Genomic DNA, 128,044 nt, shown 5'->3' with positions numbered 1-128,044 from the left:
TATTTTTTAAAGAATTATGTGACTTAAAAAATAATTCAAGCACTGTTATGAGCAGTGGGAGCATGGGTCTCTCTCCCAGGCCAGTTGTGCTTACAGCACAGGCTTTGCCAAGTTACATGCACTTGCATGAACAGGCTCCAGAGGAAGGTCTGTGAAAGACTTGCAATTGTGCACAAACTTTATTTGCATACATGTGTACATGTATGCATATGTGTACACATGACATATGTTTTCTATAGGGTTCACATCAGTGTCTCAAAGGCAAAGAGCTAAACCTTCTAAGAAACAGCACTTTTAAGGATACAACATGACTTACAGAGCATAACTGCAAAAAATAAAATATGTTTAACTTGAATATAATAATGAGACATGAGACAAATCCAAGTTGAAAGGTATTCTGAAAAAAAAACTGGCATGGAATCTTCAAAAATGTCAATTTTATGAAAAGTAGGGGAAAGAAATGGTTAATGAACTGTTCTGGTTCAAGGACAGCAGAAATCTAATAACTAAATGCAATGCAAGAGCCTCAGTTGGATCCTGGATGGAAGATAAAAAAAAGACAAATGAAGGACATTATTGAGACAACTGCGGAAATATAAGTATGAATATATTTTCGATAGTAGTATTGTACTGATGTTAAATTTCTTGACTGCGGTAAGTGTGCCATGGTTATGGAAGTTGGGTTTTATGTGCATGACTTTCAGAAGGCACATGGTGAAGTGTTTAAGGGCGAAGTTAGGTCTGTAAATAATTCTGAAATGGTCCACATAGAGATTTGATTAGTAGAGAAGAGGACAGACAGAAGAGAGAAAAAGAGAAGAGGCAAAGAAATAGCAAATGTTGTGAAATGTTTAAAGTATGTGTGTTGATTGTGAAATTCTTGCAACTTTTCTCTAGGCTTAAATTTTTTTCAAAAATAATAAGTAGGGAATAAAAAAATAGTATTTTGAGGAAGTTAAAGGAAAATGTGCTTTCCTCCATCCCCCAACAAGGGAGTAAATTGAGGAAGAGGGAGACATGGGACTGAGCTAACAAAAGATGTATACAGGAGAGAAAAAGAGAATCGCCAGATGCTATCCCTGGGCGGTAGCTGGGAGGCAGATTTAGAATGCAGCCAGTCCAGACAGGCAGAGCTGGCAAAGGTTCCAGGAGGGGTATCCCCAAGAGGAAGATAAAACTGGTGAATACTTTATGTGTCTGATTTTCCTGACAGGAAATTAACACACCAAGCAGAGGTTTCTGGATGGATTAACAATAGGCACATTCAAAATGAAGCCAAGAAAAAAATTAGATAATTATTAACTTCAAAAACAAAACAAAAACTTGCATAGGACAGGAAAATGGAATCACGAGGTACTGTGTTGCTAACATGTAAATAATAACTATAGGGTCAAAACAACATAAATAGCCTGTGATTGTCCAGCCAGCACGTTTTGATACAAGGGTGGGCTGGAGAGGGAGGATATATGAGGGGTGTCCAGGAGCACTGAGTACTCATTCTTCAGAGTAAGAGTATTGACATAAGAAATATCCAAACCTGTAGAGAATTTCTATAAGTTTATTTGAGCCAAAAATGACAATTTCCAGAAGCAAGATCTAAAATGCTCCAGAGAATAAATTGCTTGGAATGTTATTCTGTGCACCAAAAAGGTTGTGGGTTCAATGCCTAGTCAGGGCACATACCTAGATTGGGTGTTCATGATTGGTGTCTCTCTCTCTGCCCCCCCCCACCCCTTCTTCTCTCTCTAAAATCAATAACATATTCTCAGGTGAGGATTTAAATGAATGAATGAATGAATGAATGAATGAATGAAACTTTTCACTAACGAACAAGAAGAATGGACAGAGCTTGCTTAAATCCTTTCACCAGATAAGTTGTAGGCCTGGGCATGACTACCCACCATGGTCTGCCGGGTTATGAATTTATTGTCAGATCATCCTGTGAAGTTACTTTCCGTAAAACACCATTTTTGTCCACAGTTCCCCCTTCGGTTAAAAAAATAAAAAATAAAAACAACCAGCCCTGGTTGGTGTGGCTCAGTGCATTGAGTAAGACCCTCGAACCCAAAGGCCCATATTCAGTCAGGGCACAAGCCTGGGGGGCTAGCCAGGTCCCCAGTAGGGGACGTGTGAGAGACAACCAATCAATGTTTCCCTCTCTTCATTCCTCCCTTCCCCTCTCTCTAAAAATAAATAAATAAAATCTTTAAAAAATGATTACCTGAATAATGCACTGATAACCAACCTTGTGGTCAGACAGCACGGTCTCACAGCTCTAGGAGGGCGCATTCTGAGGGAGTCTCAGCGATATCGTCTTGTTGACACTGGGGAAGGGCATCTGAGTGGAGGCTGAATTTTTCCCAAAAAGGGAAGGGAAGGGAAATGGAAGGGAGTCAGGTCTTATGGCCTTTATTGTGAAAAAACACTCTGGATTTTTTTTCTATTTTATGAACTGTCATGATCTGAATAGATTTTGCCACCTTCTCATTTTTTTTTGTATTTAACATCTAGTGTAACATCTACATAGGCCATGAAAAGAGTATTAACAGATATTTTATAAATGTTCAGCAATCATAAATGGTTGGACTGTATAGAAAAACCTAAAGAACAAATGTAACTATTATTATGAGTAATATCATTAACAAATAGGTAAAAATATCAAACAAAATACATTTTGAGCTCAATATGTCAATGCAAAATATGTTCAAACCCGTAAGGATTTTTATGAGTTTACCTGAGCCAAACTGACGACAATTGCCAGGAAGCAAAACCTCAACAAATTGAGAAAATGCTCCAGAAAAATGGCAGTTTTGCATTTATTTTATACATTACAATGAAAAAGAAGATATATTATATAAGTGGGTTACATGAAATCCATCAATGACAGATTAGGGAGGTGGGAGAAAGCAAAGTGAGGAAACCTCTGGAATTGAATAAAAAGTAAAATGATAAACACACACTTCTTTTACATAGGCAGGTACAAGATAGTTAACAGTTAACAATCACCATGATAAAAATAATGAGGGGTGAGAGGGATTATTTTGTTACTCCAAAGGCATGTTATCAAGAATATTATCCTATATGCAAAAGACAGATAGGTAAAGATTGACCTTTGTTAGAGAAAAATACTGTCCTAGGACATGACTACCTGCCCTGAATTGCTTTTAGTTAAAAAGTATTCATTTCAGACCTTCCTAAGTGGTTACTTTAGGTCTCTGAGTACAGACTCAGTAAGGCCGTCAAGCAGGCCTCCCCTGAATCTGTGGCCCCTTTCATCCACAAACATCAGTCTGTGGGTGTACAAGCCTTATCAGTGCCTCAGGCTAGCTGTCCACCTCTGTTGTTGGTGGTTTCTTTTCCTCAAGGAGACTTCAATGTTCCTAGACAGGACTCGATGTCCACTCATTGATAGGCGCCAGATAAGATCCCTTTCAAGGAAATTGAAGAGAGTCTTTTATTTAATCTTTTTAAAAAATCAATTATCTAAAGTCTTTGTCTCCTAGGGGCTCACTGTGAAAAGAAGCAGCTACCCAGTTGGCATTTTTGACTTGATCAAAACTTGGCAGTGGTGTAAGAGATCTCCTTTCAATAATGTCCGCACATTAGTTTCTTCGTCTAAGTCCAGTGTAACTGCACTGTGGTGTACAAAGGGATGCAAAACTGAGAAATGGGAGCCAGGGACCGGGGGAGAACTGAGTGGTCATCTTGGTTTCCCGAAGCCCCAACTATCCATTTAATTTACAACCATTGTTTAACCATACAATGTACTCTAGAAGTTTCCTACATATATTGAGATTTTAACCCTTAAAATCTCAGTATCTAATACAAACTAAGAAGCAACCAATTGACATTCTTTAGCTTGGACATTTTATAACTCGTAGAAATATTGTTCATAGATATAAGTCAATTACTAACATGCAAACTTAAGCTAGCTTTTATTTACTAGGAGTTAATCTTAGATCACGTGACCTTGAAAAGCATTTGATTTAGTTTCTGTATTTCTGAGAATTTCAGAATACCCAATCCTTACAAGCACTTGGCTTTAACTTAATTTTAACAATACTATCCAGAGGTAGAAAATTATCTCACACTTACAGTGTACATATATAAACAAACACAGACAGACACAAACAGTTCAATCCAAATTTTGTTTTGGAGGCATTTGCAGTTTATATATGCTCTTGACAAGTCAAGTTCCAAATGACCTTCTCCCTTGTAAACCGAGGACAGACACATTACATTCCATAAAGAATTAGGTTGACACCTAAAAGATATCATAGGTTAATCCATTATCCAAGTCCTTTTTCTTTTAGCTTAGTAAAGGAAGCGTTCTAGGTTCTAACATAGTCTCTCCAAGTTATTTTTTTCTTTCATTCTGCCTAATTTTACAGACGGCTTTTTCTAATTATGCACCCAAAAATTAATTTAGAAGTATCAAAGAATCCTCATCTCAGCCATTTTAGTCATACGTGGGAGGCTAACTATAATGGGCCTTTTTGGCCCAGAGGCATGATTTCCCCTGTTAATTTTGAGATCTGTAGAGTGTGAACCAACTTCTAGGGAAAACCAGTCCTTACATGCATGTGTCCAGATGACACAAATGCAGTGGTTGTCCCTGCAGGATTGCTTTAGCCTCTCAGGAAACTCCAAGATTCAGTCCCCTAAGAAAACCCAAGTAAGGCAAAAAGTTATCTGACGTGGACCAAATCTCGACACTTTCCAAGGTAGAGGCCCTTCTCTTGGGCGTCTTCCTTGAGGTGCACCCTTTCGAGGGAAACCTGCCCTTCCTCCAGGGCTCCCTCCAGCTTCTCCATCATTGGCTGCGCTACTGCACTGGACCCTCCGCCACTCCACAGTCCGGATCTGAACAACTACTGCCACATCACTGTTATTCAGATCAGGAAGCATGAGTTCTTTATCTCCGGGAACTAAAGAGAGTTCAGTATCTCATTTAACCAGCAAAGATTTTGTTTACTAAGTAATCTAATGAAAAAGAACAAAATTAAAAGCAGCAGCCCCCTTTCTTCCCCTTTTCCTGGGCTATCACAACACTCATCCACCTTGAGGATTTTCTAAGAACAAATCAAATAAAATCACGGCCTGCTACTTAAAGCAAGAATGCCTGGAATTCCAGGAGAAACACCCCAGGTCACCTGATGCAAAGCCCTGGGGACAATGGGCCCTTGTTTGTACCTAGCACCTGGTCCCAGCCCTGAGGGTGGTCCTGGGAAGGCTTTGTCTGAAACCTGCCCACTGCATAAAGGAGTTGTGTGAGTCAAAAACCTGTAGAGAATTTTTATGAGTTGACACATGCTGGCAGACAATTCTCTTATCCACCATAGAATAACAGCTTCTTTTATGCATTTGAAATTTATAAGGGAACATAATGAAGATTACAGAGAAGTGGGAAAAAAGCAGGGTAGGGATTGGGTTACAGGACAGTTAACAAGCTTATGTGTTCTTTTGAAGTTAATACCCCCTTCCACAGGTTTGCCAGTGTTTCACATGTATCTTAACCTAGAGGCACAAAAACAACAGACAAGTCTAGCTTAAAACCTTTCACTAGTCAAGTTATAGTATAGGCCTGGGACATGACTACCCACCATGACCTCCCCAACTTGTGAGGTTACTTTCCATAGAACACTTTTTTATCATTTATGGTGTATAAAAATTCTAAATATTGGCCCACAAATTACGAAATTAAAGTTCTCATAAAAGTCCTCTCTTCCAGCTGGTGAATCAATAAGTAATCTATAGTATATTCATTTTCTAAAGATTTTATTTATTTATTTTTGGAGAGAGGGGAAGGGAGAGAGAAAAAGAGGGAGTGAAACATCAGTGAGTGGTTGCTTTTTGAGCACCCCGAACTGGGGACTTACCCTGAAAACCCAGGCGTGTGCCCTGACTGGGAATCTTGAACCAGCAACCCTTTGGTTCACAGTCTGGCACTCATTCCACAGAGCCACACCAGGCAGGGCAGTAGTATATTCATACAATAAATTGATACACATAAATGAATATCAAAATATAAATATTGTATAAAAGAAACTAGACACAAAAGAGTACATACTGTATGATTCCAGTTGTGTCTAGTATGGAGCAAACAGTGAAAAAATATTCCATCATTGAAGTAGTTTACTAGTTATGCACAAAGGTGTTACCTGAGGATAAAGAAAAGACCCCTAAATCAGCTTGAAAAAGTTGGACTAGGTTCCCAGAACCTGTCGCACTGATGCTTGAAGCGATAAAGTGGTGGAGGCACACCAGCTAGTGCACTTAGACATCTGCTCTGACCACGCCAGAGAGTTAGCCTTCCTCTTTGTCACCTTGCTCCCCCCTCCCCCCTACCAAATAGCCTATAGGTATTCAGTAACTGATAAATATAAGTATTTTTAGATTACTATAATTTTAAAATGTATTATTATTCTAATTGAAAAGCAACAATGATGCATTCATTTACTCTTTTTTTTCCAGTTTCATTGAAAACCTGCAGTGTGTTCAGCTCTTTACTGGGGTTACCATAGTTAAGAAGACATGCGGTCCCTAGGGTCCAGGAAAGTGTGGCTTCAACTCCTGTTTCCAGGCTACAGGTCAGACAGAGCTACAAGTCAGCAGCTCACAGATATCATCTGGTTGACTCAGGTTGCGACACAGTCTGCAGGCTGCCGCAAATCCCCCTCCAGCCGGGAGGTGGCGGCCTGCCCCCGACAACGCCTCGGGGTGGCTTAGGCTCTAGGCTCCGCTTGGGGGCGCTCTCGTCTGCCTCGTAGGGCGCCCTTCCCCTCCAGCGGAACCATCTGGCTGGGTCCCTGGTTTCTGGGGGTTTGGTAATGAGCGAGCGCCAGACACTTCCCGGCGCTTCCGTGCAGGCCCCGGCCGTTGGCTGGGCCGCAGAGAGAATTGTCTCAGTGGAGTGTCTGAAGTGGAGAGCGACCCCGTCTACCTGCGGATTCCTGCGGGCGTGTCCGCCCCTCCGCCGATCCGTCGCCGGAGCTCTGGCCTGACAGCCGGCCGCGAGCCGGGCGCCCAGGAGGGCGGGGGCCATGGTGCAGATGGAGACGCAACTACAAAGCATTTTTGAGGAGGTGGTGGTGAGTGGAGTGCCGGGGATCCAGGACGCTGGCGCGGCGAGGGGGACACATGGGAGCCGCGGATCTAGGGACCTTCCCAGACATCCTCTCCCGGTTCTCTTCTTTGTTGTGACACCGTGTGTGTGTGTGTGTGTGTGTGTGTGTGTGTGTGTAGCTTTAGCGATTCTCAAACTGCTGTCAAATTCCAAGTCCTCTTAAAATACACAGCTCCCACTTTGACAGGCTAGGCAGGTATTGTTACTTTCTTGCACGGAGCCGATTAAGATGATTTGCCCAATGTTACATTGTAATAGTTTGCTCGACGAGGCCCCTCTTTTTTTTTTTAATAATTTACATCATTGTCTTTTCTTTTGTTTTTTACAGAAAACAGAAATTATAGAAGAGGCTTTCCCTGGGTGAGTATTTGCATGGCAGATTTTTGTGTTTTCACGCGAATGTATCTTTGTAAGATTTTGCTTAGCTTTCTTTGCCTTGGAGGTTTATAACTATTCTGATTAGGTTGAGTTACCTTTTTCAAACTACTGGCAAGTAATGGTAGTGTGATTTTTGTTTGTAGAATGTTTATGGACACGCCTGAAGATGAAAAAACAAAGCTAATTAGCTGTTTGGGGGCCTTCAGACAGTTTTGGGGTGGTCTCCCTCAGGTGAGTACTGCAGTTTTAATACATTCAGCTGATGATTTCTGACCCCTTCTTTTTTTAATATTTACTTTGATGTTGCTGTTTAGGTTTTCTGGGAAGGAAGAGATGAAATTGTCATCATCTTTGGTTTGTCCATTCTGGTTTCCATTTTTCCAGTTAGTATTCTTCCCATGGAGAGTCTGTATTGAGGAGGAGGAGAGGGAATTTCAGGGGAATTTCGGGCTAAAAGGGGAAGGGTTTACAGGAACAAATATAAAAGACACATGGATAAAAAACTAGTGGCAGGTGGAAATGGGAGGGAGGAGGGGAGGGGTGGGTGGGTTGGGATGGGAGTAAAAGATAGAAAATTGTACTGCAACAACAATTAAAATATTTTTTTTTAAAAAAGGGAGAAGTCAAGTTGATGCCAGCGAAGTGGGAGATATTGAAAATCTCCCCCGTGTTAGATTATATAATGCCATTTTTATCCTATTTTGATTTATTTGGTGTAGTTGAAAACAATTGTGTTAGGGATTATAAAGGATAAAAATTTCATTTATTTTCTCAACAAAAGAATTGGTACAATATAGTGAAGATACTATATTAGAGATACAAAAATGTCACAATAAGAATACAATGATTTTATAATAAGGATATAAAGGTATAATAGAAATGAGGAAAAGAACAGTAAAACTTAGTAACAAAGCACAGTCACTAGGAAATGTTTCCTTGAAAAAGACAAAATGTGTGACCCTTGAAGAACTCATGTCCCAGTAACGTGTTTTCTTCTTATGATTTATTACAGGCAGGTAAATGTTTGCAGTTGAGGTGCTGGTGGTAAGACGTGCTACTCAGACATGGATCAGATAGTGACAAAACATTCATTTTTTTAAAGGTCTTTTAATTATGTTTTAATAGGTAATATGTTCATATGGTACAAAATGCAAAAAGTACAAAAAGGTGGACTGGATTAATAATTTGCCTTTCATCTCTCTTTGCTTAATTGCCTGTTCTTTTTTCTGCCTGCAGCCAGTATGAGCAGTTTATTTTCTCCTAGAAGTATTTTACGCATGTAGAATCACTTTTACAGAGCAATCTTGTAGGCCCTGGCTGGTGTGGCTCAGTGGATTGAATGCCAAAGGGTTACTGGTTCAATTCCCAGTCATGGCATGTGCCTGGGTTGGGAGGCAGGTCTCTGGTAGGGGATGTATGAGAGGTCACCACACATTGATGTTTCCCTTTCTTTCTTCCTCCTTTTCCCCTCTGTAAAAATAAATAAAATCTTACCAAAAAAAAAAAAAAATAAGAACAATCATATACTATGTACTCTGTTCATTTGCACCTTGAGGTTTTTTTTTCCACTTAATAAATTCTGAAAGTAATTCTATAGAAATCCACTAAAAGTTAAAATTTCAGCCTTTCTTCCTTTCCTGCAATATAATATTATATACTTTTGGCCTTACCTTTCTTTATTTAACTAGACTCCTTCTGACTGACAGTTAGGTTGCTTCTAACCTTTTTCTACCTTAAACAATGTAGAATGAATGGTATTATGTATGGACACAGAACAGATTCCTTCAAGTAGTCTTGCTGGGTCACAGGGTATATTTATTTGCAATTTTTATGGATAAGGGTCACCAATTTATACTCTGACTATCAATATATGAGAGTATATATTCCCAGTAGCCTAGCAATTAAGTGGTAAGAGGCTTTTTTAAATCTTCACTGGAGGATATGTTTATTGATTTTAGAGAAAGAGAAAGAGGGGGAGAGAGACAGACAGAGACATCAATGTGAGAGAGAAACATTGGTTGCCTCCCATATGATCCCTGATCGGGGATTGAAGCTGCAGCCTAGGTATGTGCCCTGACTAGGAATTGAACCCACAACCTTTTGGTGCAAAGGACAATGCTCCAACCAACTGGGCCACCTGACCAGAGAAGAACTTTTTGATCTTTGCCAAACTAAAGTGTAAGAAATTTTATCTCTGTATAATTTTATTTTGCATTTCTCTGAGTGATGGTGAACATCTTTCCAAAACATTTAAAATTTTAAATAATTCGTTAAACATGTTATGAGGTAAAGTATGGCCCTTATCTTCAAGAAGATTACATTCTAATGGGGAGCTAGGAAGAAAATGTACATTTCTAAATCAGCATGATACATTCAACAATAGAAGTGTGTGTGGGGACAGGAGTGGTGCAGAGGAACAAGATGTAGGCCGTTCTCAGGGGTATCCTAGAAGACAGACTTTGACATGGTACTACCTCTGTGTATCTGATTCCATGTTATGTAAGTCTAGAGATGCGTTATGTCATTGGATTCATATTGATTGGGCTCTTAGGTAGTCAATTCACACTAAATTCTCATGAGGCTAATGTACTAACCCATAATGAGTTTATCCCCCCAGTGACAGGAATATTTATATCTGCCATTAAATAGGTTTCTGTTTACAGTAGCTTTTACAATCTGTGTTAGAGTTTTCTATTGACCACAAATATGTTAATGATATCTTACTCATTTTGGAGGTCCTATGTAATAAAAATGGTGGGAGTTTAACCTATGTAATTGTAAGATTTTAAGCTTAATATAACTAAAGTACTAAATCTGAATTTTTTTATTTTTTAAAGATTGTCTTCATCCACAAATGTTTATAGTAGAGTATCTCATTCATAGTCTTGATATACTCCCAGGTAGTTTGTATTAGCTGTCTGTTAGTTACAAGATATAACTTTGTATTAGCTGTCTGTTAGTTACAAGATATAACTTTAGACTTAAAATATAATCACTTTCTAATTTTCCAGGAATCACATGAACAATGCATCCAGTGGATTGTTAAATTCATTCATGGCCAGCATAGCCCTAAAAGAATTTCTTTTCTTTATGACTGCTTAGCAATGGCAGTCGAGACTGGCCTTCTTCCACCCAGGTATGTTTAATGGCAGGTGTGAGCAATCTAAAGAATTTTCTTCTTTTAATTAATGCTTGTAAATTGGTGAAGATTGTTGTAAAAGGTATGGGAATGAAGAAAGAAGTTAGGTTCAGCAAACAATCCTCCAGTCCTGGCTGGAGGGACTACCCTTGGCTGGGTAGTTCAGTTGGTTAGAGCATCACCCCAATACACCAAGGTTGCAGGTTCCATCCCAGGTCAGGGCACGTACAAGAATCAACCAGTGACTGCATAAATAAGTGGAACAGCAAATCAGGGTTTCCCTCTCTCTCTCTCTCTCTCTGTGTGTGTGTCTTTCTCTCCTAAAATCAATCAATAAATTTTTATAAAACCCAAGCAATTCTCCCTGGCTGGGTAGCTCAGTGGATTGAGCGCGGGCTGCGAACCAAAGAGTCGCAGGTTCAATTCCTAGTCAGGGTACATGCCTGGGTTGCAGGCCACGGCCCCCAGCAACTGCACATTGATGTTTCTCTCTCTCTCTCTCTCTTTCTCCCTCCCTTCCCTCTCTAAAAATAAATAAATAAAATCTTAAAAAAAAAACAAGCAATTCTTCATAATACCTCAGGTTTTGGTTTCTAGGAAACAATATAATTAATTTTTTATTGATTGATTTTTTTAGAGAGAAGGAGACATTGATTTGTTGTTCCATTTATTTATGCATTCATTGATTGTCTCTTATACGTGCCCTGAACAGGGATCATACCTACTACTTTGGTGTATTGGGATGATGCCCTAACCAACTGAGCTACCTGGCCAGGGCTAGGGTACAGTATTCTTAGAAGTGTGTATTTAAAGGCTCCGAAACAGGCTGCCTTTGCCTTTCAGCCCAGGGGCTAAAATCACTTACTTTGAAGAGTTTGCTCTAGTTAACTTTCATTGCATCTGGACACTACGTGCTCTAAAATAATTAATAATCATTTTATTATTAACAGTCTTGGCTAATGCCGGTTGACTGGGCTTACTAGGCAGTTTTTTTCTCAGAGTCCCATGATTATAGTCAGAGGGTAGCTAGGACTGCAGTCATGACAAAATCTTCCCCATTTGTATGTCTGGTGGTTGATGCCAGGCTATTATCTGGGACCTCGGTTGAGGCTATTGGCTGGAATCTGCACATGTCCCCTCTGTGCGACATGGACTTTCTCAAAGCATGGTGGACTCCAAGAGCAAGCATTCAAAAGTGGGCCAGGTAGAAGCTGTATCATCTTGCTTTGGAAGTCATACAGTATCCCTTTTGCCATGGTCTTAGGCCTGTCCAGATTTAAGGGCAGAGAATGTAGACTGTCCTCCAGCCTCTTCAGGGGAGGAATATCAATGCCGCATTTTAAAGGGCATGAGTATCAAAAACCTTGTAGCCATCTTGGAAAAATACAGTCTGCCACAAGCTAATAGAGAGTAAACATTTAACCATCTCTCTTTAGATAGATTTCTTTCTAGTATAAACAATAAGTATTATTTAATTCTACTTTGTGTTTATTCTTTTATATGAGTAAAATGTGTAAAATACTATACATAATTTTTTAAAAGTGTGCTTAAATAATGTACTTCTGTGAAAAATACTTACTACGACAAATGTCATAAAGACCAGGGTATAAAGACCTTGGCTATTAGAAAACTTGCAAACTTCTGTCTTTGTAATTGGAATGGGTATTCTTTTTTCTAGGATGGTTTGTGAATCCTTGATAAACTCTGATACTCTCGAATGGGAAAGAACACAACTTTGGGCCCTAACATTTAAACTGGTTCGGAAAATAATCGGTGGAGTGGATTATAAGGTATTTTTTCCTAATTATAAAAATAATCACTTCCAGGCCAGATTAATTTCTCAGCTGTGAATATCTTAATTTCACATGGGAGCAGTGAAGTATTTACCAAATCTATTTTGTGTTGCTTATTTTCTAAAAGGATTTAAAATTACTCAACATTTTCTGCAGCTTTCTGTTCTCCCAACATAAATATGCAGGTGGCGAGTATGTTGCTATGATGAGGAGGGAATGTGCCAAGCAGAGACTTTGGGTTTCCGATGATGTTGGGGCCCCTTTCAAATGAAAGCGCGGAGAAGGCGCCTGTGGAACTGAGATAGGGACATCAGAACTGGGAACATTACCTAGTTTTAACACTGGCCTTTTTGTTTTTGTTTTTGTTGTTGTTTTTGTTTTTTTTTTTTTTGATCAGGGTGTTCGAGATCTCTTAAAAGCAATTTTGGAGAAAATCTTGACAATTCCCAACACAGTGAGCTCAGCCGTTGTACAGCAGCTTCTAACAGCACGAGAGGTAATTGAACCCGTCTGCGGTGCACTGGTCATCGCCTCCAAAAAGTATTTTACAGAGTTACGTGCTTTTAAAATTTAGGGTAATTTGTGGGATGTTCTACTTGTTTACTTCTAAAATATCACTTCTTTTATTATTTTGAGAGTACATTTATTAAAGTGGGGGACAGTGAAACATGCAAGAGCTTAGGAGAAGCGAAGCAACGGGACAGAGCCTGGGTGGGCTGCCTTGGTGCACCGGAAGTCAGGGAAGAGGGGCCTTGGAGCTGGGTTCAGGGCTTAGCCCGGGACGAGCTGCCGCTGCCCGTTGCAAGTCTCATGGGGACCCTGAGAGTTTAGGAGCTGCCAGCCTGCGAAGGAAGAAAGGCGTGGGCATGCTCCCTTAGAGGTACAGCATGCCCAAAATCACTTTGAGTTTTAAAGATGCTCTTTTACTTTTTTACATTTTAATGAATTCATGGTTTTTAATTGTAAAAACAACAATATACATATTAAAGTATTTTCAGCCATTACAAGATGTCAGCTTACGGACCACTTAAAAAATCCTTATGCTTTGTGACTAATGTTGCAAGAAATGTCACTTTGGGTCTGTTGCTCTCCTATTGGAGTCTACCAATACTCAAAGCATTTCAATGTTATTCACCAAACATCAGCAATCCATTTCATTATTTGTTTGTTGTTTAAAGATTTGATTTATTTACTTTTGGAAAAAGGGGGAGGTAGGAAGAAAGAGAGAGAAACATCAATGTGTGAGAGAGATGTCAGTTATTTGATCCTCACTCTCAACTGGGGACCTGGCCTGCAACCCAGGCATGTGCCCTGACCAAGAATCGAACTAGCGATCCTTCAGTTCCCAGGCCGGCACCCAATCCACTTAACCACACCAGCCAGGACCTTTTCATTGTTTATTAATCTTCATTTTTAGAGATCCTTCACATATAAATGACTTCCTTCATGCTATATTTTAAGCCCTCGGAATTAATGAAATAGTATTTCTACTTTTTAATATATTTGTTAATTGTTATATTTAAAGGGATCAACAACAACAAATATACTTAAATTCATTTAAAGGGATTAGTCAAAAATAACAATATTGCCCTTTTATTTTTCTTAGGTTATAGCGTATATCTTGGAAAGAAATGCCTGTTTGTTGCCAGCCTATTTTGCAGTCACAGAAATCAGAAAACTATATCCTGAGGGAAAACTTCCACACTGGGTAAATTTGATATTTTTTGAAAATGTTAATAGCAGTTTTCATAAAAAATAATTATATTGATCTTATTTTTTATGCTTATTTTTGAGACTTTATTTATTTCTAGAGAGAGGGAAAGGGGGGAGAAAGAAAAGGAGGGAGACATCAATGTCTCCCCCAATCAGGGACCTGGCCCACAACCCAGCAATGTGCCCTGACCAGGATTCAAACCAGCAACCCTTCGTTTTACTGGCTGGCATCCAATCTACTGAACCACACCAGCCAGGGCTATGCTTATTTTTTAAATGCTCACTTTTATCCATGGATACTATGTGTTTTTATCACTTCTTTCATTTCTCTGCTGTCCTACTGAAACAGTTTATATACTGTGTGATAAAATATACATAGCTTCATCAAATAGCTTAGGACATTGTGGTAAGACTTGGCTAAATTCACAGAAAGAGAAACTGGTAAGTAATTGTTTGGAAGGAATCAAGAGAATTAACCTTTGAGTAATTTTAATGTGCCAGGCTTTATACTAAATCTCTCCATATTGTCTCATTTGATGTAACTTGATCATCCTGTTCAAAGCAGTCTTGATTTTATTTTTATACTTATTTGTTTTTTTGTTTTGTTTTGCTTTTAGTTACTTGGAAACCTGGTGTCCGACTTTGTGGATACTTTCAGGCCCACGGCAAGGATAAACTCCATCTGTGGTGGGTTTATGATTTAAAACATACTAGACAGTGTGTGATTTCTAAAGGTCTGACTGTGGAACAAAGTTGACAGTATCTATACATGTCTTGGTGGTTCATCATTTTAGTAACTCTTTAGGAGCTTAATAATAGCCTTTTACTTGTTTTCAAGCGCTTTGTGTACTGAATAAAGGGTGGAAAAACAGATATCTGGACTAGGTCCCAGCTTCAGATAGAACTATTCTGGAAGACATATTTCCTGGTGACCAGAGAGAACTTTTAATAGAGCTAGTAAAGCACCATGAATCTCTAAGCAGCTGGAAATCTTTGCAGACCTGCCCCTCTGGCCACAATACACAAAACTATAAGGCTCTTTCAAGCCCATTCCAATTCTCTATTTGCTATTTCATGTATTATATTTTCCATTTTTTCAAATTTGTTGGATTCTCAGAATTTTTTTTTAAAATAAGGTGATTTGGCACTGTTTGCAATAAGCACAGTAGCCTCAGAACTGGCCAGGAATATAGTCCATTATTCAGTCGGCAGTGCTTCCTATGAGCAGGGTGCTGTTCTGGACTCTGAAATACAAAAATAAACTGAATAAACACTAGACAGATAATTCCCAGGCTTCTAGCTCTTGTGACTGAGTGGATATTGATATCATTTAATGAATTATAGAACTGGTGTGGGTTTAAGAAGTATGTTGATGAGTTCAGCTTAGCACATGTGGAGCTTGAGGTACCCACGGGCCATCCAGGGGGCAATATTCATCCTGCAGTTGGGTGTGTGTGCTGGCCGTCACATGCTGCATCAAAGGCCTTTGGGAACATCATGCTTGAAGTTAATCAGAGGTCTGTTCGCTTTTTCTATAAATGGTGATACAGTAAATATTTTAGGTTTTGTGGGCCACTTAGTCTGTTGGACTCAATTCTGCCATTGTAGTCCAAAAGCAGCAGTGATCCAATAAAACTTCACAGAAATGGGTAGCAAGCTGGGACTGACCCATGGATTACAGTTTGCTGACCTCCGTCCTAGACACTTGGGTAAATGCCACCTCTTTGAGCTTGGGAGGCCTGTGCAAATTGGTGTCAGACTTGTGGACACCTTCAGGCCCATAGTATGTTCACAACCTCACAGGTTGGTCTCTAACCTCCTGGACTAAAGATAATCGAAGAAAAAACAATCAAAGAAAAATTTCAAACTTTTATCTAATTAAAACATTTTCTGAACCAGTGCCTGGCTCAGCATAGATATTCATGAAATATTTACATAGTAAATGAAGGAGCAGGCATTGCTGTGTTCATATTTACTTGAAAACACTTTCTGTGATACACACAGGCCGCTGCAGCCTTCTGCCGGTTGTCAATAACTCGGGCGCCATTTGTAATTCATGGAAACTGGATCCTGCAACCCTTCGTTTTCCTTTGAAAGGCCTTTTGCCATACGATAAGGTATGTTGCTGATTATAATGGGACTTTGGGCTAACAATCTTTGTCCTATATTATATAATGTGTGATGCTAAATCATAGACTGAAGAAGTAAAATTAAAAAAAAATTATTGATTGATTTTTTTAAGAGAGGAAGGGAGAGAGAGAGAAAAAGAAACATCAATTCGTTGTTCTGCTTATTTATGCTTTCATTGGTTGATTCTTAAATATGCCCACACCAAGGATCGGACTGCAGCTTTGGCATATCAGGACAATGCTCCAGCCAACTGATCTACCAGGCTAGAGCTGAAGAAGTAAATATTTAAAGAAAGATAGTGTATGGTTCAATGTGTGATTCCAGAATCAAAGTAAACTCTGTGGTTTGTGGTATTTCAGGTGTTTATGTTCCAGTGGTCCCACCTCTGGCAAAGCTCTTGGCATTAGAAAGCTGACTTTTTAAATTGATTCCTTGTTTTCATTCTTCCCTTACAAAGGGAGGACCAAAAATGAATTTGCAATGTCCATAAAATTTGAAGAGTGAATCTCCTATTTGTTAGATTTTTATAAAGGGAGTATGGGATAAAAGTGCAATAGAAATTCTCAAAGAAAAAAAATCCACAGATATTAATAGAGTGAAACAGAGGTAGAGACAAGCTATAATGACATTTGATAGATCATTATATTATCTTGGAGGTTGGAGTAATAACAGAGCAGGGTATATGGAGGACTGGATATTTTTCATGTAAAAGTTTCATGTAATTTTTCATGTCAAAAGCACTATATAGAGTAATTAGGAAACTTGTCCAAAAGCGAGACAGGAAAATAGTGAAAGTGAGGTTATAATCTTGGCTCTTGGCATGTTCATCAGAAAACTTTGCAATGTGAAAAAGTGGTAAGCTGGATGGAATTTATTGTCATCTTGATAGCAATAATAATGAAAACAGATAAATTTATGGTGTGCTTACTATGTGCCAGGTAGTTTTCTGAAAACTTTACTTTGTGAGATCTTTATTTTTTTAATTATCATCTTAATATCTCTGTTTATGGATGATGATACTAAGACACAAAGTGGGTAGAGCTTGACTAAGGACCCATTGTTTGGGAAGTGGTAGAATCAGAGTTTGAGCTCAGACACATGATTTCAGAACCTGCACTCTTAAACCCTGTGCTGTCAAGTCGTTTGTCCTCTCCAAATTCGGAAAACAAGTCTTCGCGCTTGTGTAAGAGTGATTGGGAATTGCCGCCATTTCTCTTTGTTTCAATTTCTAAGAAAATCCTTTCCTTATAGTGGTGCTAATGACTTTCATGTGACTACCTGAAGTCATTGCTAAGTTCATACTCTGTATGACTTTGGGCAAGTCCTTTCACATCAGTTATCATTTATTAAATAAGGGGTGGGAATAGATTAATTGCAAGCACTAAAATCCTATGATTTTTTTTTCACTAGATACTGCCTACTGTGTGCAGGTAACAAGTGCTTTTGGAGGCTTTTTTTGATCCCAATTTCAAATTACTTGAATTGACATTTACTTTTGACCTTGAAACAATAATTTTGTTTTTTATTTTCTTTAAAGGATCTGTTTGAACCACAGACTGCTTTGTTGAGATATGTTTTGGAGCAGCCTTATTCCAGGGATATGGTCTGCAATATGCTAGGTTTAAATAAGCAGGTACTGTACTATGCTGGAAACCTAGTAAATGCTGCATAGAATCTGCACTATTCTTTTCTCTTTTCTTTGCTATAGCTAACTGAGCAAAACAGTTAAAAACTATTTGGTGATTTTTTTAAATACTTAATTTATTCAACAATGTATTATTCCTATCATATATATATTGCTTTAAGAATGTTTATATTAAAAAGAAAATATTTTAAAAGTTGGTTTATTTTGCATTGCTTTTTTTTCTATAAGGCCAGTTTCAAGTATACCTTTTGCCAGAGAAACCTACACATGACTTAACCATAATTTTTGACTTTTTTTGTTTTTGGGTATCCTTTTTTATAACCCTTCGTATCTTCAGCATGGCCTCATTGCTGATTTTTTTTCTTTTTTTCTTTTTTTCTTTTGGCGTGTGTTTGTTTTTTGGTGGTTTAACATGTGGGAGGGTTTATGCTGACTCTGGGTTCCTTGAGGCTGGCCTCATAGTCACTGTTTTGTCTTTTCTTTTTTTCTTCCTTTATTTTTGTTCTGTCCTGTCTTGTCCTGCCCATCCTCCAATGCTCTAGACCTTGAACATTGCTCAGGTATGTTCACAACCTTACTGTTGTATTGTGACTAACGATACGCTGGCCGCTTTGTAGCCACTGATTTCATTTAGAGAATACATGTATGGTCGGGGCTTGAAATTGGCAGGACCATGCTGAGACCAAGGCCACTCCAATGAATTTCTTCTTGGGATATGAGATATGAGAGTTGTTTTTGTTGGATTGTTTTTGGTTTTGGTTTTTGGTATTTTTTTTAATATATTCTTTTTTTTCTTTTTCACAAAGAGACAACACCTGGTACACAATAAAGCCTGTCACTTTTTGACGGTTTTTTTTTTCTTCCCACTCCATTTTACTGTTTTTCATGCTTTAGGGCTAAAGCTAGCCTGGCAGAATTTTTAGAGATGGAAAGATTTATGGTGGCCTTTATCTTTCCAGACTTTTAAAATATAAATAAATAACAACATCAATAAAAATACTTACATTGCTTTGCCTTAAAAAAGAAAACAAATTAAAAACAAAACAAAGGAAAAAAAAAGCACTTTAACAGAGATATGTTACTTTGAAAAGTTGGAGTGGTCAACTTTATACAGGGAAGGGTTTTTTTTGGAAACCTGGGGATTCTCTAAGAAATGTCACACTCTTAGGTGACCCCACACCTGCCTAACAGACACCCTTCTTTGTCAGTCTTTGCCAAGGTGTCCTCCTCCTCGAGTGAGCTCCTCTCAGGTGAAGTTCACCTCAGGTGGGAGGAAAACACTGTGGCCCAACTTAAAATCAAACTCTTATACAGTCCCAAGTCTGTTAACGGACTTTTCACCTTGGAGATTTTAAGCAAAATAGTGGTTCCAATTATTTTTGTTAAAAATTTTTGAGCCCAACATATTAAAATAAACCAGCTTTTTTATTTTAAAAAGACGTTCTTGTCCAGGTTATATAAAATAGCGTTGCTGTTTGCAATACTATAGTGAAGGTTGTGCCAGTGCTTCCATTGATAAAGCCCTATTTTTAAGGACATATAGCTTGGCCATAAAACTTGCTCAGTGTTGAAACTTTGCATGCCAAACCTCACCCTAGTAGCAGTATCTCTTATTATTTTAAGTTTTTTCTTCTGAAAAATTTACCAAGTCTCCTTGTTTGGACTAGCCTTTGTACATGTGAAAATGAAACTGCTTCACACTCCAGTATCTGACAGTTACCTCATGTAATCAGTCTGTCAATTTCACATCTTAAATGCCCAGTCATTAATTCTGATCAGCTTTCACTTGAGTTAGAGGTAAGTATTCAGTTAACTTTGAAAGAATGCTTCATGCTGTGTCTTAAAACTACTTTTTGCAGTGAACTTTAAATCAAACTTGACTCAATTTTTTTACAGTTTGGTGGATAAATGTTCCCATGGTCATCTGAGCTGCGAGTACTTCCCCCCAGATAGCCTTAGCTATCATTAGCTGCTTGCTTTTGGGGGGCAGCTCTCCTCAACCAAAAATTGACAAAACAACTCAGAGAAGAGTATCTCTGATCTGATCATTTTAATAACAAGTTTCAACCTAAAAAAAGTTTATGACTAAGACATAAATCCATAAAAAATAAAGTTTATAATGGAAATGCTGACAGAACATTATTATTGGTCCCACTGAAGAGTAAATATGGTAAAAAATGTACAATTCATCAGTAGTGGTTTGGTAGAAAACTGTAGTGAATGGACTTGTAGATGGAAGATATATGCTGAGTTGACTTGATATGTTATTTTTACCACCTAGAAAGTAGAGAAAAAATGAGAACACACAGTATAAGGTGCATATGGTTAAAAATTAGCGAGTTATCTTACCACATCTCTTATCATTACAAAACTATATCCTGCACTGTACTTTCTTGTCCTTTCTCTAGCAATGCAGTAATTAATGAAAGCTTGAAGCCTTTTTAAGAGCTGTCCAAATTGCATTTTCCAGTAGGAATTGGGCTATGTTTTCTTTTAAAACCATTCACATTTAGAAGGTCATAAATAGCCCAGTTCTGTGACCAGCAATGTGGAGTGTTCACAGTGAAAGAATACTGTTTTGTGTGTTTACACAAGTTTGTGTTCTTTCTACTGAATAACAGCATCACAGAACATACCCCTCAAGCTCTTATGTGGTGTTGTATGAACTCTCATTATCCTGAGACAGTGAAGCACTAGACTAATCACTGTGTATCTTTGAACCACCATTGAAAGTGGTGTTAACTAGCATAGTGTTCCAGTTCTTACTGGCGGAGAATAGAATAAATGATATGCAAAGGGGTATTTTTTCTCACCTTGTCCTGAATAGGTATTGCTTTAAAATTGTTTTCTAGCCCTGAAATAATGATTTTCAACTAATTTAAGTCCACCTAAGTGTAATAGGTTAAAATGTCACCACAGAAATGGTACCAGAACTGTTGTATAAAAGTATTAGAGGCCACTTAGCTAGAATATGGTTACTAAGCCTGAAAAAAGCTGAATCATTTGCCATGTGCCATAATGGTGGTAAAGAGTCAGGGGCATGGGGGGAAGTTAATGTTATTGTTTCTCTTAATGCTTCAGCTTTCAATGAAAGCTGAAAATTTAAAATATTTCCAATATAGTTTGAGCTATTATACAGAATTTGAATTGTTAAAATATTGAATTTAGATTCTTATTCTTAAAAGAGGTTTTCACTAAATATGCTTATAGATAAATAAACTAATTCAACTTATATGCTTATATAATGAAGACAAATTTATAAAAGTTTTCAGAAAGCAAGTTGTGGGTAATCATAAACATAGTATTCATTGGCTTACAGAATTATCATATCCTAGTGATCAATAATTAACCTTTATTTACAGACCATTTAACTGCTTTGCAAATTTTCATTTGTTCCAGTTTGTACAATAGCCTATGTGATGGAGAGTCTTACCTTTAATGTACTTATCTTAGTAATGGAAAACTAAAGCAGAACTTACCATCATTTTAAAGTAGGTAGTAGCACAGATCATTTTCTTTTTTGGTATTATTAAAATGGGCAAGTAAACAAAGAAACATGTTTAAGTTAATGTTTTAAGAAATATCCTTGGTTTAACCCAAACACCTGGTAAATACAGAGTTAATTCTGGTAGATGTTCTGCCGCCCTCAGACACTGGGCGTTTAGGCTTCAGGGAGATCCTTACTGATCTAGTTCTTTACAGAAAATGTGCATACAATCTTGAGTTGGTATGTATTGAAAAATCATTAGCTTTAATTGTAAATTTCCTTTTTACTTTGTCAAACTATCCTCCTACTTTATCAGAGTCTTAATATTTTTGTTTTTCTCCTTAAATCATTAACTGTATGACCATCACTACACCCCTAAAATCTGTAGGTAAAAATCCAGGTTTTTTTTAAAAGCTAATATTAAAAAGGGCAACTCCAAAATGACTCAGATGCTAAAACCAATTTTATTTAGTTTGCTCTCTTTTCCTGAAGCAGATTGGTGAAAGATCATCATGGATGGAGGAATAGGTGACAAATTGGTTAGTTCCCAAACTAGAAGCAAATTCCCATCACTAATGAAAAATTCCTACTGGAAATAATGGCTTTACTTCTTTTCACGAATTTTTCCGACTCTTATATAACTTTGAATGATCTCACTCTAAATTTGTGTTGTCTGAAACATTTCTTAGGTTGTTGGTGGTTGGCAGAACTAGTGAATTTCAAGCCCTGTACACAGTAGTTTTGCATGCTGATTTAAGAAATAGTTTGTAGTGTTGTCTGTTGCACTTTGCTCTGCTTCATAATGATAATTACATTTGGAGGAAAAGTACTGTAGTCTCAACTGGTGGTGTTAATATTGCTATTTGTAAACCTGTAATGTGGTTGAACTGTGAACATGGCATTGTGTTTTTGGAAAAAAATATGAAACAACCATTGATGCTTACTGTTCCGGATAGATGTTTGTTTTATGTGCATGCTTTAAGAAAGTGCAGCTATACTGGAGCTTTACAAGTTTGGAGCTGGCAAAGAGCATGCAAAAGAGGGGATGCTATTCATTATGTTTTGTTTTTTTCCAAATTCGTCCCCATTTTGCATTTTTTCCCTAAATTTAAAGAAATCATATCCCTTTTTCATGGCAAAAGACTAATAACTACATCAAAAGTTTAGAAGGAAAGCATGTATATTAGTAATTGTATTCACTAGAAAGGCATGTAACTGCCTTGCTATTAAGCCATATAACATATTTATTAAGGAAATATGAAAATGCATAAAATATGGCTTAACATATATCCTTTGGTAAAATACATTTTTTAAATCACTTTAAAAAGCATAAATCTTTTTGCCTCTAGAAAGGGAAGTTGCATTCTCATTTTTAGTGTTTAAACTCGGTTCTTTTTCTTGTTTTAGATTTTAAAATAGTCTAATTTACAATTAAAGCTGCATTATGTTTGACTTCTAAGAGAGAAGAGCAGAGATTAACTTTGAAACCTTCTTTTTTTTCTTTTTTTTTTATTCTTTTTTTTTTTTTTTTTTGTAGAGGAAGTTCCCACTTCAGTATCAGGATCAAAAAGAGATATGAGTAATCTGGCAGCTATTTAGGTATACCTCTGAGTATAAAGTTAGAGTAAACTTGTGGTTACTTTAAAATAAATTCACACACTTCTTTGCTCTCCTGTCACAATATTTGATTCCTGAAAATCTAGGGTTTTCATATTTTGAGTTAGGTTGAAAATTAATACTGTTATCTCCATATCATATACCTTTTAAATTAACTTTTTTCGAAGGATAAATAACAAAATGTTCTACTGTGCAGGTCCTTTTGTCAAATTGAAATAATGATGTTTGTTGTGAAAGTCAAAAGTTATTGGGAAGTCTGTCTTTCGTGAGGCCTGAAAAACAGGTTTTTAAATGAAACTCATCCTCTATGATAATGTAACATGATGCAGCTTTAATAGACTAAATCTAACCTTAACTTTCTAAGTTCAACTTCATTTCATGCTTCTCAGCCTCTTGTTACAAATAATGCCCATTAACTGGTAACTTAGGAAACTAACCAGGAGGCTTTTGGAATACTGTATTTAATCTCCTCCCTACAGCACAAGCAGCGCTGCCCTGTGCTGGAGGACCAGCTGGTGGACCTGGTGGTCTATGCCATGGAGCGATCCGAGACCGAGGAGAAGTTTGATGACGGGGGAACAAGTCAACTCCTATGGCAGCATCTCTCAAGTCAGCTCATTTTCTTTGTGCTCTTCCAGTTTGCAAGTTTTCCACATATGGTTCTGTCTCTTCATCAGAAGGTTAGTACTAAATCTTTGTTAGGGCTGCTTCATCTGCTGATTAGTATGTTTGAGACTGGTATGGACTGTGCCTAGTGCTTTCAGCATTGGCAGAAGTTCTGAGTCCTAATTTCTATTTTGTTCAGTGGTTTCTTAACTTTTTACTTTCTTGTCATTACAAAAACTGGATTTGGTCATTCATTCTATATATTCACAGTGCAAGGATCAGTGGATACAAGATGAAAGGGCACTATAGAACCCTCAATGAGCTCCTTACAGGTAGAAAGATAGAGATATAAATAATTTGATTATAATTTAATAGTTTGCACAATGAAAATATGTTTCCCTGAAGGGAATGAAGAAGAGTCCCAATTAAGGATATAGGAGTGGCTTTATCAAAGAGATCTTGAAGTGGCACTAAAAGGACACACACAAATTTGCCAAGAGGAAAAGCTGGGAAAGTGCTTCCATGGCAATAAGATCATCATTTGGAGAAGGATAGAAGTATAGAAGAACTGGAAATAAAATATAAAGGGGAACATGTTGGTGAGATAAGGAAGACAGGAAGGCAAGACTTTATACAGCCATGTGTTTGTTCTAAGGAGTTTAGATTTTCTTTGTGAGGCAAATGAGGAAGGGGATGACATCATCAGAGACAAGTTGAAAAGATTATTAATGGCCACATGAAGGATGGTGGTGATGTGGATGGGACAAAATCAGAGGCAAGGAAACTACTAAGAGAGCTATTGCACTGGTCTGGGTGAGAGATGCAGATGGCCTGAACCAAGAGAGGGAGGAAGAGCCAGAGATCAGGCATGCTGAGTTGAATAGAACTTGGAGACTGTAGGTAACAGGGAAAGTAAGAGCAGTCTGGGATCTCTCACTGGTATCTACCTTGGCAGTGAATGGAGATAAGAAAATGAACGTAAAACTGGAAATACATTGGAAGGTAAGTTTGTGGGATGAGTTGATTTTAGTCATAAGGTTTTAGGCACATTGAATAGGAATAAACTAAGTGTTATATTTATAACATCTCTACAGCATCGACTATTTGGGGAAAATTTTTTCAAGAGAATTGCTAAAATTCTTTCAACCCCAGTTAGCCCCAACCACCCCACCATCAATTTCTGTTATAAACTATGGAAAACCAGAAAAAATATTTTTTGATGACAAATCCTTAAGGATTATAAATTATATTTGATTTTAGCTAAAAGGCTGAAAAGCTTGAGAATTTTACATTAAATTTTTTGTATAATAAAGTATTCCTCATGTTTTGATGAGATATTTATAGTAATTATCCCATTAAACTTGATTCTCATGCACACATGATCAACTTAATTATGTTCTAAAATATTTAACTTTGTTTTTTGTTTTTTCTTTTTTTTTAAAAAAACATTTAATTTTTGATATGCATAGTTGTTATAGGGGTCAGGGAAGAAAGTTATATATTAAAATAATTTAAAAGGCTTTCCTCAGTGTGTCTTGAATTAGAGAGTAAGTAGTTAGCAAATGTCAAAGTTAGATGCTAACTTTCAGAAAGCAGGGTTTCTCCTTTTTATTTTCACATCTTTAAACTTTACTGCATCCATCTCTGTAACTGGCTGTGTAGATGTGTATTTAAACATCTTTTACAGTTAGCAGGGCGAGGACTGATTAAAGGCAGAGATCACCTAATGTGGGTTCTCCTGCAATTCATTTCCGGAAGCATTCAGAAGAACGCACTGGCTGATTTCCTCCCTGTCATGAAACTCTTTGACCTTCTGTACCCAGAAAAAGAAGTAAGTTTTTCTAAATAGTTAACAGTGTGATGATGAATTATGTCTAATTTATGTTTAAGGGCTTTAGTGTGATTCTCTGGAAAGAACACTGGATTTAGAAGCTGGAAATCTGTGTTTTGTTTTTTGTTTCCCAGTTCTGTGACTAACTGCAATTGTGGGATGACAATAATTAGGTCTCTTTTGCCATCAGTTTACTTGTATATGATGAAGAAATTGAAATAAATTATTTATGAAGTTTATCTTAAATCACAATTGAACTTTTAGCACAGCAAACTCTTTTCTACATTTTAGGTAGATTTACAGTTTTAAAAAGCATTATGCTGTTTTTAGCTTGCACGTCATTGAATGACCAAACAACACTGGTGTCTGTGACTATCTTTTGTTGTTTGTTTGCTAATTGTGTCCCCTCTTAAGTTTTATTACCTAAGGTACATGAGTAAAATATTGTATATATTATTGATTTCCATTTTTTAAAAAACAGTTTATTATGGAGATTTTTTTCCAGTTTTGAATCAGGCCATCATTTTTTAAATTATGTAAGCTTTAGGTGTACAACACTACAGTTCAGCATCTGTGTACACTACAAAGTGATCACCTCCGGAAGTTTAGTTTACATCCATCACCATGCAGTTGACTGCTCCACCCCTTTCACCCATTCCCGACCCTTTTCTCCTCTGGTAACCACCAGTCAGTCTCTGTATACATGAATTTGTGTTTGTTTTATTTTGTTTGTTTGCTTTGGGTTTTTTCTTTTTTATGATTCCCCATGGGGGAAATTGTATACCGGGGTGTCTAACCTGTGGCCCACGGCTGCCTGTGGCCCAGGATGGCTATGAATGCAGCCCAACACAAAAACGTAAATTTACTTAAAACATGATATTTTTTGTGATTACATGCTGTAATGTATTTAATGTGTAGTCCAAGATAACTCTCTTCTAGTGTGGCCCAGAGATGCCAAAAGGTTGGACACCCCAGTAGTATTTGCCTTTCTTCTTATGACTTATTTTATTTAGCATTATTCCCACAAGGTTCATTCATGTTGTCATAAATAGCAAGATTTCACTCTTTTTAGAGCTAAGTAGTATTCCACTCTGTGTGTGTGTACAAATCTTCTTTAGTCATTCATACTAAGTGATGGGCACTTAGGCTTTTTTTCCTGTCTTGGCTAGTGTGACTAATGCTGCAGTGAACATAGGGGTTCAATACCTTTTCAATTAGTGTTTTCACTTTCTTCAGAAAATCCTCAGAAGTGGAATGGCTGGGTCCTATAGTAGTTCTATTCTTGAATAAATTAGCAGCTGCTCCAATTTACAGTCTCACCAACAATATACAGCAGTGTATAGGGGTTTCCTGTTTTCTACATTCTTCCAACACTTGTTATTTGTTGTATTTTTTAAAGATTTTATTCATTTATTTTTAGAGAGAAAGAGGAAGGGAGGGAGAAAGAGGAGACAAACATCAATGTGTGGTTGTTTCTCACGCACCCCTCACTGGGGAGCTGGCCCACAACCCAGGCATGTGCCCTGACTGGGAATCAAACCAGCAACTTTTTGGTTTACAGTCTGGTACTCAATTCACTGAGCCACATCAGCCAAGGCTATTTCTTATATTTTTTTATAGTAGCCATTCTTACAGGTGTAAGGTGATATCTCATTGTGATTTTGATTTGTATTTCCTTAAGTATTTATGAAAAATTTTTTCAAACTTATATTTTGATTTTTGAAAGAGAGAGAGAGACATCAGTTGGTTGTTCCACTTATTTATGCATTCATTGGTTGATTCTTGTATGTGTCCTGACAGGGGATCAAACCTACAACCTGGGCATATCAGGATGACACTGTAACCAACTTAGTTACCTGGCCAGGGTAATTTGTGGAAATTTTTAAATGCACATAAAAGTAGATTGAATAGAAAAGAAAGCTCCTATGTAACCATCACCAAGAAATATTCTTGTTTCATCTTTCCTTTTTATCTCTTGTTAATGCTAGACATTTTAAAAACAAATTCTTAATTTTTATTTTCTCAAAAAAGTATATATGTGCCCTGACCAAGGTAGCTCAGCTGATTGGGCACCATCCTGCAAAGCAAAAGATTGCTAGTTTGATTCCCAGTCAGGGAATATGCCTAGCTTGCAGGTTCAACCCCCAGTCAGAGTAATTACAAGAGGCAACCAACTAATATTTCTCTTCACATCGATGTTTCTCTCCCTCTCTTTTGTCCTCCTTTCCCCTCTCTCTAACAATAAATAAATAAATCTCAAAAAACCCATATATGTGACTTTTAGAAATTTTGTGTTTTCAGTATATTTATCACATTCAATAAGATTTATTTATTTTATTTTTTATTGTATTTTTTCCACTACCATTTAGTCCCCTTATACCACCCTTCCCCCTCAGTAAGATTTCAGTGTTTAATTTAAAAAAAAAATAAAAATTTTTAAATGATAGTGAATGCTGTGTAGAAGGAAAAACTTGACTAAGTACCTGTGAATTTGTTATTTTTTTGGTAAGTCAAAATAATCTTGCAATAGTTTCAATATTTTATAGCTGTTATGTCTTCTGATTTATATTACTGAACAATCAAAGAACTATTGGAGCCAAAAATTAGTACAGGATATTTTTAAAAAGAGCTATATCAAAAGTAGATTACTAAAATAGCATTAATTAGATAATTTTTTGCTTTCTGGTAACATTACTTTTCAGTGTATTCCAGTTCCTGATATTAACAAACCTCAGTCAACTCACGCCTTCGCAATGACTTGCATTTGGATTCATCTCAATAGAAAAGCCCAGAATGACAACTCCAAGCTACAGATTCCGATACCTCATTCCCTCAACCTTCACCATGAGTAAGTAGTTGTAGCTTAACAGTTAATTTTTATTTTATAAATCATTGATTATAGACTAATATTTTTCTTAGCATTTTGTAAAGAATGGAAATACCCCCACACTCACTGGAAGGGTGAATATTTAATGTGTTACACCAATAGAAACTGACCAATGTCTGCATCAGAGAACAACTAGAAGATTAATCAGTTTTACATATATGTGTATGTATGTATTTAATCAGGCCTAATTTTTGTTTTTATTTGTTTTACTTTAATTAAAATTATTAATTTCCAAAAGTATGTGAAAATGTTTCAAAATTTCTTAAGTTTGGGGGATTGGAGCTTGATCTGACTGAGATGTCTTTCACTCCCTGGGCTGCCAGGATGGAGCGAGCTGATCTCTCTAACATGCTCCCTTACATCAGCCCCTAAGCTGTGATTACTCAACAAAGGGGTCTTTCTTAGATAGGATTGGGCTTCAGTCCAAGGTGTTAGGGATAGCTGAACTTCCCGCCCAGAACTTCTGAAAAGTAAGAGACTGAAGGATAGCCACACTTCACATTTCCTTTAGCTTTCATTTTATGAGACACCCCTCACCCATCTTTTCATAGTGACATCTATAATATATTGAAGGCCTGTTGTTCTTAAGCAGATAGACAATAGATATTAGAAACCTACTTCATGAATTTGTGAGTTACTTCTTCATTTCTAAATCTTACTGTTGTATATGTAGTACATACTTACAAATACTCATTAACTATTAACTTATAATTACTTAAATTCTTTCTGAAACGCTACTTACACTTTTATATGTGTTTCTATTCCATGTTTTGGGCAGAAACTATAAAACTTGTAGGAATAAAGACAGTATTAGTAAATAGTTACATGAAATGAACTTTAAAAAAATACAAGTTAACTTCTGGAAATTATTTGCATTTTTTCTTTTTAATGGGACTTGAAATTTTAGGTTCCTACAGCAGAGTCTTAGAAATAAAAGTTTACAGATGAATGACTATAAGATTGCCCTGCTGTGTAATGCATACTCTACAAATTCAGAATGTTTTACATTACCCATGGGAGCTCTGGTAGAAACTATTTATGGAAATGGAATTATGAGGATACCTCTTCCTGGAACAAGCTGTTTGGCTTCAGCATCTATTACTCCCTTACCAATGAACCTCCTGGATTCACTGACGGTTCATGCCAAAATGAGGTATGGTCGGTTTATTTGGTCCTATGTCATGGAATTGATGTCATGATTATGTATGTGTTTTATGGTCAAGTACATTTTAAAAAAATAGTTAGGTTTTGTTTGTTCTGACTGATGTGTCTCAGTTGGTTGGGCATCAACCCACAAAGCAAGGGGGTCTCTGGTGGGATTCCCAGTTGGGACACATGCCTGGGTTGTAGGCCACTCCACAGTGGGGAGTATGTGAGGGGCAGCTGATCACGGTTTCTCTCTCACATCGATGTTTCTCTCCCTCTTTCTCTTTCCCTTCCCCTCTCTCTAAAAATAAATAAATAAAATCTTTTTAAATAAGAAATAGTTTTTTATTATAAAATGGTAATTGTTTATTATGTTTATTATAGGATCTCTAGAATATACAAAGAAACCCACAGACAATAATTGCCATAATCCCTCCATGAGAAATATGGATTGTAAATATTTTTCTATATATTCTGAGTCTTTTTTCTATATATAAATATATGAATTTATGGATTTTTTAAAAGATTTTATTTATTTTCAGAGAGGGAAGGGAGGGAGACAGAGAGAGAGCGAAACATCAATGTGTGGTTGCTGGGGGCCATGGCCCGCAACCCAGGAATGTACCCTGGCTGGGAATCGAACCTGGGACACTTTGGTTCCCAGCCCGCACTCAATCCACTGAGCTATGCCGGCCAGGGCTCAATTTATGGATTTTTTTAAACAAAATGGGGTCTTAACTACAATACAATTTTTTAACCATCTTTTCCCATAATAATCTATCAAACACCCTTTTAGGTTTAGTATTCTTCAAAAACTAAAATTATTAGTTTTAAACTTCAAAATTATTTGCTTTAATTGCTACAAAGAAGTCTTTTATGTGGCTGTAAATGATTTTAAAATATTTTTTTTCATTGATTTTTTTTCTTTAGAGAGAGGGAGGAAGGGAGAGAGACAGAAAGAGGGAGGGGGGAAAAATTCCATCGATTTAGTATTCTACTTGTTTATGCATTTATTGGTTGATCCTTGTAGGTGCCCTGACCAGCCTTGGCGTCTAATGCAACAGTGCTCTAACCAACTGAGCTACTTGGCCAGTGCTGGCTATAAATGATTTATTTAGCCAGTTCCACATTGTTGGACATGGAAGTTATTTATAATATCTTAGTTTATAAAGATGGCAATGAAGACTATCATTATGGCTATCTTTGCATTTACCCATAATTACATTTTTGTTAAATAAACTTGCTGAATCGAGAATTGTTGAGTCCAGGGATGCAAAAATTGCAATGTGTTAGCTGTATTTATTACAAAATGGACACTTTTAGAATTGACTTTATAGTTTCTAAAAGACAAAGATTCTATTGAGTGTGATTCTCAAACTTCAAGTGTCCCTAAGGGCCAAATTGGTGCTGTAGATGAGCGACGCCTGGTGCTGAGTGAAGGGGAGCCAGATGTGAGTGCACACGGAAGCACGTGTGCGTGTGGCGGGCACTGGAGTGGACCAGGACGCGCAGGGCTCATCCCGGGTACCACCGCTTCCGCTAATTTCTCTAATGTGCACGTGCAGGCTGGTATGGCTGGCTCCTGAAAATTTTTTGAGAAGGGTTGGAAATTCAGATTTTTATTTCTAGTCTTTCAGCTCTGAAATATTGGCTCAAACTTCAAATACTATGCTGGTCAAAGAGTATTCATCTGTGGGCCCCATAGTGGGACTTCAGTTCTAGAAAAGCCATGTTCTTTTTCAGGTGGTAAGCAGTGTGGTAGAATTACACTTGTGCTTCCACAGCTTGTGTGACAGAGTTGAGCGAAGCCCAGTGAGATCCTGACATTTGGGTCTTAGCCTGATTTATAAGTAATTCTGTGGTTTGAGTTACATTATTTGAAAAAGAAAAAAATCCTGAAACCATTCAAGCCAGTTCTTATGAGTTGCACTCAAATTCTGCCTTTCCATGAGCAGAGGGGTCCTGATGCACATTGGAAGCACCATGGAAACCAGGACAGGTGTCAGGGCATCACTACCAAGCGTCCTGCACAGCATGCATGGTTAAAGTGGAACTGATTCTTTTCATGGTTCATTTCAAGTTCAGATTTATACTAAGTTTCCTAACAGCAGAGTGACTCCTGTGTTGATGTCAAAAATACGGATTTTTCTTTTCTTTCTTTTTGTTTCTCCTCAGCCTTATCCATAGCATTGCTACCAGAGTGATAAAACTTGCTCATGCAAAGTCCAGTGTGGCCTTGGCTCCAGCCCTAGTGGAAACGTATAGTCGTTTGTTGGTCTACATGGAAATAGAGTCTTTGGGCATCAAAGGATTCATCAGTAAGTCAGGTGTTCTGGTGTTTGTAACACTAACCCACTCATTAATTCAACAACTACTCATCTAGGTGCTGGAGATACTGTAGTATACAGAAGTCACTGCTGTTGTAGAGTTACCTGCAGATGAGGGAGACAGACAAAAAGTATATAAATGAAATTGGAGTGTGTCCGGTGATAAGTTTTACAGGAAAAAGTAAAATTCAAAAGAGGGATATGGTCAGGGGAGTGAGTTGCATTTTCACGTAGAGTTATGGTAAGAAAAGGGTGTTGGGCTTGTGATACCGTGAGCAGGACAGATATAGTCACTGCCTTAATGCAAGTATCACGGTCCTATTTGCCTCTTTTGCTGGTTTGCCCTGGGATAGCAGTGGGCACTGAATCTGACTAGAAATAACAGGAGTTTTCCTGCATTGCAGAAGTCAGCTTATAATGTTTGTTAGTTATTATGTAGTTCTGAATAATAAATACTTTCTTAAGTGGAAATGTTTTTATTGATTCATGGTAATTCTAACTTTCACCAATACAGTTTAATTTTAATTTTAACCATAGTTACTGTTCTTAACTGATAACTGAGAGCTGAATAAGACTTTCTTGGGAGGGAGAAAGGATTAAGAACATGTGTGATACAATTCGTGTGTTAAAATGTGGTCCTCTGACTTCAGAACGTTGGGAACATTAACTCTTATGTTAGTTAAAATAACATAAAATAATTTAAACGTATAAATAATTTGAAAAGAACTGAGAAGTGAGAAAGCTTAGAATAATTTTTTTCCTATCTTGTCTCTTATTTTTCCACATGAACTTGAGGATCAATTGTCAAATTCCTGGGGGGGCGGGCGGGGAAGCAAACTTGGTATTATAAGGATGATCTTGATTTTTTTCTTACAATTAAAGTAGAAATTATAGAGAAAATTTGGGAAATATGTGCACATATGTATGCCTCTGTGTGTGTGTGTTCACAATCAAATCTTTACATAGATTTTACTCACTGTGACTTTTCCTTAAATGTCTTTCAATGCACAGCTTTTACTCATTGGTGTCTTAAATTATCTTGTTACTCAAGGTCAGCTTTTGCCAACTGTTTTCAAGTCTCATGCCTGGGGGATCTTACACACACTTCTTGAGATGTTCAGCTACCGGATGCACCACATTCAGCCTCATTACAGAGTTCAGCTCTTGAGTCATCTTCATACTTTGGCTGCAGTTGCCCAAACAAACCAGAACCAGCTCCATCTCTGGTGAGCTCATCGGAGACTGTCTTTCTTTAAGATTTCTGAAAAACTTTGTTGGAGATGGGAACTAAACCCTTGCCTTATACTGTTTTTATTCACTTGTCATAAAACTCCTTTGCTTCTGGAGTATATTATTTCCAGTATAGAATGAATAGAGTCTAGCTTTTTAAAGAGAAGTTTGTTAAGATAGTTGAGTCCTTCCCTTGAAATCTTTGGACGAGAATAAGTACTTCCAAGGCCTTTGACATTATGTTCTAACTTAGCCCTTTGAAATTTTTATGTATGGATTTCTTGTATGTGCCCTGATTGGGAATCACACCCACAAGCTTGGCATATCAGGACAATGCACTGACCAACTGAGCTATCTGGCCAGGGCTAACTTAGCCCTTTAGAATACTGGATTTACTTCAGAGTATGGTTAAAGTATCAGTAATGTCATTTTGATTTTGTTCTCAATAAAAATGTATTGCAAAAAATATAATGTAAATTTTGAAATGCTCTTTATCCAGGTGAAATTTTTTAGTCCTGTTGGCAACAAGCTGTCTTTTTCAAATGTGCAAACATGTCAGGTGGTTTGCACTACAAAATTTTCTGCTTCAGGTTTTTAAAACAAATTAAGCAAAGTTCAATTCAGACAAAAGAGGTTTGTTTGTTTGTTTTTTTAATTGAAGAAGGGAAATTCATAGTTGCATGTTTTTTTGCTCTTGTAATTAACTTCGAATTAAGTTTAATTCTATAATTCTGAACTTTACATGCAAATTAGCTTTTTCACGTCTCCTTCTGCCCTCCCACCTTTCAGCGTTGAGAGCACTGCGCTTCGGCTTATAACAGCACTAGGCAGCTCGGAGGTGCAGCCACAGTTCACACGCTTCCTCAGCGACCCCAAGACAGTGCTGTCTGCGGAGTCTGAAGAGCTGAACCGTGCCTTGATACTGACGTTAGCCAGAGCAACTCACGTAACAGGTACAGTGGATCCACCACCACGAAGGAAACCAGCCGAATCAGAGTGTGCTGGGCCTCTACTGTTATCGAGGGGGTAACATACCGAAAAGATACTTTTCATTTGTTCAAGAAAAACAGTTGTTCTGATAGCTTCACCATTTCAGTCATTAATATAGGTCCTTCTGTGCAGTGTCATGTTAACTAAGTTGAACATCAGTTTTCAGCCATTTTTTGATAGTGGTTCTGAGCTTTCTGGTCTCAGGACCACTTTACACTCTCAGAAAGAATAATTGAGGGGGCTGGGGTGGGGCATTTCAGGTAGAAGGAACCCAGGTTGAGACCCAGGGGGAAGAAAGAATGCTGTGGTTCTGAAGGAAGGCTCATTTGGCTGGACTAGACGAGCAAAGTGCAGATCCAGCACTTAAATATTTATGCGGGGTGGAGCAAAAGTAGGTTTGCAGTTCATATAGAAAATAATGCCATAATTAATCAATTACAGGAATAAACTCTGTTTCAGGTACTCACAGCTGTAAACCTAATTTTGCCACATCCTGTGTTGCTCATTCCCTTGCCCTGTCAGCCCTCTAACTGTGGTTGCCTTCACTGGGAAGGCCTTTTTCCCCAAACCACTTCATTTACATAACAGGCACAGGCCCCCTGCCACCAGAGCTCTTTCATCCCTGCCCTGCCTGTTTCTCACTACTGTTTCTTCAGGGAATCTGTCACCATCTGGCACTGTACATTTTAGTTGTTCGTTTAGGGGGAGTGGCAGTGACCAAGTTATGAGGACCTGTAGGCCATTTAAAATTGGGGTTTTAGTCTTAGAGCAATGATTACGCCACAGCTTTTTTTCTCTTTCTTTTTTTGAGATACAATTTACATACCATAAAATTCACTCTTTTGAAGATTTGATTTATTTATTTTTAGAGGGAGGGGAAAGGAGGGAGAAAGGAAGAGGAACATCACTGTGAGAGAGAAACATGGACCGGCTGCCTCTTGCACACCCCAGCTGGGGACTTGGCCTGCAACCCATATGCCCTGAGCAGGAATCAAACCAACAACTTTTCAGTTCTTGGGCCAACATACAATCTACTGAGTCACACCAGCCAGGACAAAATTGGCCCTTTTCAAGTGTAAAATTCAGTTTGATTGGAGTTACAAGATTATGCAGTTATCACCATTATCTAATTCAGAACACTTTTATCACTTTCAGCAAACCCATATTCCCCTTAGCAGTCATTTCCTGTTCTTCCCCTCCTCCCAGCTCCAGGTAAACACTGATCTGCTTTGTCTCCGTGTATTTGCCTATTCTGCACATTTCATGCAAAATGTGAAAAAAAAATTGAAATTCCCTAAGATTTTCTGTTTATATGGATTATAGCTATTGATACTTACTTCACTGTATATTGAAATAGAAGTTTCTAAGTATTTATTTGATTTGTTTAAAAGAATAATAAACCAATACATGTTAACATACATGACGTATTTTTATGAAAAATAAGCTCTATATTTTCCAGAACAAAGCTTCAGTCAGAAGAGGTGCCATTGATTTACATTTTTTGCATCTTTCTTTAATATCTGATATAAAGGAAGGTTGCTGGATTCCCAAATTTGCTTCTGTATTTCATCTATTGCAGTATGTTGTTTCAGTAGAAGTAAGTGGAGAAAATATGGCCTCAGAGAGAGGTTGGAAAGGAGTATTTTAATAGCCTTTTAGCTAATTGTGCATGTTTTTCAATGTCACACAAAATTGGATAAGTTTCTTAAACTATTAGTTGCTACGTGGAATCCAAAATCTTGTCAGTGAGCATTTTGCACTCCATTACTTTATAATCCATGGATCTATTTTGTACATTTAATGGGCTTTTTAATCCATGTATTTTGTAGCTTTATGAGTTGGCTTTTTAAAAAATATTGGCTCACTGTGTCATGTAGATCTTATAAATGTTGACACATTTTCTTACACAGTATCATAAAATTACATTTGTTACTATCACTACAAATTTCACGAGAAAAGTCTTCAAGTTTTGGGAAGCTGTCAGCCTCATGGTAGTGGATAGAAGTTTTCCAAAATTCTGATTTTCACTTGAAAGGTCAAATGTTACCCTTGGTGAAAGATGCCATCATTTGTTTTTCTTGAAGTGCCAGGCTACCTTTGCTAATTTTCAAAAAAAAAAAAAAATGTCTGCTTAATGCTCAAGTTTTCTGTCAGATGTTCTTTCAAGTAAAACTGGAATTCCATAAGAAAAAAAAAAAGAACTGGGTTTCCTTCCTCAAAATTAAGGTTTTGTGTTTTTTTTAATTCTTTGGATTTAATGCAGTGTTGCTAGCGGGAGCCAGTTTGCCACGGTGTGAGAGGTCTCAGACTGATGACAGGTGTGCTGCCTGGTTTCAAACCAAGCCCTGAACCCTTTGAAACAACAATGAACATATTTTACATGCAAAAAAAGAAGCTGCATTAACTGAATACTCAATTACACAAGTAGTTTTCCTGAAAATGCCCTTCATACTTTGGTACATAGTTGGAACACTTCATGCATGCTTCTGTTTTATCACACAGAATATTTTAAAAGGTACACTTCAGGCCTGGACAGAATCCTTTTTATCCACCACTTCATTATGGAGATTCTTAAGTGAAACTGGCATTTTTTGTTCACTGAGAACATGTGGTGGTGAAGACTCCAGTGGCTGCTAGTGCAGTCTGGTGCCAGGGGTTGGTTCTGAGAGCCAGCAGCTGTAGCCGCCGTGCCTGTGCGCCGTCAGTGCACCTGTCAGTGCAGTAGAAAGGCCACTGGCATCCTAGTTGTGGTGTTTTAATAGCTTTGACTTGATTTGTGAAAGGATATGGGGACCACAGAGTCTGTAGACCACACTTTGAGAACAGCTCTTTTAAAGAAGTAGCTATTGAATTTAATAACCTAAATTACATTTGTGTAAATAAATAAATCTCTTTGATTTAGGGAGTTACTTGTGGTCTATAGCTGTTTCAGCCACCAGAAAGGATACTTCCTTAATTCTATTCTCTTGGCTAAGAAGAGTGCTCATACCTCATTATCAGAATGAACTAAATGAGCAATCATGGTAGACCTCTACAAAAACTGTATCACTGGTACTCTGTAACTTAAGAAGATTCCAGTTGTCTTTGGTCTCCTTTTCTCTCACCTTGTTCATATTTACCAATGTAATTCATATCTTTCAAACTTAGAACTTAAGCTGAATATTACTGGTAAAATACACTGCAGTGAGATTCTCTGAGCGTACATAATTGCTTGTGACTTTCTCTATGATGAGTTACAGGTATGATCATTTCTGTGTGGATTACATCTGTTTGTTTATGTTTAGATTTTTTTACAGGCTCAGATTCAATCCAGGGAACTTGGTGTAAAGACATACTTCAGACCATCATGAGTTTTACTCCTCATAATTGGGCTTCACATACTCTCAGCTGTTTTCCAGGACCACTACAGGTAAGTTGGTCTTGAATTACATATTGAATATATATATATATATATATATATATATATATATATATATATATATATGAAATCATTCTTCCCATTTATAGTGCTATTCTAGAGAGTTAGTTTTGTTGACATCCAAAGAAAGTTAGCTTTTATTTATTTATTTGTTTGTTTATTTTATCTTTGCTGTTCTAGAATCTTGGATTGTTCATTGTTCTATTCTAGGAACTATATGTTTCTAAAATTTTAATTAGTATGGCTTCCTTTTACTAGTTAATTCTTGTGAGAATGAACACGTTACCTGAAAAATTCTTTCTTTCTCATAGAACTGAAGTTGAGAGAAATATAATTTAATGGAACTTCACAAAATACATCCATGCTACACTTCAGTGCATTTTTTAAAAAATTACACAGAAAAAAAACAATGAACTTGACTTTTATAATATAAAAAAAAACCTTACCTATCATCTACTTTTCAGAGAAAACTTCAGGCATAGTGAACATCTGCCTTCTATAACATCTAGTAGGGCTGGAGCAGTAGATCTCAAACTCACTAAAATCTCCCGGAGGGCTTGTTTAGGTACAAATTGCTGCTGGTGCTGATAGCTTAGGGCCCTACCCAGAGAACCACTGGGCTAGTGTAATGGATTTTTTTCTTACAGACATACTAAAATATGTAAACAAATGGCACATAAATTCTTTTTTCGTTTTTTTTTTTTAATTATTTATTTATTTTTAGAGAGAGGGGAAAGGAGGGAGAAAGAGAGGGAGAGAAACATCGATATGTGAGAGAAACATTGATATGCTGCCTCTTGAATGCCCCCAGCTTCAGACCTGGCCCAAACAAAACCCAGGGATGTGCCCTGACTAGGAACCGAACCAGCAGCCTTTTGGTTTGCAGGCCAGTGCTCGATCCACTGAGCCACACCAGCCAGGGCTAAATTTCTTTTTCTTTCTTTTTTTTTTCAAAGGTGAACAGAAGTATCAACAGATGATTAAAGAATCTTTGAATTCAGGCTTGCTTGGAATTCCTGTTTAGGAAATCTAGGAAAGAAATCTTAATGATAATCTAGTCAAGCCTGCATATTTCCCAATATAGAAATTCAGGCCTTGATTGCTGAGTTGTGTGGGGTCACTGATAATTTATTAGTGTCAGGGTCAAGCCTAAAACAGGTTTCTTGACTCTATTGCCAGGGCCCTTTTTACTACAACCATTGAAATAAACTTCTGATTTTCCTTTTAGGCATTCTTCAAACAAAATAATGTGCCTCAGGAAAGTCGTTTTAATCTGAAAAAAAATGTGGAGGAGGAGTATCGGAAGTGGAAGTCAATGAGCAATGAAAATAACATCATTACACACTTTTCTAATCAAGGCTCTCCTCTCTTTCTTTGTCTTCTCTGGAAAATGCTCTTGGAAACAGATCATATTAATCAGATTGGCTATAGGTAAGCCAGAAACCTAGATCTGCCTTCCATTTGTCAGCCTGTTATACCATACAGCAATTTGTATTCTCTGCTTTCCAGAGTGTTAGAAAGAATTGGAGCCAGAGCCTTAGTAGCCCATGTGAGAACATTTGCAGATTTCCTGGTATATGAATTCTCTACATCAGCTGGGGGTCAGCAACTCAACAAATGCATTGAAATTCTTAATGACATGGTATGGAAGTACAACATTGTTACATTGGACAGATTAATTCTCTGCTTGGTAAGAATATGCTTATTTAAGAATAAGATTCTAAGCTGCCTGTGCTCTTTTGGATCTAGGTGTGTGATTGATGGATCTTGTGCTGGTCTATTCTGTATTGCTTCTAAGGATTTAATAAATTTATACTATAACCAAGCATTGCTATCACTTCCCTAAAGAACATATTTCATTATTCATTCATTCAATAGGTATATATTGAATGTCTACTATGTTCTATGTACAGAAGGTATAGAGTAAATAAGACAGACATGATCCTGACCTTGTGATGCTCTAAAAGTACAAGCAGTTAAGACTCTGAGTTGGTTCTCAAAGTCTCCCACCAGCATGAGGAATTAGTAAGTCACTGCATTTCTTTGCAGAGTTCTGATACCATATCTATACAATTTGGTAGCCTCAGTCACGACTATATGTTCCTCAGAGCCACCCAGTAGTCCCCAAAGTATTTTTTTCTCTTGACTTTGATATCTATTTCAGGCAGAAATTTAAGAAAAAGACAATGGATCAGAATGGACAATGCTACATTTTTAAAATACTATAGTGGTGATATTTGGGGTGGCTTAGTTGGTTAACATTAATTAATTTCTTAGCTGTAGAGCAGGGGTGTCAAACTCAATTTCACCGGGGGTCACATTGGCCTCGTGGTTGCCTTCAAAGAGCCGAATGTAATTGTAGGACTGTAGAAATGTAACTACTCCTTAATAGTTAAGTGAGAGCTCAGCACTGCTGCTGGATAGAAACAAGGTGCCCGGCCGGATAAAACAAGGTAGAGGACCGGACTTGGCCTGCGGGCCTTGTGTTTGCCACCTGTGGCATAGATATAAAGATGGTTACTCTCCACTAGGGTAAATAATGCAAATTATAAATCAATAAAACAAAAGGATAAAATAGAGATATCAAAAGATTTTTCTTATTCAAAGTTAGACTGTCAAGTGGCAGAGCCTTGCTTTTGTGCAGGGTAGGTGTTCTCACACACTTTTCTGTTGTTCTCCAAAGGCCATGCGCAGTCATGAAGGAAACGAAGCCCAGGTTTGTTATTTCATCATTCAGTTGCTGCTACTCAAACCCAATGATTTTAGAAACCGAGTGAGTGACTTTGTGAAGGAAAATTCCCCAGAGCACTGGCTACAGAACGACTGGCACACCAAGCACATGAATTATCACAAGGTACCAATTCAAATTTGTGCTTCAGTTAATACTTTTTAAGCCGTACTTAGGTATCTGGCTATTGATTCGGCTCTTTCCTCTGTGGTTCTACTGTTTTCTCTCCAGTTTCTAAACTTTTTCAAGGTTTTAGAGTATCTCTAAAGTTATAAATGAACTGAAAATTACAGTTTTTGTAGACATGGGTACTTACAGTACAAAATGAAAAGAATTATTGCAAATCCTTTCATCTCTTTTTTTTTTAATTATTTTAGTATGAATTTTTTTTCTTATTTATTTATTTATTTATTTATTTTTTAGAGAGGGAAGGGAGGGAGATAGAGAGAGAGAGAAACATCAATGTGCAGTTGCTGGGGGTTATGGCCTGCAACCCAGGAATGTACCCTGGCTGGGAATTGAACCTGGGACACTTTGATTCCCAGCCCGTGCTCAATCCACTGAGCTACGCCAGCTAGGCTTTCATCTCTTTTGATGTATCTTTGGGATAAAAGTTTTTTGCCAAGTAAAGGACTCTAGTTTTCATTGTAGGAGCAAACATGGTTTCATGTTCTTTAAAAAACAAGTTTATTTAGCTCTATTTTTTTAAGAGAATAAAAAAAAATGTGCCCTAAACATTTACTATGTCCTCACTTCCACAGAAATACCCAGAGAAGCTGTATTTTGAGGGCCTGGCGGAGCAGGTGGATCCTCCCGTGCAGATCCAGTCCCCCTACCTGCCCATCTATTTTGGAAATGTGTGTCTCCGATTTCTTCCAGTGTTTGATATAGTAATCCACAGATTTTTAGAGTTGCTGCCAGTATCCAAATCACTGGAGACTCTACTAGATCACCTAGGAGGGTTATATAAATTTCATGGTGAGATTTTTCAAATTTTAATCCCATCTGATAGCTCTATAAACAAACTGGGCTGAGCACAGCTATATGGGGAATAGTGGTTCTGAAGATTTTGTTTTAATTATTTTTAAATAAAAGTGTTTTGGGGGAAATATATGCATTGATACCACGAAGCATAAAACAGACAACATAAAAATATGATAGGTAATCATAGCAAATGTATTAAATAGCAAAAAAAAAAGTGATATGCAAGAGATGCCTTATTTTATATAGTGTGTGATTAATTGCCAAATTAGTATAGAAGAAGAAAATTAAGTGTTCACAACAAGCTGGTATTTCTGTGAACAAATTGGATCTTGCCCGGCTTCTTGGATAGATAGGATTTTACCTGTGGTGTACATGAATTGTATAGAAACAGAAAGAAGAAAAAAACAGACTAGGCAGAAAAAAATCCTTTGAAAAACTCATGAGGGTTTTAAAAACAAGACCTTGTGAAAACAGTTACCTCAGTGGGCTGAATGGAAAACTCATTTATTGTACCTGACAGATCACCTTAAATCCCTGACCAAGAAGTTTTGATTTTATAACTTGCAGATAATCAAGAATCAACTAGCAATTATTGAGTAAGGTCATGACATGGAAAGAATAAATGGAAAACATTTATTTTAGATAAATCCTGTTGTCGTTGGCAGCATGTCTGGGAAGGAGGAAGCCATTTTAACAACTTATGTCAAAAAGTGCAGGTGTGTGAATAGGATCCAAACATGTATGTTGGCGTTGGACATGAGAAAGTAGGGACAGGTAGTCAAGGAAGAAGGGACAGAGGGATGGGGCTGGGTTGGCTGGTTATGGGGAGAATATCAAAAGAAAGAAATTAAAGGCAACTATAAAGTTTTAAGTTCGGTATAGAGAATGCTAGAGATAGAAGAGTGGATGTCCCAGAGCAGCCACTACGGGGACAAAGTGTGTTTATCTAGGGTGGGGGGAGGGGACGGTTCTTTTTAGTCCTTGATCTAAGGTATTTTCCTCTAATGCGGAAGCTCGAATTGTCTTTTAGCATTGGAGAATAGGTATGAAGTTCAAGTGAGCATGCCTTTAAAAGCATTTTTCATTTGGATTAGGTGATATAAACACATGGTGCAGTAGGGTACACAGTAAAATGTCCCATTCCTGTCATCTAGCAAGGAATTTTCTTGTACCTGTGTCATTTTTGCAGGGTAAATGTCCAGGAGTACAATCGCTACCTCAGAGTGTAATGAATATCCTTAAATGCAAGATGTGTATATTATTGGAAACCCTCTGCCTTGTGTTAATATTAAAATATTCATTGTCTGCAATTACCCAGCATGTAAAATAGTTTCATAATCTTCTGAGCTGTTTTTTAGTAACCTCGAAAGTAGATCGTGCATTTTTCACAGTTGTCAGTAACCAGATGAGAATTGTGGTGACCTGTTTTCTTGGCAGATCGTCCAGTGACTTATTTGTATAATACCCTGCACTATTATGAAAAGCACCTGAGAGATCGCACATTTCTCAAACGAAAGCTTGTCCATGCGATCATTGGCTCACTCAAGGATAATCGACCGCAGGGCTGGTGTCTCAGTGACACTTATCTGAAATGTGCAATGAACGCACGAGAAGACAATCCTTGGGTCCCAGACGACACCTACTATTGCAGATTGATTGGCAGACTAGTAGATAATATCCTTTTTATTGTGATTTTTCCAGATTTTTTAGAAATAACTGTATGTATTTGTGAGAACATAGTTGTATTTTCTTTTCAAGGTAATTGTTTTTATATATTCTAAGACTTCAAATTTCTTAAAGATCATTTCTGCTTTTACTGCTGGGAGGGTTTTGAAATCTTAAATTAGCAGCATCATGCCAGATGGCAGAAATTCATTCCATTAAATATTTAAAAACAGATCTTACAAGATTTGTTTCAAAAAAATCCTATTTCTAAATAAGTGAACTGTGTATTGTAGTACATGCATCTGTTTGCTACTGAAGAACATAGAATTTTGTTGCTTTAATTATTGAATTTTAAAAATATTAATAGATAACAATATAACTTATTTTCTCTCTTTTTTAGTAAAAATGGTGCTATATTGGTATTTTTATGTCTTCATATTGATTTCATGTTTTATCAGCACACTCTACTTAATATGCCTATACACCATGCTACTGTTTACCAGACAGAGCAATTTTATAGAAATGGGCATGATTTATTTGCCTATGTGACTAGTTATTCATTCCCTAAAGTAAAAGAATAACTTATTATGAAGTAACTTTCTTTTTAACTGTTCTATAACTATTCAAAGAAATAGCTATCACATGACAGTTATAAGAGCCCACCTGTTTAAGATCAATCATCTGTATCTTGTGGTTGATCACATGGTTGCAATCAATGCATTTATCATGTCAAGCTTATTTGTATTTCATTTGTATTATTTGCCTTCTGATCTCTCAGATAAATCACTTCCTGGGGGCTTATAATCAGATAAGTTGATAATCAAATGAGATGTTTACACGTGAAAATTGAAAACTGTAAAGCATTACACAAATGTGAGCCATTAATCTCAAAATAATCAAGTCGTTATTGCTTTAATTATTTGCACCGATGGCTGGCAAATCTCCCGGTCCATTTCCAAACTGTGACTGGAGATTCAATGAGTTTCCCAATCCAGCTGCCCACGCTCTGCATGTTACTTGTGTGGAGCTCATGGCCTTAGCTGTTTCAGGCAAAGAAGTTGGAAATGCTCTTCTAAATGTTGTGCTGAAAAGGTGTGTATCCTATTGTATGAGATAAGATTCATTGTTTATTTGTAAAGACAATGGTATTTTATTTGGAGCTGTTGGGCAAATCTGTTGTTCCAAGGCCATTGCACATTGGATAGTAACTGTCTTCTGGTTCTAGATCTTGCCTTTATCATATATGTGTAGCAGAATGAGCCCTGGACAGTATCAGAAAACAAGGGTTTGTTCCCACTTCTGTTCTCTATTAGGTGTTTAGCATTCAATTTAGGAATAGTTAACTTCGCAGAAAAAAAAAACAGTCTATCAAGAGTCCTTTCTTAGCTCTGGCTGGTGTAGCTCAGTGGGTTGAGCACCAGCCTGAGAACCAAAGGGTTGACAGTTCAATTTCTAGTCAGGGCACATCCCCAGTTGTGGGCACATGAGAGGCAGCCACACTGATGTTTCTCTCCCTCTCTCCAAAAATAAATAAATAAAATTTGTTTTAAAAGTCCTTTCTTAAAGACCAACATAAAGTAGGGGATCATGATTAGAGAAGAAGTATAAATACATGGAAATAGTCTTTCAGCCCATTTGTTAAAGGAAACATCCCCAAACAAAAGCCTTAATTTGCTTTTGTATCTGTGTATTAAATTTTTATTTGATAAAAATCTATTGTAGTTCTTTTGGATTAGGTCACTTATAATCCCCAAATTATATATGTTCTCAAAATAAGATCCATTGTCAACCACATAAAATTTTTCATAATTTTACATTTTTATTCTTTTTCCCACGTGCAGCCAGCCTTTAGTGCCCAGAGAGAACATCACGGCGTGGATGAACGCCATCGGATTGATCATCACTGCTCTACCCGTGAGTTAAGTCGTGATCTGTCCGTAGCAATGAGGTGTGGCTGTTCCCTGTTTGCCAAAAGAATAGATACCTTTATACAAAGACATCACACAGTTAATGAAGTGTTTCATATTTTTAAAGTTTTCTTATTATTATCACTTTGAAAATCTACAGTGACTATTCTGTTTGCCTTCTTCATCAAATCCAGTTCAATCTACCTGACTTTTGGGTCCCTACATCCATTGGTCCCATTTTACTAACCCAACCTCAGTTTTTAAATTAACATACCTAGTTTTGACCACTTAGCATGTCATATATCTAGAGCTTTTTCTCATGCAGATAATGGTCATTGAGACATGTTTCAGGGACCTCTGATGCGTTAGGGAATAAGACGTTATGCCAGATACTTCTGCCTCTGTCAGCTTCTCTAAAGCTACTCATTCTCTGTCTGCTTCGGCCTGCTTCTTCAGGAACCCACCCCTGACTTCTCTCATGCGAAGTCTCCGTTCTGTGACCTCCACTTGTGTCTGGTCCGCGTAGCTGTCTGTTCTGTCTGTGAATGTCAGTAATGTTGTCTAGCTCTGTGCTCTCCAGACTTCTTTGATTATGCACCTCTATGAATCACGTTTTCCTTCCACACCTCCTATATAGAAGTAGTTATATGTCTATAGCAGCATTGTCTGTAGTAAATGTAGTTAAAGTAAGTTTACTGTGGAGTATATACCAGGTACTAAATGCACAGGACAGGCATGTGTGTGGAGCCCTCTGACTCACAGGCATTTCTCTTCAGGTTGTTACTGACTTATTATGAAGCCACCCAGTTTTGATTTTAAAATCTCCATTACACAGAGACACAAGCTGGATAAGTAGAAAACATTAAAGAATGAGAAAGTGCTACTATTTTAGGCGTGGGGGTGTGATAATGAATAGGGGCAGAATAGTGGGTAAGTGATATTTCTCATCAGGCTGCCCCTCTGGTTTTCAAGGAGCCATATTGGATTGTCCTTCATGATCAGATTGTGAGTGTTATCAGCAGCCCCAGCCTGACGTCTGAAACAGAGTGGGTCGGCTATCCGTTCCGCCTCTTCGATTTCACTGCTTGTCACCAGTCCTACTCCGAGATGAGCTGCAGCTACACACTGGCTCTAGCACACGCCGTGTGGCACCATTCCAGCATCGGGCAGCTTTCCCTCATTCCCAAGTAGGTGTTACGATTTCTTAAAGAAACTCGACTTTTTTATTTTCGTTTTTGTTTTGTTTGATGACCTACACATGCGGTATATAGCTCATTCAGTAGAACAAGTTGCAAAGTAAAAGTTAAGTAGAATTTCTAGATAACTAAAAAGTCTCTTTTATTTCAGAATTATTTGAAAAAACTTAATTTGTGTGCGCAAGTAATAATTTGGTATCTGGTTTTCCGTTACATTTTTACAGAGGCTTTTTCCAGACTACATTCCCAAAGTTGCCTTCTGAACTAAATAACTGCTATTAGCCTATTTTCTGATTATTTATCTTGACTATAAAGTTGGTATTAGATTCAAAATTCTTGGGAATGGCATTTATATTAGATTGATTATTTACCTCTATCATTTAATAATTTTGTTTATTTTTAAAGATTTTATTTACTTGATTTTAGAGAGAGGGGAAGGGAGGGAAAGAAACATCAATATGCAAGAGATACATTGATCAGCTGCCTCTCACATTCCCCCAACTGGGGACCTAGCCCACAACCCAGACATGTGCCCCAACTGGAAATCAAACAGGTGACCTTTCGGTTCCCAGGATGGCACTCAGTCCACTGAGCCATACCAGCCAGGACTCAATAATTTTATTTTTAAGAATGATTGTAAGTCTCAATTTATTTTAATAATTAAATGAAAATAAGAGCCAGTGAGAGAGGTGAGATTAACTTCAAATGTTACCAAAATTAAAAGAAATTTTTTAAAAAATTATTACGTTTTGCAAATACTGGGGTAGACTGTATTAACAAAATGCAAACAATTCAACTGATTTCAAATCACAAGAAATTTTATCTTCAAATTTTAGGTTTCTCACTGAAGTACTTCTTCCTATAGTAAAGACCGAATTCCAACTGCTTTATGTGTACCATCTTGTGGGACCGTTTTTACAAAGATTTCAGCAAGAGAGAACTCGATGTATGATAGAGGTAAAATATAATCTTGGTTTTCTGTAGTAATATTAAGCTCTAAGAGATCTATTTAGGTTTCTTTCCCAGTGTTTTTCAAGCTTCATATCATAGTCGTTAGCAGTGAAGTAAGTGCAGTAGGATCAAAAAGCAATGGTAGAGGACTTAGTGTGACTTAGTATGCATGCTTGTAAATGAGTTTGGTGCAGGATGTGCTGGACTGGAGATGCAGGAGGAAGTACCCATCGTCAACATTGAGAAGAAAGATAAGGATGGAGAAATGCAGTTGAGAACCTGCACTATAGTACAGAGGAATTAATTAAAATCGTGGAAATGGATGAAGTCAATCACCTATAACAAGAGTGCAGAGAAAAGAAAATGAGGCAGGAATGGAACCTAAAAGTACGAGGCACCAAATAGAACTAAGAGGGTATAGTATACATAAGTTAGCCCTAAATATCAGTCTTAAACCTAAGCATACCACAAAATATAACATATTTTAAAAGCTACTAACAAATATTTTTCAAAAGTACAGGTATGAATATGTGTCAGGTCAATTTTATTCATTGCTTTAAGAGAAGATTTAGAATGCATGGATTATATCTCTGCTAGGAGGGGATTGCAAAAATCCCACTTTGAATGAATTAAGCTCGAGCAGGCAGCAACCCGCAGGCATTCCAGGAGAAAAGCAGGTGGAAGCTTAACGTGGACGGGTACAGACATGCTTGCCTGGGACTTTTAGACACTCCAGTCACACAGCTCTCAGTGCAGTGTCGACGCATTTCTTAGTTTGCATATGTGTCTTCCTTTGATAAACTACTTTGCAAATAGCTTGTTTCATTATAAAATATCATTATAAGAATGCTGTTTTACCCTTTTCAAGTTCTAACAAGGGCAGTCTGTTAGCAGCTCTTCAACAAACTTCATTGCTCACTTGACTCCTTCAGGAGCACAGAGGTTATGTTGTTTCACAGTGAATAGTGAAGAAACCACGTGTTGAACCTACTTCAGCTTTAAACCAGGCACTGGTTTCAACTCCATACACCCCCACAATGCAAGATGAACTGCAAGACAATTCAAAACAAACATCAGAGTTAAACATGTTCATTTCCTAAGCACTGCTTCTTTTTCTGATCATAATATTTATCCAAACTGGACCTCAGTTCAAACTGAACCATGAATGTAAGCGTATCTGCAATGCTAAACTCGAAACAAGCAATAATGCTCACAAATACAACCACATTCATTTATTCTGTCAGCCTCTTTCAGGCTTCTAAACTAAGGCCCATTGTATCTCAAAATTTCTGTGTTTATATAATTCCCATTATTTAGGAATAACCAGAATTTGATATCGACTAACTCCTATAATGTAATATTAACTTAAACCCCAAAATCAAAGCCTAAAACCTGAACATACCGTAAAATGCATCATGTTTTACAAGGATACTAGCAACTTCCTTTGAAAACTCAGGTTTGAATCCGAATGATTTCAAGTATATTCATTGCTATAGAAAAGATTCTGAATTCAGGGATTCTGTCATCGACTGAGGAGAGATCGAAACAACAAGCTTCACAGGAATGAATCTCAAGAGGGCACTGACGCTTCTCTGTGGATTTCCCATAATGAAAACATACCGAAGACTAAATTTAGGATGTTGCACGTGTATTTATCTGTTTGTTTTCATAGGCTTTAGATTGCACATCATTCTGTAGGCTCTACAGGCGTTGCTTACTTTGAGTATGTTTCTTCCCTTGATAAAATTCATTAGCAAAAGGCTTGTTTTATTATATCATTATCAAAAAAGGTATTTCACAGTTTAGAAGTTATAAGGTTGTTTCTTAGTAGCACTCAACAAACTGTTTACTAGTCACCTCATCATGACGAACACAGAGTTTATGTTGGTTGACACTGAGTACCGGAGAAACCTGATGTTGAACTGATCTTAAATTCAACGGGAGCTCTAGTTTCAACTCTCTCCAATCCTGCCACACAGAATGAAGTGTAAAAGGGAATTCAAAACCAACATTAGAGTCAGACGTAATCATTTCCTAAGCACTACTCCTTTTTCTGAGCATAGTAATAATTCAAATTGAAATTCAGGTCAAACTGAACCTTGAATGTAAGTAAATCTGCTCTTCCAAACTCACAACAAGCAATAACCCTCAACAAATACACATTAGTCAGTTCTGTAGGTCTGTCTCATGCTTCCAACCTAAGGCTTACACTATCTCAAACTTTGCCTGTCTGTAAAACTTCCCATGTTTAAGTTTAAACCAAATCAGAATTTTAAATTGAACTAACTTCTATAATCTAACAAGGATCCCTGAGATTGTGATTATCCCATACGGTGAGAGATGGTTTCCTGAAAGGGGATCATCTACCTCTTAAGTTAAGAGAAATTACTAAGCTGTAGAGAGAAGTCTCACTGAAGTCCTGTGGGGGCATCTTGTGGCGCTGTGGGTGCTATGGTGGTGCGGGCCCGGTCCTGTCTCCCACGCACACAGAAGTTTGCATGCTCAGTGACTGTCTCCCGCAAGCGTGTTGTCCCTCTGTGCTGGTCCTGGGATGGGGTGCAGCTACATCGCGCTAGATTATGGAGCCATTTTTTAATTTAAATAATTTTGTATTATTTGTTAAATAGATTGGTGTGGCATTTTATGACATGTTGCTGAATGTAGACCAGTGTAGCATGCACTTGAATTACATGGACCCTATCTGTGACTTCCTGTATCACATGAAGTACATGTTCACTGGTGACAGCATCAAAGAGCAGGTGAGTTAGCTTCATCATGTGTAATGACGTTTAGTTTAGACCACCTGAATGCATGGTGATAGACTTTTTTTTGTTTGTTTGGGTGAGTGGTTTTGTTACTTTTTTTTCTTCTAAGGGAAAAAGGTTGATATCAGACCCTGTTATACTACATGAGCAGATTATTCTGGATATAGTATTAAAGTAAAAGTAAACACATGTTATAACTTCTCACATTTCCCCTTTGACATTTGCAACAGGACATCTGAAAAAGACCTAGGGGAGTTAATTAGCAGTAATCTCACGAAGAAGAAGCAGTACAGGGCAGCTACTGAAAGACCAGACAGGTGTTGTGTTGTGAGTGAAGGAGTTCCTGCTTCTCCCCATAGTGATCAGGGGACAGACACTATGGGGACATTAGACAAATTGCAGAGTAACTTGAAGGCTGAAGCCAGGAGAGTCAGAGGGCAATTTCATGAAGAATACCTGAAGGAACTGGGAATGCTTGACTTGAATTTTAAGACTCCTAGGGAGTTATGTCCTCATTATTGCCATTTGCATTAGGTATTAGATCTGTTCTGTGTCGCCTCAAAGGGCATGTAAACTCTGGCAAAGTTAAAGGAAGGCACATTCTGACTCAACATACAAAGAGCCACTTCCTGATAGAGCTGTCTATAAGTGGACAGGACCCCCCGAGCCACAAGTGAGTTTGCTATTTGTAGGAAGCAATCTTGGCTGTTTCGGAAGGGTAGAGACGTTAAACAACCTCCCCTCCATACTTAATGTTTTTTCCTTCTTTAATAGAAAGGAGAGATAGACTGATATAAAAAACAAACAAACATTTGAATCCTAGTCTACTGAAGTCTTTCCTTGCAGCCGGGGACGTGGGGTGGGGAGGATGTCGACTCCCTTATCAGCAGGATTGTCAAGGAGAGTTGAGTGGGAACCAGGATAGGCATGTTTTATTTAACATATCCTTTATATTTGGGCCTGAGGCACTTGGGCACAAAGTAACTGCAGAAAGAAAACATTATTAATGGGCTAACCTTTTCCAGCAAGGTCAAAGAGCATTTGAGTAAAGCTAAGAAAACTGAAACTGCTTGATGTATTTATTTCTTTAAAGTATCTTAAATAAGAGTAGATCTGATATTATTTAGTTTGAATTCCACGTATAAATCAGAACCAAAAGAAATTAGCTTTGTAGATATGTTACAGACATATGTTATTCAAAGAACTTCAAAATATAATTGTGCTTCATGCCTCTGTGAAGATGGCACTTAACAGGATGCTCACCTGTTGTGTGTGTAAATTTCCAGTGTAAACTATGCTAGCTTTTGACAGTGAAATTAATGGCTAGTTAAGTGTATGTGTTTTTGTAAATATATGCGTATACACACAGATATGTGCACATGCACACATGTATACAGAATGTATGTGAAGGAGAACACATGATTTTTCTTACGTGACAGAGAAATAGTTTTATCTGCTTTTGTTAAAACACAAAATGTGCAGTAAACTTCTCATCCACCCCACTCCCTAGTTTATTGTCTCAGGGTATATATAAATAACTTCTTTAAAAAATGGGAAATTAAAATTCTCTGGTTAAAATATTCGTTCATGTGTTTTCATTTTTTAGGTAGAAAAGATTATCTGTAATTTAAAACCAGCTTTAAAACTTCGTCTTCGATTTATCACACACATTAGCAAGATGGAGCCAGCTACAGTACCTCCACAGGCCGCAAACAGTGGGTCTCCAGCGCCTCAGTCTAATCAGGTGCCCGTGTCTTTACCAGTAACTCAGTGAAGTCAGGCGGTACTGTGGTGATGTGGAAATGCATCTACCTTTGAAAGTGGACTCAGATGATTAAATCTGAACGTGATCATGCTACATGGTGATGCAGTAGAAGCAGTGACGTTCAGATTATTTTATTCAGTTGGCCCAAAAGTCCATTTGGTTTTTTCCTTAAGATGACTGTAGTAGTGCTTCTTTGTCTTTAACTGCATTTGAAACAATTTTGTTAGATTGTATTGTGACAGCTGTCATCTCAGCGTGCATTTAAAAACACTTAATCAAAATGGGTGAAAATTTGTGTAGCAATTTTAATATTGAAAATGGAAGAAAATGCACAATATTTTTGGCCCATTGTGCTTTATTATCTCAAGAAAGGCAAAAACACAACTGAATGCAAAAAAAGATTTGTGCAGTGTATGGAGAAGGTGCTGTGACTAAACGTGTCAAAAGTGGTTTGCAAAGTTATGTGCTGGAGATTTCTCGCTGGATGGTTGGGTAGACCAGTTGAAGTTGACAGTGATCAAATTGAGACATTAACTGAGGACAATCAACGTTATACCATGTGGGAGATAGGCCGACATACTCAAAATATCCAAACCGATAATGTTATTGGTGAAAATGAAAAGTGTGTCTTTTATTTAACGGAAAAAACCATGGAGACTTTTTGGCCAACCCAATATTTTGATTCAAATGGTGAATCTATTGACACCTTATAACTCCCACCTCCCTGTCTATATTTATGTCTCTAAGAGATCAAGTAAAGTACACGTTGTTCATGTACATAATTGTTCATTAGAGCTGCTTAGGAACATCGAGATATCTGTGATCAAGACTTTTATGAGATGCTCTCAATCTTTCTTATTCCAGCTACGGGTTTAGTTTTTATATTTTATTATTAATGTTATTCTGTCTTGAAACACATTTTTTAAAGGCACCACCCATGTAGAACAGTTATTGTCTGTCCTTTTATATGTAACTCTCTTTTGGTGTGTGTTTGGGATAAGAGATTTTTGTCATGTAAAGAACTAAAGATTTCATTGCATTGCAGGAGTAAATGCAGTTTCATATTCTTTTTAAATGGCTTAAATTTTTTATCATAGATTTCCAAGTAAATAAGCTAATGTTCCTAATCGAGGTAGATTGGCAAGTTTATGCCTTTACTGTGGACTTGAACTTAACTGTATGAAATGAGTTGGAAGCGATGTAAGTAAATAACATAACTATAAATGCAGAAACAATAATTCATGTTTAAATGGGGATTCTTCAATCTGTTTTTAAAAACAAATTAATTGCTTTTCCAGGTTGACATTCACTTGGCAGATGATGTGATTCTTTGAATTTTTATAATCTTAACATTTTTAAATATTTATTTTTTAAATGCAGTGTACATTTTTGTTCTTTAGGGCTTATTAAATTTTGAGAAACTTAATGTCAGTTTTGGGGGAAAATTGCATTAAGTTTGTAAAACACGTCAGAAGTAAAACCTGTTAAGCGAACAAACTGTCTGGTTGATTACTCAGTGTGAGTGAGCATCGGGTGTGTGCTGAGCAGGGTGCCAGCTGGGTTGTGGCAGAGAATGGGGCTCCTCCCATGGGTTGCACAGTACACTGGTGACTGACATTGACCTAGAACTACGAGTAAGTTAGTGAAGTTTAATCGAATTTATTTCCAAGTACATCTTCCTAGAGCCTTATCTTTTTCATGGTTCATATTACTATAATCACTAAACCTTTATTTGTCATGCAAGTCCAGCTTAATATTTATATAATGGTATAAGTAATTTTCCAGACTAATATTATTAAAATTCTCCAGAGATTTTATGCTAGAAATGAATTCAAGTGCTACTCTTAACATAGTTTCAATATAGTCTCAATATAGTCTCGCTACCTGAGGAATATAATGCTTTGAGATCCTGGAGTGGGAATCATCATGGCACTGGTATTATACAAATAGAATAAAGGAAATGAAAATCAATATCACTTTCTCAAGGATATTTATACACATTCCAATTTATTTATTAAAAATGCAATTTCTTCTTCTCTAGCATTAAAAACTAGAACATGATATTCCCCAAATGGGCTTTTTAAAGAATTATTATTAATCAGAGACATTAATAGAAGACAGAAGCTTGGATTTAGAATGCACCTGAGGGACAAAAATGTGTTTATATTCATTACATTCTAAAAGTTTTTGTTAGCTTGGTTGTTTTTTTTACTAGTAACTCCAAAGCGGCTCCGTCCAACGGGCCTTTCCACAGTGGTGGACATGCTCCTTGTCTGTGCTGTTCGACACGGTCGTCGGTCACTGCACGTGCCTGTTGTGCACGCGAAATGTGGAACTGAATGTAAAATTGTGTTAAGCTTTCAATAACTGCATGTGGCTACCGTGTCGGACACTGTACTCTAGAGCAAGATCCAACCTCATTGCTCTTCTCTAAAAGTAATTCAGTAAAATATTTGTTTACAAAGTCCATATGTCAATGGTTAGGTTTACAATTCTGGGCTGCATATGAAAAATCAGATGGTAGAAGCTCTAATATTTAATCATTTTGTTTTTCAATTACAGTTGACATACAGTATTATGGTAGTTTCAGGTGAACACCTCAGTGATTAGACATCTTATAACTTACTAAGTGAAAGTCCTGATAAATCTTGCACCCATCTGACACCACACAGAGTTATTAGAGTAATATTACTACATTACTCCCTGTGCTGTGGTTTACATCCCCATGACTTTTCTGTAACAACCACGTTGTACTTCTTAATCCCTTCGCCTTTTCCACCCATGCCCCCAACACCCCCCCATCCGGCAACCATTGAAACGTTCTCTGTGTCTATGAGTCTGTTTCTGTACAGCTTGTTCATTTATTTTGTTTTTTAGATTCGATTGTTGATAGGTATGTTTTTACTGTTCATATTTTTTATCTTTTTTTCCTTCTTGAAGAAGACCCTTTAACATTTCATATAACATTGCTTTGGTGGTGATGAACTCCTTTGGCTCATCTGGGAGGCTCTTTATCTGTCCTTTGATTCTAAATGACAGCTTTGCTGGGTAGAGTAATTTTGGTTGAAGGTCCTTGTTCTTCATCACTTTGAATATTCCTTGCCACTCCCGTGTGGGATGTGTTTATTTTTAATGCCAGCAAAATTATTTTGGAAGTTAATGTATACTTCTCTTTCTATAAATCTTTTGCCAAAATATAAGCTTTTTAAGTTGACAAAAATTTGAATGTCCAAGTCTTTCACACCAAGAAGGAATTGATGCAGTTTATACTAATTGGACACCTATTTCCTAAGGCAAAACATTTTTCTGAAATACCAGATCTGTAAGAAGATAACCATAAGCTTAAGTAAATTTCTAGATTCGGTCATCCTGTTATTAGCTGGGAGATTTGTGTATGATGTTTCCACATTTACTTAGGTGGGTTAAGGTAGTCAATAGGCTTATGACTGCCCTCCCGAGCAGTGCCGAAACAAGCCAAGGTTACTGCTACCGCTGTGTTGACTGTCTGAGTTACTTCTTCCGGTGTCTTCCCCAGAGATGGGTTCACTTCCATTATATCTAATCCCGACAGCAGTCCTACAACAGCAAATGGAAACAAGGTAATTTGTTAAACAGCTGACATTTTACATTCGATATCTTTGAAATATTACTTAGGCATTCAAAGAAGGGATGACCAACTGAAACCACTTCAGTTCTTACATCATGTGATGGGCGTTGTAGAAGTGTCAACTGGGCTTGAGTTTCAGGTTGTATAGATATATATTGGCCATGTGCATATTTGCTTTTTTATTCACTCAGACGTGTACCTACCTGTTTTGTAAATTTCTTCTGTAATGTAGAGACCTTCTCTGTAGGTGAGCCCTCCGGGGACTGGTGTGCCAGTGGCTGGTGTGACAGATGGGTCCAGTCCGTCCACGTCAAAGCTCAGGTGAATTGGCCTTTTCTTTCTTTTAGGAGGTAGGAAAGTAATTCAGTTTAAAATCAGTGGTTTAGTATTTAGTAGACAAATAGCATTCTCCCTTTGCTCTATGAAAAGGAACAGCCCAGTGAAGCTTCACAGTTTTACAGAAAGGCTTCGCTAATAACTTTCATTGATTCGTGTCAGTAGTGAGTTCTTTAACAACTATATTTATGTCACACACACAAGCATCATACCTTCCTAGTAAGTAGCTGAGTGTTTCTTCCATCACCTTGCTAATTCCCAGTTTGTCTACTTCAGTCATGGAGAAGTATTTAATGCCCAGAGTTTTCAAAAGGTAGCTATGAAAAAGGAGATATTAAGATAATCTATCATTAATATGGAAGCTGACTGGACATCCTCTTGTTTCCTTTTAAGGAAAGATCAATGTGGTAAAATACATAAAATATTTCAAGTCTGTAAACTATGTATATATCAATATATTTTTAACAGCAAGTCAATATGAAAATCATGAATATATACATATATGTGTATATGCATGTATACCTATAAATATATGTAGACATAGGTGTAGATATATAGACTCTGCACTTAAGATAATTTTTCCTCATAGGTTTGGCCAGCACACCTGGCATACAACAGAACAAGAATGAAGGTAAATCACATCAAGGAATAAACTTACTGTTCCCCTGGGTCCACATCTCTCAGGCCGATATACACAATATCTTTGGCAGATATGCAGGGTGTCACCCAGGATAATCCTGGTACATCAGGGATCTAAAATTACAATATTTCCATTTGGTTATATATGCTTCTCTTGAGCAAATCGTACATTGAAAGTTAAGTACAGTTGTTGGATTGCATGCATCTTCTATGTAGAACATAAATTTTTAGGAATCGAGCAAAGACAAGATGAAATGAAGAAGAGAATGCCTGCGGTCCCTGGTAGTGCTCTGATGGCTTTGGCCCCACCCAGCCCCGCTGTGTGGCCCAGACCTAACCCGAACCATCTGTCAGCGCTCAGCAGCGTTCGATCACGTGCACACCCTTTCCATCGGGTCCCCCTTTCCCGGGACTCTTCCGTAAGAAAGTCAGTGTGCTGCCATCACTTCCAGTCCTCCTCCACTTCTCTGTCTCAATAAGGACTTAATCCGGAAGACGGCTCAGAGGGGCTCAGGGAGATTTTTGACCAACCCTTCGGTTGCTCTTCGAATGTCCTGGAGTCAAGCCTGTTTCATCTTAGATATTTCAGAAAAGAAGTTTCTAGGGAGCAAGAAGGTTGTTCTACTTATGATATAGATATGTTCAGATAACATCTCACAATGAAGATGTTAAATAATAAATCATTGTACCCTTCACTTTAAAATGCCATTTTTGAAGAGGCCCCATGATGTGGAGGGAAGACACTTGGTAAGAGTGAGAGGCTGGCTGTATGGCAGGCAATAGAGGTCGGCATCAGGAGACCAGTTCTGGCCCTTGCCTGACTCCTGACTATGTTTGGCACGTGATCTTGGGTGAGTTGGGTTAACCTCGGAACCTCTGCTAACTTGCTCATAAAGGACTACACTCTGCCCCCCACCCCGCCAACTACAAAGGGTAGTTGAAGAATCAAAAGGAAATATATAAAGTCATTTTGTGAATTATCAAGAGAGGGAGAGGTGCAGAACCTCACCACCTTTTTCCTCCAACTCTTGCTTATCGATTGCCAAGAAAAGAGTCTAAGATTACACCAAGGATAAGATGTCAGAGGGTTTCTTCCTTCCCTCCACCTGAACTGCTCCTAAGATTATTCTTTTGTCATAGAATACCAGCCAGCCTTTTACCTTTCCCTTTAGTTCCTTCAGGAGAAAAGACACAGGTTGTCCATGCAAGTTCCCACTTGTGGTTGTCTGTGGAGTGTTGATGTCGGTGTGAGCATCCACCCAGATGACACAGAGATCCGGGTGGACCTTGGCATGGCCAGAGATGCTTCCAATCGCCAAGCTTGGGAGGAAAAAGTTTGTTTGAATATCAGGTTTGCAGTAGCACGTACATCCTATTTCTTTTTCCTGTTCTTTACATACATCACATTATTAACTCAATGCTCGTGCTTAATTTTCCTTTAAATTAAAATGGCTGATATTTCTCATAGATTTTTAAATCAGAGGTGCCAATTAAATAATTATAATAACGGCGAGAATAGAGTTTACACTTAATACTTACTAAGAAGTTATAGCTACATGGCGGTATCACTGAACTACCTTCTAATAAAATTGTAAATTATAGTTTCACCAAAAACAAAATATGTGTGAAAATGCTAGCCATACAAAGGATTCCTTATCATGAGACTAGTCCATTGTCAGGGTTAAATGAGGCTTGTTTTCTGCACTCTCATTTCTCTTGGTAAATGCTGAATTCTCCCAGATGAGTTCTGACAGAATCTTTCTGCTCAGGATCCAATCATTCCCATTGGGGAGCATCCCTCAAAGGCCCTACATTTCCTTCAGTCCGATTTCCCAGCGCTCACTCACTCTGTTCAACAGTGGGGTCCCCCACTTAGCTCTGTACTCCCCCTGCCCCACATTTTAGGGCCCCCTCTTTGCCAGGTCTAAAACCCTCAAAGTTCACCCCAAGCACCCCAAGCTCCAGAAAAGTTGCCTGAATGCAACAGCTAAGAATATCTTACACAAAAGTCAAAAGGTTTGGATTTGCATACAATGCCCTTATTCTCCCATTTGTGAATGTTTTGAAGATCCTTCCGAGAATCATGAATTTTTTTCTCACTTCTGAGTGAAAGCAAGCCTGCCATGATATCAGGTATTGATTATTCAGCTAGGAGTTTGTTTTCCTTTTAGGTTTCTTATGTTTTTTGCCACTTCTAAACTGTCCACTTAAAAAGTTTTCTACTTAAAACAGAAAGTAAGCCCTAGTTCCTCACCCGCTGTTGGTGTTAGAAGCCCTAGGAACAGTCTGACTTCAGAGAAGAAAACGGGTGAAGTAATGGACTCTTGAGCTGAGAGCCATTGTAATGTTTGTACTCTTGATCTAATAATACGTACTTCCAGTTACGTATTTTAGGAACTGGAAAGTAAGCGTTCAAGAGGCTCATGCACAAAAACTATCTTGGCCATATTATTTGTAATGCTGAAAATCTGAAAATTACCTGAATGTCACACAAATGGGTATATACAATGATATAATCATTTAATGAAAAATTATGCAACAGTAAAAAAATATGCTTATATATCATCAAGTGAGATAAGGAAATTTCTGTAGATGGAGAACAAGGCAAGATCATGCACACATGCAGACAGTGTTAAAAAAAATGTGTAAAAGGGAAAGACTGCAGCAGGAAGGAAAATATGCCAGATTTTCTCTTGTTAGGGAACTACAATTACCATTGGTTCTTTTCCTTTTATGTGTGTGTACTTCAAAAATTGTACAATTATGACTTTTACAATGGAAAACACTTTTAAGGGTTGACCTACTGGGTGGTTCCTATGATCAGTAACTAAGTACAAAAACTTGACTATGAATGTCCTCAGTGCTTATTTATTTAGAAATGTAAGCCTGTGCTGAATATGTTGCTGAAATCCATTCATATTTCATGACCTTTCTGCTATAATAAAGATAGCACAAGACTTCAAATAGAGCTAAGTCTCTTTCCAAAATAAAGTAGTAGCCAATAAAAAAAAATTTCAAGGGCAGAAAACGTGGTTACGCTATTGATCAGTGCTCTCCCTGCCATGTGTCCTCTCTGCACATGGTTTTGGTTCTGCTTCCTGCCGTCTGTGCTGGATTGCCACAGAGCTCATCCCTGAAAGCACCTGTGGTCTCCACCCAGCACCACGCTGATCCTTCCATTCTTCTTGACCTCCGCCACCACGCCAGCCAGCTGCTCGTTCGCTTTCCCCACCGACCTTGGGTTCTTCACAATTTGAAATGGACTGTCATTAGGGACATCAGCAAAGGGCAGGTCCCCATAATCTTTTACATCACATTCTAGAAATAAAATCGAAAGTTGCAGGTTACTAAAAAGAAGTTTACATAAAAGCTTGTGCAGGATGATTTTAAATTTACAAAATAGGTATGTTTTCTCAAGTATAGACACAAAAAAGTCCGAACAGACTGGAGAAGTTGTGAAGGTAGAAACCATGCCTGCTTTTGCCGGACACCATCATTTCACCCGTGCTGCCCCTGCTGCCTGCCGCACACTGGGCTCTCGGGAAATACTCAGACCCATCCAGTTAGGCTATAAATACAGCAGCAGTGGGCGTCCTTCTGGTTTGGGTTTAATGGGTGATATCACTGTCTTTGTCTCTGTCTGGGCTCATGTACTTTCCACTTTTCTATAATAAGCATACATTTTATTTGTAATAAAGAAACAAATCAGTTTTTAATAGTACACAAACACACATTCATACACCCAGAAGAAAATACACCATTATTTTATTTGCAGTCCTTGGTTTCAATCCAAGCTGTCACCTGCTGAAGCAGTTCAGCTCCCTCTTCTGTCCAGTGGTATTGTCAGAATTCAATAAGCGTACGTGATTACCATCGATCTTAACATTTCAGCAAGCTCAAGAAATGAAGGCTCTATTATTATACTTTTTAAATAAGGTAACACAGAGTTCCCAAGGACCTGAGTGCACTTCCTAAGGGGCCCTGCATTAGGCCTCAAGATACAAAGCTTCATGTAAAACCGCGATATGGACTCAGTTCAGTGTTCCCAAGTAAATGGTCATTGTGCACTGTACTTATTCGTGTCTGTGTGTGTCCATGATTCAGTACCACCATCAAGAGATTTAACTTGAAATCAAATGTGACCAAATTATGCTTCTTTCCTGATGAACTGGGCCAATTCATTTACCCAGGACTTCTGTTCTCTACTGGGTTCTCTCTCTTCCAATTTGTGAAATAAACTTATTTATTAAAATGTATTTATTTGAAGTGTACTGGTCAATGATTTTTAGGAATATCTACAGTCTTTCAGCTACCACCACAATGAAGAAAAGTTCCTCTACCCACCCCTACGTTCCCTCCCAGCCCTTTGCAGTCCAAAAATTGCCCATCTCCTTTACAAAGTGGTTGTATCATTATACATTCTCATCAAATACCCAAGGGCTCCGGGTGGTCCGTATCCTCATCAACACTTCATCAGTGTTTTATATGTAAAGATGACATTTACTTTTGCTATACTTTTAAAATACAAAGTGTTTTTCATTTGGATGCTCACATATGCAAATAGGATATGTATGTAATATGAGTAATAATACATATCAGTATTATTAGTGTTTTTTTTTGTTTATACTTCCCATGTTTATTAATAGCAGTGGTGTAACTTAATACTCCCTTATTATTTCTGATATTACAGTGGATGTCCACAGGCATATTTTCAGAGAGCTTAGGTCTCCTCTTAAAGAAAAATAAGTATCAGTTCTTATAACAACCAAGGGGAATGAACTGCTCCAGCTGGTGGAAAGAAGTGCTTGGAGAGACAGGCAGAAACTTGAAGAAAATAAAGTTTTGACTTAATAGAACATCCTGATGTTTGTGGTAGGTATTTTTGGATGTAGCTAGCGATCTACAAAAAGTTTTAACTTTGCTCTTCAACAATAAGGAAAGACATGGAATTTGATGTAGCCATCCGGGCCTAATTGTGGAGCTGCTGAAAGTTCCATAGGTTATTGCCTCCCCACCTGATCCTGACTCAGAGGCCTGGATCCATCCCACTCCCAATCCTTTCAAGTGGCCCAGTTTTCAAAATCAACTGAAAGGACAAGAGAGCTCCTTTTAGACTGACCTTTTTTTACCAGAGCTAGCTATCTCTTTCCTTGAGTCCATCAGGCATAATTAACTGTTCCTTCTCTGAGTCTCTATTCTTAGGACTGGAGAGATTATAAAAGCATCCCCCACACAGGTGTTTTAAGAACTTATACAAACAGGTCACTCAAGATCCAAGTGCCTGGACACTGAACCCAAAGTTAATAGCAGAACAAACCAAAGACTGCATAATCAGCCAGAAACATCTTAATTTACACCTAATTGCCAGGACTCCCCAGTGGCACCTCCTCTTCCTTTATCACCCAATAAAAACTCATAGCCCCAACATTTCACTGTTGGTGTATCTCTTCATACCAGCCCCCTTCCCCTCTTGGAAAGTGAATAAAACTTTACTCTGCCTTTTCTTCTTTTTGTGTATTCTTTCATAGCCCATGGCACCAACCACCCTAACACCAATGACAGAAGGGTGGGATCCAAGGAAGCCTGTTGATGCAACAAGCCACCCAGTTCACGGGGTCTGAGTGGCAAATGCTTTGGAAAAGCCTTGAGACTCTGAGCAACTACCCTGCTTTCCTCCTTCTTCTCTCTCACAGAGCTAGGAAGGTTGGGGTGGGAGGCTCCATTCTTCCTACATACAACTCCTCAATGCTTCTTTTACAAACCAGGCCATAGAAATCTGGTTCCCCATCTGACCCATTGGAGGAGTACACTTTCTGGTCCAAACTTGACCTACCTAAAGCTTGTTGCTTCTCCATTGCACTGAGTTCCCACCAAGGAAAATGGTGTTGTCAAACAGAGACTCGGTATTATTACTGTTTTATCTCCTCTTACAAATAGGGCTCCTCTTGGTAGTAGTGCGTTTCCTGCTGCCCCTTGCCTTTCCTTTTCAACCCCCTCAATTCCCCTACCACCCACCCCAACTCCAGCTCTTAAACACACATTCTCTTACACAACAGTCTGGCTGAAAAGACAAAATATCTGCATAAATAAACAATACCAATTGCTCATTTTCCGCATATGCTGCTTTTTTGAATAGGGTGTCTATCTAAGGTTATAGCCAGAGCTGCAGTTCTGTGGTACAGCTGTCATTCCAGACACACCCTCGAGTGACCAAGAGCCCGCTCCTCCCTTCGGAGTGGGAAAGACATCAAGCTGATCATCTTTCAACTTTCAACTTAAAAATGACCTTGCCCTGGCTGGCATGGCTGTTGGTTTAGCATCATCCCACACATAGAAGGGCTGCCAGTTTTATTTCCAGTTAGGGCACATGCCTGGGTTGCCCGCTGGTCACCAGTTGGGTCATGTGTGAGAGACAGCTGGTAGATGTATCTCTCATACATCAATATTTCTCTCCCTCTTTTTCTCCCTCTCTTTCCCTCCCACTAAAAAAATATATAAATAAGATCTTTTTAAAAATTACCTTGTTCTTTAAGTTTCTCAAGTAGGCCAGCTTTTCTCAATACCTTAGGGCCTTCTTCCACTCCTCCTCGTGGCTGAACAATTAAAGAATTAAGTAATTCAGACATCATCTTAATCATCAGATGCACACAAATAGGAAACTCTTAATTATTTAATCAGTTGAATTGTAACTTACCATTTATTGAGTTCTTGAGAGCCAGAAATTTACATAATACTCATTTAATTAACAAAACAAGGTAGATTGGATTACTTTTATGTCAGATATGAGGATCTAAAATCAGAAAGTTCATACAATTTTCCTACAGGCACACAGCTGACAAGTGGTAGAGCCTTAGGACCTTACCCAGGTCCTCTGGATTCCAAAACCTTCACCTCCTCTTCACATCATGAATGTTACCCACATAATAAATGTTTGTTTTGTGCAAAAGTGCTCTGATAGATGGAGATACAATTTTTAAAAGGGGTTTGTGTCTTTAAGTAACTCACAAGCTAACCAGAGATTTGGATATTTAACCTCAGTTACAGTACTAGGAGATTTGCTTTAACCCGAAAACTGTATGAGATGTCATAGCAACAACGACAGGATGCTCCTAACTCTGCCAGACCCGGCGGGTATTGGGTGGAGCAGATGACATTTCAGTTTAGTGTTGCAACACAAGCTCAGGACAATGGATGGGGTGATGGAGAAACTTTGTAAACAGGGAAACGGCTTGAGTAAAGGCACTTGAAAAAATGTGGCACGGGAGAAAGCTACATGCAGCTCCCCACAGCAGTGAGGTGGAGGTCTTGGGGACAAAGCAGACAACAAGGAAAACTCACCTGGGAGCTGGCTGAAACCACAAAGACAACCTGATATTTCAACTTTTGACCTCCTTAATAAACACAGTGAACAAGAATTCCACCCTTGCTGTTTCACATCAGGGGAGCTAACCTGCTTCCTCTTGGCAATAAACCTTATCCAGGGTTCTGGTAGATTAACGATCTAAAGAAACAGCTCTTTTATATATCTCTGATTCTAATTTCCAACAAGACTTTCACATACAAAGTTATTTCCTGTTGTCAGAGGAGAAGAGGTGCCAAAAGACATGTGTCTGTCCATGGGATTGGCTGTGGCACCAAACCAAGCGATATTTCTTCCCAACTCAAATTAGCAGATGATCGGCCCTGGCTGCAAAGAAAACCCCGGTTCAGGGAACCCGTGCACTCTGCCCGACACAGAGGGGCTGCCTGACACTCTTCTATCCCATTCCCTCCTCACCTGGCCTGGCTCTCCCCACCCCCACTCCAATCAAGGAGGCAGAAGTTCTCATTCTTTATAGCCCCATGGAATGCTGCTTGACTCAAATTCTGCCTTTGGTTTTGTGTTAGATTTTGGTCCAAGTTTCTTTAAACTGACACTTAGTAGATGCACAAAAATTGTTAGTCTGATAAAATTCCATGGCTTTTCACCCTCTCCCTTAAAAACTTTAGAACAAATGTTATGGGCCCCTTTGCAAACACTGTATTTGCCCTAACACAGTCACTGAATTTTTCCAGAATGACCCTTGCTGACATTCTTTTTTATTTCTTTGATTCCAGTTGCTTCTCATATCAGTTCTTTCTTATTGCTTGGTTTATATTCCCTAGAGGGGGTATCATCAGCCTAAGGCCTTCTGTCCCGCTCCAGGGGCCAGAGCATGTTCATGCAGTTCCTCCCTCCCTCTCTCCCTCCCTCCCTTCCCTCCTTCCTTCCTTCTCCCTTGCTCCTTTTATTCTGTCAGTTATTTTAATTCCATCTTTGCTAGAACCTGACCAAAAATAAGTGAGCATATTGGGGATTTTGCTATTAACCACAGCATTACAAGAACCACTTGAATGACAGCAAAATGTGGTGGGCACACAATGCAATACACAGATCAGGTGTCTTAGAAATGGACATTCAACACCTGGGTGATCTTATTAACCAATGGAACCCCAATAAATATAGTAAATAAACAGAATATAGTGTAAAAACGGGAGCCCTACTGTGTTCTAGGTATACCTAAGGATACGGGTTCTAAGCATGTGGTCCTGGATGAGCATAAGGTGGTTGGTGAAACACCTGATTATTTGCAATATATATATGAAAAAAGAGGGAAACATTTCTGTGTCAGCAAAATGTCCCTGTGTTCTGGGAAAGGTCTTTGGAGGATTTGCAAGGAAAGTGAAGCAGTATTTACTGACCATCCAAATGCAGTTGGGTCTGTAACCTCTGACCTGCCCTATTGGGTTTTGCAATAAGAAGCCAGAGTGCAAAGCAAGAGTTCAAAGCTAAGAAGAGTACAACACTGCCTGGGTGGGCAAAGAGAAAGTGCTGAGAAGCCTGCAGAAAATTCCATGTAAAACAACCACCACAACAGAATAACCTTAGGAGTGAATTAAGACAAATTCACACTTGTCTTAATTTGCTTTTTTTTTCCTTCCTCTTTACAGACAGATATAGGTTGAAGTGTATGGTATCTATAATCTTAGTATATTTACCAGAATGGGTGTGACCAGGTAGAAAAAAAAGAATTTATTTCAATGTTACTGTCATGTTTTGGCAGTCTGGGAGTTTCTGAAACCTGTTAATTAGTCCTTTCAACATTACCAACTTACAGTCAGATTTTCTTTCTTTCACTTTTCTTTTTCCTGCCTCAAAGAGAGGTACACAAAGGATTCTTAATCCATGGACTAACACTTTTATAGAATTACTAAAGCTCTTAAAAGTATGAATCATTCACGAAGTTGCATAAAGCAATCACATATAGGTTATTTAAATTAAAATAACGCTGAGGGTTGATGCCAATCTATGAAATTGTTCTAGGCATTAATTATATAACTAAATAAATGTGCTTTCTTAAAATTCTTTCTCTACATATAAACACAGTAGCGCTAAAAACAATGAGAACATAGAAATCTAAATAACAAGCTAAAGTGCAAAAATTGCCCATTTCCATTCAAATAAAAATATTTCTTTTCTAAAAAGATGAGAAAAAATTATTTTTTGTTTTTTATAAAAAATGTAGTTAACTTACTCTGGATTTTAAAAGACCCAAGTTCCAGTCCCAGCTGCACCACCCTACCAGCAATCAGTGTGGCCTTGGCTGTGACATCACATTTCTACACCTCAGTTTCCTCACCTATACAGGGAAGACTGTGAGTGTGACCAACTCATGGCACCACTGTGAGAACCAAATTAGATGATGCTCATTAAGAACTTGGCTGCTATACCGGACACAGGGTAAGCACTCAGAAATGCTATTTTTCATCATTTAAAAAAATTAATGTGTTTTAAAAATAAAATTGAAATGAGGAGGAAAATATTTTACATGGAGTGTTTTTGTTTCAAAAGCAAGTTTACTATTGTTCATTTTTACTTCCTCCACTTTTGTGTGTTTTTCCTGTTAAGAGCAGACAACACTCACGCATAACCTAACTTGGCAAAGGAGAGATTAAAGCAAGTGCAGCAGCTACTGTAAACTAGAGCCATGAAAATCTATACAGTCTATGGAGCTGAGTCATAAAGAAAGAAATGGAGCCCAATTAGTGAGGACGAAAGTACAAGCAGCAGATGCGTGTTTCTACCTTTGCATTCTAACGAGGGCTGGGTCATATATCTTTAGTAAACTTAAAATATGGGCTTCCTCTATGACTGAGCTTAATATTCTATTACTTCAGTATTTTATTTATTGATTTTAGAGAGACAGGAGGGAGAGAAGGAGAGAAAGAGAGTTGTTCTGTTTCACGTATTTACCCATTACCCTTATTGGGTGATTCTTGTATGTGCCCTGACTGGGGATTGAACCCACAGTGTTGGTGTATAAGGACAACACTCTGACCAACTGAGCTACTTGCCAGGGCAGTATTTTATTCTAATAAGAAATTATCTCAGTGGAAGAAGGAAATAAAACCCCCAAACTTAATTTCTAGAAAACAGGGTGGTGAAGAGACATTTCAAAGTAGTTTGAGCCCCTTGCTGGGGAAAGGGTGGTGAGACAAAATACTGCTGAAGCAGAAACCATATAATAAGTTACTTCTTTGAAAAGCCTCTCTCTTTGTCAGATCTTTGGAATTCTGCTGTCTAAGTCTGGTAAGGACAATATTTGGCACCAATACCAGGCCCTCTAAGGGTGGTGGGGCACACCACCCCTTAGAGTGCCCATTTTCAAGGGGAGAAGGCTCTCAAAACCTCTGGGGGTGTTAAGAAAGAAAAGTGGGCTGTGTTCCCCACAGGATTTTAGACTTCTCACTCTTGGTGAAAAGGATGCACTAAAGCAGCTTCGTTCACCTTAATTGTGAAAAATAGATCTCCACAGTGCTAGTAATTAGTACCCACAGAGAGGATTTCTTTTCCAAAGAACTTTATGCATTTAAATGAAAGTTAGCATTAATTATCTTTACTTTGCAAGATGAAAAAATAACAGGCAGTAAAAAAGACTTTTTTTTCAAGATGTCAGAAAATGAGTTTCAACTTAATTTTTAGCCCCTGAAAGTATGTATGTAGTATTAATTTACCTGGTCCACAAACCACAAATGAATGGATTAATAACGCCTTAGTCATATCAAGGTTCAGTAGGTATGTTTGGTGTCATACCTAAAGCAGAAGAATGTCTTCCCCAAGATAGAGCTGTTCTAAGATTTTTCCATCCCTATCTTAATAATAACCAGTGATGTACATACTGCAAAACCTTTTGCTTCTCATGCTTCCCAGAAGCCGCTGACCCCAACCAGCAAGTCAACTGCCCTATTCTGGGGCTTGGTAGGGGCCCAGGAAGAAAAACACACGCCAGGGGCCCCGGCAGTGAGCGTTTGAGCAATGCTCCACTCAGGAAGCAGGCTAAAAATGTAAGGGAAATTTAGTAGATTCAAATAAAATCATCTGTGGCTGAGATTAGAAGCCACTAGTGTAAGTGGGTTTGTGAGCATAATTGTGCAGTGTTTCAAAATGGTGAGACAATGTTAAACTGTGTACTATCTCAGGGCCAGCTTGAACTTCACTAAGCAGACAATAATACCTTACTGATTTTTAAGACTGAAACTTTCCAATAAATTCCAGTGATTCACAGCCAGGCTTTTTACTCACCTGTCCCTTTGAGAAAGGAGCTCCGACGATCCCTATGGATTTTGACTTAGAACTCATGCTCTGGTGTTTCTTGTCGCTGCACCCGAGTTCTCCAAGACAGTCACCGCTCTCTGCAGCCCTCGATGACAGAAGGCACATACTTTTTCCCACTTATAATTGGGTTGGATCTGTTTACTTTATTCTAATGGGGAAGACGGGCTCCACCTACTGAACCAAAGAATGATAGTGCACTGGAAGTCTCACAAGTTCATGTGTGGAGTAACCATAAATCCTCCAAGTGCAGGACCTCAGTTTAAGTGAGATTATCATGTCACCAGTTCACAGCCATCTGGTTAGTCATCTAGGGTAATGCCTTCCTTAATCACAGTCTTTATTTCCCAATCCTTACAATCATTTCTAATCATAATCAATTCATCACTATCCCATGAACAGTGCCATCATCCTAGTTGTGCCAACTCAGGGAAGGGCACCTACTTCCTCGAGGCTTTCGAGCCCTCCTATGAAAGGGCTGGGACTGGCAAGATGATTGCTCACATCCCTTCAAGCCCTACAACCCTGAGTTCAGGTTTCACATGCCAGGGTTAATGGTTAAACAATGAGACACACATTATGCACGAGTAGGGTACAGTCTCAGGGAAAACATACCACTTTCTTTTCTGCTTGTTACTTACAGAAAATCTTATTAATTAATAACCCAGAGGTGTTACCATACTAATTTGTAAATACAGTGTGTAGGGAAACAGTTTTCAGACTCATAATACATAATTAAGACAGAGAAGTAAAAGCAGTCAACACTGATTTTTTATCATGTGCCAGATGCTGTTCTGTCCTATTATCTCATTTAATCCTTATGCCTACTTTATGTCAAGTCTCCTCTTTAGTGCCATTTCACTGATGAAGAAACTGAAGCTCAGAGAGTTTGCCAAATGTCACACACAGATTGTAGAGGAAGAGCTATGATTCACTCTTAAGCATTCTGGATCCACCTAATCTCTGGGCTTTACAGTCGAAACACAAGCTATGTATCAAATACCCATGCCTGTCAAATTTGTGAGGGAAGTTATTTATTGTCATTCAAAAGTATGGATTTAGAAGAAATGTACCAAATTTTTTTTTCAAATTTAAAATGACATGATTGTAATTTAGCAGGAAAATTCACTTAGTAGAAACAGATTTCTTTTTCCTATTGGTGGGAGAGAACATTGTGGAGTATTCAAATTCTGTGAGGGCAGAGAATTTTGTCTTTTGTATTCCCAGGACTTAGAACAATGCTGATATGTGATAGACACTCAATAAATATTTATAGAATGTGTGAATGAGAAAACCAAGGTCTCACAGGTCCCTTTTATTTTAATAGTTAAATTATTTTTTATGTATTGATTTTATGGAGCGTTGGAGGCCATCCAACAACCAACCCTTGACACAGTCGGGACGGATAAGATGTGTCTACACAGCAGAAGTGGCTGTGGCTGGGTCTCCTGTCTATCTCTTCCCGTATGCTTGCCCCTATTAGCATCAGGTGGTGAGATTTTTGGACACCTGTGCTTTATAACAAAAAACTCTGCACAATGCCTCTGATTCTGCATGAAATGACTTGCTGACCACTAACTAGAGACCCCTAGCAACCCTAATGTTGACTGTTTCCCTCACCTGGGAAGTTAAGGACAAAATTAAACTATGGGCAAACCAACTGCCAGAACGCTGAAGGAAGTTGTTGCTAGGAATGTTTCGTAGGGAGTCACCATTCAAAAGCTCAAGATTTATTAGAACCATGGCCTTTCCCATGTCCTGGGCAGGAGCGGTTATTGATGGGACCAGGTAAACAGAAGAGGAAGAAGTTTCCATTTAAATATAATAATCTCAATACATGGATGAATACAAAACATGCCTCCCCCCAAGATGTATAAATCAAAAAACCTAGGCAAAGATCCAGTTACCTATCTGAGATAAATTTAATCTCAATGGATAATAGTTGATTTTTATATATCTACAAATCACCCCTTACATTCTTTTAATTTAGACCAAATTCTAGAATTTTAATAGATACCTAGTTATTAATTGGCACCTGAAAGTTTGTGCCTGTATAACTTCGTTGGCTCACTGATTAATGACCCTCTTGGTCAAAATAACCTTTGTTTAATATGGTTGATCTGTGGGACTTCCTGTACTTTTCGGTTATTTCTTTGTTTAACATGATTGATCTGTAAAACCTTCACCGAAGTTATTTCTATGGTAACCGTTCCTGTTTTAGTAATCATATTATGTATTGAATATTGTATAACCTCCCCTGTAAAAATAAAGATCGATTTTTCTCGGTGAGTCAGTCAGGTCTAGAGAGCCTGGCTGTCCTCCGGTACCTCACCCAGTGTCTCGTTTTGCCTGAGCCGTTCCTCCTTCGGGGACCCGGAGACGCGCTGAGGCTGGACCCTGGCAATGGAGAGGAAAGGAAAGGAGGAAGAGAGAGAGAGAGAGAGAGATTTATTGCTCTACTTTCTAAAAAATTCATTGGTTTGCCACACCCTCTTCCAACCATGTTTTTTGACAAGGTCTGAACATGGAAAGAGAGCATTCAAGGAATCCATCTTCCTGGAAGAGAGCGTGGCATACCAAGGGGGGCAGTAATTTTTCTGGGGATTGCTTTTAATAATTTCCTTGCTAATATTAATCATGGTCTTACTTTGTACCCTGATTCCCATAAGAACAGAACATGAGAAGAAAGAGGCTCGAAAAGAGTCAATGATTGATTTTGAGGGAAATTCTGAAGGGACAACTAGTTCTCCCTAGACTATTGAATCATGCCCAGATTGTTTTAAATATAGTGTTTATAAACCTGAGTAAGAAATTATCCCCGATTGTTCCCATAAAAGAATTCATAAATCAGTTACAATAGGTTGAATTATTGGCTGACTTTCCCATGCCTGTTCCTTACCCATAGATACAAAGAGTCTTTCTAGAAAACAAGAAAAAAACTATATAGACCCTTACCCACAGCCCAGGGATACCCCTGGGTAGCATATTAGATTATTGGCAAATTATGGTATCCCCCAAAAGGAGCTAATGGTCTCCAGAGGGTTCCAGATCTCCCATTGCCTTATACAGGAGCATATAATGAAGGTGACATTAGAATGGTCAATTAGGATGAAGTTCAAGTGTTTTATAATAGTCTAAATTTCATGGAAAGGCTAGCTCGAAGCAGACCTCCCTGGTGTTTATTAACTAAGAAATAAAAAGAGTTTATTGTGGCTGAATTTCCTGTTTATCTCTCCTTACCTGTTTGTTTTGGAGATTAAAAGGTTTTGGGATTGTTAAATATCTGTATCTCAGGTTTATTGATTTGCATAATTCCAATGAAGTTGTATAAAATAATTTCCTGACCAGAGAATAAAATCCCCTCTAATGAAATAGCCCCTGAGTGTCTAAAAGTTGTTGGAGTAACAGCCCCACCTTTACCTTGAATAGGAATATATATCAAGTAGAATTAGACAGGCAAAGAAATAAGAAAAGCTGGTTAACCATTATAAATTAAGCACGTAGAAACAGTTACCAGGGAGTTAGAGTCCATGGTACATAGAGAAATATTTTAGACAGAAAAGATAAATAGGTAAGTTAGACATCACAAAGGCCTTATAATAAATTTCCTATAACCTCTGTTCAATTTACCATGTCCTTTTGCCCCATGACAAATTCTGAGAATTTTAATAAACAATAAGACATTCAAAGTCTGTACGTACAGCTATTTCTAATTGTCTGATTTATGGCTCTCATGGTTATAATAATCTTTGTTTAATATAACTGAATCTATGGGAATTTTTGTATTTTTCCTGGTTACATTTGTATTAATTTTTTTCTGCTTTACCTAATCGCAAATGTCAACCACTGCTAAAAATGAAAGTATAAAAACCTGCTTGTACTTGCAATAAACGGAACAGAGCATCACTGTTCTCTGAGGCGTGTTGTCGTCTGTCTCCCATCGCCGACGCCTTACCCACCTTTCAGGAAACCCTGGACCTAGCTGCGGCTGGACCGCGGCATTGGTTGATTCTTGTGTGTGCCCTGACTGGATATCAAACCTGCAACCTTGCCATATTCAGATGATGCTCTAACCTAACGAGTGAGCTACCTAGCAAGGGCTCCCAGGTCCATTTTAACAGGATCGTATTCCAAATAGGCTTCCTATCTTTCATTGTGGATTTGCTTGCATATCCTAGATATTTACTTGGAGTATTTTGTACAACTAGATATTAACCTCTTATGGAAGCAATTTTCAACCTTTTTCATCTCATGGCACACATAAACTAATTACTAAAATTCTGTGTGCACCAAAAAACATACTTTTTGCCAATGTAACAAGAAATAGGTATAATTTTGATTCATTCATACCTGATGGCTGTTGTTGTCATTTTTTTTATTTGACCATCTAAGGGGAAAGAGGTCAGTGTCTCTAACTAAATTGTTGGGTATTGCATGTTTACAAAATCCATGTGGCACACCAGTTGAAAATTGCTATCTTACGGTATTGATACTGCAAAAATATTTTCCCAAGTGACAACTTTGTGTATGTTATCACCCCAAGCCCTTAATTTTGAAATAGGCAGTTGAATAATTTCCCCCATGTGTTTTGTTATGTGGAAATTTTGATTTAGTCCTTCCTACTCCAACAGCACAATATACCTTTCTATGTTTTTGCCCATTTGCTTCAGAGCTTATCTTTCACATTTATTTCTTTAATCCATCTGCACACATTTTGGTACATTGTGAAAATTTTCCAACCACACTTTTCCTGTATAGTCCATCACTTTCCTAAAGACCCCTGTATATTCCCTCCATTTCACTTCATTGACTCAAGTGGCATCTTCATCGTATACCAGTTCTGCTCAACACACAGATCCGTCCCTGTGCTCTTTTTTTCTGTCCCATTGGCTTATTTACCTGTGGATGCCAAGTCCATACTGGTTTATCGTCACGGTTTTAGAGCATATCTTACTCTTCTTTGGACAAGAGTAACATTTTTGCTCTTTTTAAAAATTGATTTAGTCGCTTATGCACCCTATCTGCTCAACTCCTAGTGGCTCCACCCCTCCAAGATCGAGAAAATTCCAGGACAGGTCAAGTGGCTCTGGGGCGAGGGCCACACTCCTTACCTTCTCTGAAGCCTCATCAGCAATTCCCCCGTCTGCGGAGATCCACGAGCTCCATGCTCTCAATTCTCTGCAGCCCCACCCTGTTCAAGTCTGTCTTGTTCTAGCAGAATCTGGGACAGACTGTGTGGCTCTAGAACAAAGACAATTTTTCCCCCAAGCGCCCAACCTTGGTCTGTTTGGGCCTAATAAACTCTGCTGGCCTCACGCTGATGACTCTCTGAAACCCCACCCCACCATAAATGCATGTGGCAGCTAAACTTAGTATACCCTAAGGACATTTGCTGAGTGGCCGCAGACCCAACACAGACACTGAGTTTGAGCCTGTGTCACTCTGGTGAGTACCACTAGCCTCTAGCTAGTGACTCACTGGAAACCTGCCTCATGCAACTTGAATACTCCCAGGGGCACTTTTAGTGACCGAACAGGACAGGCTGCCTGTAGGCAAAGGCAGGTCTCCACATGCCTTGGGACTTATGCTGACCTGCCTCTGGGCCCAGTGCTGGTAAAAATCAGCCTTGGTGCACAGCTTGGTCCCTCCTGTGCACACCCAGGCCTGGCAGAGGCAGCAACAAACTGTGGATCACTTTATAGCTCTAAACAGGTTGTTCAGGGCCAGTCACAATGTCAGCATCTGACATTGGCCTATACCAGACTCCCTCCCAAGAAGCCCCAGAGCCACCACACCCAGTGGCCAGCTTCAGACAACATAAGAGAAGGGTCCAATAAGCTTCAGAAGTAGTTTCTGAAAGAAAGTCTCGGCAGGCAGCAGACCCTGCTGAGGTGAATTCTGCTCTGTGTGGTCAGAACCTGCACAGTAGCTCATACACGTGGTCAAGGTTTATCTTCACAGCCAGCCAGTCTGAGGGTCAATCCCACCCATGAATGGGCCAAAAACAATAAAAATTCAATTACAACAGGAAGGCCTGCATAACCCATTCAAGGGACATTCCTGGAGAACCCAGCTCATGTGATCAAGGATACTGTACCACTGGGTCCCACGGGCCACTTACTACACAAGACCACCCTACAAAGACTGGGAGTCATAGCAGATCTACCCAGTACATAGAAACAAACACAAAGAGGCAACCAAAATGGGAAGACAAAGAAATATACCTCAAGTGAAAGAACAGAGAAATCTCCAGAAAAAAAATAGCTACGCGAAATAAAAGCAAACAATTTATCAGATATAAAGTTCAAAACAAATTATTGTAAGGATGCTTAATTAACTTAGTGAGAACTACAACAGCATGAAAACTTGCTTAGAAATCATTTTAAAAAGTCAAAAATAAAAATACAATATCTGGAATGGAGAATATACTAGAAGGAATAAATAGTAGGTCAGATAAAACATATAACTGAATCAGTGATTTGGAAGATAAAGTAGAAAAAACACCCAATCAGAGCAGCAACAATAAATTATTTTTAATGAAGATATTTTAAGGGCCCTTTCAGACAACATGAAGCATAACAATGTCCTCATCATAGTGGTACTAGAAGTGGAAGAGAGAGAGAGCAAGGTATTGAGAACATATTTGAAGAAATAATGACCAAAAACTTCCCTAACCTGGTGAAGGAAAAAGACACACAAGTCAAGGAAGTACAGAGAGTCCCAAACAAGATGAACCCAAAGAGGCCCACACCAAGACACATCATGATTAAAATGCAAAAGGTTAAAGACAAAGAAAGTCTCTCAAAAGCTGCAAGAGAAAGATAGTTACCTATAAAGGAGCTCCCATAAGACTGTCAGCTGATTTCTCAACAGAAACATTTCAGACCAAACAAATAGACATGAAATATTCAATGTGATAAAAAAAAACAAGGACCTATAACCAAGACTACTTTACTGAGCAAGGCTATCATGTAAAAATGAAGGAAAAATAAAGAGCTTCCCAGACAAAAAAATGCTATAGAAATTTGTTACCACCCAACTAGTATTATACAAAATGTTAAAGGGGTTGCCTGAAAAAAAAGATAAAGGAAGGAGAAGAGGAAGAAGAAGGGAAAGGAAGAAAAGGAGGAAGAGGAGGAGGGAGAGGAGGAGTAGGAGGAGAAGAAGGAGAAGGAGGAGGAGAAGAAGGAGGAGGAGGAGAAGAAGAAGAAGAAACTGAGAAATGTAGTTAAAAGAATAAAATGGCAAAAAATACCTATGAATAATCACTTCAAATGTAAATGGCTCAAATGCTATACCAGGGGTGTCCAACCTTTTGGCATCTCTGCACCACACAGGAAGAAAAAGAGTTGTTTTGAGCCACACATTAAACACATTGTGACATGTAATCATAAAAAAAATCTCATAATGTTTTAAGTAAATTTATGATTTTGTGTTGGGTTGCATTCACAGCCATCCTGGACTGCATGCATCCTGTGGGCTGCAGGTTGGACACCCCTGCTAATCAAAACACATAGGGTAGCTGAATGGATATGAAAACAAGACCCATATATGAGCTGTCTACCAGACATCCACCTTAAAATGAAAGATATACACACAATAAAAGTAAAGGAATGGAAAGATATTTCATTCAAATATTAAGGAAAGAAAAGCTGGGGTAGCAATACTTATATCAGAAAAAATAGGCTTTAAAACAATGGCTGCAGTAAGAGACAAAGAAGCACCCTATATAATGATAGAGAGAGCAATTCAACAAGAGCATATACCTTCATAAACAACCTATGGTCATTTATACGACCAACATAGGAGCACCTAAATATGAAGAGCAAATCTTGATGGACATTAATAGAGAGATTAACAGTAACACAGTCATAGTAGGGGACTCTAATACTCCATTAATATCAATGAATAGATCTTCCAGACAGAAAATTAACAAGGGACAATGGCCTTAAATGACACACTAGATCAAATAGATTTAATTGATATCTTTAAAGTATTTCAGCCCAAAGTGGCAGAACATACATTCTTTTCAAGTGCACATGCTACGTTTCTAGAATAGACCACATGTTAGGACAAAAAACAAGTTTCAATAGCTGTAAGCAGGTTGAAATCATATCAAGTATCTTTCATGACAATAATACTATGAAACAAGGAATAAAACACAAGATAAAAGCTGAAAAACATACAAAGACATAAAGGCTAAATAATATGTTACCAAACAATGAATTCGTTAACAATGAGTTTGAGGCACAAATCAAAAAATACCTTGAAACAAGTGAAAATGAGAACACAACAACCCAAAATCTGTGGGACAACCCGAAAGTCCTAAGAAGGAAATTCATAGCATTACAAGCCTACCTCAAAAAAAACAAAGTAGAAAAATCTCAAATAAACAATCTAACTTTACACACAAAGGAACTTGAAAAAATCAACAAAACCAAAAATGAGTAGAAAATAGGAAATAATAATGGTTAAAGCAGAAGTAAATGAAATAGAGTATAGAAAAACAATACAAAAATTAATGAAGCCAAGAACTGTTTCTTTGAAAATATAAACAACATTGACAAACTTTAATCACACTCATCAAGAAAAAAAGAGATGACCCAAATTAAATAAATCAGAAATAAAATAGAAGTAACAACTGATACCAAATAAATACAAAAGATTAAAAGAAAATATTATGAACAACTATATGCCAACACATTGGGCAGCATGGACAAAATGGATAACTTCCTAGAAACATACAACCTTCCAAAACTGAATAAGGAAGAATCAGAGAATCTGAATCAGACCGATTACAGCTAGTGAAATTGAAGCAGAAATTTTAAAAAACTCTCAACAAACAAAAGTCCAGTCCTAGACTGGATAGCTTCACAGGTGAATTTTACCAAGCATTTAAAGAACTAACCCTTATTTTTCTCAACCTCTTCCAAATAATCCAAGAGGCAGGAAGACTCCCCAGCTCAATTCACAAGGTCAGCATTATCCTGATTTCAAAACCAGATAAACAGATTAAAAAGAATAAGAATTATAGGTCAATATCTCTGATGAATATAGATACTAAACACTCAACAAAATATTAGCAAACCAGATCCAACAATACATAAAAAAACATTATACACCATAATCAAGTGAGCTTTATTCTGGGGATGCAAGGTTGGAACAATATCTGCAAATCAATAAACATGATTCACCACATAAACAAAATGAATGATAAAAACCACATGATCATATCAATAGATGCAGAAAAAGCATTTGAGAAAGTCCAGCACCCATTTATAATAAAAACTCTTAGCAAAGTAGGAAAAGAGGGACCATACCTAAACATAATGACACGTATGACAAACCCAGAGCCAACATCATACTCAATGGGCAAAAACTACAAGTGTTCCCCTTAAGATCAGGATCAAAACAGGGATGTCTGCTCTGGCTTCTCTTATTCAACATGGTTTTGGAAGCCCTAGAAACAGCAAAACACAAGAAGAAAAGATAAAAGCCATCCAAATTGGAAAGAAAGAGGTAAAACTGTCATTATTTATACATGACATGATACTATATATGGGGAACCCTAAAGGTTCTACCAAAAAATGACTAGAACTGATAATTGAATTCAGTAAAGTAGCAGGATAAATATCCAGAAATCAGTTGTATTTTTACATGCCAATAATGAACTATCAGAAAGGAAAACTAAAAGAAGTCTTGTTTACAATTGTTTCAAAAATAATAAAATACCTAGTAATATATTTAACCAAGGATGTAAAAGACTTGTATTCAGAAAATTATAAGACACTCTAGAAAGAAATTGAAGAAGATACAAATAAGTAGAAGCATATACCATGTTCACGGATAGGAAGAATTAACATAATTAAAATGTCCCTACTGCCCAAAGTAATCTATAGAATCAATGTAATTCCTATGAAGATACCAAAGCATATTTCACAGAACTAAGAAAAATATTTCAAAAATTTATATAGAGCCACAAAAGACTTCAAATAGCCATAGAAATCTTAAGAAAGAGGGAAAAGGTTGGAGAAATAACACAACCTGATATCAAATTATACTTCAAGGCCATAGTAAGCAAAACAGCATAGTACCAGCATAAAAACAAACACATAGATCAACATAACAGAATAGAGAGCCCAGAAATAAATCCATTCCTTTATAATCAATTAATACTTGACAAATGAGGCAAAAAGATACAATGGACTAAAGATAGTCTATTCAATAATGTTGGGGAAATTGGACAGATACGTGCAAAAAAAAAAAATGAAACTGGACCACCTTCTTACACTATGCAGAAGAATAAACTCAAAATGGATAAACAATTTAATGTAATAGCTCCCTGACATTCCACTGGAAACCTCAATCCAGATTGGCATAGGTCTATTAATTAATCATCAGTCCATAGGTAGATCTGTTCACTCAATTCCCAAGTCAACTGCTCCATCTTGTCCATAAGAACATCATAAGGCAAACTATCAGATGGGTCAATAAATGCTTGCTACACTTTGCTATCTTTTGTCAACTACCAGTCTGGCCTTCCTGTCAAAGGCGGTGGGTTAATTGTGACAGAACGTGTTCCTGGTAAAGTCAAGCTGACTTCTAGTGATCACTGCTCCCTTTTTGTTGTAAACATAAACCGTATTTTCAGTCTCCAAAACAGCCATCTCAGGACATTCAAAGTAGGAAGATAAAAGGCAACCACAGCTCCTAGTTTTTACCTCAATATTTTTATTTATTTTATAATATATATACTTATATATAAATACCTATATATATTTATATATAATATATATTAAGTTTTTAAAGCCCTTTTAACAATACAAAATTCTTAAATAACATATCTTTCTCTCTCCCTCTCTCTCTCCTCCCTCCCTATCTGATATTTTCCTGATGATGGGACCACATATTATTTAACTTTCATCCAAAGCCACTAGAATGAGATTTGGCACATAGGCCCTAGTATTAGTTTCCTAGGGCTACCCTAATAAATACCACAAACTAGACAACTTAAAATAAAAGAAATCAAAATTCTAGAGGCTAGAAGTCTGAAATCAAAATATTGCTGCTCCATGCTTCTTCGGAAGCCTATAGGGGAATCCTTCCTTTCTTTTTCCTACCTTCTGGTGTTTTTATTTTTATTTTTCAATTTATATGTTTTTCAGCAATCTGTGGTGTTTCTTGGCTTCTAGAAGCATCGCTTTAGTCATCTGTCTTCATGTGATATTCTCCTACGCCTTTGTTTTCACGTGGCCAGCTCCTTATAAGGACACAAGTCATATTAGTCTAGGGGCCCATCCTACTCCAGTGTGACCTCATCTTAACCAGTTATATCTGCAATGACACTGTGTCCACATAGGGCCACCTCAGAGGCACTGGGGATTAGGACTTCAACACAGCTTTCTGGGGAATACAGGGCAGTCCCTAAGAGCCCTCAATAAAGGTATATGTTTTTGCAATAATAAAGAATGAATAAATAAGTTACATAATGAGAGGAACCAAGAAATGGAAATAGCTCTTACTCTACCTCTTTCTAAAGTTCCAAACTGTTGCCTTTTCATCAACCAGCTGACATATAAGGCTCTTTTCAGATGAACCCCAGAATTCTTAGTATTTTTATAGAGGATTAGAAAACACACAAAATCCAAAGAACTAAATCCTTAATGTGATTTCAGGGAGTCATTTTGTTCAATGCATTGGCAAGACTCTTTAAATCCAACACAGTAAGGATGGGCCTGTTCCTGGAACACCTGAGTTTATGAGAATGTTCAAACTGAATTATCCCCAGTGAGTGACCTAGTCATGTCTCTAGATAGAAGCTCTCTTAACCCTTTGAGACATGCCAGAAGCCTAAGCAGAGTGGGTGGCCACAGCAGAAGGTTCACTCTCAGTGTCAGGCTCATGTTCCTTCATTCTATGCTTATAGCCTCCTCCTCTTTCTTTACCTCCCTCTCTCTTCTCCCAACTGGACTCCTGGGAGTGAGGAGCCTACAAGAAACAAAATGTGGAAGAGCAATACCCCTAACCTTTCCAATAGCATGGGAAGCTCAAGGAGCACTATGCCAAGTGACAGACAGTAACCTAAAATGGGCAGTTCCACCACTTGGGTGCATTGAGGTCTGCAAAGATATGACCCAATGCTCAATGGGGCCCTGGACTGCATGCAGGCTTGTTGGGGGAAGATATTTACACCTTCTGTTGCAGGTTACAGCTAAAGACTCCCAAAGAGCATCAAGAAATAGGGAGAAGGAAGAACCTATAAGTCGCAGGAAAATAAAATCATTAAGATTACGAATACATATGGTCACTTCTAGGTGCCACCTAAAATACTGTGGGACTTAATATCCTGCATTCATGGGCAAAGAGACCAATGCTGGTGAGTGACTAGTGCATCATACACTTAAAAATCTGACAAAGAATCTGCAGGAAATGTATCATGTGCAAACCCAGAGAGTCAAAACAAGTTGATTATTTTATGTTTCAGTACTTTTTTTCTTTCTTTTGATTTGTTTATTAAATGGTAGATGCCTTCAAAGTCTCTCTAAAAAAATTAAATTTAAGTTAAAAGAAAAATGTTATTCTTTGTTGAGGAGTTTTGTGTATCTGCATATTAATTGACACTGGATATAAATGTCATAATTATTAAAGGAAACAAAAAATGTCTTAATTTTTAAATGGCATGGTTTGGGCTATTTTTTAAAATAAATATCTTGGATTATGCTCTGGGAAGTAAATTATTTAAGTTTCAATTGAAGTATTTCTGGAGGAAAGTTGGCTTTTGTCTAGCTATTTTTAAGGTTTTTCTCCTTGCCCTTGGTTTTCAGTAGTTTCCATGCGCTGTATCTAACTGTGGGTTTCTATAGTTCTTTCTTGAATTTGTTAGGCTTCTTGAATTTGTGTATAAATATTGTTTATCTTTTTTTTTTAATTCCCAGCCATTTTATGTGTTCATGTCTCATATTCTGTACTTTATATTCTCTCTTCTCTTCCAGAAAAGATCAAAGTGCGCTAAGCCTTTTACCTCTGTTCTCTCACCACTTACTTTCTGTCCCCCATGGTGCATTCTGAAGATGATCTTTTGACCTGTTTTCTGGTTCAGTTATTCTTTCTTTAGCTAAATCATCGGTCAATAAATTCTCAGTATAAACCTTTATATTATTAATTGGGGGGTATGGTTTCCTTCTCTCTGCAGTTATACCCAAGTTCTTCTCATTTCTTTACATAGTAAATATACTCAGCTTGTGGTCTGTATCTGGTTATTTTAGACTTTAGTGTTTCAAATCTTTCTAGACCTATTAATGTTCTTATTGTTTCTTTCTTATGGGGACTCTTGTTTTTAAATTTCAGGTCCTTTGTCTCTGTGCTGGTCATTGTTAATGAAAATACAGGGTGGGGTAAAAGTAGATTTACAGTAGGGAGCATGTGAAATAGAGTTTATTTTGGTATTATTATTGATTAATAATTGAATTCTTTTCCATAGGAACAACTATAAACCTACTTTTGCCTCACCCTGTCTTTTCAGGATGTGGCAAAATAATGTAAGGATTTGATGAAGATGCCCTCCTCCAGGAAGCATCTGTGCAGCTTCCAGGCACATCAGGGCAGGACAAGAGAAGGACTACCTGAAATCAAATTCAGCGGCTGAGGTTCCCTGCGCCACTCGGGGAAATTCAAGTTTGGATGCAGATTGTTGTGAAAGCTGGTTAATTGTTTGTTCACCTTGCCTTGTCATAGATTTTTTTTTTGGTCCCCTCTTCAACTCTGAACTTTTTATATGCCCTGTGCTTTTATTTATGTCTTTTACTCCATACAGCTGCCAAAACAAAAGTTAAAATTTACCTAAATTGTCCAACGTCCCTGAGCAAAAGCAGTTTCTGTTCTAGGTTACACCTTAGACTCCCCATCGTAATGTTAGTCTTGTAATTCTTTAGTGTCATGTTAGGGCTTCGCTGCTTTTAAACAAGTTTTACCCAGTATTTTCAGTTGTTTTCATTAAGAAAGATGAGCTCAATAACCTAGACTACCATTCTGGAAACTGAAAGTAAGTTTGCAGATGGACTTTTGAGAATACTCAGACAAAATACGGTGGGAAGTTTAACTGATGACCTTTCCAGTGACAAGAAGTAGACAAGATACCAAGTCTCTGGTTGGACACTCTGAAGATGTGACCTGAGGGCACATCAGCGAGGAAGCTGGCTCACTGGCTCTCCTGAGTCAAGGACAAAGAAATCAGTCACCTCCGAAATTACGAAACATCTTTATTTGGCAGCATCTAGCACATTAAAGTCAATTGTTCAGTTTTTACAGCCTATGTACTGTAAATTCACTTACGTGTGTCACAATGCCTGTGACATATGTATGTCTGTGCCTAAGGTCTATGGGTTGTTCAAAACAAGTACTGTATTTTTAGAACTATAAGATGCACTGGACCATAAGACACACCTAGGTTTTAGAGGAGGAAGATAGGAAAAAAATTTTGAAGCAAAAGTTGTGGTTAAATATTTAATAACATAAATAACATAGGCAGCCACCCCCTTCCCCACAGTGAGCCAGGCAAGCTACATTCAGACTATAAGGCATACCCCCCTTTTCCTCACAAATTTGGGGGTGTGTCTTATAGGATGAAAAATACGGTATTTCTACTCATTGAGAGGGGTGCTGATGAAGTCAGATGACTCTGCCCATCTAGGTTCCTTAGTAAGTAATCACTCAATTAGTATTTACTGAAATCCATTTTACTTAGTGCTTTTTGTTGTGTGGAACCCAAAGGTGTACTACATGAACACTACCCTTAACTTAGGGTGAATGAGGATGACAGATTACAAGAATTTAGGATGAATTACATGAACTTGCCATGTCGCCTCAGTCTCCTTTAATACAGTTCCTCAGTTTTTTGTTTTGGTTTGTTTGTTTGTTTGTTTGTTTTCTTTTGGGTTTTTTTTTGCCTTTCATGAACTTAGGACTTTTAAAAATTTAAGTTTGTCTAACAAGTTTACTATGATTAAATTCAAGTTCTGTTTCCCTGGCTAGTGTGGCTCAGTGGATTGAGCACCAGCCTGTGAACCAAAAGGTCGCTGGTTTGATTCCCAGTCAGGGCACATGCCTGGGTTGTGGACCAGGTCCCCGGTTGGGGGCGTGTGAGAGGCAACTGATCTCACACAATGATGTTTCTCTCCCTCTGTATCTCCTTCCCTCCCCCTCTCTCTAAAAGTAAACAAATAAATAAAATATTTTAAAAAGTCCAAGTTTTGCACTTTTGCAAGAATACCATAAAATCTCATGTACTTCACAGTGTGTCACATTAGAAGGCACAGGATGTGGGTTTGTCCCGTCAGCACTGGTGTTCACTTGGGTCACTCGGTTAAAGTGACATCTGCCAGCGTTCTCCACTGTCAAGCTACTATTGTTCTCTTGGTAATTAATAAGCATCTTGGGCAGGGCGATGCTTTAATAGTATGTAATTACCCTGTTTCTCATTATACTTAACCCATTAAATTCAGCTTCCATTGATGATTCTGGACTAAAATAATCTATTACTATGATATTTGCTAAACGGTAATTATGTATTTCCACAATTTTTCACATTTATTAGTTGGGATTCTACTCTAACAAAGAGATTTCATATTTATTTATTTATTCTTTCATTCTGTCAATTATTTAACATTACCATGGACCCATATATTCTTATTTTACTCTATGAATTATAATTCGTTATTATTTGTTATGGACTGAATGTTTGCATTCCCCACCAAGTTCATACATGGAAGCCCTACCCCTCAATATGATGGTATTGGGGGCTACACTGGGAGCCTTTGGGAGGTATTAGGTTTAGAGGAGGTCACCAGGGGTGGCCCTCGTGAGGGGGTTGGTGCCCTTATAAAAGGAGACAGCACAGAGTTTGCCCCACTCTCCACAAAGCACAAAGGGGTCATGTCCTGAGGTGGTGGACTCCTACCAGCCAGGAGCAGAGGAGGCCTCAGATGAAACCGACCTGACCAGCCCCTCAGTCTTAGACTTTAAAACTATGAGAAATGAATTCCTGTTGTTTAAGCTACTCAGTCTGTGTTATATCGTCATAGCTGCCTGAGCTAAGACATTAACATTATTTGTTTTGTTACTCAGAGTGCTCCAGCTCTGGCGATGTTTCAGGCTGACTCCTGCAGCCTTCTTTGTAAACAACTCCCAGGAGATAGCGCAAGCTTCTCTTTTTTGTCCTTTCCCTGATACCACCTGGGACTAGGCATTTGTCCCAGGAGCCCCAGTTCCTTTTATTTGAGAAACGTGTGTGGAGGCCAAGGTCTGGGTGCCAGGAGCTCCCACTGGCACTGGATCATAGCATTCTTACTGACGCATTTTTCTTTAACTTTGAGAAACTAAATTCATCAACTGGTGTTAACTTTCTTATAATGACAGATGAACTAGAGAAAAGGGAAGGAAACAATGTGCACTGTCCATCTTCACCTTCACATCCCCTGCAGGTGAATGGCTGCATTGAGCAAGATTTCATTTTCCCTTAAGGCCAATCTATTCTTCCGGTTTAGGATGTGGGACTGTCGTGTAAACAGACAAGTCCACGAGCGGTAACAGCTCAGCAATTCACACTAACTCGGAGGAAGGCGAATCTGAGGGACAAGTCTGAATTCTGAAATCATTCAAGAAAATCTTGCTTTGTTGCCTTTAAATAAGGTAGAAACTGTAAGTGCTGACATTTTTGAAGGAATAGATACATAATTGACACAGCAAACACAGCCAAATAATGTTGCTAAAGTGCTGTGTGTCTTAAATTATCTTAACCTGGGCTCCCCACTGGCATGAACATCGTGTTATTTATGGTGTTGATATATTTAGCCAGCTCTTTTTTCTGCTCATCAGTCAAATGTAAACAAGCCCAGAAAAATTACTACACATATTAGAGTGGGAAATATATGTTTTTTCATATATATTTATCATATGCAGTGATGAATGGTATATATATTTAGACATAGTAGTTGAATTTTTCAAAGTAGTGACCCAAAGATCATTTTTTTGCTTTTACCTATCAATAGCAATGATGCGATGGACTTTATATCAACATTCTCTACAACTATGATATGAGCTTTGCACTAGTAAGTTAGAAATTTTGTTCCCTCAATGCTGTTTAGGTAAAAGCTTACTATAGAAAGAGGGATTTAAAACATCTTTTTAAAGTAAGGGCATGACACACTCCTACTTAGTTCATTTGATGTGAACAGTTGAGGGATGATTGTGAAATGCACACAGAAGCATTAAGCAATTTATACTCTCAGAGTGGTTCTAGTCAACCTGTGTATGACTGGGATGGGAGAGGCTAATGCTCTGTCGGGAGGGCAGAGGTCCACTCGGTGCCTAGCCTGCTCCGTGCTGTGCACGGCTGCCTTTAGAAAACACTTGGAAAGGAATCATTCTAAGTAGCAGGTGACATCTGAATCCACCCAACCTCATTATCTTTTAAGATCTGAATTTAGGCAATACAATTTAATCTCACATGAACACTGAAGTACCACTCTCGATCCTGGAGCAATTAAAAACATTCTTCTTTAAACAGTTTATCAGTTTCACATACTTATGAAATGAAAACTGTATGACAAGATAACAGAGGGCTTGGTCAAGGGGAGGAAAAACACCTTCTACTTTCTTCCTGCTGTGAGAAGCCTTCTCGGTCAACGTGGGACTCTTGCAGAGCAGTCACTGTCAGGGTCTTTCACTGTGTCACTTAATAACACACTGTCTCAGCAGTCTCATTCTAACCCCTCGTGTGCTCATTTTGTCCCACCAAGGGCATTTGATTAGCACTCAAATACTTGTCAGGCTGAATGGGTAAAGAATTTTAGGGGAAGATTATAGGGTTACAATCAGAACCTATAGTCTAAACAAAGTTTTGATCATCATTTATACAACTTTAACAGATGTGATAATAATCTGGGGCATTTTAAACTGTACAAAATCGTCTTTCAAGTTATTTATGTTATTTAATCTTTGATCTCTGGCCATGTATTCCAACTTTTGCAAGTGGAAGTGAGCTTGCAGAAGCTGCTTAACTCACCCAAGGCCTCATTGTAACTAATGAAGCTAACTTTGGGCAGACTGATTTTTAGTCCAAATATTATTATTTCACTGGAGAATATCAATTTTTTGTTCTATGTGGTTACAGACTTCCCCTATACAAACATCAAATGTAATAAGTTGATACTCTTAAAAATGCATTTTCAGACAATGTGTTTCAAAAGCAGTCCCAAAATTATTGTGTGAACAAAACTGTCACTTTGTTTGCAGGAACCTTTGTCAGCAAGGAAGGATATTCATTAGGGTGGAATGGTTTATAACCCCCAATTTTATTAAAGAATAGCAACACCAGCTTTGCTTAATCCTGAAGTATTTGGCTGGAAATTACTTCATTCAAAGACACTTTATCCTTACATGTAGAGAGATAAATGAACTAAGGTGATGTAATCCATCCATTCTGATTTTTTAATGTAGGTTTTATTCAGGGTTTAAAGAAAAATCCAAGAAAGTGACATCCTTGGGCTCTGTTTTGATTCACTGCAGGCTGATCTCCCTGGGTTGCTTTTTAGTATCATAAAATGTATATTTTGAGGCCCTGATTGGTGTGGCTCAGGTGGTTGGGCATTGTCCCACAAAGTGAAAGTTCGCCAGTTTGATTCCCACTCAAGGCACATGCCTGAGCTGTGGGTTCAGTCCCCAGTTGGGGTGCATGTAAGAGATTACTGAATGATGTTTCTCTCCCTGTCTTTCTCTCTCCCTTCCACTCTCTCTAAAAACAAAAATAAAATCTTTGAAAAAAAGAAATTTATATTTTTGGAAAGACAAGACACAGATATGGGTTGTGTATCTGTATTTGCTGTGGGAATATTACCGAGGTCATCATATACCATATACAGGGTGAGGCAAAAGAAGGTTAACAGTTTTATGGAAAATAACATAATTAATAAATAATAATATAAGAATAAACTCTGTGTTTTGCATATTCACAACTTTAAACGTACTTTTGCCCCAACTTGTACTTAAGTGTTTCTTATATGCTGTCTTCTGAGTAATTTCTTTCAGAACTGAGTCCTATAAAATCTTTGCTTGGCCAGAAAAACTAAATTTCCTTCCTTTGGACAATGAACACTAATGCAACTGAGTTTTCTTTGGGGCTATGTTTTCCAAGAAGCTCAAAGCCAAATTTGCGTCCCACCTGTAGCCAGTTATGTTGAATGGTATTACCTGAGTGTGCGTGTGTGTGTGTGTGTGTGTGTGTTTGCTTCGTTTTATCTGATCCTGATTTAGGTAATTTATATTTTATGTGTTACCTAAAAGCACCCTCAAATTCCTCATAGTTTCAAAGCATGGGGAAAAACAGTCAAATAGTAAATTCAACATATTTGTATATACACCTTTTCTTGAAATGCCATAGGCTGATTCATTTGTATATGTTGGAAAAGGGCTCTAAAGTGGTTGTGAGACTCAATGCCAAGCAGAGACTGGTGAACACATACAAAGTGCCAAGAGTATAAAAATTCAGATTTTGTTAAGGGTAAGTGCTTTCTCAGTTGGGTGTACCTAGCTGCTATTCTCTTTTCAGATTTGGGAATATCCATTGCTTTTCCTTCCAACTGAGGTCTAGCTTCTGAGCCTAGCACCTCCAGAGTTTCAAAGGGTTTGCCAACAGAGCAGCTGGAAGCAGAGCTGTGAGTGGTATTTACTGTGTAATGTCCATGGACTTGGTTACCAAACTCTATTACAGGGGAACACCCAGAAAGCTTTGTGTTGCTGGGAGGAGCCTCCACTGTTTTCAAGGGTTTCATGGAATTGCATGCAAGTCGAAGTCTGTTGCTTTCTTTTCTATATTGACAGAAAAAAAGTCACACCCTCATTAAGACACATAAGGTTTTATTATTAGTTGAATTCATAATGCTGTTATAAGCAAGTAAAACTAATCCTTCTAGAGAAGACTTAGAGAAAATTGTGTTTAAAATATTTATAGGAAAAATGTTCATAAACATACTTTTTGGTTGAATAAAAAGAATTTAAGATTGCAATGGTTTAAAAAAGTGGGTAAATGGTGACCTCTTCACACATCACAATGTAAGAAATCATCTATTCATTCATTCATTCATTCATTTCTTCAACAAATTTGAAAACATACTTTACCAGACATCTTCTATTTCTTTCACGAAAACAATGATTATATACAAACCAATATCTTATAAGACCAGACTTCCAAGGACAGATGTGAGTAACTTGTGGTTTTCTGTAAAACAGACATATTTTAATAAAAGTTTTACATCCAAACATGAATATCTCTAATGGGACAGATTGGGGACATGTATCATTTCACTTAGGCAACTTTTAGTTACTCACTGAATAATTTGTCAGATTCCTCAAAAATTTTACTTTTCTTCCTGCTGATAGACCAAAATAATATTTTTATTAAACATGAATGTATGACCGATGTACAATATTTATTTAGAAAAATAATAAACTAAACATTACTCATAACCCTACCTCCCATATAAAAACACTGCTAATATTCTACTGTATTACTTTCTAATGTTTTATGTATTTATATGTTTTGTTCATTGAGAACAATTTTCTATCTTTAGTTCTCTCAGAATTATTTTCTGAACATTTCTCATATTGCTAAAATTTTTTGGAGAATGCCTCTAATGCTCCTGAAGAGCACTACAGGCAAATGATTGTACAATAATTTATTTGAATGATGAATATTTAGATTGTTTCCTCTTCACTGCTATTAAAAATACTGTATTAGACTTCCAAAGTTTTTTTTAACATCTGGTTTTCTATAAATAAAATGCAAATGAATGACAATGGCATTAGATACACCATGTGCTGAATTAAACATCTCTCTTTTTACTTGTGCCTGACCAGATAAATATTGTATAGATTGAAATCTCTAATTTTCTGAAAAGGTTCATTAATGTACTAACTCAATGCTCATTTGTGCATGGAGAACATGATATTCTTAACAAGCAGAATATCATCTCTTTCCTGAAAATCGAGCACTTCTAGGCCAACATGAGGCCTGAGCATTTAGGGACCATGGTTGTGGTAAGAAAACCAGAAACATGGACCTAAGTTATTTTTATCAGTTTTGACTGAAACTTTCCTTTTCCTCTAAGCTGATCTTTTTTATTCTATTTTTTTCTTATGATGAAATGTACCTCTCTAATCCAATATGTTAAAGCTAAGAGTTAAAAATTATCATTATCATTCATAAATCAAATTTGTAACACAAGGGTCTGAAATAGGCTTATGGATTACAGAACTGTACTTTACTACATGTACAATTGTTTCTTTACTCCATGTGGACCTGAATGAGTAATTAACCTTGTGGGCCCAAAAGACTTCTAATGTCTTTACTAGAGTTTTTTAAAGCAGTTCTTCAGGCTTCTAAAATGGATAGATAAAGAAATTCTTTTTTAAAAAAAACTACAGCCCTGGCTGGTGTGGCTCAGTGGATTGAGTACTGGCCTGCAAACCAAAGGGCCACTGGTTGGATTCCCAGCCATGGCGCATGCCAAGTTGCAGGCCAGGTCCCTAGTGGGGGGTATAGGAGAGACAACCAAACATTGATGTTTCTCTCTCTCTTGTCCCTCCCTTCCCCCTCTCTAAAAAATAAAATAAATAAAATCTTAAAAAGAAAAAAAAAAGAAAGACTCCATATCTACTATTTATGCCTACAGAATACAGTATGAGTATTTTGTTACAAGCCATTATAATAATTACAATTAGTTATAATAGTTACAATAATTATAATAAGTCATTATAATTATTAACACGTACTTGAAAGAATCAGGATGTTGTTAAATAGCATGTGTACCAAAATTCCTTTTTGTCTAAAACTCTCTCTTCCCACAGGTCCTGTCAGGATCACGTAACTGAGCCAAGTAAAGATTTGAGAAAGTCTGTTTATTTTCCTTAGCATAAGGTAATATCACATTCATCAGGCCCCACAGGGAAAGTTTCTTTCTTAAACATGGTTACCTTTTCTTCACCTTGACAACAGGTAATCTTAGAGCAGTATTTTGTTCTATGTTGCTTGAATACAGTAATAGATTATCATGTGAATAAGCTAATCCATTCTCAGGAGCTCATGCAACTGCCAAGGTGAATCTGTTATTAAATGCGAGTATGGTACCAGCTTAAAGCAGAGGCAGCTCTCATAGGAATGGGAGCGGGTAGACAGTTAGCATTGGGCAACTGCCTTCTCAAATATTTTAAATGTTCCTTTGCGAAAGGAGCTTGGAGTTCTGCCATAGGAGTCTTTACTCATGGTAATTTATGAAGCATATGAATGGTAGGATTCAATGTGTCATAGAAGGATGGAAGGTAGTGCAGTATGGTGGAAAGTCCATAGGTCCTGGAATCGGAAAGGTCTGGGCTGGAATCCGGAGTATTTGACTTAGAACAACATCTACAAAATGGGAATAATAATAACTGAATGACTCTTGTAAAGGCTATATTAACTAGTGTACGTAATATTTCCAATATGATGGTGCTCATTTACAGTAAGTGCTCAATAAAATGGTACATTTGTTATTTTTAAAGTTATATGTATATTTTAGTATTAACTTAAAACCCCTCAATTGGGCAAGGTAGTGTCTTTTGTCTGGTGTTAGTGACTCCATGCAGTAATTCCAGAGGGCAGTGACTTGCAAAAATTGTCTCTCATGTGAATCAAAAGCCCACAAACTCTTCAAAAAAACCCGATTGCTCCATTACTTGTGAAATAGGTGTCTTAACAGAAATTGTTAGCAGACTGGCTGATCAGTAACAAAAATTGATCTATTTGTCCCTAAGGAAAGCAATTGGAAGTTGAAGCCTCCACCCCAAGAATGGATTTCCTACCCTCTAGTTTCATACAGATCACTTGAGGGTTGGCTTCTCATTTCCATTAAAACAACTCTAAAAGAGAAATTAATATTTATTAATTAATTGGAAAGCAAGATTTGGAGCTCCTGTTCTTGAACAGTAAGTCCGCTAAGGGAAGGTGGGGTTTATCGGACCACAGCTCCCGAAGTGCCCTCCTGGACGAAGCAGGACTGCCTGTCCTACCGGACCCTTTCAGAGCCCCCAGCCTAGGGCCACTGTGCATGTTGAGAGCCACAGACACGAAGGCGCATATAACAGATTTTCTTCCTTCTGTGACTATAAATGCTTATCAGAAACCAGAAAGCACATTTCCAGTATTTAAACCAACAAGTCTCAACTATGGCTGCCTACGAGAACTTCCTGCAGAGGGCTTAAACACAACAATATCGGCCTCCTACACAGGACCAAATAAATCAAAACATCTGTGGGACAGGGCTCAAGGAGAGCATGTTTCAGTTTAGGCCATTGGCCCTCAAACTTGAACGTGCGTCAGAATCACCCAGGAGGCCTGGTAAACATGGATTGCTATGCTGCTTCAAACATAAGTGCTTTCCCATAGTATAGGTGCTCTGAAAATATTTGCTGAATAAATAGTGCCAGGTTTGCATTTGAAAAGAACAAAGTTCTAAACCAGGCTTGATTAACTGGTGTCCGTGGATGGGTTTGGGGTCCGTGAGCTCCTGAAATTGTCGGCCTTATTTCATGCGCAAGTGCCTGTATGGAGGCTCAGGGCAGTCTCTGGCTTCTGTCAGATTTTTAATGGGAGGGGCGGGGCATGACCTAGCACTGTCACAAGCTCCTCTTATGGGGCCTAAATGTATTTTCTTTCAGGCTTTATTTTTTTCATGAATAGAGTGAAAAAAATAAAAATAGTCTTTAGTTTTCAAAAAAACTAAATTTCAGTATTGACTAGCACAAAAAGCATTTCATCTTGTTAAAAATAATAAACCAGACACTAAAGACACTAATCTGCCAGCCAAGAGCCTTTTTACAGACGAAGGCCCATCGCTGGAGGAATGCACCTACGCTTGTTTCACTTGGATCAAAATTTACTGCAGACTGAAAAATAAAAGGCAAGGCTGTCGTCTCTCCAAGGCAGGCAGTCTGTCTGTCACCTTCGCCCCTGAGGGCCTGCCCAGGAGGGGCACACAGTAGTTGGTTGAAGGTAGAATGGTGTTGATAATACACACTACTCAATTCTGAAGAGCATGCAAGAAACATTAATAAAATATCATCTTCCCTGGCTGGCGTAGCTCAGTGGATTGAGGGTGGGCTGCAAACCAAAGTGTCGCAGGTTCGATTCCCAGTAAGGGCACATGGCTGGGTTGCAGGCCACAGCCCCCAGCAACTGCACATTGATGTTTCTCTCTTTCTCTCTTTCTCCCTCCCTTCCCTCTCTAAAAATAAATAAATTTAAAAAATCCTTTAAAAATATCATCTTAATGTTCCCTGTAGTTTTAAGTTGGTAAACTTTTATTTTGTTGAAATATGTGCTTTGTTTTCTTCCTCCCAATCAATTCTTGCCTTTCAAGACTCAAAGATTTACCTTCTCCAAGAAAATTGCCAAAAACCTTCCCTTTGACAAATGTATAACAATGATTACTTTTAAATTATTAGGTATTGTTTTTATAATATTTGACTCATAAATTAACACCTTTATTATATTACTGTGTTAGATACATGCATTTATATTATACCGTTATATTATATGAAATAAAGTAGTAAATATTATAATTATAGTTAAGAACAGAGTTGTGAGTCTAAGGAGAAAAGCTCCCAGCCAATGTCCATCATCCCCACTGCAGTGATTTCTTTCTCTGCCAGATGATTCTCGAATTCACATGCGACTTTATTGAGAGAAATAATCTCTTACGCACTGTTCCATAGAGGGTCCAGTGAAGTCTCTACTGATTGATGTGGTCCAACAGCACCTGTTCACCAAGGTGCCAAGGAATATAGTGCAATTTGTACCTACTACAGCGTGCGTGAGCTCTCTCTCTCTCTCTCTCTCTCTCTCTCTCTCTCTCTCTCTCTCTCTCTCGGAAGCAAAAGGCCTTTCAGAATTTTAAACTCATGCGTAACTTTTTTCCACAAAAGAAAATATTGTTCTATGTCAATAAAGATCTTCCTTTTCTTTTTGAAGACTTCAGAGTGTTCCATTGTACGGATACATGATTACTGTTTTTTTTAGAAACCAGGCCCCTACTGATGAACATTTAGGTTGCTTCTCATTTTTCCCTGCGATGAACAGAGCGATGAACATTTGTGTAAGCATAGCTTCCTACTCTTGTCTTCCGTCGGGTGAAGGGTAGTGTAGCTATCATTATAGCTTTCTTTCTTTCAGCCCCAGCCATCAAAAATTCTGGATATTAGTCATGTCTGCTGTCTAGTAACCATAGAAACTTGGGGAAATTATTTAAGTTTGTGTGTGTGTGTGCGCGCGAGCGCATGTGAAATGGAAATACTAATTGCCACTCTGCCTTTCTCAAAGGGAGAGGAAATGATGGGTGGGAACATGCTTTGAAAACTGTTTCATCAGCATTCTTTATCCTTCTAACACACTACGTGCACAGTTTTATTCATGCTGCCCGGTTTTATCATGTGCACTCTGCAAATGCTCACGGAATGAAAGACTGTGAATGGACTTGACCAGTGCTCCTCAAATTGCAATCTGTGCACCACCTGCCAACGAGTCACCTGGTGCACCAGATAAAAAGGCAGATTCCTGGGACTCTCTCCTTGACCTATTAAATAAGAATCTGTGTGTACAGGAGGGCCTGGGAATGGAGAGACCTGGATTTTGAGTTTTCTCATAGCTCCTGAGTGAGTTTGATGTAGATGAAAATTTGAGAACCCCTGAGTGAGGCACACACTGACATTGCATGTCCTCATTTAAAGCTCCCTGGTAGGACAAAGTAACACTACTTTGTTGGCTGAAGGAGAAGTGTGTTCATATGGGAAATTGTCTCCTACACATTTTACAGACTTAAAAAGTGTCCTCAAAGATCCATCTCAGAATGGGTAGTCTACTCAAAAGGACGGTAAATGTCTTGCATATAAAATTTCCAAGAGAGGCTTTAGCTTCCTCATCTAGTTTTAAGATTGTGTGGGTGTCTAGATTTGGCTGAAAAAAATAGTCCCTGCCATGACTATAGCAGTCACACTGAAAGTGGCTGTGCAAAATGTCCCCGAGGAAACAGGACACAAGGCCAGTCCTTTCCGGGTAGCGGAGGCGGTGCACAGATCACAGAGGGTGCAATTTCTTTTCATGCAGTTCTTCCTGTGCTAATGTTTGTGACCACTCGAGAAAGTAGGAAATGCAGGGAAAATGGTGGGGTATGTTCAACATCACAAACATTGCTTTCCACGCGGCCTGTGGTTGCATTACAGAAGGAGGAATGAGATGTTTCTCTGTGACCAGGTAGTAAGAATAGCTCACAGTGGAAGAGTTTGCTTGGTAAAAGCTGTGTTAATTGTTTGACACGTGGCATCATATTAAGCTTCATTGATTTGCCAATCAGTACAAAGTTTTAATAAACTGAAATGTGGGGGAAAAGTTAGGAAAACATGGACAAACACTCGAAATACTTTGAGCCCACAGGGAAAGCCAAAAATCCTGTTCAAAAGTATCAGCTCCAGCTTCTATGATGTCATGTGCCAGACAAATCTGTTGGACAAGGTCATGGTTTGGTGAGCCACTAAGGTGACGTCGCTTAGGAAAATGCCATCTAGTCCGCTTGGGAAAGAAAAACAAACACATTTGGAACATCTAGTGCTGTTTGATATTTTCGGCTGTGATGCTGAGAGCTGAGTCGGGCATTGTCGTCAGAACTGATGTCAGTCCATTAACATTTGAAAATTCTCCCCTGTTTGCATAGCACATAATGTAAGGCGTCTCCTTACGTAATATAAGATGGACTCCTAGCCTTAAAGGAGTATATACCCTATTATGAGGAAAGGAGTACAGATCCCCACACATTCTCAAAGTAAACTTCTATGTTAACTATGAAAAGCAGCCTGAGGCCTTACAGATTGGTGGGTAAGAATCAAGAGATGAAAGACGGGAGTAAGAGGCTCAGGGGGAGGGTTAGGCAGAAAAGGAGGAGTTATGGGAAGCCCACCTCTGCCAGAGAAGAGCACAAGGGAAGGAGCAGAAAATTAAGTCCCTGGTTACCAGCCTTGCTAGGTCATGTTATACTTTACCCAGACTGGTTGCTGAGGGTTCACGATGTTGGGATATCCAGGTCTTCTCTCTTGGCCACAGGCCTCAGAGCATCCCTTTCCCTACTCCCCTTTCCTGAATCTATGCAGCCCGATTGCAGCCTTTTAACCTCAGAGACTGCCTGAGTCACCAGCAAAGTGCAGAGTTCCTGGCTTCCCGGAATCCAGTGTTGCACTGCATGCCCAACTCTAACCCTCTGGAAAGGTCTCCACGTGCCCAGAGCACTTCCGTGCACTGTTCTCTTGGGAATGAGCCAGTTCCTCCTTTCGGGAGTAATTGGGTGAGTGCTCGATTCCAGAACCATCTGAGGAGTGCTCCTGCCTATTCAAAATAACAGTGACAACAGCAACAACATTGTTGTTGAGCTCGCATATTCCAGGCAGTGAGCTAAGTGATAGGTAACAAGAACTGTGGTATCATGGGCAGGCAAGGGTCAAGATTCCTAACTTGAGTGTCATGTGGTCACTTCTCTGTGGACACTTATGCTGATATTAATTGTTCCAGTAGTCCCTTACTGACTGCTTCTGCTATGCCCCTCTGCTCTTGGGCAGCCAGCTCTGCAAAGCTCTCTCCTGTCCTCCTGCATCACCCCAGGGCTTCTCCTGGTCTACTTACCCACCCAGCCTCAGCTCCCTTAGGAGTGGGAGACAAACCCAACCCCCTCTGTAGGACATCCTTCACTCTTCTCTGCTCTACGTTTTGGCATAAACATTAGGGTGTGGGTTCTCCTGGTTTTGTTCTTGATATTTGGGGGGGAGCAGAATACTTGGGAAGACAACCCAAAATGTGCTACTTTGGCATCTTGGTTATTGGAAGTAGAAGTCAATTAAGACCCACCAGACTCAGAAAAAGCTTTTTACCTCCCTCTTAACTGCCTAAACAAGTAGGGTCCTGTACCAGCAAGAGAGCTACATCAGAAATAACTTTTTAAATCAGAAAGATTCATCTGCCTGGCAGAGCAAATAACTGTTCACCAAACATTAGCTCCTCTCACTTTCCCATGCGCTGCCTTCCTGCCGCAGGAGGCCCAGACCCGACCCCGTTCTCTTTAGCTCAGGGTGATTCATTAGCTTCAGGTGCCTGACTGCCTTTGAGTCTCCTGTCATCCTGGGCCCCTGTATGCATGTAATTAAATTTCTTTTCTCCTGTTAGTCTACCCTATGTCAATTTGATTATTAGACCAGCTAAAAGAACCTAGAAGGGGAGAAGGGGAAGTTTTTCCACCCCTACATATTCAAAGATAGTATGTTTGGACATCTAAAAACCAACTAACCAAATTTCTTATTAGCTTCAGATATCTGGCTTTTGAAATTGAAAATCTAGGTTTGAAGGTGAACGTCTCCACAGCTGAGGGAAATTTGCAAGAATCTCTGCAGGAACCCAAAAGCCAACGATTTAACTCTCCTGTCTGTGCCATGCCCATCTTGTGCGCCATTTCACATGGAGCAGGAGGGGAAGGGTGGTGGGTAATGGGAAATGCTGGTGGTGGGCAGAGGGCTCCACTTCAGTTTAACATCTTTGATTACAATCCTGGTGCATACGGGAAAAGAAAAACACAGAATTCAAAACTTGATTGCTTTTTTCTTTTCTTTTGGTTTTTTTTTTTTACATTTTTAAGCAAAATAATGAAGATAAAAGACATGTTGAAGACAAGCTGAGAGGAGGTCAAAGATAATTTATTACAGATGAACTAAAGACAGATGGTACACTTCTTTTTCTCACTCTCTATATTTAGTATTATTTAATCATTTTTTCATAAAGAATATTTAGGCTAGATCTTTCTTGCTATGAGCAAGAAAGGTATACTGTGGCCAGTTAAGCAGATAAAGGCGTTTATGAAAGGATCCCAGGCAGCCCAGAGAAATGCTGGATGGGCTGGAAAAGCAGACTCGAGGCTTTCTGGGAACAGGGTCCCAAAGATCACTGTAGACGGGGCCTGACAAGGAATCCCCGTGACTGCTACCCGCAGAGCACCATATGCCGCAGGTTGCCCTACTGCCACTATTCTGTGGGAGGAGACAGGGCAGGGCATGAGAATACATTTTTTTGGCTTTATCTACACTTGTGAAGCTATATAGTCCCTAAACAGAGAGAGACTATTCAAAAGATGCTGGATTAGACACTCAATATATGAAGTTAGAAAAAGGCAGAGTCCTGGCCCAGTGGCTCAGTTGGTTGGAACGTCATTCCATGCACCAAACATATACAGTCGGAACCCTAGTCAGGGCACGTACCTAGGATGTCGGTTTGATCCTCAGTCAGCGCGTGCGTGTGGGGCAACCAATCGATGTTTCTCTTTCACTTCGATCTCTCTCTCTCTCTCTCTCTCTCTCTCTCTCTCTCTCTCTCTTTCTCTCTCTCTCTCTCGCTGTCTGTCTCGCTCTCTCTTTCTTTCTCCACTCCCCTTCTTCTGACTCTAAAATCAATGAACATGTTCCTCAGGTGAGAATTGAAAAGAAAGAGAGAAAAAGGGAGGGAGGGCAGGGGATAGAGAGAGAGAGAGAGAGAGAGACTGTTGTGGAGAGATTGTCAAGATACATTATTATGTAGAAAAGCAAGGGAGTATGGGTCAATTCTTATACCAGGAACAGGAAGATGGCTAACTCTTACCAGTGGAGAAGGTAGCTCTTCAAATTCATCCTGTTGACTATTTTTTGCTTAATAATTGACTTCCCTAGCTGATTTACGTCTTCTTTATCTTAGCTAGAGATGGTTTTTAAGGTGATGGCTTGGGTCTTTTCAGAGAGTTACTCAGTTTTCCTGGGTGTCTAGTATGTATACAGGAGGTATACATGTTATTAAACTTTGGGGTTTTTATCCTGTTAATCTGTCTTTTTATTGCAGAGAAGTCTCAGCCAAGAATCTAAAAGGATGGGGGGAAAATTATATGTTTTCTTCCCTATAAGGGTAACCAGGTAGCCCCAGATAATGAGGAATGCCTCAATCAACATATAGTAATGATAAAATTTAAAAATAATAAAATCATCATTCTGAAATAGTCCGATCATTGATTCAAGCAAAGGGCTGGTATTGACCCCCCACCCCGTAGAAGAATGATTGGGGGGACTGGACACCTGTAGGGGCTACAGTAGCACTAACACCAATGGGGGGAGCAAGATGTTGTCCCCCCCAACCCCCCCCAACCCCCCTTCCCAGCCAGAGGTCACGAGTCACGAGTCCTCTGACAAAATGCAATATGAAGTAAAGCACATTATCTAGAATCTATTGTAGCCAAAAGGTTCAGATCTAATCAAGCCTTTGTATCTAATCTCCAACTTCCAGTAAAAGGTAAATGTTGCTACAGGCAACCAGCAGATAAATCTCTGTGAGTCAGTCTTATCAGCAAGGCAGTGCTGTTAAAGTATGACTGGACAGGCTAAAAGGAACTGAATCAGTGCAATGCGTGACCTCAGATTGGATTTTGTTTTGTAATTATATATGGTTTGGAGAATATTTAGGGGAATGAAATATGGACTGGTTATTAGGCAATACAAAAGATTTAAAGCAACGTTTTTAACTGAGAAAATGTTATGTTAATTATATAGGAAAATGCTTTTGTTTTTTTAAAGGTTCATTTGATTTACTCATAGTGGAATGTTTTGATGTTCAGGAAGTTACTTTAAAACAATTCTACATAAAACTAAATGTTCAGGAACGTTCTGAGTCTAGGGGAGCAAAGACAAGGTTGCCACTTTCATTGCTTTCATTCAACATAGTATTGGAAGTGGTAGCCACAGCACTCAAACGAGAAGAAGAAATAAAAGGCAACCAAATTGGAAAGAAAGAAGTAAAACAGTCATTATTTATAGATGACATGATACTACACATAGAGAACTCTGAAAATTACACCAAAATACTACTAGAACTTATACATGGATCTAGTAAAGTAGCAGGACACAAAATGAAAATTCAGAAATCAGTTGCATTTTTATACAGTAATAATGAAGTATCGGAAAGAGAAATTAAGAAAACAATCCCATTTACAATTGCAGCAGAAAAATAAAATACCTAGAAATAAAGTTAACCAATAGGGTAAAAGACCTGTACTCAAACAAATTATAAGATGGTTGGGGGGTGTGCAGGGAGGCAACCTATCAATGTTTCTCTCACACATCAATGTTTCTCTCCCTCTCTTTCTCTCTTACTTCTCCTCTAAAAATAAATAAGGAAATAAACAAATAAATAAAATATTTTGAAAAGTTAGACAGCTCAACACCCAGAAAATGAACAATTCAATTTAAAACTAGGCAAAGGACCTGAATACACACCTCTCCATAGAGATCATCTGAATATGAAAAGATGCTCAAGGCTACCAATCAGAACTAACCTCACACCTGTCAGAACAGCTGTCATCAATACATCAACAAGCAGCAAGTGTTGGCAAGGATGCGGAGAAAAGGGAACCCTAGTGCACCATAGGTGGGGTTGTAAATTGGTGCAACCACTTGGGAAAACTGTGTGAAGGTTCCTCAACAAATTAAAAATAGAATGACCTTATGGTCCAGCAGTTCCACTTCTGGATATGCAGGGTAGGCAAAAGTAGGTTTATAGTTGTGAGTATGTAAAGCAGAGTTTATTCTTGTATTATTTTTATTAATTATTGAATCATTTATTTGTATTACAACTGTAAACCTCCCTTTGTCCATTTCCATATCCAAAAACTTTCAAAACACTACTTAGAAAAGATATGTTCCTCGTGTTCATTTCAGAGTTATCTGTAATAACAAAAATATAGTAGCAACCCCAGTGCCCATAAATAGACAAGTGGATAAGGAAGAAGTGGTACATCTATACAACAGAATATTAGTCAGCCATAATAAAAATTGAAATCTTATCATTCATGGCAGTACAGGTAGACTTCAGGGGTACTACGCTAAGTGAAATAAGTCAGACAGAGAACGACAAACACTGTATGATTTCACTTATACGTGGAATCTAAAGAACAAAATTAACACAATTGAAAGACTCATAGATACGGAAAACAAACCGAGGGTTGCCAGATGAGAGGCGGGTGAGGAGGCTGGGCGAGGAAGGTGAGGGGACTGAGAAGTGCAGGTGGGCGGTTACGGAAGAGTCACAGGGGTGCAAAGTACAGCACAGGGAGTGCAGCCAGTGACGTTATAATAATTACGTGTAGTGCCAGGTGGGTATGATAATTACCAGGGATCATGTCGTAAGTTACAGAATTTTCTAACCACTATGCTATACACTTGAAGCTAATTTAAAATAATATTGAGTGTCAACTGTAATAGAAAAATAACATTTTAAAAAATGGAGGGTTTTCTTATATAGTGGCTCCTTCTCATTCACAGTTTCGCTTTGCACAGTTTTCGTTACCTGTGGCCAACCACGGTCCAAAAAGATTAAATAAAAAATTCCATAAATAAACAATTCATAAGTTTTAAATTTTGTGATGTTCTGAGAAGTGTGATGAAATCTCATGCTTTTTCACATCCTCCTACCTGGGACGTGACTCAGGCCTTCGTTCCGCTTCCCGGAGCCGTTAGTCACCTAGCCACCGGGGTATCAGATCAGCTGTTGCAGAATCACGGCCTTGTGTTCCTGGAACCTTCGTTTTGCTCAATAATAGTCCCAAAGCCACTCATGAAACTTCCATGAAAGTATATTGTTATAACAATTCTATTGTAGTTGTTATTGATCTCTTATAGGGCCTAACTTACAGATTAAACTTTATCATAGGCATGTATACAGAAAAAATGTAACATATATGTATATATGTATATATGTATATATGTGTGTGTGTGTATATGGTTCACCACTACCTGTGGCTTTAAGCATCCACTGGGGTCTTGGAATGTATCCCTATGGATAAGGGGGTCCACTGTAAATGTAAGTGTCCCTTACAAAAGAGTGACTTCTACTTGCTTTCCAGAGCTCCTCCTGAGTCTGCTATTTCTTAAAAATAACCAGCTCAAGATATTCCTTACACCAAAGAGGCATATTTTGGAGCAGCACATTCTGAACCCCTTCATGGGGAGTTAGATGACACATTTTCACTGAGTTAATTATTTTCTATAATAGACTACTTCATTATATTACAATACAAAATTGTCACATCTCTGGGTTTTTACTGTGTCAGCCTAAATCCTAAATCCGTGTTGGCTGTGCCACTTTAGCTGCAGTAAAAACCCACACTGCCACTGGTGGCAAATTCGGGGACATTAGCGTGCTAGGGGGCTTCAGCAAGAGAATTTTGTTCTTTCACGGTTCTGGAGGCTAGAAGTCCAACATGAATCATCAGGGTTGGGCCCTTCTGAAGACTGTGAGAAAGTGTGTTCAAGGCCTCTTCTCTTGCTGCTCATGGTTTACCAGCAACCTTTGGTGTTCCTTAGCCCACAGAGGCATCACTCTGATCTCTGATGTTATCTTCACAAAGATCCTCTTTCTATAAGGACCCCAGTCCTGTTGCATGAGAGCCTACCCTAATGACCTCACTTTAATCTGATTATCTGTGTGAAGATCTATCTACACGTAGGGTCACATACTGAGGTACTGGGAGTTGGCACTGCAACATGTGCATTTGGGGGTTGGGAGAGAGAGCACACGTAGGTAAGTGGACACAGTCTAGCTTCTCACCTATGAGTCTGGGTAACTAAGGGAAGCAGAGTTCCCATAAATTTGAATGGGCCTGGTAAGTAGTGTTCTCATAGCCTTGAGACTGGGTCCAGTAAACTGTCCTGTAACATGAAGTGGTCTCACACGTGCAGAATTATGCTATGTTATATGATTTTCTGGCTTGGAGCTGGCTTTGTTTGCCTCCAGTACTTAAGCCAGTAGGGGCTTCTCACTAGGGACACACAGCTTGCAGCACGCATGGTTCACCCACCCGGGAATAAAGGCATGTCAAGCATCCCCATGGCTCCGTGCCTTTTCTTCCAACTCCCCAGATTGAGAGTGGACCTGCCAGGCCTTGACGGGCTACAACGCAGCACAATTCAACTGTTGACAGTGGGGAGGAGCAAAGTCTGTCAATGTAGTGTCAAGCCATGGTCCTGAGAAACTCACAGGTTCACACACCTACCCAGAGGAGGACCCAGTGGACAGGGTGCCACTTCCCCTGCCTTTGTAAATTGGAGCCGTGCTGCTTCTATCTTTTCACAAGAGATTTCCTGAAAAAAGGAAACGTTTTCAGGAAGGGGAAAAGGAGAGTTCGTTCAGTGGCTACAGGATTTCAGTTTTGCAAGATGAGAAAGTTCCAGAGATCTGTAGGACACTTGTGCATAGACTTAACACTACTGTACCGTCCATGTAAAAGTGGCTAAGAACTTAAAATCTATGTTAGGTGCTTTGTATCACATTTTTAAAAAGCTGTCAGAAAACAATGCTTTGTAGAGAGTACCAGCAATGCTCTTAGCCTGTGCCAGCCCCAGGTGGTGACAGCGGCATTCACACAACAAGGGCCAACCACACCCCACTCTCATTACATAGCCACATTTTCTTGTTGCCATAAAATGCCAGGAATCTATGAGAACTAATTGTCCCGTTTTACAAAATTATTTTTCCTTTGCCTCCTGAGAGTGATTTAGATTTTCTTAAGAAATGTCCTGTATCACCCCTTTTTATAGCTTTTTATATATACCTTTTGAAATCCCATAAAAACTCCATGAAGAAGAGAAAATAATGCCACTGTCTACTGACTATATTCCTTTAGAATTAGATACCAAAACGTAGTGCAGTATACAAATAGACTCCTGAAATTTGTTATTAAAAACTATTACACAAGGGGGCGCTAGATTAACATACAATGGGTCCTTGACAAAAGAATAGCAGTGTAAGTGAGCGTTAGCATGCAATTCAACCTAAAATAAATTGTAGCGATTGTTTGTTTCAGGGCTGAGAATGGCAATATTTACTAACCAAAAACTCTTTTCACATTACACATGCAATTTAATCTCTTTTTATAGTTAAAATTCCAGCTTTTTTGGAATGAACCTCGAAACACACACACAAATGCCTGACAAATACATATACATTCCTCTTATTTGATCTGAAGTAGCAATGCAGTCTCGTATTATTAACTGTTTTCTTATCCATGTAATGTGTTATGTTAGGTCATTAGAAGCAGCTATCAAATAAATACAGTAAACTCTATTGGTGATGAAGCATGTACTTGAAAAGTTTATTCATGTACACAGTCGTTTGGCTTAAATCTCCCAGGGAATCCTGTGTCACCACAAACGCGCCGTTCACTCCAGGCGGGCAGGTTCCTCCTGACGCTGCACTTCCCGTCCACACAGAGCTATTTATAGGAGCCATCAGGCCAAATCAGCAGTTTTCAGGAGTGAGAAGAAACATCTGGAAACATTCATGTCCTCATTTCAAATGTATTCCGTAAATGTCTGAAGTATAAAATTTTGAGCTTGTGTAGCAGAAAATATCATAAAGTTCTAATTAAAGTCCAAAGGAAAAATGCTCTAGACTGTGTATTCAGCTCAGAACTTTGCAAAGACAACCAGAAATTTGAGCAACTCTCCCCCTAGTCCCCTCACACTAGACTAAGTTGAAAACAGTGTAAGGTCTGGGGATTCATGGATGTGGTTTTAAATCCCAGAGACTGACCCTCAATTTTCTCACCTCTGAAATGGGATCAATACTCTCAACATATCTGATATATTGTAATGGCATTTTAAAGAAGATAATGTTTTTATATCATGCAAGGCAAATAATATTATGAAGTGTCAGATGTTCTTTCTCTTTCTTTTGTCCCCTTTTTTCCTTCCCGTCTCCTTTTTCCCTTCCTAAATTCTCTGATTTCAAATAGTGTCAGGCTTCAAAGAACGGCAAGCTTTATATGTCGCTCTTACAGTCATGTTTACTATGCGGTTGTTTTTATCTGTCAGCCTCTCCTCGCCCCCTCCTTGGTCATCATGCCTCCCACACCTGTGTTTGCAGGCTCACGCAGAGAATCCCCTGGGAGCTGTACTCCAAGCGCTTTGCACACTGTCTAGTGCAAACTAAGTAAATCAACCATATTGAAAATCGTACTTCAAAGGCCATGTTCTTTTCCTGACATTGTAAATTTCAGCTCTATTAAGAATGCAATGTCTAATATTCAACTATCTTAGGTGGGGTTTTTGGTGGGCAACAGAATCCACTCCACTAATGTAAGATACTTTTTAAGGGGTAGAGGCAGCTCATGGAATTGTTGGCGTGGCTGCAGAAATGGGCTGAGCTCTAGGAACTGCTGCTCCCTCCACAATAGGAAGCTGTCAGATCAGAAAGTCTCTGTCACAGCTGATGACACAAATGTGCCGCCTCTGCCATGACCTCCACTGGCAAAGCAAGTGCCCCCAATTCTGTCTTTCCCTTCACATAACTCTGTTACGAGAGACAGCCTCCCTGGGTGGTAGTGTTTGTGTTACACCTGGAACTCTACCTTTGAGAGAGACCAGGAGATGTAATACATGTCATTGACAGTTTTTCAGCACAAGAAGGCACAATATAGAATGGTGTTGGGGAGGATTTTAAGTGAGCCAATCCAAACACTCTCTACATTCTTTTTCTAATTTGGTCTATTTTCGTATAATTGTTAGAGTTTCTATAAACTTTGTTAAACACGAGTCAATGACCTTTACCGTTACTGGTGAGGAAGATGAACTGTGTGGAGATTCAATAATGGGAAACTATATTTAGGACTGTATACTTTTAAATTATGCATCTTAAATATTTTTACAAGTAATCAACTTCAGTAACACCTATTACCTTTCTCTTCAGACACGACTCAGTATCCTACCTGTATGGGTGAAATACAGAATGTTAAACACCAAAGAAGAGATGGACCAGGGGGTACTGTTTTCAGTTATCCTTGTCCAGAGGTAATTGTTTAACCTCTGAAAAAGAACTGGAAAACCGTAGCCTCTATCTAGTGCCTTGGGTTTGAAAATGCACCTAAAATTCTTTTTTTATCCCGGGATAATTCAAAATATTCTATAAGCAGAAACATCATCAAATAAAGGATTGGTACTGCTTTCTCACTGGAATGGTTATTGGACAATTTTTCAGTTCACACTTAGCCTCTATTGAACCCATTGTATCAGTCCATGACCTTTTACAAAATTGTGGAAGACATTCCAAAATGAGAAAGACTGTCAGCACACCCGACAGGAAAATGAGAGTAAATGTGGTTCCTTTTGACACGTGAAATACTTTCCCACACCTTCGCTTTTCAGATCTGACTCATGCTCAGTAATTTCCATTAGAATATCACAGATTGGAGGTAATATGGGTTTGCAGAGCACAGTGAACTTGAAAATTATGAAAATGATTCAAATTTCTATCCCCCAAACCCTTTCCTAACCATCTTTATTTTTTCCTTTTAGACAAAACAAATGTTACAGAGCCTTTATAACACTTCAAAGCACAGTGCTGGGCTCTGCTTGAAAGCTGCAAGGAGTCCAAATTTCTGACCATACATAAAACAGTTTGATACCATCTGAGATAATGATCATTAATCCAGTCATTTAAACCACTCAGGACAATGAGTACATGTTCCCCTGAACAGAAATGCTTGCTTTAACATCATCCCTAACTGTGTCTTAGCAGAATCTGGACCTGACTGTTGTTTGGAATGGGCCTCGTGATAGGAAGTGAGATCTTCCGCAGAGGGAGGCAGGCAATCCGGGGCCACCTGCCAAGGGGATGGCTGAGGGAATCCATAGTCCAACTTCTCCTTCCTGCAACTCTTCCTTGGTTTGCTGCCACCTCCTACTGGCTGAACTTAAATAGAGACAGAAGCAAGAATGCTGTCCAGCAGCAACGCGATCCTAGGGCTCAGAGCCCAAGTGGATGGTGAATCTGGTGTAGCCAAAAGAAGATTTGATGAGCATGGCCTTTATTTGTGCCTGCCTGCCAGCCAACTTTTGATAGATCTAATTTAATCCTCACCAAAACCCACTACGTGAAGATTATTTTCTGCAGTGTATAAATGAGAAAAATGAAGGTTCAAATTTTTACTGTAATTCAGCACAGCCAATAATGTAAGTCATCATAATAATAGTTTGGAGGAGGAAAAAATCTAAATATATGCAGAAAAGAAAGCACTAGAAAAAATTATTTTCCATTAATGGTAAAATACTTCAGCAATTTTTGCATAGAAGGGACTTTATTAAAGTCGTAAAGAGTATATATATTGACCTACAATAATTAGTATATCTGATTGTAGAAATATAGAAACATTGTTTTAAAACCCAGAACAAATCAAAATGTCTACTGTATTGCTTTTATTTAATATTTCAATTCAAGTCAAAGCTACTGCTGAAAGTCTTAGCTATTGAAGGAAGAAATGTATAAGAATTTAAAAAGGAAAAAACTACAAAATAAATAAAAATATATAGGCATTGAAAAAAACAAAAATCAATCAAACAAAAACCTGAGAAAGGGATAATGAAGAGGCAGCAGAAATGAACAGTTAAAGAACATAGGCTCTGAAGTACCACAGGTCTGACCTTGAACTCAACTTTCCCACTCTCACACTGCATGACCTTGGCCAAGTACAACATCACAGACCTCATGTGATAAATGAGTGTTAGCAGTATGAGTATAGATATTATGGTTGTCTACATAGGAAACCCAAGAAAATCTATAGGTAACATGGGATCTAAGCAGAGAGCTCAGCAAGATACAAGAACAATGTACAAAAACAATTGCATTTTCATGCTAGTAACAAAGAATTAGAAAATGTATATTTTAAAATATACAGAGTTTAGAAGTAAACCTAATAAAATTGTGCATGACTTGTGGCAAAATTTATAAACTTTACAGAAAGATTAAAAAGAGCTAAGTATGTAAAGAAATGTATATGTTTATGCAATTAAAATGTAATGCTTATCCCAGATTAATGTATACAGTAAAGATAATTCCAATAAAAATGCCAATTTACAGGCCTACAATCTACATGAAGAAAAAAGGGCCAAGAATGCTAAAAACAGTACTGCACTAAATCAAGACACACCCATATCAAGACTTACCACGAAACTATAATAGTTAGGACAAGGTGACAAGAAACAACAAATGAAAGAGAAGAGATACCCCAGGAGCAGATCCATCCATACCTGGTTATTGATTATGTGACAGAGGTGTCAATACTGATCAGTAGGGTCCATGAGTACTAGGACACCTGGTTATTCATACAGAAATATATGAAATTGGATCCTAATCTCATGCCATAAACAAAAATCATCTCTATGTGTATTAAAGACCTACATTTAAAAAGAAAACTTTCAAGCCCTGGCTAGCATAGCTCAGTGGATTGAGCGCGGGCTGCGAACCAAAGTGTCGCAGGTTCGATTCCCAGTCAGGGTACATGCCTGGGTTGCAGGCCATGACCCCCAGCAACCACACATTGATGTTTCTCTCTTCCTTTCTCCCTCTCTTCCCTCTCTAAAATGTAAATAAATAAAATCTTTAAAAAATTAAAAAATAAAACTTTCAGTATTTAATAAGAAAATATCTTTGTGGCTTTAGGTAAGATGGATTTTTTAAAATAAAATGCAAAACATGCACCATAAGGAAAACGATGATATACTTATCAGCATCAATATTAGTGACCTTTGCTTGACAAAAGACAACAAAGAAAGTGAAAAGATAAGCTGTAAACTGGGAAAAGATTTTTGCACATATATAATTTACAAATCACTGAGAAAGAAGGCAAACTAATAACAAAAGACATGAAGAGATGAAAAGGAAGCCATTCTATGTGTTCATGGAATCAGTTTAAAGGTTTATGCGCAAATACGAAATGATTGTTTTTATTCCATGGCTCGAAGATGAGACCTGTTTAATTTGCATCAGCACGTCCCCCTGACTTAACCAGGTCAGTCTTGTTAATTTATCTGTTGCTCCTTTCTTCTCCTCTGCTCTCCCCTTGTGTCCCCTGGCAAACAACACAAAATTCTAGGCCTTTTGTAGTTGTCACCAGAGCCATTTGTCTTTGGATAATTCAGACAATGGTAACTTAGAGCAGTGTTCAGGAACCTTTTGGAACCAGAGACTGGTTCGTGGAAGACAGTTTCCACCGACCGGGGTGGGGTGGGTGGGGAGAGAGTAGGCTGAGCTCAGGCAGTAATGCGAGTGAGCAGTGTCGGGGGCGGGGAAGTTGGGGATCCCTGATTTAGAGCATATGTAATTTTCAACTATGCACACTCTAATCTCTACTTTGTATAAATGTGTAAATGTCAACTACTCATTTACACTGGGACATTTGGCAATGTTTGGAGACATTTTTTATTGTCACGGTCCAGGGAGGAAATCTTGTGGGCAGATGTCAGAAATGCTGCTAAACATCCCACAAAGCACAGGACAGTGCTCACAATGGTTACCTGCCCCAACATGGCTAAGGATGAGAAACCCAGGTCTAGGCCATCAATCACATGTCTTGAAATTAGGACCACATTGTAATTGACCCTGGTGAATCTGACAAAACAGACTCCTTTGGTCTGCAGTCTCCTTTGGTCTCCTTTGGTCTGATCTTTCAAATCACAGATTTGGAAGATCAGGCCGCTCTCTAGCGCAGTGTCAGACTCTGGATGCTCACCTAAGGTGCTTCCGAGTAGCCGGCGCTTTGGAAGTTTACCCATTAACTCTGAAATCCTGATGAGCTCTGTTTTTTTTTTTCTTTCTTCTTTCTTTCTTAAAAAAACTCTAATTTTTCTTCTTGACCTAGTTATAGGACTCTGGGTGAAACCCAATTCTTTCTATTACCTTTCAGGTTTTTGTTTCAGGGGTTTTTTCCTTCTGTTTTCAACATTAAGAATAATACTTCTCTCATGGAAAGGTGAGAATAAAATATTTCAATGAGCTTTTAACACCACAGGGTCTCTAAGGGCATAATAATGGTGCCTTTCACAGTTATACTCTGTGAGTTCTTCCTGTTGCTTTCATGTCCAGTGCACATTGTGATGTCATCCCAGACTGAGAGATTTCTCTCCCAGCCACAGCAATGCTCACTGCTAATGGACTGAGTAACTAGCTGGCCGCATCACTGCCACCTGGAGCCATTAGCATGTGCTGGGAGTCAGGGATGCAGAACAGGGCTCCAGAGAGGATGGTTTGAATGGAAACATCAACATTACAGTGACCTCAGGGATAGTGTTCTGGTTGCCAGAGTCTGGCAGGAGATGTTTTGGTTATATAGAGTGACGGGAAGTAACAAGAGAGCAGTTAATAACCCAAGATATACAGCAGAGGACTAGAAATGTCTTCACTTACTAAAATATTTGCTCTGCCACGAATAGTCTATGTGATAGTTACCTTGAGGACAAATGAAAATGAAACTTTTACTGACAAAGATGAATACCAATAAGGTCCAGAATGTTTTCTATTTCACCTCCACCGTTTAGGAACCAAACAAGTTACTTATGCTCTTTACACCCCAGATTCCTCTTTAAAATGAGGCTGATGACAGCACACACCTTACTGTGCTGTTGTAAACATTACGTGAGAAAGTGAGTGTGAACAGGTGGATCACCATGCCTAACACACACTAAGTGCTCAACATTCCTCTTCTTCTTATGGTCATTAACCCCAGACAGTTCTGTACGCCCTTTCTGTCCTTAGAAACATCTGAAAGATGATCATTAACACTAAATATAAAATATAATTAAATAAGGTAGTTTTTTTTTCTGAAAACTTTCCTGAACCACACTTTATTGCCTGGTGTAAAGGAGAATGCCTCTTTACCAAATATATTTTGAAACGTAACAGGAAAACAACCCTCTGATTGGAATTAATGTGCTGTCACTTTTTTCCTCATTTAGCTATCTTGTCACCTGAGAAGTTCTAAACCTTTCAATGTTATGACAAGCTGAGACTCTCAGAGTAAAATCTAAAACTTCAAATATGAGAGGACATTGATAATTGGTTGTGTTTGTGTTAGGAAAAATGAAGGTAACATTACCTGATCAAATCGTCTCTAGTTTTAAATTTACAGATTCATGTATCATACACATGAATGTAGTAGATGTTGTGTTGTTAGACTTCTGAAGGAAGGGAAGGTGTGTGTGTGTGTGTGTGTGTGTGTGTGTGTGTGTTTCTGGCACCTGATTTTACACCTATCAGATAGAAGGTTATTTGCTACTTGTCAAGGGAACAAAATAGTTTCTAAATGTTAAATACTCATGACAGGTCTCATATGACTATGAACTATTAAATAAAAACCTCATGAACACATCATATTGTGAGTTAAAAATTCTTAATATGTTCTTCATTATCTCTGATTTTATATCAAAAAAGGCAAAATTGGGTAGAATAAAACTGAATATTCCATTTATAAAGTATATTTTTTATTTTATTTTGTATTTTTCAATTAGAGTTGACATAAAATATTATATTAATTTCAGGTATACACCCAGTGATTAGACATTATATAACTTACTAAGTGAACATTCCCATAAATCTCGTGCCATCTGACACCATAACTGTTATTATAATATTCTTGACTATATTCCCTATGCTGTACTTTACATTCCCAAGACCATTCTGCAACTACCAATTTGTACTTCTTAATCCCTTTACCTTTTTCACCCATACCCCCAACACCCTTGCCATCTGGCAGCTGTCAAAATGTTCTCTGTATCTACAAGTCTGTTTTTGTTCTGCTTGTTTATTTTGTTTTTTAGATTGAATTGTTGATAGATATGTATTTTATGTCATTTTATTGTTCATATTTTTTTTATCTTTCTCTTTCTTCTTCGTCTTCTTCTTAAAGAAGACTTTTTAAGATTTCAGGTACTACTGGTTTGGTGGTGATGAACTCCTTTAGCTTTTTCTTGTCCGGGAAGCTCTTTATATGTTCACCAATTCTATATAATGGCTTTGCTGGGTAGAGTAATCTTGGTTGTAGGTCCTTGATTTTCATCACTTTGAATACTTCTTGACAATCCCTTATTGCCTGCAAAGTTTCTTTTGAGAAATCAGCTGACAGTCTTATGGGAGCTCCTTTGTAGGTAACTAATGGCTTTTCTCTTGCTGCTTTTAAGATCTTCTATTGGTCTTTAACCTTTTGCATTTTAATTATGATGTGTCTTAGTGTGGGCCTCTTTGGGTTCATCTTGTTTGGGACTCTGCACTTCCTGGACTTGTATATCTGTTTCCTTCACCAAGTCAGGAAAATTTTCTGTCATTTTTTCATATAGATTTTCAATTTCTTGCCCTCTTCCTCCTCTGGCACCCGCATGCCAGAGTGCTGGTACATTTGAAGTTGTCCCAGAGTCTCCTTACAGTATCCTCGTTTTTTTCGGATACTTTTTCTTTTTGCTGTTCTGATTGAGTGTTTTTGCTTCCTTATGTTCCAAATCACTGATTTGATTTCAGCTTCATCTTCTCTACTGTTGATTCCTTATAAATTATTCTTAATTTCAGTTAGTTTATTCTTTATTTTGACTGCTCTTTTTAATGATTATCATGTCCTTTTTTCTATTGAAGTTCATCATTACAGCCATTACAACCATTACAACCATTACAACCTTCAGCATCATTGCAACCATTATTTTGGACTCTGTATGTGTTAGTTTGCTTTCCTCCATTTCATTCAGTACTTTTTGTTTGTTTGTTTGTTTGTTTGTTTTCACTTGGGGTCTGTTTCTTTGCCTCCTCATTTTGCTTGCTTCCCTGTGTTTGTTTCTATGTATTACGTAGAGCTTCTATGTCTCCCAGACTTGGTGGAGTGGTCTAATGTACTAGGTATCTTGTAGGGTCCAGTGACTCTGCACTTCCCATTCACCTGAACTGGGCAATTCAGGTGTACTCCCTCCCACATGTTGTGTACAGTCTCTTATTGTAGGGTAGCTTTGATTGCTTCTGATATGTCAATGGGAGGAGTTTGCCCCCAGGCTGATAAGCTGATAGAACTGGCAGGGACCACCTTGGAGGATCAGCTGTGCATGGGCCCAACCCACTGGAGCAGGACTTACTTCAGTGGAGTTCTGATGCCCACTGAGTCTTCCCCCTTGAGTGTGTCATTTGTGGAGGTGATTGGGTGGCACTTCAACATGGTTTTAAGATGTCCACTGGGTCCTCTCAGGAGGTTCAGGCCAAGGTCAGCTGGCACCTGTGTTCTGCCCAGGGCCTACCAACATGAGCTACAAAGTAATCTACAGATGGCTGCTACTTGTGCTAGGCTTAGAGGTGCCCAGGAGAGGCCAAGCTGCAAAATAAGGCTGGCTGCCACTAGTGCCACAGCCTAAGGCCACTTATCAAGAGGTACATGTCATGCCAAGGCCAAATGCTGCTTGTTTGAGAGATTTTAAGAAAGTCTTATAATGTATTTCTAATGGTCTACATGGGACTAATAAAGACAGTGTGTTGTCATGGTGACAGCATGTGGGGTTGTTATATACAAAGACAGTGTCAATGTATATGAGTAGACTAGTTGGAGAAATAGTCAGTTGTTTTCTTATTCAAAGAAATTGTCTAACAGCCGTCATCTAAGGATGATGATGATATCGTAGTAAAGTGGCTAAGGTATTTTAATTTGAGACTGTGCACTATGAACCCCCAATGTAACAAAGAAAACTAACTCATTCATTCAATAAGCATTTTATAAGTACCTCTGTGTGCCAGGTACTATCTGGGTTTGGGACTAAATAGCTAGGATTTTCTACTAATGTAAACACATTTACTAGTATTGGTAAAGGGGTATCTTAGTTCACCTGGGCTGCAGGCTGGGTAGCTTATCAGCAGAAATGTATTGATCATAGTGTAGAGGCTGGAAGCCAGAAGTCAGGGTTCCCCCATGGTTGGGTGAGGGCCCTCTTCTGATTGCAGACTTCTCATTGTGTCTTCGCATGGCAGAAGGAATGGGCAAAAGATCTCTCTGGAGCCACTTTACAAGGGCATTAATCCCATTCATGAGGACCCCACACTTATGACCCAATTATTTCCCAAAGGTCTCACCTCCTAATACCATCACTTTAGGTTTTAGGATATCAACTTATAGATTTGGGGGTGCACAAACATTTCTATTATAGCAGAGGGCCACATTGAATAGTCACTTGGCTTTTTTGATCCTCAGTTTTGATCCTCATTTGCTATGTCATTATCCTAGAAGAGAGTATACTATAAGAATTAAACAAGATACATATTGCAGCTACTTAATGTAGCACTTGTTGTTTCGTGATTAGATGCTGATTATTATAGTTTACAAGGTCACAGGTGACATATGTCAAATAAATGGCATAGACTGTAAAGACAATTGGAGCCTAGGGACAAAGTTAGTCTGATAGAACCCTGAACTGCTCAGACAATGATTTTCTTTGACTTTTTTATGCCCTCGAGCCTTTATTATCTATTTCATTGGGAAGCATTGTTCTTCACTTCTTGCCCCTTGTCGGTATATTGTACTGTTGTATAGAACATTTTGATGGAGTTCTTTTTCTGTTGAAATCAACTTAACTCAATGATAATTGAACTGTAGTCTGAATTCAAACAAAACCCAACTATCTCTTAGGCAGACCAGCACAGCCTTTTATGAATAATGCAATTAGTCCAAATTTAATTGTAACATTCATGTGTAGTCTTAAAGTGGCTGGAGACTATTCATTTTATACTACATATGATGCATTCCTTAAGATACCTTTGATTGCAATTAACGAAATAAACAACTGAATGCCTTGGAGAATAAGGATATCTATTAGCCCACATACAGTAGGGTAGATTTCTGTGTCGCTTAAAGTGGGTAAGACAGAAAACTTAGCTTCTCCTCCCATAGTTTTCTTTTAAGACTCTAACTTCACTTTCAGATGACCCTGGTAAGCCTCTCCTTACTCATCATTGACAGAAATTGTCTTGGGCCTGGGCACTAATGCAACTTTATTAACAGGGAATGGGATTCTTATAGTCATTTTAGGTTAATTGGTTGGGGTGCAAAGGATGTTAATGAGTAAGCAACAGTATCTAACACACATAGGGGATTTGGGATGTTATTCTAATCTTTCAATTATTCTTCACTCATTTATATTTTATTTCATTTTATGGATTGTCTAGGTCCTCAACTCTTTTCAACACTGAAATAAAGATCTTAACCAACTACATCTGTGACAAAATAAGAGCCTAAAAAAGGTTCATATAGTGACCTCAACATTTTTTCACCCCAGACACACTGAAATAATAGTAATTTAACAATATAAAGATACCATGCGACCTCTTTTCTGTCTATACTTTTTTGGTGATCTCATCCTATCTTATGAATGATCTAATAACTGTTTACTCATGACCTCTAAATTTTTATCTTTAGCCTGTAACTTCCCTGACACCAGAGTCTTATCACAGAGCTTAATAACATTTTCACTTAAGTAATTGATATCTCAAACTTTGAACATTTGAAATTGAACTCCTGCTCTTCCTCTTCCTTCCAAGTTATTCCCATCCAAAATCTTTCTTATCTCACCCTGGCTGGTGTGGCTCAGGGGATTGAGTGCTTGCCTGCAAACTAAAGGATCACCAGTTCAATTCTCAGTGAGGACACCTGCCTCAGTTGTGGGTCAGGTCGCCAGTAGTGGGTATGCGAGAGGCAACCACACAGTGATGTTTCTCTCCCTCTCTTTCTCCTTCCCTTCCTCTCTCTCTAAAAATAAGTAACAATAAGTTAAAAAATTAAAAAATGTTTAAAAAATCTTTCTTATCTCATCAAATGTCAGCTCTGTTCTTCTTGGACAAATTGAGAGGATCTGCTCGTATCTCTGGTCTGTGTGCTTCCACCTCCACCCTCCCTGGAGCACTGCCGTGGGGCGGCAGGCACCTGTGCCAGTGTGAGTAAAGAGGTGCTTCAACTCACCAAATACTATTGATCTTTGAGTGTTTAATTCCTTGGAAAGTCTTGGAGAGTAAGAACTCTTGGCAGAACAGGATTTATGCATTACAGGTATTTTACAAAAACAACAAAATCCACAGAGTCCTACATTCCCAATTCAATTTTAATTATTCTCCCCAAGTTCTGAAAATGGAGGGAAGATAGCTGGCTTTCCAAGTATTACAAAAATAACTTTGGGAATCTGCCTGTATTTCAAGAAGGGAGAGATTCCACATCATGGTGTGGGAAGTTTATAGCACTGATGGAAGAATAAGTATCACTGAATAACAAGATTTCATAAATTTGAATTTAGAAATATAATCTTCTAGAAGCCATGAAGCACTTAATTGCTTTGAAAATTTTGACAGCAGCCAGAGCAGGGTAGATCTGCTAAGACCATTCAACGTGCGCATTTTATTTTCTTTCTGTCACTTATGCTCTACTTACTCTAAACATCTTTAAATTATTCATCGTAGTACAATGAAAACACTCAAAAGGACTATCTTTGCACATCACTCATAAAAAAGCAGAAGTGGCCCCCACCATCTCCAGCTTTATCTGCTGGCCTTTCAGAAGCCCCCACCACATCTAAGAGCCTTTCCCTCCACCATGCGCCCTGCCACTAATTTTGGCAACTGTTATATCCAGGTTGAAAATTTACCACGCGGGCAGCCCAGTTGCTGGGACTTATCTATAAAATGAGGGTCCTCACAAGGCCAAATAAATTAATATAGTGAACGCACTAAACAGCAAACAGAAAAGGAGAATTAACAAATAAAATCAGAGCTTTTTCTTCCAAAAAACAATACAAGAAAAAAAGCGCTAAGATTTATAAAGGGAAAGAAATTTTTTTAAATGTACAACTTTATGAAAGTTGGCAATGAAAAAGGCAGTAAGCCACAGGTAAGCATACAGCTGGAAGATCATAATAAATTAAGATCTAGATGAAATTGCTGGTTTTACACAAATATAAATTTTAACAATTGACTCAAAGTAGAAAACCTGAATAGACCAATTATTGCTGAAAATTTTGAAAAATTTATCAAAGTTCTATTTCTAAAATCTGTGCCCTGCCCAAAGAACAGATGATTCCTGTGTTATGTATTAAATTATTGCTGAACATATAAAGATGGAAACCATTCTGGTTCATTTTAGAAAACTAGCATGTTCTTGTACCAAGTCTGGTATAGATAACACAAAAATAAAATACAGATCAATTCCACTTATGATTATGGTGATTTCTTAAACAATAAAATTTGGAGTAGACTTTCCACACCAAAATAATCCCAGGTTTCTTTCTCTTCTTCTGTAAATCCCCTGACCCCATGCTGGGGTGTGAAGGAGGGTTAAAGGAACGTCAGGTAGAATTCAGAACTTCAGGAAAGGAGGCCAGAGCAGACCCGCAAATGTAGTTGTAAATCAATTCTGAAGGGTTTACAAGTGACTTGGAAATTACCAGGGCCACATTTCAAAAAGTAAGGGTGTTTTAAAATTTATTAGCTCACAAAACAAAAACTGATGATTAGCAGTTCATCTAGATTCTAGAGATTGCTATCTAGAGACCTAGGTCTTTTGGGAAAAACACTTTCTACTTTATCTCTACACTTTGCACATGAGGGACTTAAATGTCTGATTCTCAGGCCCAGGGTCAGCACACCACAGCAGTAAGTCAGTGATTGCCCCTTTGCTTTATCTAAGACAACTTGTTTTTTCCGGTCATGCTCAGAAAATTTGACCCACGGGGGAGTGGAGGGCAATATAAACACAGAAGTACTTCCTAATAGCTGGTTCAAAAGTGAAAGAGGAAGGCTGTCAAATTCAAGTGGGAAAGCATTAGAAACCAGACTCCCTCACCCTGACACACCACACACACACACACACACACACACACACAATCATGCCATGACTGAGAGTCCTGAACAGATTTTCAAAGCCCACACTAGATTGCTGCAACAACCTCTCCCATCCTATGTGCTCTCTTGCAACATAACCTTGTTACTCCCTCATCAACAGGCGGGGGGAGGGTCGATTTTCCCTCCCCTTAAATCTGTGTTGACCCTGTGGCTTATTACTTTATAAACTTTTATTTTAAAATATTAATTTATAGGAGAGTAGCACACATAATCCAGTAAATTCCTGTGTACCTTTTCTATAATGTTAACAAGTTTACATAACCAGGGTACAGTTCTCTGATCTATTTTGATCAATATAGTTTAACAGTGGTATGTAATTTTTTAGACTAGGTTTGGAATGCTCTTCCTTAGAGTCCAACTTCCATAAAATAAAGGCCCAGGCAACTGCATAAGAGACCCATTAGAGAACAGTTGAGGCCCCTAGCTGATCATCCCACTGGGCTCCTCCAGCAGCTAGCACCAATGGCCAGCAAAGCCAGGGAACTGTGTGGCCCTTTCAGCCATTCCAGCACCCCAGATGACACCACAAAATGCAGGACAACCACATGGTCAAACCCTAGAATTGTGAGAAATAATAAATTGTTATTGAAATTTAAAGGACACATGGACAAAAACTAGGGGTGGGGGGTAATGGGGGGGAAGGGGGGAGGGTTGGGTGGGTGGGCTGGAATGGGAGTAGAGGGGAGAAAACTGTACTTGAACAATGATTAAAATAAAAAAAAATTGTTATTGCTTCAAGCCACTAAGTTTTGAGGTAGTTTGCTATGCAGCAATACATAACTGAAACACCAACTCTAACTGGTTTGACACTTGGACTGTGTACTAAATAGAATTAATCCAGAAAGATAAAGGCTATGAAAAAAGAAGTTTAGGTAAGCAGCTTTCTATCACTCTAATTCAAGCATGCTAGTCTCTTATTATCAGACTAAATATACAGCAAAGGTGTTTTTACATGATAAACCTTGGCTTTTGCAATGGGGACTTCAAAGATCAATCTGACTGGTAGGAAAAAGCTGATAAGGAGGCTTTGAAATTTTGATTTGAATTAAATAAAATGCACATGCTTGCCTGTTCAAAAATATTTTAAAAAAAACAATGTGTGGCACCTAGACTACTTTGGTTAGTATAGTATAAGCTCTGACAAAGGGGGGTCTTTTGTGTTTTTTTCTTTTTTATAATTCAAGTGCCTGACTTAAGCTTTCATGGCCCAGGCGTCCAGGTCAAGGATGGCTATCTCAAATAAACACATTGCCGACAGCAGGACTAAATAGAGAGCCTGGCCAGCTCTGCTGCCTGCAGCTCCTTTGTTTTAGAGATTTGGTAGATTTCCATAACTGACTACATGGGCCGCTTGTTTTTCTCTTCTCTTGTTTAAATTCCTCACTCCTACATTTTTATACACCAGTAAAGAGTGAGCTTTTGAAAACTTAGGCCCCTACCCTCTACTCCAATAAAAGCAGAACCCCAGGCCCATTATTTCTTTCTTCCACCCCCTTCCCCAACACCATCCTCTGACCCCTCTATGTAGCCCCAGGTTGTGCTATGAAATTTCCAGGGTCTGTAGGTAATAAACCTGTATCTTTTCCAAGTTTCCTGATGGCTATTGCTAAAGGACATCTTGCCATCCTAATAAGAACCCCTGGGCCAGTCCAGCCGCAACACTGGTTACTGATAGGCTGAGACCAGCACCAAACAGTCACACATTTCTTCTAGGCTTAGCTGTGAAATCAAATGGCAAATAAACATGACCTGTTTTGTACTTTTTCTCAGTTACCTAGATAGGAGCCAGCAATTTTTTTCTGTCCAGAACCAGGGAGTTTAAAGGGTTTGCAGGCCAACAGACGAACAAACTAACAAAAACTCATTGACACAGACAGCAGTATGGTGGTTACCAGACGGGACATGGCGTGGGGTGAGATTGAAGAGGGTCAAGGGGGTCAGCTATACGGTGAAGGAAGGAGACTAAACTTTGGGTGGCAAGCACACAATGTCATATACAGATGATGTATCATAGAATTGTACATTTGAAACATATAATCTTATTAAACAAGGTCACCCCAACATATTTAATTAAAAGGGGAATAATAAAAATAACTGATTAATCTAAAAGAAGAAAAGAAAGAAGAAACAGTAAAACAAAGAATAGATGGAATAAATAGAAAATAAACGGCAGGATGGTAGGCTAACACCCAACTTCCTAGTATTTACTTTAAATATAAATGGACCAAAATCTTCAATTAAAAGACAGAGTATTGATTGTTGAATAGAACTTTAAAAAGCAAAAGCAACTATATTCTACTTAATAGGGACACACTTTTTCTTTTCAAATATTTCAAACTTAGAGAAAAAGTTGTAAAAATATACAAAGAACCCTTTTTATGCAGAATCACCAGTATTTACATTTTGGCACATTTGCTGTCTCTCTGAGTCTTCTGAACCATTTGAGAGCAGGCTTCACATACTATGCCCTTTCACCCTCAATACTTTACTGGATGTTTCCAGGAACAAGGTTATTCTCTTACGTAATTTCAATATAATTATCAACATTGATACAATATTTGCATTAACATACAACACATATTTTTATCAATTGCCCCAACAGTGTCCTTTATAGACACTGTTTCCCCAGTACAGAATCTAGTCCAAGATCACATATTGTATCAAATTGTCACTTTCAAAATTTGAAACAGTTCCTCAGCATTCAATGTCTTTAATGGCATTTTCAAAGAATGCAGGCCTATTTTTTCATGGCATTTCCCTCAATTTGTATTTTTCTGATGTGTCCTTATACTTAGATTCAGGTTCTGCACTTTGGGTGAAGTATCACATAAATTGTGTTATCTCCTCAGAGTATTGTATCTGGAGACACATAATATCTATTTTCTTTTATTGATAATGTTAATTTTGAGAATTTGAATAATGTGTTTCTGTTTTCTCCACTGCAAAATTACTATTTGCCTCTTATGGTTAATAAACAGGTGGGAAAATTCTTTAGATAATGTACAATTGTTTTCCCCATCAAACTGTCCTCCTGATATGGGAAACACTGCCACTGATGGTTTAATTACTGTTACTGATGATTCTTGCCTGGATCTATTTTACTTTTTTAAATATATTGCATTAATTATGCCATATAGTTGTCCCATTCCCACCCTTCATTCCCATCTCACCTGCACCCCCCCACACACACACACTTGCATTCCACCACCTTAGTTCATGTCCATGTGTTGTACATATAAGCTCTTTGGTTTCTCCATTTCCCATACTATTCTTAACCTCCCCCTGTCTCTTTTGTACCTACCACTTACACTTCTTATTCCCTGTACCTTTTCCCCCATTCTCCCTCTCCTCCTCCCCACTCATATCCCTCCATGTGATCTCCATTTCTGTGATTCGGTTCCTATTCTAGTTGTTTGCTTACTTTGTTTTTGTTTTTGGTTTTTAGGTTCGGTTGTTGATAGTTGTGAGTTTGTTGTCATTTTACTGTTCATATTTTTGATCATCTCTTTTTTCTTAGTTAAGTCCCTTTAACATTTCATATAATAATGGCTTGGTGATGATGAACTCCCCTAACTTGACTTTATCTGGGGAGCACTTTATCTGCCCTTGCATTATAAATGAAAGCTTTGCTGGGTAGAGTAATCTTGGATGTAGGTTCTTGCCTTTCATGACTTTGAATACTTCTTTCTAGCCCCTTCTTGCCTGCAATATTTCTTTTGAGGAAACAGCTGGCAGTCTGATGGGAACTCCTTTGTAGGAACAGCCTCCTTTTCTCTTGTTGCTTTTTAAGATTCTGTCCTTATCTTTAATCTTGGGTGATATAACTATGAAATATCGTAGTGTGTGTTTCCTTTGTTCCCACTTCTTTGGGAGTCTCTGAGCTTCCTGGAATTGCTGGAAGTGTATTTCCTTCACCAGATTGGGGAAGTTCTCCTTCATTATATTCTCAAATAAGTTTTCAATTTCTTGCTCTTCCTCTTCTCCTTCTGGCACCCCTACGATTCAGACGTTGGAATGTTTAAAGTTGTCCTGGAGGTTTCTAAGCCTCTCTTCATTTTTTTTGAATTCTTGTTTCTTCAATCTGTAATGGTTGAATGTTTATTTCTTCCTTCTGCTCCAAATCATTGATTTGAGTCCCAGTTTCCTACATGTCATTGCTGGTTCCCTGTACATTTTATTTTATTTCATTTTGCATAGCCTTTACTTCTTCCTTTATTTTGCAATCATACTCACCATTTCTGCAAGCATCCCGATTCCCAGTGTTTAGACTTCTGCATCTGAGAGGTCGGTTACCTCTTTATCACTTACTTCTGTTTCTGGAGCTTTGATCTGTCCTTTCATTTGGGCCATATTTTTTGTCTCAGTGCTTCTGTTATATAGTAAGGGGCAGAGCCTTATGTGTAATACTAGGTATTCACCAGGGTGGGGCAACCCATGTCACTGCATTGTAGCACTGTATATGGGGGAGGGGTCCAAAAGGGAACAATGCTGCTTGCTCGACAGTTGGCCAACTTTCAGTCACTTCCTCCACTACCTACAAGCAAATTGGGCCCTTCTGGTGCTGATTCCCAGGTATGTGGGCTTGTGTATGTTCCAGGACCCTGTGAGTGTCTCCAACAAACTTTCCAGTGAGGCCTTTCTCCCACTGCTGCAACCCCCACAGATTTTTACAGCCAGTGGTTTTATGACTTTATTTCCCTGCGCTGAAACCCTGGGTTGCACAGTCTGTCTTGGTCCATAGTCGTTCCTCCCAGTTTATCCGAACACAAATGTAGGACCACCCACTCCACCAGCCACTGCCTCGCCACAAGTCCTCTCCACCCCAGCTGCCTGTCTCCAACCCTTCTACTGATCTGGATGAATGTTTCTTCTTTAACTCCTTGGTTGTTGGACTTCCATACAGTTTTATTTCTGGCAGTTTTGGTTGGTGTTTGTTTTTTAATTTGTTATTATTCTTTTGGTCATGTGAGGAGGCAAACCTATGCCTCCATCTTGGGCAGAAGTCCAGACCCAATGTGGTTGATTATAATCCTCCAAAAATACCAGCAGCCATTGTTTTGTAGATACCAACAAACTGATTTCAACATATATAGGGAGAAAAGGATCTAAAATCATCAAGATAATCTTGACAACGAAAGACAAAGTTGGAAGAGATCTACTAAAAGATTTCAAGACATCAAAAAGTACACTAATTAAAACAGCAAAGTTCCTACTTAGCACAAAGATAAGCCCAGAGATTAATGGATGAGAACAGAGAGCCCAGGCTGATGTTCAATAAAGATGTCAATACAATTTAATATGAGAAAGAAAGGTCTCCTTGATAAATGCTGCTCAAGCAACTAGATATTTATAGAGGAAAAAAATAATTGAAATTAACTATTTTCTTACACTACAGACAAAACTTAATTCAAAAGGGATCACTGACCATAATTTGCAAACTAAAACTATAGTTTCTGAAGAAAATAAAACAATATTATTTTGACTTTGGGATAAGCAAAAAATTCTTAGATAAAATACAAGAAGAACCAGTTATTAAATAATTCTATTATAAATTGGATTTCAGGAAAATTTACCTTTCTGTAAGGATTTCTAGCACTACTTTAATTATTTTCAGGTCTTAACAAATGATGCTATAGGTGCCATCTTTGTTTTTGGCTTTATTCGGTGTTCATAGCCATAGCTAGGAGTCAGTGAGAAAGTTTCAGTATTCCATCTGTATTGTTTGGACTCTATTCTTTCCATTCTGCTTGGAAATTGGCCCTTTTTTCCTCTGAGGTCATATTCTTTCTTACAACAGCCTGCTCATGCTATCAACATTCTGCCTTGAAATATCGTTCTGCATTACTGCATTACCTGGGTTTTTAAAAAAAATCTGGCAAAATTAGCTGAATCAGATCATTCATATTCCAAGGAAAAGAAAGCCAGAACAGCAATAAAATTGTTGTACATAAAAACTTATTTTAGTAAAATTTTAAAACACTTTTAGCCACACTAGATCAGCAATACTCCTTTCTAAAATCTATTTTTTTCAACAGGAAAAAGAACCTCTTTTCCCCCTCAAAGACTACTGACTAAAATCTTCATGGACCAGTTTGGAAAAAAATTAAGGTTCAGTGTTGGCTGGTGTGGCTCAGTGGATGGAGTGCCAACCTGTGAACCAAAAGGTCACTTGTTTGATTCCCAGTCAGGGCACATGCCTGGGTTGTGGACCACATCCCCAGTAGGGAAAGCAAGAGAGGTAAACACACATTGATGTTTCTCTCCCTGTCTTTCTCCCTCCTTTCTCCTTTCCCTAAAAATAAGTAAAATCTTTTTAAAAAGTAAAGGTTCACAATCAGGCATTTGTGTGATTTCACAGCATGAAATTCTAGGAAATAAAGACAGCAGAGACCTTGATGTTCCTCCAATGGCCACACCATTTTGTGTCAGTGCTGAAAAGAATGCCGTGTATTCATGAGAATGAATCATCATTGTGGAACTTCCGCTATTCTCTGACCATTTTTATCTGTTCTAGTTGTTTTTAACTTCTAGTGTCTGAACACTAGGTAATCAACAAAAAGTACCTAGAGGCCCTCCTACCAGGAACCTTTTTTTGTTTTTAAACGATTGTGAAACACTGGCGTTCCAGTCACTGAGCTGCAGTAACATAGCACATCCACCCACCCACGCTGCTCCGCCTGAATGGCTTCCCACCACGACACGGCTCGGCCTGCCAAGGCACAGGAATATGAAACTCACATTTCATCCCTCCCCTCTGTTCAGAACTCCCTTCAGATTCTTAAAAGCAAGAGACCCGCCACAGCAGATGCCATTCCAACATACATATTTCTGAAGCAAGTAGACTCTATATTTAGAGAGCATTCGAGATTTGAAATCATCACCCAAAATCATGGGTATGGCTTTTCTTCTTGGGCCCCCCTTTACTATAGTAGGTCATCTCTGACAGCTGCACAAAACATGTAAGAGAAAGCCAAAAAAAACATGGTGTTTGGAGGGTAAAGAGGAGATTAATGTGAAGGTAGAGCCAACCAATGAAATAAACAAGTGGGACAATCCTGAAACTTTATAGAAATCAGTATTAAATCAAGCAAATCTCTCTCAAAACCCACATTATAATACACAATTCAGTGAAAACAAAACCAGCTGAATTTCAGGATGGAGATTTTGTAATCTCACCTTGCCTTTTGCACATATCAAATATTGTGCTCTCTTAATGAATTTTACTGGAACCCAACAAGGCTTTTTTCCTGAGGATATTTTATTTTTACTTAACACAGTAGCCACTGAGAAGAGCTGGTGATGGCTTGTGTATCAATGAGCTCACTCTGAATTCTTGAAGTCCCGATTTCCCATCATCTTATATATAGAAAACCCAGTTAGAGAGAAATACAGTACGTGTCTCTTTATCTGGAATCAAAATGCTCAGACAAACAGAATAAGTTGACTAAGATAAGCAATGATAACATTATTTAGGATGATGTCCACAGAGCACTATTACAGGACCTAAAATTCCTCTGATCTCTGAAAAAATATGTTACAAGCATTTAATTTTAGTGTGAAGAGATGGTTGAATATGTTCAAATTATTTGAAAATTGGCCATTTGTTTATTTAGTCAACAAATATCTATTCTTGGTTCAATGAAGGGCAATGGACAAAATTACCCAAAAAGTAGAATCAAGATCAAGATCCTCATGGAAATTAATCAGCTAGAAGGAGACACAAAAGGAACTTGGCCCATGAGCCTGACTGAGGTAGGCTGTAGACCTGGTTGCATCTTTTCTTAGCATAAGCATCTTCAAACATGTTGAGTGGTTTCCTACCTCAACTGCTCATCGTGTTCCATTCATCTTGAATGACTTCCTAACCATCAACACCTAATAAAATCCAAACCTTCCTTCTAACACACACTTCACTATAGAAGATTCTCATTTTATATTTGTTAAACTGAGTGCATGGGAACATGAAGTATTTTTCATAACACATTTTTCAGTTAAGAAGATTCAAGAAATCATCAATGTAAAACCAGGATTTTTCACACTCTTACATTTCAAGAGATAGCATCTGTGGCTCAGTGAATCAAGTACAGAGATTTTCTTTAGAATGGCTTCATCAGCTAGAGTGACCTTTCAAGCTCATTTTATCAAGTAGAATGACAATTCAAAGTCGTGACCAGATTATCAAACAAGGTCATGCACTATATCTAGAATTTAATCAGATGTCTTCATATTTCTACATGTTATGTATTTGTAAAACACAGCAAGTGTATGAGATAAATACATAAGAGCTTATGGCAGTTTTAAAACAAAGTCACACATTTGTTGACACTCCTGTCATAGAAAAGAGGGGCCTAGATCCCCTCCCCTTGAATATGGATGGGGCTGGAGACTCTTCAACCAATCAAGTGGCAGTGACCTTTCCATGACTTCCGAGCTTAGATCACAAAAGGCCACACAGCTTCCACCTTGCCTTTAGAAACACTTGGCTCTCAGTGCCCCAAGAATCTATGTAAGCTTGACTGCTCTGAAGTCACGTTGCCAGAGAGGCAACGTGGAGGCACTCCAGAAGACAGTCCCTGTTCTACCCCCAGCCTCCCAGCCATCTCCCTAAAATACGAAACATGGCAGGGGAACCACCTGCAGACCATGTGTCCTGTTTCATAGTTTTGTGGGTGAGGAATGCGGCAGGGTTCCCTTGGATGGTCCTTCTGTTCCAGGTGGTGTTCGCAGAGGTCACTTGGTGGGGCAGAAGAACAAACCAACAGATTCCTGCCCAAATTCATCTCACAACATTGTGAGATATAGTTTTTTAAAAATTTAAGACACTGAGTTTTGGGTGTAGTTCGTTATGTAGCAATGTGTAGCTGGAACAAGACTCCTCTGCCAGCACTCCCTGGGAGAAAGGAGAAAAAAGCATGAGAATAGTTTATGTAGCTGCTGAATGGGGGTCTCATCTTCTCTAGGTGTAAGAGTTGGGTGATGCATAACCTACACACAGGGATGTGGGCACCAAAAGCCACCAGACCACCCTGTTGGGAGGGTCATAATACAGGGGAAAACATTTCCCACCCATGTCACTAACAAGAACCCAGTCAGTGTTCTCTTGCCGAAATCCTCCACTCTAAAAAAGTTCAACTGCAAAGAAGATATCCTTCAAAACTGCTTACAAAGTCATAATTATTTCCGTGATGGTTAAGCATCTTTTAATTCTGTAACAATTTAGAATTAAATATGGAAACATAAATAATCAAAATCATAGTACTAATATTTGTTAAATGAATATTTCCATGTTTTATATTTTATGTGCTTATGTACATAAGAACTTGGCTAATTAAAGTGACAGATCAGCCTCTTAATTCCAATTCAAAATGTATAATTTATCAGTTAATTTACACTCGTGATTTCAAAATAAAATCTATACAGTATGAGTACATTTAAGAGAATTCAAGTTTCTCTGATACTGTGTTTTATTTTTTTTAGTCACAGAGTTGATGTGCCAAATGAATTTATAATATCTGAAGACATATCAGTAAGTTTTCAAAAGGGGACAAACATTATTTGAAGCCAATATATTTTCTAATTTAAACTCCTTACACAATAGTTTCCTCTTACCATAAATTTGTTAAGAGCTATTCTTATTCTTTCTTTCCTGGATATTTAACTGAGCTGTCTAAGAAGTATGATGAAGGGCAAGAAGAAAAGGAACAAAGGTGAAGAAAAGTTTGTTAATTATTAATAATAGACGAACTCAGCAGTTTCTACACAAAAGAAAAGTCTACCTTGAAAACCACCCATCACCTGTCAGTGCTGAGCTGTTCATGGTGCTTTCTCTGCCACTCTGCTGCACCAGATAGGTGACTGAGCACATTAAATGAGGGACATTGCAAACACTCAAGAAGATTACCTGAAATGAAAAAGGGACCTGTCAACCTATTACCAGATCTTCCCCTTTTAAGTAAAAATAACAATATAAATCCTTGGTCCTAGAATACAGAGGTCTTTTCCCTTTCACCTCCAGAGATAAAGAAGGAAAGAAATGAAATACATATGGAAGAAGAAGAATAAGTAAATAAAGTTCTTCTTAGAATCATCAGATCAGGTCTTGCTATTGAACGTAACCTACCCTTCCCATATATTTCTAGAAATGTGCACATAGGGCAAAGGCTTTGTCTCTGGTATTTATCTAGCATGTGCCTCTTTTTTCCTCTTATCTTTTATATGTTCTTCAACCTATTTTCCTCTACACTTCAGCTCTCAATGGTTAGCTCAGGAACATTGTTCTAATGATACACTTAGATACACTTCTATTCTCTTTGGCTTAGAAAGCCAGAGACATCCACACTCAGTTTCACTACTAAAAGTCCACACTCACATTGCTTAGACAACCAAGCTCAAAGGTCCCCCTCACCCAGCAGGGCGATAGTTACCTTATGTCACCAGCCTTCTTTTTTCATGTGTAGCTTAAATACTAATTTCCTTAGAAATCCTTTGACCTAATAACATTATCAGTGTGGTGGACTATGATTGTCTGACCAGGTCTCTTTTCTTCTCTTAGGGAATCACCCGTACGCCACTGGGTGCCCACAGCAGGATTAGGCAGACATCTTCTTACCCCAATTCATTACTTTGGCCCAGTTGACTGGCCCAAGGCAGCACCTAATCTCCACTTGTGCTAATTAAGTCATTCTCCAGCTTACTTTCTAACTGGAACTGAGAAAACAAAAATAATCCTTCTTGTTATGGGTTGAACTGTGTAGCCTCTGGGACAACTGTAAGTGTACCAACATCTGCATCATGGGGGTGCTGGAAGGAGAAGAGAGAGCAAGAAATTCAAAACCTGTTTTTAAAAATCACAGAAAACTTCCCTAACTTAGTAAAGTAAATAGGCATACAAATTGAAAAAGCACAGAGAGTCCCAAACAAAATGAACTCAATCAAGCCCACATCAAGACACATCATAATTAAAATGCAAAAGGTTAAAAATAAAGAGAGAATCTTAAAAGCAGCTAGAGAAAAGCAGTTAGTTATCTACAGAGAGCTCCCATAAGATTTTCAGGTGACTTCTCAACAGAAACTTTGCAGGCCAGGAGGGAGTCGCAAGAAATATCCAAAATGATAAAAAGCAAAGACCTACAACCAAGATTACTCTGCCTAGCAAAACTACCATTTAGTAGAGTTTAGGGACATATAAAGAGCTTCCCAGACAAGAGAAAGCTAAAGGAGTTCATTACCACCAAACCAGTGTTACCTGAAATGTTAAAGGGTCTTCTGTAAGAAGAAGGAGGAGGAAGAAGAGAAGGAGGAGGAGAAAAAAGTAAAAAACATAAACAATAAAATGGCAATAAATACATATCTATCAACAATTGAATCTAAAAAAAAATAGAATAAACAAGCAGAACAGAAAGAAAAGAGTGTGTTATCTAATTTTCTCAAATTTGTGAATTTTCCAGTTTTCTTTTGTTATTAATTTCTACTTTTATTCCATTATGGTCAGAAAAGATATTTTCAATGATTTCAAACTTTAAGAATTTATTGAGACTCATTTTATACTCTATT

The 128,044-nt window shown here is 38.3% G+C and overlaps 2 protein-coding genes across 4 annotated transcripts; one reads left to right on the top strand and one right to left on the bottom strand.

Moving 5' to 3' along the window:
• The first annotated feature begins 6,734 nt into the window (after positions 1-6,734).
• On the top strand, positions 6,735-52,813 carry MED23 (mediator complex subunit 23). 3 transcript variants are annotated; one of them, XM_028508775.2, is made up of 30 exons: positions 6,735-7,091; positions 7,455-7,486; positions 7,648-7,735; positions 10,516-10,640; positions 12,322-12,433; positions 12,834-12,932; positions 14,043-14,144; positions 14,767-14,836; positions 16,154-16,266; positions 17,817-17,912; positions 18,467-18,484; positions 23,508-23,708; positions 25,322-25,465; positions 28,168-28,313; positions 29,260-29,505; positions 31,674-31,816; positions 32,877-33,051; positions 33,845-34,008; positions 37,330-37,454; positions 38,692-38,894; positions 38,973-39,153; positions 40,147-40,317; positions 40,953-41,169; positions 42,613-42,849; positions 43,767-43,932; positions 44,682-44,754; positions 45,720-45,934; positions 46,780-46,900; positions 49,522-49,653; positions 51,266-52,813. In XM_028508775.2, exons 1-30 carry the CDS (start codon positions 7,044-7,046, stop codon positions 51,431-51,433), a joined length of 4,131 nt encoding a protein of 1,376 aa, XP_028364576.1. In that variant the 5' UTR covers positions 6,735-7,043; the 3' UTR covers positions 51,434-52,813. The 3 variants fall into 3 exon arrangements, with proteins under 3 accessions (XP_028364576.1, XP_028364577.1, XP_035880624.1); XM_028508776.2 differs by lacking the exon at positions 18,467-18,484 and having other exon boundaries at positions 6,823-7,091; XM_036024731.1 differs by lacking the exons at positions 6,735-7,091; positions 7,455-7,486 and adding an exon at positions 10,342-10,404 and having other exon boundaries at positions 7,649-7,735.
• Positions 52,814-54,577: 1,764 nt separating this feature from the next.
• On the bottom strand, positions 54,578-67,932 carry ARG1 (arginase 1). The gene is made up of 8 exons (XM_028510026.2): positions 67,609-67,932; positions 62,527-62,599; positions 59,150-59,324; positions 57,167-57,326; positions 56,026-56,120; positions 55,580-55,684; positions 55,235-55,371; positions 54,578-55,000 (listed from the first exon to the last, which is right to left on the bottom strand). Exons 1-8 carry the CDS (start codon positions 67,744-67,746, stop codon positions 54,834-54,836), a joined length of 1,050 nt encoding a protein of 349 aa, XP_028365827.2. The 5' UTR covers positions 67,747-67,932; the 3' UTR covers positions 54,578-54,833.
• Between the last annotated feature and the right edge of the window lie 60,112 nt (positions 67,933-128,044).

This window comes from Phyllostomus discolor, chromosome 4, assembly GCF_004126475.2.
Source record: "Phyllostomus discolor isolate MPI-MPIP mPhyDis1 chromosome 4, mPhyDis1.pri.v3, whole genome shotgun sequence".
NCBI lineage: Eukaryota > Metazoa > Chordata > Mammalia > Chiroptera > Phyllostomidae > Phyllostomus > Phyllostomus discolor.
The sequence above is the reverse complement of the archived record's forward strand: the minus strand, read 5'-3'. Positions and strand labels throughout refer to the sequence as shown.

Excerpts from the sequence above, each read along its gene's own strand:
- MED23 (XM_028508775.2), top strand. The coding sequence starts at position 7,044 with ATGGTGCAGATGGAGACGCAACTACAAAGCATTTTTGAGGAGGTGGTG. Across the intron at positions 29,506-31,673 it reads ACGGTTCATGCCAAAATGAG|CCTTATCCATAGCATTGCTA; the intron begins GTATGGTCGGTT and ends GTTTCTCCTCAG. Across the intron at positions 34,009-37,329 it reads CAGAGCAACTCACGTAACAG|ATTTTTTTACAGGCTCAGAT; the intron begins GTACAGTGGATC and ends GTTTATGTTTAG.
- ARG1 (XM_028510026.2), bottom strand. The coding sequence starts at position 67,746 with ATGTGCCTTCTGTCATCGAGGGCTGCAGAGAGCGGTGACTGTCTTGGA. Across the intron at positions 59,325-62,526 it reads TGAGAAACTTAAAGAACAAG|AATGTGATGTAAAAGATTAT; the intron begins GTAATTTTTAAA and ends TTTTATTTCTAG. Across the intron at positions 55,685-56,025 it reads GATGTGGACCCAGGGGAACA|CTACCTTTTGAAAACTCTGG; the intron begins GTAAGTTTATTC and ends CCTTTTTCATAG.